Source organism: Haemorhous mexicanus, chromosome 6 (assembly GCF_027477595.1).
Source record: "Haemorhous mexicanus isolate bHaeMex1 chromosome 6, bHaeMex1.pri, whole genome shotgun sequence".
NCBI classification, from domain to species: Eukaryota; Metazoa; Chordata; class Aves; order Passeriformes; family Fringillidae; genus Haemorhous; species Haemorhous mexicanus.
The window spans coordinates 59431789-59556845 of NC_082346.1; the positions used below are offsets into that span (position 1 = coordinate 59431789).

Consider the following 125057-nt stretch of genomic DNA (forward strand, 5'->3'; position numbering starts at 1 on the left):
TCAGCTTCAGAAAGGAATCTGGAATTCTTGCCACTAACAAAATGGCCAATTAAAAAAATCAAATTTCAATATGTACACTCCTAGCAGGCCTGTTCAGGTAGTGAGGATGACCAGGAAAACAGAAATACATGTCTGCAGTCTGTTTTCCTACTTGAATGTGCCTAGAACATCCACTCAGCTTCTTAGGGGCAGCTTCAGGAAACTGAGGCTGAGGAAGAGCCCGCAATGCATAGCCCAGGTTTTTGCTTTCAACAGGATCCAATATAAAATCCCAACCTGGCACCCTGTGAAGGTATGAGAAGCTGTGAGCGCTGTTACCAACAGCAGCATTATTAAAATTAAGGCTTGCTGTAGCAAAGGGATGAAAGACACAGCTCTGTTACTGCAGGATGAAGGAAGTTAGCTTAGATTATGTGAAGTCAGGCACTGCTAACTCTGAGCTGACCTCTAAAAATGGTGTCCTTACCCAACAACTTGACTTTGCAATCAAAACTTCTTTTTATTGTACTGTGTAATTAGAGTATATAATTTAATCAGCCCTTGATTTTGGATTATTAAATGCTTATTCAGCACTGAGTGGCAATTAAGCACTGAAGTGCCTTCAGTGAATCCCAAAACCTGATTATCATCAGTCATAATAAATTTGCCTCACTTGTACATTTTGTCAAGTTCTGCAGATAGGACTGCCAAAAAATGCCGGAGGGAGGTTTGCAAGCTCCTCCCTCCCCCTTATCCCTAACAGAGGAGAACTGACAAGTGAAACCAATGAGCTGTACCTTTTAAAGATGTTAAAAATAAACCCATTTCTCCAGCAATTCACATTAACTTCTGCTACTTCAGCTGCAGGAATCTGCTGATGGAGTTGTGTTTACTGATCCCTGGAATGTAACACTTTGTCTCTATGCACATGAGCTAATTACAAATTGCTATACTGAAAAAGTTGCAAGCCCTAAAGTACACCGCCACAAAAATAACCTTGGCATATTACGTAGATGCAAATACACAGGAAAAAAAAAAGAAAATTCTTATTCCAGACAATTTGCTGTTTGAGTTCTTGACCTCTGGCCTAGAGTACATGACACTGAAACTCAGATTTGTTTAGACTCCGGTTTCTTTTAAGGTGGGGATCTTAAAGATTCCTTTCTCAAAACACCTTTTATGTCTGTAAAGTGTCTGTCAATAGTTACAAGTGATCTCTGGAGCATCTGCCCTGCAATTCCTGTGGTAAACTTCACAGCTGCATCTCTACCCGTGGTAGCCTGTGACTCAGCAGCATTGGTGTGCTATCCAAAAAATGATATTTTCAGTTAATACAGCTGCACTTGTCTGGGACTGCTGGGCACCAAACCCTTGGCTGTAAACTGTGGCTTTCCACTTGATCCTGCAGCTGTTTCTACCACGTGAACAATGAACAGAGGGTATTGATGAATTTGTGGCAACTGCCCTGGGAAACCCAGATGAAAAACTACCAGCTGAAAATGTTATTGTAGCACTGACATTTGTAATACAGTCTTATAGTGCATATTGTGATCTCAGTGAAATCATCTGCCTCCTGTTTGGAAATCTTCAGAACGAATCTCACCAGTGTGAGCAGGCTTTAGTTCTGGGTGACAGCTCTGGCAGGACGAGGCTTCAGAATGAGGAAAAGGTATTTACTATGAAAACATGAGTGTGTCATTGGGGTCTTTGTGCTTTGATGTATCTAGATATTTTTCTATGTTCACTGCACTGTAAAAATGTCAACCAAATAACTGTTAAGGAGCAAAAATAAACAATAAAGGGGCACTTTTTCATGGCAGTTCGGTGAGCTATGCATCTGTGGCTCCTCAAGAATGCAAGTACCTGGTTCTAATAAACTACTCAAAATGTTGCAGAGTTATCAACAGAAAAGGGTAATCTCTGCTCACAGACAGATAATTGCACTGGGAGAACATAAATACATGCATTATTTATAAGTAGAAACAGTAAAAATAACAGTTATACTGGAGTGAGTAGAATTAAAATACTGCACTGGCTAGTGACAGACAAATGAAATTGTGAGTATTTTGAAGAATTTTGATTGATTTTTCTCCTTTAAAGTGGCATTAGACTGAACTACAAGGTGTGTTTTTTAGACTGCTCTATGGTCATTGTTCATGTAACTTGACCAAGTCATTTGGTATAGCTAAAGCCCTTTTTATCTTGCTAGAACAATACATAGCTCAAATTCTTAGATTTCCATTTTTAAAAATGGAAGTGCAAACTAAGCTAATGAAAATATTTCTATGTTTAAAAAGTCTTGAAATTATTTATTTGTCCATGAAATTGGTAATACATAATTTATCAGAAAATACTATATATGTGATTTTAACTGCTATGAAAATAAAGTTACAAATTATTTTCCTCACTGAATAACATCCATCCAAGGTTATAGATTAATGTTACTCATCAGTATTGAACAGTAAATTCAGAGTAAAACAAGGAATTTTTAATTAAGAAACTTGGGACCATATTAAATAAAACATTAAAAGAAGCAAATGTTAGTTATGCCATCTTCCTTTTCATAGCCTGGATGCGTTAACCTAGTAATTGGCAAATAAAAAGAGGAGAAAAATACTCTGGAAGTTTAACTGGAAAAAAAATAAAAAGAATCTGGGAAAATCTAATTAACCTTCTTGTCCTTTTTCGTGTTTGGGTCCCTCCTAGGAAATAATCCTCCGTGTTCCTGCTCTCCTGGAGGACGCAGCTCCGTGTGTCACCCCGGAGCCATTCCCGTTTCCCGCGCCCGTTCCCTCGCGGGGCGCTCCAACCCCGCCATGGCCGAGCGCAACCGCGCCCGCGGCCCCGGGGCGGGGCTTCCCTGCGCCAGCCAATCAGACCGCGCCGATTGCCGGCCGTCCCCGCCCCTCCGCCTTTGCACCAATCCCCTTCCTGTGCGTCGTTTCCTTCCCCGCCTCCATAAACGGAAGATGGCGGCCGCTGCAGCCAATGGGGCGGCGGGGGTGGGCTAGCGGGGGCCGCGCGGCGCGCACGCGGCGGTGGTCGGGACAGCCCTGAGGGACCGGGACCGGGACACGGCCGGGATAAGGATCGGGATAAGAAACACCGGTAGGACAGTGCCTGGGACACGGCCGGAAAAAGGAACACCGGCAGGGATGGGACCCGGGACGCGGCCGGGATAAGGAATACTGGCAGGAACAGGGATAAGGATCGGGTTAAAGAACACTGGCAGGGACAGGGACAGGGATCGGGGTAAGGAACACCGGCAGGGACAGGGATAAGGAGCACTGGCAGGAATTGGGATAAGGACCGGCGTAAGAAACACCGGCAGGGACAGGGATAAGGATCCGGTAAGGAGCACCGGCAGGAGCAGGGATAAGGATCGGGATAAGGAACACCGGCAGGGACAGGGACAGAGATAAGGATCGGGGTAAGGAGCACCGGCAGGGACTGGGATAACGATCGGGATAAGGAACACCGGCAGGGACAGGGACAGAGATAAGGATCGGGATAAGGAGCACCGGCAGGGACAGGGACAGGGATAAGGATCGGGGTAAGGAGCACCGGCAGGGACTGGGATAAGGCTCCGGTAAGGAGCACCGGCAGGAGCAGGGATAAGGATCGGGATAAGGAACACCGGCAGGGACTGGGACAGAGATAAGGATCGGGGTAAGGAGCACCGGCAGGGACTGGGATAAGGAGCACCGGCAGGGACAGGGATAAGGATCGGGCTAAGGAGCACCGGCAGGGACAGAGATAAGGATCGGGATAAGGAATACCGGCAGGGACAGGCTGCCCAGGGCAGTGGTGGAGTCACCGTCCCCTGGACGTGTCCAAAACCGCGTGGATGCGGCGCTTGGGGACACGGTTTGGTGGTGGCCTTGGCAGTGTCCGGACTGGATCATAAATGTCTTTTTCAGCCCTAATGATTTGTGATTTAATGAAATATGTGGATTAGGAAGTTGTGCTGGTAAGCACCAGTTGACCTCACCCAGGTTTGGTGCAGATGGGAATCTTTATTAATGATGGTGACAGTCTGAAACAGCAAAAAAAAAAAAAAAAAAAAACCCACTCCCAAACAAATCTGGAAAATGTCAGAAGAAATGAAAGTTGCAGTTTGTTTTTTTTTTGTTTGGTAGTTTTACTCCTTTGGGGAGAAAAGGAAAACACTTTTCTATGGTTTTGAATATAAAAGTAGTTACAGAAACTACTGCCAAAGCTGTGATATGCATATCCTAAACTTTTATTTTATATAATGAACAGGTATTCTTCAGTATGCTGTGTTGCAGAATTATCTTTTCCTACAAGATACAGGGAGTTGAATTGTCAATTCTCTGTTATGTTACTGGCCCATATTGGTTATAATCCTATAATTCTAAATTATTTTTTCCTGGACATGTGTTACATATTTGAAAGCATGCAGAAACACAAGCTCTTTTCTTAGTATGCTGGTTTTTAGGTCTGTAAGAACTTTGTTCTCAGAACTAAGTTATGCTAATGCCTTTTGTTTCCTCATATTTTCAGTGGGTTTCCTGTTTGAGAGAATAATCAGATTCAGTGAAGTGTGTGTGCAGAGCAGCTCCTGAAGATAATTGTTCCTGTCAGCAGAGAGATTGAACAGGTTTGTGTTCATGTGAATCCCATGGTTTCTGGGTGCTGATTTACATGGTCTTCTTTAAAGTTTCCATGTTGGTTTCTGCTTGTTTAAAGACTGGTGTAGCTGTTTGTGTTTTCCTCCAAATATCTTTTTATGGGGTCAAGGATCAGCCCTGTAGGGAAAGGTGGGCCTGGAATTCCTGGGCACCCTCTGCATGCATTGGCATGACCTGGACCCTGCCTGTTTCTTCCAAAGTCTCAGACCTTTTGGAAATAAATATATTATTTTTTTTTCCACATAAGAGTTCTTCTGTGCACAGATTGATGATGTTCAAGTGGCTTAAAATGTTTTTTAGAAAAGAGCATAGAATCATAGAATGATTTGGGTTGAAAGGGACCTTAAATCACCTCATTCCAACCCCCTGCCATGGACAGGGACACCTTCCACCACGTTGCTCCGAGCCCCATCCAGCCTGGCCTTGACCATTCCCAGGGATGGGGCAGCCACAGCTGCTCTGGGCAGCCTGTGCCAGGGCCTCAGCAGCATCACAGGGATGAATTTCTTCCTGCCCTCTGTCAGTTTAAATCCATTCTCCCTTGTCCTGTCACTCCAGACTCTGGTAAATAATCTCTCCATCTTTCTTGCAGGCTCCCTTCAGGTACTGGAAGGCTGCAGTTATGTCACCCCAAAGTCTCCTCTTTTCCAGGCTGAACAATCCCAATTCTCTCAACCTTTCAAGATGAATTTTTTTTAAATGGTTTTTTCTTTCAGTACATCATTTTTGCAGGGCAGCCCTGGGGTCTGGTCTGTACCTGACTGTGTGGGAGGTCTCCTGAGAGACCAGATGGTTGTTGCCTGCTGGCAGCATTTTCCAGCTTTGTTGTGCTTTTTACTGGAAGTATAAAAAATAATGGTATTTCCAAGCTTTTCTGGGAAAAAAAAAACCCAACAAACAAATGAGCAAAACAGAAGGAAATCAGCACTACCATGCTGCTCAGCTGTGTTGATCTGTGTTGATACCAAGCTGCCTCTGCAGACAATCTAAAACTTGGGGTTATTTGGTGAGGGAAAAAATGTTTTTTATGGGACTCAGCTTCTCCTCTGTGGGGACAAGCCTATTAGTGGCTTTCACACCAGACATTAAAAGAAAGCATTAAGAATTGTGAGTCAGGGTCTTGGCAAGGTCTTGGAGTGTGCTTTTGCACTCTGGAGCAGTTCAGGTGCAAGAGGGGCAATGGAGGATACAAGAAAAGCAGAAAAAGAATATATTGCCCAATCCCTTGTGGGGTTAGGAAATTGAACCTCAAACATGGCTTTGCCCTCCTCAGGGACCTTCCCCCTGACCCACCACCCACTTCTCCCTCATTTCTTCCCCTTTTATGTCCCTGCCACTGTCCCCTTTCCTTCAACAGAGGAGTTAAACACAAAAGAGTTACATAAATTCTTGTTGGTGCATTTTCCTCTCTTACTTCCAAAATTAGTTTTAAAGTAAAATGATTGTTTTGCTGTATTGTTTATAACCTTTCTTGCAATTGCTTTATTTCTTCAGCAAAAACTTTTTGTTTTTTTTGTATTTTTAACCAATTAACAACTTTCAACTTGCATCTCTCTGCAGCTCACCATCTGAGCTCATACTCTCACCATACTGAGATATTTTTTCCCCTGCCTCTTATTTCAAGGCAAAACTGTTCTCATTAAAAATAAGATACAAAAGTGCTGTACAATTGGTGAGAAGACAGCCCAGCATTTAGTTACAATTGGCAAGCTGGAGTTGTATGCTGGCAGTACCTGGAATAGGAAGCTTCAGGTATTGTTCACTTTTCAGTAATTTGAGGATCTTTTCATAATAACAATTTGTGTATCTTTGTTGCTATGGGAATGAGTGGGAGAGCTGGAATTAAGTGTTATTACTCCTTTGTGCAATCAGAAGGGACAAGCAGCTGTGAAAGCAAAATTTCTTGTTTAGAAACATACAGCTCTTACTGGCAATTCTAACTGACTTCAGTTTTTATGCAGTTCATGAAGGAGTTTTTTGAGGTAAGAGGATTTGATTTTAGTTTATTCAATATCTGCCAGGATATCTAAGGAAATACATGACTCAGTTTTGAAAGGGAGAAAAAACAGATGTAAAGAAAAGTTAATTCTAGTGGTTTCATAGTAATAGTAATAGTGGGCAGCTATTACTTTGCATGTGCATTGAACACTTCTGCTTCAGGAATGTTTCTGGGAGATAGATATGAATGGAAAGGTTGAAAGAGGAAGATTTTTGTAGCTGCTGGATTTGGTTTGTTGATCCCTCTTCCCTAGGAAATTTGAATGATGGCTCTTTCTGGACTCAGCACTTGCTGGATGCTACAAGAGCAAATGCACACAAGTCAGTCATTCCCTATGTTTATGTCTGCCTTGCATGGACATATGAGCTGCATCTGGCATTGTTATCAAGTCTGAATGATCCAGATCTGTGCATTAAAGTCACCAAATGAGACTCTAAAAAAGAATGTGTGTATTGTTAACCTCTGATGGTTCAGAAAGAAAAGTTGTGCCATAGCTGAATTTGGTTGGGTTTTTTTTTTCTTCTGTTTTTCTGCTAGGCAGTTTTGTGCTGTGATTTTTGATTAACTGTCTGATTTGAGGAACGGAGGCTTTAAAAAGAAGAAAAAAGTACTGGTGCTTTATTAACGCCCGGATTAATTATTATTGGGTCGGCTAAATCGCGGTGCTGCTGGGGCGGGCACTGGCGACACCCGGTGGCCGAGAGCGGAATGACAACCCCAGGGCTCTGTCCCGATCTTTGGGCTTTCCCACCCAAACCCTTGGCTCTAGGCTTGGCTGTGTGGAGGGGCACGCTCAGCTCCTTGGGCTGCTGTCCCTGATCTTTGGGCTTTCCCACCCAAACCCTTGGCTCTAGGCTTGGCTGTGTGGAGGGGCACGCTCAGCTCCTTGGGCTGCTGTCCCTGATCTTTGGGCTTTCTCACCCAAACCCTTCTCTCTAGACCTGGCTGTGTGCAGGGGCACGCTCAGCTCTTGGGCTGCTGTCCCTGATCTTTGGGCTTTCCCACCCAAACCCTTGGCTCTAGGCTTGGCTGTGTGCAGGGGCACGCTCAGCTCCTTGGGCTGCTGTCCCTGATCTTTGGGGCTTTCCCACCCAAACCCTTCTCTCTAGGCCTGGCTGTGTGGAGGGGCACGCTCAGCTCCTTGGGCTGCTGTCCCTGATCTTTGGGCTTTTCCACCCAAACCCTTGGCTCTAGGCCTGGCTCTGTGGAGGGGCATGCTCAGCTCCTTGGGCTGCTGTCCCTGATCTTTGGGCTTTCCCACCCAAACCCTTGGCTCTAGGCCTGGCTGTGTGCAGGGGCACGCTCAGTTCCTTGGGCTGCTGTCCCCGCAATTCCAGCAGCGTGGAGAGGAGGCCCCCTTCAGCTGGAAGCTGCGTGCTCTCTGTGCACACACGTGCCCTCTTACTAAATTCCTAATGCTGCTCTTGGAGCTATGGACTGAGCAAAAAGAGTGTCTTGCTGTTGTCTGGTATCTTCCAGAAAGGAATTGTGAGCCAGCTTATCTCAGTTGCTTGTTTCTCAGTCTGCCTTCCTATTTGGGTTCTTTGCTGTGCAAGGACAGTGGTGGGTGCCAGGCTGGCGGGGTTATAAAAGCAGATGAAGGCAGTTCAAGTTTTTACCCCTACTGTTATAACTGGGAAGTGTTTTGTAAGATAAACTTTATGATTTCTGCTCCATATTTTATTTATGGTCAGTTTATGCTTTTAAACTCTTGTGCCAGTATTGTTCTTGAGTAGCTCCCCTCCCTCCCCAGCATTTACTCCTTTGATGTATTTGTAGATAGTAATTGTATCCCCTTCAGTCTCTGTCTTTGCCAAGCTACACAAGGCAAAGCATCCAGCTACTTCTTGTGAAATAAACAGTCCATTACCTGCATCATCTCACCCTTCCTTCTCTGCACTTGATTATGGCTTAGTTATCAAGACATTGGCCTCAGCAAAGGGCACTGCTGGGAGCCTGCTATGACCCTGTGAAATGTGGGTTTACTTAAGCATTGAGAACAAACATGGCTTGAGAGCAGGGTTATTAAAATGCAGAAAGCTCTTGACTTTTCTTTTTATCCCTGCATTATTTTGGGGGAGCAGGCTGCTGAAGATGTTGGAAAGGTGTTTGTGGATCTCAGAAAAGTAAGTTTCCACCTAGGTCTTCAGGGTTTGTGGGTCCTAACAAAAACATGGAGTTCTGGTTTTGCCAGCAGGGATTGTCTGTGCTGCTGCACACAGCAGATCTCTTGGTCAGAAAATCTGGAGTATCAATACCTGCACACTTTCTCCTTTGTTGTTCCCTTTCATGATTTTATTGCTTGTGACTGAGTCCTAAATCACTTAAAGAGTGAACAAACAGTTGAATGTGAACTTCCAGTGGAGTATGGAAAATCACTGTGCATTTGAGTGTCGTGAAAAGTAAAAGCTGTTTGGTTTTTGTTTTTTTTTTACTCTTTTGTGGCATTGGTGAAGCTGCTGCTGGAGTTCCATGTATGGTTCAGGAGTAAGCACTGTCTAAAGGCTCCTGAAAACAAAGAGCTGAATAGAGTGCCTTGCATGGCTTCAGTGTCCACATCCTCGATGCCTTAGCATCTTTTGTGGAGACTCAAAAGTAAATTCTCCTGATCAGGATGAAGGCAACATAGCTCTGAAACCCTTTATTTCAGCCTCTTCCATCTTCTGTTGTCACTTAGATGACATCTTTTCCTTTTGTCTGCTACAAAGCATTGAAAATTGAGCTTAGGGCATGATAAAGATTCAGCAGAGCCTCCAGCTGTCAGACTGTGCACAAAGAGCATGTTTTGGAAACTGATAGTCTGTGAGCTGTCAGGGGCACACAGGGATCTCAGGTTTCTCTTGTTGCTTTGAAACTGGAGAGGGTCTGACAAATTACCTTGATGTGGGGATGTTCTGGAGTAGCTAAATATAAAAAAAGTGGATATTGTGGGATGTGACTGGCAAAGACACCTTAGTGATCTGCAAGTTTTGGGGAAGCAGATGAGGAAAATGAGAAGTCATTTTCCCTGCTTAGGCTTGGCAGATGTTTGTGCCTGTGCAACACATCTGGAACTGCAGAGAATTGCTTGGGCAGTGATGTTAGAGTTGGGCTAAGAATAACCAAGCACACAAGTGTTGTTTGTCTTGTATTCCCCTACATCTGCATTGGAGGGGAATCTTCTCACCTGCTCAGCAGTGACTGATTTAAGCTTGGGTTGGTAAGAAAAGAGTCCTGGAAACATAATAGTTTGTGTTTTGAAGAATGAGCTCTGATAATGAAGTGTACTTAAGGTAAATTACTGTTGTGAAAGAATTTCTGAAGTATTCCAGTAAATAAAACATTGACTTTATGTCATTGTAGGTATTTTGGCACCAGTGTGTGGTAGTAGAAGCTCTTTTTCCAATTACAGCAGTTTCTTTATATCCTTTTATTATGGTTGCTGCTAAATTCAGGCTGAAATTTCCCAGGCTTCCTGTGGTGTAGAAATAAATTATTTGGAAGAATTTCAGCAAGTTTTATTAATCTTTGGGAAGACTTCTACTTACTTCCAGGTTTCTTCTCTATGAGGATGCTGGTAGTAAGAGACAGTGTCTAAATTGAAGGAAATAAATGGTGTTGTTTCAGAGTCACTAAATTACTCATGCAGCTGTGTAAGTAATTTTTTCCTTTCACCTTTCTCTGTTGGGTGGATCATTGGTGTTGCCCATTCATGTGGTGCTTTGTTCAGCTCAAAATGGCCCTGAAAATCTTCACTCTTGGAGTCCTTTCTTGGAATCCCAACCTTGAAAGGGCATCAGAGCCCATGTGATTGTGGAATTTGCAGGTGCACCACGGTGTCACAGTGACTTTTGCATTGTATCTTGCAGTGTGGACATTCAGAGCAAGGCTTCTTGTGTGAAAGTGTGCTGCTGGCTGTGCTCACTAATGTTTGTGTGCACAAGGATTGTGAATTGGGCAAACACTGTCCTTGTTTCACTGGTTGGGAAAGCGAGGAGTGAATGTTGGCCCTTGCTGGGAATTGCTCAGCAAGCTGTTCTGCCACAGTCAGGGATGGGAAGTGTTTGTAGGCCAGGCTCTTGTTCAAATCCACTTAGATAAATACTTTATTTCTGTCTGATTTGAGATGGCCATCTCAGTGCTCAGCTCTAGTGCCAAGTCAGACAGCAAAGCTGTTGGACCCCTTCACAAAGCAAAATGCTGCTTGGGAGCATGAGCCTCCTCTGAGCTGCTCGTGGCTGCTGTGTTGAAGTGTGAATGGATCCAAACTTAATGCTACATGCAGGTGACCATGGTAGCTCCATGTTTGATTTCCAGCAGCTGTGGCTGTCTGTTGTTTGAGAGGCTGATGAGTCCTGTATCTTCTTTCCCATGTTTGTGCTTACAAGGAGCCGTCTCGGTGCGATGCGTTCGGTGGGAGGTGCTCACAGGAGAAAGGAAATGACTTCTCTGTGCTGCCTGTGGTCTGATGAGATAAGCACAAGTGCAGCAGGCTGAGACTTGGATTCTCTTCAAGGTTTGCAGCAGACTGGCAGGATAGCTGTGGTTCCATCACAGGCAGCAGGCACAAGCCTCATCTTTGACCCCCATGTCTCAGTGCAGAAGCCAGGGCCCAGCACTAGGGCACTTTCCCTGTTCTGCAGAATCCACCTGAGGATGCAGCATTTGTTGTTCACCTGTTCAGAGGCTTCTGAGAGTGCAATTTAGGCATAGATGAGCTTTCAGAGTGTTTTTAAATACAGTATTCTTTGCCAGAAAAAAAAAAGAAGAAAACATAACATATAGAATTTAGAATACAAGTAGCCCAATTGCAGTATCTCTTCCTGTAATTTTCCCTTTGCCTGGGAATCTTTCAGACCTGCCTTTATAAAATAGGATTGCTTCTGCTGCAGCTTGATCTGAGAATAGCCACGAGAGCAAAATAGAGCATCTCTTATCCTCTTATAACTCCCTTATTGGATGACCACCTCACCCACACCTGGATGCAGTCATATTCTCTACCTGGTGAGGTCACTACAAGGAAAGCTCCCCCTCACAGGGAAGTTCTTGGCTGGGTCCAGCTGCTCATGGCAGAGTGGGATTTCAGGGACAGCTTTCTTTGTGGCTCCTCTGTTAGGTCTGTGTCACAGGCATGGAATTGGATGGAAAGAGAAGATTGAAAAAGGGATATTCTCAAACATGTTTGAATTTTTGTTTTATACAATTTCTAAGAGTATTTAGAAACTTTGTTTCCCATGTTTATGTCAAGTCTTCTAAATTGTTCTAGAGAAGGTAGGTTAGCAATCTGAGCATCATATTTTAATAAATTTGCCTTAATTTTGATGCCAAAATTTATAATTTGGTACTTTTATTGTTTTGTTTAGTGCTCTCTACCCTATTTGAGTTTTTTAATTGTACATTGGGTTATTCTACAATTTTTCAGTTGGTCATCTGATATTCTCTTTGGTTCATGTATTTCTGTCAATAGGCTTTCAATTACTCAAGCTTAAATGTTAGTCATTGCACTTTGGACCTGAAGGCATTCCTAAATGTTCTAGATCTCTGTAGATCTCCACCAGAATTTCTAGTGTTGGATGCAAAATCAGGATAGGTCTTTCTAGTTTGAATGCAGAATCTTACACCAAAAAAAAAAAAAAAAAAACCTGAAAGTTTTCTTTTGATGAAAATAGTCACTGTATGGTTTTTGTGATATATGCATTTAAAGCTATGCTTGATCCAGTTCAGAAGTTGTTTTTACATTCTCTCTCTATGGATGTCCAGTATAATATTCAAAAGAGGTTTTGTTTCTGTATTTTTGTGACTACTTGCTTATGTCCCCAAAAGATGAGTTCAGAACAGTTGTAGTTTCCATTTTAAAATTTTTTTTTTAAATTATTGAATTCCAAAGCACTGAGCTCCTGGGCCTTTTTTCCCTTTATTCTCTACTACCTCTGACTCTTACTTTTTTACTTCCAACCAATGCTGTTTAAGGCCATTTCCTTGGTTCTCTCTCCCACCTACAGCTCCTCTCTCCATTGCTAAACAGGATTGTACCCCAAAGCTCAGTCCTGGTGGGAGGGCACGAATTGATGTCATGAAAGGCAAGTAGCTTGGTAGACCTAATTTTTTTGATCTTCCTGTAGACTTTGTGTTTTATCTTCTTCCTCCTTTCTATTCTACTGATACAATTTTTTCTGTACTGCAAATGAAGAATTACATGGAGCTTCTTTCTGCCTGTGCCTTACATTTGGAAGCGAGCTGCAGCTGATTGGAGAGGATGAAATAATTCTCTTGGCAGTTACATCTTGTCTCTGCACTTTAGCATAGCCTCTCGTGCATTTTATTCCCTTCCTGCCTGATGACTAAATGCTCTTTGCCTTCAGCAGGCTTTGTGGGAATGCTGGAAAAACCCCTTGTCCCTCTGCTTGGGTGAAACAACAAACCCAGCTATGGGAGAGTGCGTGCTGGAGAAACTGAGCGCTCCTGAGGGCTGGTTTGTGCTTCCCCTCTGTGCTCAGGTCATTTGCTGGAGAGTGGTGCCACTGAGGAGAGGTCTCTGCAGGCTGCTGCACTGGGGAGGTGCAGTCCTGATGTGTTCTGTCCTGCACTGGAAAACTACAGCCCTGGTGTGTTCTCCCTGCACTGGGGCAGTGCAGCAATGGTGTGTTCTCCCTGCACTGGGGCAGTGCAGCAATGGTGTGTTCTCCCTGCACTGGGGCAGTGCAGCAATGGTGTGTTCTCCCTGCACTGGGGCAGTGCAGCAGGGATGTGTTCTCCCTGCACTGGGGCAGTGCAGCAATGGTGTGTTCTCCCTGCACTGGGGCAGTGCAGCAATGGTGTGTTCTCCCTGCACTGGGGCAGTGCAGCAATGGTGTGTTCTCCCTGCACTGGGGCAGTGCAGCAATGGTGTGTTCTTGTTCTCCCTGCACTGGGGCAGTGCAGCAGGGATGTGTTCTCCCTGCACTGGGGCAGTGCAGCTCTGATGTGTTCTCCCTGCACTGGGGCAGTGCAGCAGGGATGTGTTCTCCCTGCACTGGGGCAGTGCAGCTCTGATGTGTTCTCCCTGCACTGGAGAAGTGCAGCACTGATGTGTTCTCCCTGCACTGGGGCAGTGCAGCAGGGATGTGTTCTCCCTGCACTGGGGCAGTGCAGCAGGGATGTGTTCTGTCCTGCACTGGGGCAGTCCAGCTCTGATGTGTTCTCCCTGCACTGGGGCAGTGCAGCAGGGATGTGTTCTCCCTGCATTGGGGCAGTGCAGCTCTGATGTGTTCTCCCTGCATTGGGGCAGTGCAGCAATGGTGTGTTCTCCCTGCACTGGGGCAGTGCAGCAGGGATGTGTTCTGTCCTGCACTGGGGCAGTGCAGCAGGGATGTGTTCTCCCTGCACTGGGGCAGTGCAGCAGGGATGTGTTCTCCCTGTCTTGGCAGCAGCAGGGATGTGTTCTCCCTGCCTTGGCAGCTCTGCTCCCAAATGCAAACCACATGTCCTGTGCATGCACGAGCTGCCTCCCGCTGCCCAGAGCTCTGGGTTTGTTCTCAGCTTGCTCTGGAACTTGTAATAATTGTGAAAATAAAGGGAGGGTCTGTTTGTATTGTTTATGGTAGGAAAGAACAGTGCAAGATTTCATCTGCTGCTGTTCAGATCCCTTGCTATTTTTGGTATTTGACCTCTGCAGAGAAGATTGCCAGAACTACAGGTCTTTTTCATTTTTATTACGTGTTTCTACCCTCCTACTCATAAGTTACTCTTATGTTAGTGATTAAATCTTTGAGAATGTGCCATTTTTCTCTGTATTTTTCGAAGAAAAATTTGTATTTCTATATATTTTTGAGCTAACATTCCCTTTTGGAAAGGAGAACTTGGCAGCATCTTCTGTACACCACTCAAAGGAAAAGGGAAATAACTTCTGATTTGCTGGTTTATCTTTTGAAAAACGTTCTGGATTGAAGAGGACTGATGAGCCTGTTGGCTTGAACTGAAGCTGCAGCATTTAGAATGCTGCACAAACAGCACAGCAGTAAGTGCTGGGACAATGTTAAGTTTAGTTTGTGCAGATAGGTCCTTGCTTTTCATTCCTCCACCATTGGAAAGGGCTGCCTTTAGCACAGCTGTTTGCTTCTAGTCTTGCTGTGTGGTTGTTTCCACACTCCACCAGTGAAAAACACATAACAAAGGCATCTGAAAATCCTGTCCTGCCTCTTTGGCATCACTTCCACTTCGTGCCTTCTATTCTAAACATTGAGTTTATTTCTTTTTTAAAGGAGCCTTGTAGGATGCCCTGGAGGTCAAAATATTTTAGGTTATTTCAGAGAATGGTATTTATTCTGAGTTCCCAAGATGTAATGAGTTTTGAGTGTCCTTCCAGAAGCTTATTGTTTCTGGTAGTTGTGGTATCCAGGAGATGTGCAGGGGTTGCATGTAACTGTGTATTTAATTCATAGAACAGATCACCTGAGTGTAGTTCTAAGTCTGGATATAATAACACAGAAGTTTTAGGTTTAATTTATAAAAGGTGGCTTTTCCTGGCTCGGGGGCTGCAGGTGTGGATGCAACTGAAAGATTAATTCCATGTAAGGAATGGTGTTCCCTAAGGATGGGATTGCACCTCTGTGTCAAGCACAAGTGACTGGCCAGAGCCAGCCACCTTCAGCCAGGTGCTGGTGTGTCATCCCAGTGGTGGGGGGGTTCCTGGCACCTTGACATCCCCTGCATTTTGCCACTGTTGAGACTGTAGATCCAGACTGTGGGTGACTTTGCTGGAGAAATTGAAAAACCTGAATTTAATGAATTAACTCACAAATTTAATGAAGTAACTCACATTCTGAGCAGAGGAGGATCCATGGGGAAAGAAGAGCTTTTGGCCAGTGCCCTCTGTGATTTTTTTTCTGAGACTGAAGTAGTCCAAGAGCAAGCTGTTGGTACAAGTCTTTGTGTCAGAGAGTTTGTCATACAAACATGAGCAGTTCTCCTCTCTGACCATAACTGGCTGTTGTGCTATGTCCAAAACGTTTCAAAGACTCTGATTTTGCCAAAGGATTCTTTGGAAAACAGATACCTCCGTTGTTGAACTTAAGGAACTGAAAGTGCTTCAGTGCAGAGGACCATGTGCTCTGTAGGTGGCTGCAGTCCAGTGCTTAGTTATCTTCCATTGTGTTTGGAAGACCATTGTTTCCTATTTGTCTCATAAATTTAACACAGATCCTATTCCTGCCATTTAAACTTTCCCATCAAAATACAACAGTGACTTCCCCTTCTGAAAAGGAAGGGCTGGCAGCTACACCCTGAAGTTTGAGCATGGATTGTTTATATAACCTTCAATCACAATTTCATAAGAGTCTGAAGACTTTCTTGCTAAAACAGACATTTTACTGCATTTTTAGCAAAAACCTGGCTGCCATCGAGCACAAGTCTGAGTTGTTGCAGTGGAAATAGAATTGAACCTTCACCTTCCTGATGTTAGAAATTGCATTTCTGTCTGACAACATGAACATCATTTTCTGGTATTTCAGAATAGCTGTAGTTAAGTCATTCTGGGCAAAAGCTTATGAGTTGTGTTGAGCTAATTTTATTTCCCAGAAAATATTATTAAAACTGAATGAACCTCCTTTTGCAGACTCTGGCTTTTTACAACTTCTGGGTATTTGCAGAGTTCCCTCACCTTCCCCAGCAGTAAAAGCTCATACACGAGTGTTGTAGAAACTGCTTATTGAAAGATACTCTCCGTCATAGTCAGTAATATTTAAACAACTGCAGCTTGCCTTCCAAATGGATGACATTTGTCAGGAACATGTCTGTTTGAGTTTACTTGGCCTTTTGAGTAGACAAAGTCTGAATATTTAGAGCTTAAAATTCAGGTCAGCTTGGAAAACTATATTTTTCTTACAAGAAATTCACAGAGAGAACCAGATTTTTTTAGTAACCATAGCACTGCAGGAGAGCTGGTTTACAAAAACTCCTTTCTCCACCCTCAAGCATGTGTGTTTGAAACTCTATTTAAATAGAAGCTTCCATTGTAATTCTTCAGTAAATTGAATTAAGCAGTTTTCCTAATCAATAATGTTAAAAATATTTTATTTCTTCAGCTAATATTATTAATTTGCATGGCTGTTGAACAGTTTTGTGTTTAAGCAGCGTAGCAAGCAGCGTTTGAGAGCAGTTGGCTTTATGTAATAGTTCTAGTAAAAGCTTGTTTCATTTGAGGACATACCCAGAAAAGTAAGGAAGGAACAAGTTCTGTGGGTAGGTTGTGCACAGGGTAATGCCAGAAAACACGTTGAACTTCTTTGCTTCAGAGGGGGAAGGAGTTTCCACAGGATGTCTGCGTTTTATGGCAAAAATGACTGGTAGATGTGCTCTGAAAGGTTGCTTTGATGTAGAAGATTAACCTGGGGACCTCATTGTCAGGATATTACTGAGGCAAATCACTTAGTGAGATTATTTGTGACTTGGGAATTAAGTTTTTATGCGTGCCTGCTTAAGCTGTTTTTTAAGAATTTGCTGGTTTGTCACATGGTGTCGTGAATATTTGTGTACACCAAACCAGAGGAGGGAAAGCAAACCCCTGAAACCACAAAGCCAAGAAGGAAAAAAAAAAAAAAAAGCAGAATGCAGCTTTGTCATAGCAACTTCTCCTTTGTTTTTGGTCTCTCATGGGCAATTAAAATGATTGCAACTAAAGCAAGTAATACATGGAAACTTGCACATTCCACCCCTAAAAATCCAGCCTGGAGAATTTGTAGAAAAATTGATGATAGAACAGCTGGGAAGGCATGAGAATATTTTCTTACATTCTGTGTCTGCCTGATTTTTATTCCATTTCTCTTTGGATTTTTTTTTTTTTTAAGGGTCATTTCATGCATATGGTACCTGGGATTGGCTGCTGGTCCAGACCTTAAGGAAATGCCAGTATCAGTGAGAAATCACTGGAGTGTTGACCCCTTAAAACCTGCTGTGAGTCCCTCAATGTTTGGGTTTTGACTCTTTTTAAACACAGAATAGTGGTCTCATTGAACCTGTGTTCTTGACAGAAGTGGATGACTGTAATAACATACCTACATGTTCCTTTAAAAAAATGGTTGTAGTTTGTGAACCACTAAAACTATTGCAAATATCTCTTTAAAATGTAAATGCTGCTCTGCTTTTCCTGACTCTGAATTGATGGAGTCTTTACTGCAATTACAGAATAGAATTTTCTGTTGTGTTATAGAAAGGAAAAGTATGTTTTTCCTTTTTTTAGGGCATATTTTCAAAGTGAATCTGTGAGAGAATCCAAGAGAATTTTGTTTCATTTTGGTTTTGCTGGGTAAAGTTTGCATTTGTGTGCATTGCTGAAATAGTTTGGGTTTTTAGAGGGGTTCAGTAGTGCCAGAGAGGAATTGCCTCTGAAGGGAAGATTTTTATCAGCTGCACTAAAATAAAAGCCAGTGTTCTGTGGTTTTACAGGAGGCTCAGAAAACACTGAGGTGCTTAATTGCAGTGAATTCCACAGGTCGTGTAGCCTGTTCAGGTGGTCCCTGATACGCTGGCAGGTGTTTCTGTGCGTCATTGGGCACCTAAATACTTGTAAAATTACCTCAGCAGGCCATTTCAGGCTGCAGTGCTGTGTCATTTTGGTCTTGTTCTCTGCCTCCCCTGTGCACGTCCCTGGGCACAGAAGTTCACTGAAGAAGTCTCCTGCAGTTGCACTCATGCAGCTGTTTGTGGACTGTGCTTCCTAGAATAAAACTTACTCCTCCTCAGGTGGAGGGGGTGACTTCATTTTGTTTCCACTTGTGGAGAACATCGTGTTACTTTATAAAAATAATAAAGCAAATTTAGCTGAGTGATTTTCCCAGATAGACTGTTTAATCTGCTAAGGGGATTATCTGGTGTGGTGCTTACAGACACGAGAGACAGAACTTGAATCAGGGAGCCCTTCCCTGTCCTGTGCTCCTGTGAATGAAGTTGTGCTGGGGAGGACATCGGGATAATTGAATTTTAGCTCCGTGCATCACCTCTGCACAAGATGCTTCCTCGTACTTGTTTTTAAAGCTAACACTGTTGAAGAATGTTGTAATTAAAGCTCTCCTTGGCTTTTATTTGTTGCAGGCTGGGGAGATGACAGCAGTGGAGAAGGTGGAGGAGCAGCTGGCGGGGCTGCGCATAGCCCGGCGCTGCGTGCCCAGCGAAGAACCCGCCTACCTGCTGGACATCCACACCTCCAGAGCTGCCCAGGCCGGCAGCAGCCGCTGGGTGGCCGTTTCCTGCTCCAATGAATCCCTCAGGGTGTACGACAGGGACACGCTGCGCTGCCTGCGCCAGTACGGCGGCCGCGGCGGGGTCCTGGCCGGGGTCAGGTTTGCACACACGTGTGACAGCCTGGTGTTCTCAGCCTGCAGCCAGGGCACGGTGAAGTGCTGGGACGTTCGCTCGGCCACGCAGGAGCCCGTGCAGGTGTTCACTGGTTATCCCTCCAACGTCTTCATCAGCTTCGACGTCAGCTGCAGCGACCTCGTCGTTTGTGCCGGAACGGAGAAGGTTGAAAAGGACACGTTTCTGGTGTTTTGGGATGCAAGAGGCATTACAGACTGTGCCAGTGCCTCCAAAGAGCCCTTGGGAGTCTATTCTGAAAGTCACAATGATGACATCACCAAAATCTGTTTTCATCCTGTTGAACCCAATTTGGTAGTGTCTGGCTCGACCGATGGCTTGGTGAATGTGTTTGACATCAACAAGGACAATGAAGATGATGCCTTGATATCCACTTGCAATTCAGATTCATCAGTGAGTTCTCTTGGCTGGTCTGGGGAAGACTACAAACAGGTCTATTGCATGACCCACGATGAGGGGTTCTGCTGGTGGGACATGGCTCAGCTGGACACCGAGGAGCCGATAACCCTGCTGCACGTTCTGGATGTCAGAGAGTCAGTGTGCACTGAAAACCACGGCCTGCATTACCTGGTGGGAGGCTTCTACCACGAGAAGGCAGGGAAACTCTTCCTGATTGGGGGAACCTCCACGGGAGACATCCACCTGATCAGCTGCAGCACTGATGGCCTGAGCCTGGTGGGGACCCTGTGTGGGGGACACTCGGCCACCGTCCGCTCCTTCTGCTGGAGCCCCACGGATGAGTCTCTGCTGACGGGTGGAGAGGATGCTCAGCTGTTGCTATGGAAACCCGGGGCTGTGGAAAGGTCCCTTACAAAGAAAGCATCTCTGAAGATCTCTTCTTCCGTGCAGAAGAGAGTGAGAGTTCACAACACCTCCCTCAAAAGCAGGAAAAAGTGAATTGCCTGAAGTGAGAATCTCTGCTGTGTAGAGCTTTCCTGGTGTTTAATCTCTCTGGGCAATACTTGGCCGTGTTTTATTTGGAGGTTTTCTGTGGAAAGAACTGTGGTGCTTGAATTCCCCCTGGGAATGTATTTCAGTCATCAGAAGAATGCCTTTTATTTTTTTTTAAGCTGCTAATATTAATCAGACAAGAGTAAATGTTTGCTCCTGAATTCCTGAGCAACAGATGCTAAATCATATTATATAAAACTGGTTTTGTGGTTATTTAATGTCTCAGACAATGTTTTAAATGTGTAATACAGGCCTATGGCTTGCAAAGTTTGTTACCTTCCCAATGATATTCCCCTGGCACATTTTAACAGCTTTTGTATTCCATGCTGTATTCTGCTCTCTTCACAGAAAACTTAATGAAATTGCTCAATTTAGTAAAAGATTTAATGTCACATCTTAATGCCTGAAGGAATTACTTCTTGATGAAACAGAAAATAAGTAGTTTTGCACTGTCACATCACTGGTTTAGAACAAGCTCATAAAGAAGCAGCTGATAGAGCCATCTTTTTCATAGCAGATATGAATGTATTCAACCAAACAGCAGCTAATTTGTATGAGTATGAGAACTGTTCAACTGGCATTATTTCCTGCATGAAAATACCCAAGAATTTTGCAAGCAGCTTCATTCTCTCCTCCTAAGTGCACCTGGAAGACTGGGGAGATCTTTGGTGGGTTGGAGAAATTGATGGGTGTAATTACACCAGTGGTGCTTAAAATCCCAAACCCTGATTTGAAAGAAACTGGTATCACATGCTCAGTGGGGATGCTGAAACCCAAAAATGAACATTGCCTTCCGAGTTATGGAGGAACAGACTGATATGAGGAGGCTTTACCAAAACCTTTTAGAGGTTGGCTAGGTCCTTTAAGAAAAGTTTCTCTTTGCAGAGAGGTTTATGCTTGGACATCTCCCCAGGAGAGCTTTGTTTTATTATTCCACTAAATAGCCACTGAGTGGTGCAAAACCAGCCCTGTACTTATAAAATGGGTGAGACTTCATGTTTATTCTGCTTTGCTCCAACCTGTGCTCCTGGCTCTGCACACACTCTCACCTCCATCCTTCCCAGGAGCACTGCAGGCAAATGGTGTTGGTATTTAGGCTGTAGTTACACATGTGCACAACAACTGAAACCAGCACCAGAGTATTTAAGAATTGCTCTCTTACAGATTAGCTGGCAAAGGATTTATTTGGTTTATTTTTTTTTCCCTTGAGGGTAGATGGGCAGTTCTTTCAGAACAACTCCTGAACATGAGGTTTAGAAGGTTATCCTGGAGTTTAGAAAAAGTTTCTGAGGTACAGAACATACTCTAGTGTGTGGTTACAGCTGTGCTGAAGATGCCTGAATCATCTGTGGAATTGAATCCTTTTCAACCACAAGTATTGAGTTTCCACATGATTTTTCACAAACTGTTAATACCATTTAGCCAGAACTGTGAATCCATTGTTGGTTTGGGTTTGCCTGTTGGTGATAAGTAAGATGATTCACTTGGTTTTGTTACTGCTGGTTATTTAAAAGTGCAGCTTCCATTTGAAAATCACAGCTCTTTACACCTTTCTTTTGTTACTTGTGTTAAATTCACGTTGTCCCCAACATCCTTATCTGTTGCTTTCCAGATTACATTGTGCTATTTTGAGACGAGGTGGGCAGTGAGTATCAGGGCTATGATGCATCTGGATCATGTGCCCTCTCAAGATTTATTATCCCAGGTCACTGGTTTTTGCCTGTTGTGTGGCTGAGTGGACCAAGAGCAGCTTCAGACTCTGAATTCACTGTGAAGCCCTCATGGGCCTGGCTTGGTTCAGTGCCAGATTGGGGGTGGGGGACTGAAGGATGATTCTGAGACTTATTTCATTGCAGGTACCCAGTGTATAACTTGCTTTTTAGATGTTTATCCTCTCTTTCCCTGGTTATCTTGACACATTCATTGGAGTGAAGTCGTTGGGTCTGTCTCATGCTTGATTTCTTGAAGACAGGTTTGTGTGCACGTAGAGAAATGCACAGAGAGGGAGTTTGTGGTTGCCCCACTTGCCTTCAAGTGTCTGCTGAGTGAAATTCCAGTGTGCTGTGCCAGCTGCCTCTGAATTAAAGTAGCAGAGGTGGGAGTTCTCTGAAGAGTTTGCAGTATGCAACCTGTGCCTGTTGTCTTGTTCCTGGATTAGGTGGATATTGATTTGTTCTGTATCAGTCACAGCTGAAGCCATTATTTTCTGTGGGAAGCTGATTTCTCCCTTTTACGTGCATAACAGAAATAGCAGCAGAAGTGAAAAAATGTGTGTCTGTATCTTAAAATTCTGCAAAGGCACAGCAGCTGTCACGAGACTGAGGCTTGTGTTGCCTCTGAAAATACTCAGTTTTGTTGTTCCTCTTTTTCTTCTGTGTTGACTTAATTTCAGGTTAATACCCACAAAATAAACATAGATGGAAACCACATGTGAACAAGTAATTAGCACTGCTTGCTTCTGTAGGCTGCAGACACTGTTTCACAGACCACAGAGCACAGGCAGAATCCATGTGTGATCACATTAATAATAATAGACTCAAAATCAGGTTAACTTGTCCAACAGTATTTAATCTCTTAGGGTAATTTTGGCATCTCCAAGTTGACTTCAGCATTGGTAAGAAACTCTGAGTCATGGAATCACAGAATAGTTTGGGTTGGAAGGAACCTTTAAAGGCTGTTTAGTCCAGCCCACTGCAAGGAGAAGGGACATCTTCAATTCAACCAGGTTCACAGCCCCATCCAACCTGACCTTGAATGTTTCCAGGGATGGGGCATCCACCACCTTTCTGGGCAACCTGTGCCAGTGTTTTACCACCCTTACTGTAAAAGAAGTCTTCCTTGTGTATTACCTGAATCTACCCTCTCTGTTCAGAACTTTTAGCCCTAATCTCATCCCAGCAGGGTCTGCTAAAACATTTGTCCCCATCTTTTCCATTGGCCCCCTTCAGGTATTGAAGGACTGCAATAAGATCTGTCCAGAGCCTTTTCTTCTCCAGAGGCTGCACAGCCCGAGCTCTCAGCCTGTGTTCACAGCAGAGGTGCTCCAGCCTCTGAGATCTCTGTGGCCTCCTTTGAACCATCTCTCCTGTGCTGGGGGTCCCAGAGCTGGATGCAGCACTGCAGGTGGGCTCTCAGCAGAGGGGCAGAATGCCCTCCCTGGCCCTGCTGCCCATGCTGCTGAGGGTGCAGCCCAGGGTGGGATTGGCTTTCTGGGCTGCAGGCACACACTGCCAGCTCCTGGCCAGCCTCTCCAGCAACAGCACTGAGTCCTTGGCAGGGCTGCTCTGGTCTGAATCCCTTCATCCCCAGCCTGGACTGATACCGAGGGCTGCCCTGACCCAGGTGCAGCACCAGCACTTGATCTTTTTCAGCCTTGTGAGATTCCTGTGATCCTGCTTCTTGAGCTTGTGCAGGTCCCTCTGGATGGCATTTCATCCTTCAGGAATGTCAGCAGCACCTTTGGGCTTGGTGTCATCTGCTGATTTGCTGAGGCTGCACTGGATCCCACTGTCTGTGCCATTAATTAAACAGTGCTGGTCCCAGTACAGACCCCTGACCTCTGTCTGGACATTGAGCTGTTGGCCATTACCCTCTGGATGTGACCATCCAACCAATTCCTCATCACCCAACACCAAACCCATCTCCAGTTCAGAAGGATGCAGGAGGGGACTGTGTCAAAGGCCTTGCAGGAGTCCAGCTGTGACCTTTATAAGCCTTACGTCATTAAAGCTATGTGCAAGTGGCTTTAGGAAATCATCACTGTGTGAGTTGTTTAACCCCAGGGGAAGCTCTCCTTCCGGAAGCAGTATCAGATTTGTTCCAGTAAATGAAAAGCAGAAATCCAGATAGACTTGTTCAATGCAAAAAACAGTGTCCATTTTATTCAGAGTTTATAGTAAACCTGCTGTATGATATATTTGAGCAGTAGATTATCCTGCTGTAAACACATGAAAATTAACTTACTTGCATTTGGCACGTCCTGGAATGTACTCTCCATTTTTTCCTCGTCTCTGTAATTAAAGTACAGTATTTGCACGCTCATCACTGTTTTTCAAGTAAAAGATGTTCAGGATGACATCCCACAGTCTGTGGATAATTTCATCAATTACTTGAGTGTAGGATTTTACCCACACTTTGGAGTTGAGGTGGAAATTATTTGACAAATCTAAAGTTGTGAATTCATTTCTGGGTGGAATTTATTTAGCCAGTTGCCAGCCATAATCTATTCTGTGGTCAGATTGTATATGGCACATGTCCTGTGTATTCAAACTGCATATCTACATTCAAATATTCCTTAGCAGAGGAGCTGATACAGTAAAACATTTTAAAGTCATGAGTGCAAGCTTTACACTGTTCCAAATGACAGCTTTCTCTTGGCTCCTGCTGTGCTGTGGCTCTGTGGGTCAGAGTGTTGTGTGAAGCAGTGCATTTTGTCATGGGAAGTGCTGACTCAGCCCCTGCACACTCCTGGAGCTGCATCTTGTGTTTTACAGGATCCTGGACTGGTTGGGGTTGGAAGGGACCTCTGGAGATCATCTGGTCCAACCCCCTGCTCTTGCAGGTTCCCCTAGAGCAGGTTGCACAGGATTGTGTTCAGGCTTGAATATTCAAGGTTTGAATATCTCCAAGAGACTCCACAGCCTCTCTGGGCAGCTGTTCCAGTGCTCTGCCACCTTCACAATAAACAAGTTTTTCCTCATATTCAGATGGAACTTCCTGTGCATCAGTTTCTGCCCATTGCCCCTTGTCCTGTCACTGAAAAGAGCCTGGTCCCATCCTCTTGGCACTCACCCTTAAATATTTGTGTTTTGGGGAGAGGCTCCCTTCTGTCAGGAGGGGTTGGGTATGGATGCAGTTAATTGCACTGTTAGTCCATCAGCAAAGCTTTTGTACTCCTGAAAGAACTAACACACCTGCCCATCTCCTAAAGATCATTTGCCGTGGTTAATTTGGAAGTTTTCTCTTCACCCCTTCAAAATGGTCTCCTCCTGTTGTTTGACTTCTTGGTCTCTTTTTGGACGGGGTAGTGGGAAGTGGTGTTGGCACCTGCTTCTCTGAAGAGATGAGTCCTGTTCCTTTCCTCTGGGAGCTCTCCTGCCCAGTACATGATCTGCTGGACTCTGCACTTCCTCACCACACTAATTGGAGAGTGGGAAGCAGAGAAAGGGAAGAAAAAGGGGAGGTTGGCCCCAGCTGACCCTCTGACAGGGCATCTCTCCAGGGAAGCTCCTTGATAAGGAGCTGGACCCTCTACCTTTTGAAATACATGTAAGAGCTTATTCTTGAGCTTGATGGAAGCAGGATAGGACCTCAAATAAATTATGCAAGACATAAACACCCTTTAAGCATAAAAGCCAGTTCCTGTTTGTCTTTGAGCTGGGGTTTGTCTGTGAGATTGTCTGTGTGATTTGGCAGTGAAGTGTGTGAGATGAAGAAGGTGTTCACTCACCAGGGCTGGGTGTTCTTTACTTCCAGGAGCTGTGAGCAGAGCCACTGGTGGAGCCACTCTTGTTCTCCCTGCTCTACAGGAACCAATGGATTTGGGGATTCCAAGTGCCATGAAAAAACAGGAGGGCAGGAGTTGCTGTGGAGATGACAGCTAAAGGCAGCAATTCAGCCTGGGACTTGCTGCAGTTGGGGTGATGATACAGCTCCCTGCTCCTTAGCAGAGTTATTTCCTGATAACCCACCCAGTTCTGAGGATCTTTGATAACTTCCTGGTTTCTGTTTTCTTTTTCTGCACCAGTTCTGACCTGGCACAGGGAAGAGATGTTACCTACAGTTGCTGCCACTGCAGGTGTGGCCTCAACTTCCTGACAGGCTGTTCTCTCCTGCTGGGATTTCTGCATGTGTGTTTCTTCCAGTCTTCCTCCTTGTGCCTTTGAATACTTTGAAATCTATATTTTGAAAGTTATCTTCTTTTCTGGAAATAGAATATCAGAAAATACTATTCTGTATACTCTTCTGCAATCTTGGCACTGATATTTTTAAGGGAATAGATTACATTTTGAATAGCAATTTCAGTCTTACTCTCTCGTGCTCTTACTAAAGATTTGATGGAGCTCCAATCCCATAAAGGTGGTACTTGAGCAGCCTGTGGCTGCAGGAACTCAGAACTGGCAGTGAGAAATGCTGGGAGGAGTTCAGGAGAGCTCTCAGTGGTGATTTAAAATAATCATTTGGAGAAGTGTCCTGAAAGTGGGAAAAAAGAAGGTCTAATATCTCAAAATACACAGTAGGGTGCTGAAGGACTGTTGCATCCCAGGTAATATATTTGATATTACTGACTTGGAGAGTATATTAGATAAAAGCTGAAGCAGTTTTAGAGCCTGAGAGTCCAGTTTTCTGGATGTTTTTAATACAGCAATTCTTGACTTTTAAAGGAATTTAATACCTGCAAGTACAACCTATGCTAGGTCTCAGTACTTCAAGTCCAGATTAAAATAAGTTGAATTAATTTTAATAAATAGCAGGGCAAACAGCTGGAAGTGGCTCCCTTAACTTTTACTGGGACTTCTGGAGAGCAATGCCCATAGACCAAGCACAGTGGTTCTGATTTTTGTCTTAGATTTCAGTAATGCAGATAGATGGAAAATGAAGGTAGAAGGGTAAACTGACATGTCTTGAAGAAACTGAGGCTGACACACTTTTCTGTTGGGAACTCTGACTGGTTAATGGAGATCTCAGAGGTTCCTTTAAAGGTTTTTCACTCAGGCATTTAGAGGATGCAGAGTGCAGTGTTTTCAAACAGTAATTTGGGCATCATTTGATGAAGGAAGGCTCGGGGCTTCACCCTAGCAATGATCTGGGTGAATTATCTCAGTTTAGGACTGATACATGGGGGATCAGCATAAACAGGGGATGTTCCTTGGATCAGTTAGGATGGTGGTTGTGCTTCACACCCCAAAAACCAAAGACTGGCTGAGGCCAGCACTGGACAACCTGATGTTTATTAGAAAGGAATTAGCATTTTAGAAAACAATCTTGTTTTGATAAATGAAGACACATAATGCTGTATGGGTCAGGAGGATACCTTGAGATAGCAACCCATCAACCTGGCAGTAATAAAGATCTTGTGGAGCTTCCTAGATGTGTGTGGTATTAAACCACAGGTAGATTAAATCATTGTTGGAATTAATTCTTATAGTTGAGTTGAACTTATGGAGTCCTAACTGTTGCAAACAGGAAAAAGTATGAAGGCAATTCAGGAATGTAGCAAAGGGAGCACACAGGCATCCCAGCACATGCCAAGGAATGAATAGTGGCACTTTGTTACAACATTTTGGCTAAAATAAGCCCAAATCCTTATTTATTCTTAATAGTGTTATTATTTTAACATTTCTGTTGTGGTTTATTGCCAGGATGCCTAGACAGTGAGTGAGCTGTAACTCAGCTGTCCTGAGTGAGCTCTGGGCCATGTGCAGGGGGTGAGAGCTGCTCTTCCCTCTCTTGTCCCCACCTGCCAACCAGGACACTCCTGTCTCCCAGGCTTCACCTTGCTTTTGTTTCAGGTATTCTAAATCAGCAGGTTTGTTCTATTTCATAGAAAAATTTGCTCCCATTTATTTTCTAAACTGTTAGAATGCCCCAGGACTGCATTTAAACGAGACATAGCTGAAGTATTTGTGGTTTCTTACAGGGGTGTGTATTAGACCCATTTGCTGATTTTATTAGACACATTTAATAGATTGACTAGCATGGCAAAATTAGCACGTGGAGAATTACCTCTTTATGCATTAATACAGCAGTTTTAACTGCCTGGTCAATACTCTTTAAAGACACAGACACACAAAAAAATTCCTGAGATTTGATTATGGTTGACAATTTCTGTAGGTGGGGGTGTTTTTACAGAGTTGTGTTGGTGCAACAATTCCAAAAAGCTCCACAGTATCTTGTAAATGAAGAGCCAGTGTTTTCCAGATGGCTCTATAAATAAATTTGGTAGATGCAGAAATAAGTGAAGGTATTTCAAGAGCTCCAGGCGTGTTTTTGCACATAGTGCTATGGTGAGCTAATAGAGGAAATGAACTTCCTTTTGTTTGCAAGATACAAAACCCCTCCAGTCCTTAACGTGTTTTCCACCCTGCAGGGTGAGTTCAGCCACGGCACAGCTTTTCCCTGTGGATCCTGAGCTTCACCTGGACCGTGCTCAGGAGCTCAGGGGAGAAAGGCCACAGGGAGCTCCACACAGCTCATGTGGGTGCAATTCACAGCATTCTGCTGGGTCAGAATCCAAGGTCCAGGAGAATAAATCCTGCATGTGTGGCTGGCATAGAGAAACAAGAGCTGAGAGCAGTTCCTGCTGTGTCTTCCCATTCTTTTCCCTTTTTTTTTTTAAGAGATTCTTTAACTTCCTGTGCAGTCTGGTGTCATCTTATTACAAAAAGAGAGTGTTACTGAACTGACACTTGAGACAGCAGAACCCAGGTAGCCAAGGAGGCCAGTGGCACCTGGTCTTTGTCAGGGCAGTGACTGTCCCCCTGTGCTGGGCACTGGTGAGGGCACACCTCAAACCCTGTGTCCAGTTCTGGCCCCTCACTGCAAAAGGGGCTGGAGTGGGTCTGGAGCTGGGGAAGGGGCTGGAGCACAAGTCAGATGAGGAGCAGCTGGGGGAGCTGGGGGTGTTTAACCTGGAGAACCTGTCACTCTGTGCCAGTCCCTGACAGGAGGGTGGAGCCAGGTGGGGATTGGACTCTGCTCCCAGGGAACAAGGAACAGGATAAGAGGAAATGACCTCAAACTGGACCCGGGGAGATTTAGATTGGAAAAGAAAAAAGTTCTTCACAGAAAAGGTTGTCAAGCCTTGGAACAGTCTGTCCAGGACAGTGGGGGAGGCACTGGAGGGATTTAAAAGGTGCAGATGTGGCACTTGGGGACATGGTTTAGTGGTGGCCTTGGCAGTGCTGGGTTGATGGTTGGACTCAGTGATCTTAGAGCTCTTTTCCAGCCACAATAGTTCTGTGGTTCTGTGATCTCTAAGAACCTCCTGCTCCCTGCCTTGTTCTTCCTGATCTCAAACCATTTCTGTTCTTTAGGCAAAGTGAACCTGACAGTGGCCAGGAAAATTCCACTTCCCTGGCTCACCACACAAGCACTGGGACAGCACCAAAGAAACAGGAAACCTGCTGTTTGTTAAAAATAGATAATTTAAATCCCAAACTGCAAGGATGTTACTGAGTGCTGCAAGAGCACTCTCTTGCTCCCTGACATTTTGGGCTGTGGGGCTTCATGCAGGATATTGAAAGAAGAGTGGGAAGTGCAGGGCATTGTGCCCACCTGCCCTGTTCCCTGTTGGAATGTGCAGAGGGATCAGGTGTGAGCAGCCCTGCCCAGATGGTGGTCTGAGAGGCACTTTGCTCCACTTTTTGGAGCTTGGAATCACTTATGAATGCCAACAGCTATCAGAAAGGTTTTAACATGGTTGACATTAAAGCAACTGTGTTAAGTGGAATAGTCTAAATTTATACTTGGAATAATAAACTATTGCTAATCTCCTGGAAGAAAATGGTCCTCTGTCACTCAGAGATTATTTTTCCCAGATTTTAGACAGGATTTAAGCTGGGTCCCCCCCTCCCACTATCTCCAGTATAACTAAAATAAACTGGCTCATTTTTAAAGTTATGTTACATAGTTATTCTCAAGCAATGAAATTAAAACCTCTAAACTTTAGAACCCAAATGGAATCTAGGTTTCTAAAAGCACAGATTTTTTTTCTAATATAAGAAATATGCATTTTGTTCCACCAGGAGGGTTTAATTACAATATATTTCACAAGCAGAATGGTCTTGAAACCCATTGATAAATATTGTATCAGCTTTTAGAAAATGGTATCAAACAGCATCTCTCTTTAGCTTCCTTAGGAAAGTCTTCTCTGAGTGCCACTAACATTTTTTTTTTGACCTGCTGCTCATGGTGTTCATTGTGACCAGCAGGGCCCAAGGTTTTCCTGCATGGAGGAACAGCTCTGTACAGGCTGCCTGTGGTGTTTTGTGGATAAACAGTGGATTGTCCTGCCAGAGAGCTTGTCCTGTGAGTGTCTCATTCAGGGAGTGGATGTTCTATTTTTCATTTTAGAAGGGAAAGTGAGGCAAAAACCTGCCTAGTTGCACATAAGAAATCTGTGCCAGAGCTGATCAGAATCAAGAACTCCTGCCTCTCTTCCATCCCTCTGCTCCACAAGGCTGCTGCTGCTGCTTTGGCCTCTTGTGGAGTTTATAAGCCATCACCAGGGGTAATTTATTTTGTTAATTTAAAGATTTGAAGCTTGGGGTCTGGAACTCCAGAGGACAGAGAGACAAGGTGCACAGAGCTGATGTACTGAGGGAATAAACCACTCAGGGAAGGGGAAGGAGATGAGAACAGCAGCAATGCAAGCCAAGGTCATCAAACCAGAAACCCCCAACCTTTCCCAAGCCCCTTCCCATTTCTGTCAAGCTTTTGCAGGCTGGCTGGCAGGGAGGGGAATGAACACACAATTTTAAAGGACTCTGAAGAGAGAATAAAGCAATGGCTTGGTGGTTTCCTGAGAGCCCCTGGGGACAGCAAGGAGGGGCAGCAGGGGAGAGAGCAGGAAAATGTTCATTTGGAAGTCAGACAAAGAGGTGATAAAACTCCTCCTAGATGTGTATCAGGCAGGAGTAGGACAGGTGTAACCCGTGTGGCCTGTCCTGTGCTCCATCAATGCTAAACTGCAAACTCAAGGGCTTCTGAAGGGATGGCAAGGGGCCTCTGAGGAGGCCCTTATTACAGTAATTTCTGTTTTCTTAAAGCAGAAAGCCTCAGAGAAATTGTAGGGCTCCAAAACGTGCTGGAGATGCAGTGAGGCTCCTGTTGGTGTGAGGCTGCAGGGCACTGACAGATAATGATGAGCCTTCAAAAATCCCAGAGGGCAAATGTTTGGAGAGAGGAGGAGGAGTCAGGAGAGCTGGGACTGGGATGTGCAGGAGCAGCTCGGCACAGCCCAGCCAGGGTTTGGGAACCAGCTGAGCTGTCAGCCACGGTGTTTTATGATGATGCCCTGCAACGTGATCTCTGTTTACATTTTAATAGATCCATTTAGCAAACGCAGTGCTGGGATTGCTGCCAGCCCTGTTTTCCTTGCTAATGAGTGTGAAGGAAAGGGGAACACAGGCAGGGAACCTCTTGTGCCAGTCCAGCAGGAGCTGGGCCTGGGGATGGGGCAGTGGGGCTGAAGTTTGTGCTTAGCCCAACTCATCTCCCCTGAGCAAGAACTTTTACCAAACTCTGATCCTCTGCAGCCTCAAGATAAAGATGGACAGAGGTTTTTTGCCATGGGTGGCACTAAAGGAACCTTTTGTTGTTTTCTTTTGCATGTTTTGTCCTTATAGGGCTGGATGGGAGAACAAGAACAGTCAGGCTGAGGGTGATGTGGAGGAGATGGTGTGAGCTGAGAGACCATGGGGCACATGGGGGCTGTTGCCTTCTGTCTTCTGCTGCAGGGACTTGACTTCCCTGCTGTGTTTCTGTGTGGGTTTTAGAAATTTTGGGAGCTCTTAACACCAGACACACTTGGGAAACAGCATGAAGTGTGTGCAGGAGCCTGTCTGTGCTTGCTGCCATTGTGCATTATGTAGGAAGAGATGATAAACCAAGTCTGTTTCATTTCACTTTAGTTTGAAAAACCCATGGATCTCTCCTGTGGCTTTGTTTGTGTTTCCCAACACTTTAGCAGTGTTGTATTTACTGCCCTAAGGGCACTGACAATCCCTTTAAAATCATCATTCTGGGAAAGCAGGACAGGTCTGAAATGGCTGTGAGTGCCCACAGCCTCCACCAGGGGAAGGCTGAAGATGTTTTTTGTACTGAGCTGGGTCTGGCTGGGATGGAGTTAACTGTGCCCACAGCAGCCCTCACAGGGCTGTGCTGTGCACTGGAGGCTGGGAAGGTGTTGATAAATAACATACTGCTGTTCTGGCTGCTGCTGCCCAGCACTCCACAGCATCAAGCTGCCTCTCCAGCATCCTCCCCTCACCAGGAGGCTGCAGGTGGACCAGGATTTGGGAGAGGACACAGCCAGAACAGCTGACTCCAAGTGACCAAAGGGATGTTTCAAACCATTTGATGCCTGGTCATCAATAGAAGCTGAGACTGTTGAAAGAGGGAGGGCATTCCATCCTTACAGCTGCTCCATGCTGAAGCACTTCCCAGAAGTGGCTGGACCCTGCCTGCTGGTGGGAAGTAGGCAATAAATACTTTGTTTTCCTTTGCTTCCATGCATGGCTTTGCTTTTGCTTTATTTAACTACCTTTATTGTGACCCATGAGGCCTTTTCCATCTTATTTCCCCTTGTCCCCATCCTGCTGAAGGAGGGGAATCACAGAGTGGCTTGGTGGGCACCTGGCTTCAGCCCACTACAAGGAATTGTCTTTCTCTAGGTGCTTTAGCTCAAATACTGTGTTTAATACAGTCTGTGTGCCACTGAGATCCATTTATATGTGAGAAACATCCAGACTTAAGCACGTTTAAAATTCCTTTTGCAACAGAGGCTTATGTGAAGACATCACAATTAGTAGTAAAATTAATTAACAGCCAAGAATATGAGTGTCTAATCCTGCCACACATCTGTGAGAACAGCTGAATTCAGGATTGGTGGGATGACCACCAGAGTGGGATGCCTGAACTCATCAGTATTTTCCTTGCAGAGGTCATAATGTACAGGGGGAAAAAATCAACCCCCAAAAGCAGAAGCGTGGCTCCAGGACCTCTTCTCCACTGACCCTGCAGTCCTTCCCCTCTCCTGGGCTGGGAAACCACAGGAGAGAAGACAGAAAGTTTTCAGAGGCTGCTTATTCTGCTTGAAACAGCCTGTGAGCACTGCAGACTCTGATCTTCAGTTTGCATATAGGAATAAATTCAGTAATGACAATATTTATTACAGTAATCAACATATGACAGGATGAATGTCTGGGAGACAAAATTGGACATAATTCCAATAAGAAGGAAGGTACATTATAATGGCAGAGGTCAAAATTAACCATTCAGCAACTTGCCTACATCACACAAGGCCACAGCACAGGAAATACTAAAAATTAAGATTGGGTTTCCTTCACAAGAGATGACAACTCCTCATTTACTAAAGCATCACAGCTATTTTCACACTCATATATTTCATATATTTGAGTGTATTTTCATATACTTATACAATTTTCTTTTTTTTTCCTCAAAATAATTTCCCTGACAAAATGCAGAATGGATCTTTCAAGTCTTTAGCCAGGAGTATCAACTTCCATTGAATTCTTCTCCCTGCTTTCCCTCCCAGTTAAGAAATTGTCACTCTTGTTAATTCAGTTTAGTAATTCTGTGAAAGGATCATGCCCTCCTCACTCTTATAAATTCTTTGCCTTTTCTATTTGTTTTGCTCAGGTGTATGATTTATCCATTTTCAGGAAAAAGCTGCAGTAACTTGGTGCATCCTGGACGTGGGAATGACCAGAAGCCACTGAAGGACAATACAGGGGACAGTTCTGTCATTCTTGGAATGATATCTAAATACCCTGAAGGTTTTTAACTGTGAAAGAACTGGTAAAGAATAACAAAGTTACAGGGGAAAATGATGCTGAGGAAGAAAGAAAAGCAATAAGCAATTCACAGGAACAGGAGAACGAGGAAAGGGAGAAACTTGCCTGACAAATTGTGTATTGTGAGGCATTGAGTGGTTTCATAGTCTCATACATGTGTATTTGACCATGGTATTTTTGCCCCAGTTTCCTCATAGGTTAAAAGCTGCAGTGGAATCATTCTGGTTAAGCTGAAAAAAATGGAGACATTGGTGGTATTTGCAGAGGAGAGGTATTCTTCACTTACTGGGAAGGTTTGAGACTTCTGCTTGCAACATGATTGGCCCTGGTTCATCTCTCCTGTTTATATTTTGAATTTTCAAGTCACATACTGAATTTTGCCAAGTGACAGAAGGGAAAGTGTCTGTGTGGAGCAGAGTCGTGCCCCCACAAGGAATTGGCTTCCTTGGCACATCAATGTTTTCAGGCACTGGTGACCCTCTGAGTGAGAAATGGAAAGAGGAATGATGAGCCAGACTTCCAGACAGGCACACACAATTAAAGACATTTGAATGTGCCTTATTTGTACTCGTAGGGATTTATTTGTATTTCTCTTCTGAACAGCCTGAGCATACTGTTACCTTCTTCAGTAGTCACACAGGGTCACTGCCCTCCTCAAGGGCCTGATGAGCTGGAGCTTGCTGTCCTCCTCTGTGGCAGTGCTGGAGCCCCTGGCTGGCTAGAAGAGATTTTGGGCAGTGAAAGGCAACCAGAGCAGTTTCAGGGGGGAAAACCCTGAGCTGGATGTGGGATATCCACAGGGTGTGGGATCTGTGTGTAGGTATGGAGCAGAAGGTGAGAGGCTCAGTGTTCACCAAAGGCTTCTGGCTGAGTGTGTGACTCTGGCTGTGACTCTGCTCAGGATTTTTGTAGGAAGCTTCTCTCCCACTTAAAATTTGCAAGGCTGTGCTCATGGCCCTTTGCTTCTAATTATAGCAAACATCCACAGAAATGGAATCAATAGAATGGTTTTGGTTAGAAAGGACCTGAAATCACCTCATTCCAACCCCCTGCCATGGGCAGAGACACCTTCCAGCACACCATCTTGCTCAAAGCCCCATCCAACCTGGCCTTGAACATGTCCAGGGATGGGGCAGCCACAGCTTCACTGGGCAACCTGGGCCAGGACCTCAGCACCCTCACAGTAAAGATTTTTTCTACTAATATCCAATCTAAACCTACTCTCTTTCATTTTGAAGCCATTCCCCCTTGTTCTGTCACTCCAGGCTCTGGTAAAAAGTCCCTCTCCATCTTTCTTATAGGTTCCCTTCAGGTACTTACACTGGATTCCAGCTCTCTCGTTGAGGAACAAGTGATTTTGATGCCTCATTTGATCACAGGTATCATTCATGACCATTTTATCAAGCCCACTTGTGCCAGAAACATAAATATATGTAGAGATGGAAAAATATTAAGGAAAATTTCTTCTCTGAAGGGGTTTACAGCCATTGGAACAGGCTGCCCAGGGAAGTGGTGGAGTCACCATCCCTGGAAGTGTTCAAAAAACATGTAGATGTGGCACCTGGGGACATGGTTTAGTGATGGGCTTGGCAGTGCTGGGTTAGTGGTTGGAATCAATGATCTTAGAGGGCTTTTCCAAGCAAAATGACTCCTTGACTTTGTCTCTTTCTTTTTTTTTTTTTCATTCTTTATACTGTTGTCCCTCTTCCCAGATGCAAAACCCCGTGGGGCTCACTGCAGCTGGCAAAATGGTTCAGAGATGCTTTTGCTGAGTTTGAAAAACTCAGTGGAGAAGCCCAAGAGGCACTGCTGTGGTGAAAAACTGTAAGAAAAAGGACTAGATCCAGCTTTGTGGTTCATACTTTATTCTCAAACACCTTTGAGTGGGTCAATACAACCAGCTGTAAATATTTCTTCTTGATTAAAGAACCAAAACAAGAGCAGAAATATTGCAATTTGCAAAATATACTAAATTATTGGCACAGTTCCATGGCTGCAGGTTATCCACCTGATTTCAGTGCCCATCCTTCTGTGGCCAGAATACAAAATAAAATAAAGCAAATGTATGTAAAGGGAAATGTTGATCGGTTGTTTTTTTCTGTAATATTGATTTTTCTGAGCACAGCCTTTAGTAAAAATAAAAAAAACCTCAAGAAAGTCTTTGGCTGCCTACCCCAGTCAATGACACAGTCCCATTAGTAGGAAAAAAAGTCATAACCAGCTAGACAGTGTCTCTTCAAGTACAGAAGCAGCCGTTGGAAGACAGGATCAAAAATTTCATCAGAGGTTTTGACCAAGAGTGTGCTGGGCTTAACAACAGTTTGTTTAAAAAACCCAATGAATTGTACAGGAAATTGAAGTGTGAATAACTTTGATTTAGGAAATAATGAAGACTGTTTTGGACTGTGACTAGCCTGTTGAATCCTTAATGGAAATATGCACTCCAGAGCCACTGGGAGCTTTCTACATTGGTGTGCTGGAGGAAAATATCCTATGGTATACATTAATTGTGTATTGGGTTTGCATGACCAGAGAGGTTGTGGATGATGAAGGATTGTTAATGCTACCCTAGCTTGCACACAGACATTTTTATAATCACTACATTTGGAGGAAAAACATCAGAAATGTTGTAATTCTTTAGAATTACTTCCTGGATTTGATGATCTTGGAGGTATTTTCCAGCCCTAATGATTCTATGATTCTAAACAAATGGCATCATTTTTAGGGCCTCTGAATGCAGCAGAACAGATGTGTAGCCCATTGAAGATCATCCATGCAAAGAAATCAGTGCACAAGTTGTAGAAGAATGCAGGTGTTCTTTCAAAAGCCTTCTTTGATGCTAAATACTCCAACATGAGATGGAGAGTGGGCACAAAAGGCTGAGACTGAGCCTGTTGCTCAGGGGAGAGAAGTTTTAAGTAAGAAAAGATAAAACCCCCTCCCAAACTGCCCTTTCCTCAGGACACAACATTCTCAACAGACCTAGCAGAAGCTCTTTGCCTGGACTTGCAGCCCAAATAACTCCTTTGTTGCCTCCTTCTGGGAGAAAAAAATGAGTGAGAACGGGTCCCTGAACACACCACACACATGCAGGGTCGAGTTTCAAGCTGAGAAAAGTTGCCCAGAGAAGTTTTGGATGCCCCATCCCTGGTCAGGGCCAGGCTGGATGATCCTTGGAGCAACCTGGTCTACTGAAAAGTGCCCCTGTCCACAGCAGGGGGTGGAATGAGATGATCTTTGAGGTCTCTTCCAGCCCAAACCATTCCATGATTCTGTGATTCCTGCTAATTCACCCGGACACCGAAGTGCCCCTGATTCCAGACCTGGGGTTAAGCACAGACACGTCAGGGTACTGCTGCTGCAAGGACATTTGTCTGTGTCCCCTGAGTGTCACCTGAGGTAGAGAAAATACACATCACCTCCTGCAGATCCTGCCAGCATCCTGAGCAGGAACTGGCTCTGAGAAAAACCCAGTTATTCCAAAAAAACCACCATTTATCTCCACAAGACACTTAAATCACGGAGAGAAAAAATAAACATACACAGATTTTAACAAATGCACAAAGGACTTTCAGGCTTGGTGTTTAAAGACTTGCACGTGGAAGCTGTTGCCACTCCACCTGGCTCAGCCCTGCTGTACATCCACCCCAAAAAGCAAGAGGGGCTGAGCTATGGAGAATCACCATGTAGGACTGATTTGGGCTAAACTGCTTTGTGGCTGGATCCACGTTCCCACCTTCTGGAAGTATACTGGGTTTGGATTCCAGAAATAAGTCTGCTGCATGGGAAATGTGATCCATCCTATTGCTCACAGTTTGCAGAAGCAGCAGCCATCTGCTGGGGTTTAGAGAAGGCTGAGGAACACAGGATGTTTGCTTTCATTCAGATGTGCTGTGGATGTGCCTCGTGTGAGCAGACTTGTCACAATCCTAATAAAACAACTGGGACATCATACTCGAGAGGAAAGCTTGCCTTATGGGGTAAAATTAAACTTGAGCAAGATAGAAAGCACTACAAATACACATGCACACATGCATATATATAATCATTTAAGTAAAGGTCAGCAGAAAACAGGCCAGACAGAAATTCCAAGCAAATGCAAGACTGAATTAAATGCTTTCTGAGGTGTTTTATGGAAACCACTCCCAAGAGAAAAAAAATCTAAAAAAGGTAAGATAAGGAATGGTCCAGTTGCAAAACAAACCTACATGGCAAAATTACAAGATGAGATTAATTCAGATAAACTCTCCCACAGGGGATTTGGGATTACTGACAGAACTGAAACGTGGGTGTGGATTCACAGCACCATCCAAGACTTCCGAATAGGAGAGAGAGGCATTCCCTTATCACTGGCAGTGATCACCAAGGCCACCTAGGAGACTCAGAGAGAGCTGGGCTCAGGTGTCTGCAGCTGCAGGAAAATGTCATCCACAAGGAGAGTAACTCCATGCTGCTGTGAATGTTAGCCACAAAGGGGAAACATTCCCATGGGAGCAGAGGATGCAAGCAGCATTCTGCAAATGCAGGAGAACGAACCCGAGAGTAACCAAAGATGCAGATGGAGGTGCTGGCAAACAGCATGAGCAGCAGCTAAGGCTGTTCTTGCCAACAAGGGAAAAAGTTAAGTATAGTAAATCAAATAAAATTAAACATGCAGCAACAACGGATGCCCCACTTTTCTCTGCAAATGTCTTTTACCCTTTTTCCCCAGGAGGTAATGAGGATTTTTGCAAATCTCTGTCAAAAGCAGACAACCCTGCTTATATTTCTGTCTAATAGCTTGAATAAGTGGAGAATATTTCAGGTGGCAAATATTTTTGCAACAAAAATAAAACATTCTGCATATGTGGCATTGAGGTTGAAATATCCTGTGGATGCTCACCAGCAGGACTAAAACTACTGGCATTTTCTGTGAAGAAAGCATTTGAATGGGATAACAGGCACTGTATGAAAGCTTTGGTGAGTGTATTTGTCAGAATTCTGTCAATTTGTCAGAAGCAAAGCAGTGAGGGAACAGGGGACAAGTTAAATTGCTTACACAGACGTATCAAACCAGTTTGCTGAGTTGCAATGCTACCAGGAATTCTGAAAAAAGTCTCCAAAGTGTATTCACTGTTGTGTATCAGAATGGTGGTGTGCAACTTCTGTAACATCCCAAAGAAAAATCCCTGGATCACGCTGGGAGAAGGCCTGAGGTAGTTTTCACTGGGGGTAGAATTACATTTGATGGGATCAGAACAGTTTGAATGTCAAGGAATGAAATTCTGGATGAAAATCAGTGCACTTTGGAGGAAAGTTTATTAACTCAGAAAGGATGTTTTATGAAGAAGATAAAAAAAATCTATTTTCACATCTCCCAGGATGTGACTTACATAACACTTTAAGATCTTAAATGAAGATGCAGTGAGTTTTCAAGAAGGAACCCAAGATCATAATATGAATTTGACCTAGCTATAAATCAGACAAAAGACAAAAAATTACATTTAAAAATTGTACTCAAGCAGGCATTGAACAGCATTTCCCTGGAGTAGCTTACACTCATGCATCAAGATGGTGATAAAATTTCAGGAACAAAAGACTCTACAAAGATTATGGAACTAAAAAAAATGTCTCAACAGCCTATCATTAAAAGCCACTAATTGCAAGAAACTATAATTATTCTAAAACAAACTTGTTGAGAAGTGCTTGTCTGAAGGGCTCTCATTAGCCATTTTACTAAAAGCTTTCCATATTAGAATTTGAGTGCCTATTGTATTTTTGATGGCCTTTAGCACATGAAGTAGAGGTGCACACCTATAGAATTGCAGTTAGAAATTAATTTGCTCCAAGGCAAGGCATCTTAAAACTAAACATGACTCAGAAGCATACAACTCTCTCAAATATTTATTTATTTGTATTTGAGCTGAAATGGCTCAAGTGGGAGCTACAATTTCTTTGGACGTACTAAATATCACTTAAGACAAAGATTTTCTAGAGGTGTCCTCTGGTGCCACTTGGTGCCCCAGCAAATTGTGGTTTTAACTTCTCCTTGCTTCTTAAAAAGGGAAATCTCAACTCTGCTTTTGATCAGCTCTCACTCAAGTCTTGGCTATTGATTCTTGCTATAAATTCTTCCAGGTCCCACCTGACACTGGATAATGTTGAAAATTCCCCAAGTGTGGGGACTGCACAGCATGTCAAAGAAGCCACTCCATAATGATAATATGCCAAATATTACCACATCACAGATTTTATATTGGTTCCAATTCTTCTGTATTTACTGAGCTATCTTATCCTAAATCTGGTGTCTAGACTTCTCTACAGAGCAGACTTTTAAAGCTGATAGTGGTGCATTTTTATTTAGTATTTAGATAGGCTTCTCCACTCACTAATATAGTGTATGTGTCATGTATGTTGCAATTAAAGCAGCCCATTAAATATGAGGACAATTTAATCTCCTCAGTGCCCTTGAGCATCTGGTTTTTAAAATTTTGCTTTATTGAACCTGTTCAAACTTTTTGCCTCCCTAACAGGATGTGGAAGCTTGCAATATTCCACCTTGCCAGATAACATAAGAACAAAAAATACAAAGCAGTTTTGATAAATAACTCACTCATTCACCCATCTCCCTTCCACTGAAGATCTCAAAAACCTTTGTCAAATTCAGCATGAAGCTTTTCTAACTCTGAGATCAAGATCACCAGTGTGTGAATCCTCTCCTTCTGTAGGAATTGTACCAAGCCATCTTATTCCTTGACTTTCTCTAAATTACAGAAAGTTAGAGATAAGGAAGGATGCACAATGGATTTGTACAGTGGTATACTATTCTTTTCCTAACTTTGGCATCCTCAACTCTTCTGGCCACCAAGTATGGGGGAGGCTTTAATGCTATTCCTTCTCAGTGTTTCCTAAAAATCAGTCCTACCAGAGTGCTCCTTGAAAGTGAGATATCCTCATCTCTTCAAGTTGTTAAACTTCCAGTGCTTGCACAGAAGAACACCAGTTTTGTTCTTGTTCCAGTTATCTATTTTTGTGTGGTCTGCTTAGTCATGAGATTATTTAGGCATTTCTTTGCTATTTTCCATCTCAATCGAATGAATTTCTGCCTTTTTCTAGGATTTATAGCTTTTGGATCCCAACTCCAGTTCCTGTCTCACACAAAGTCCTTTCTTATTGGTCATTTATAGGGTATCTGAAATTCCTGTACAGGGTCATGACAGAACTACAATCTCCTAATTCATGTAATTTTCTCAGTGGCAAAATTATCCTATTTGTTTACCAGACAGTGCATCTCAGAAGACTCTAGAAAATGCTCCTATTACCTTTCTTATCCTATCCTTCCCATTTTGGCAGTCCTACCTATCTACTCATCCCTACTGCAAAATTTGGAACCCATTAAGACTTGTGTTTTAAACTTAAGTGCTGCTAGACCCCCTCTGATGTTAAGCATTCCTTACAATGCTGAGCTGAGCCACTGACTATAGAACACTTTGCTGTAATTTGAAAATTTAAAAAGTATCCAATAGGTTAAAGCTGTACCATGAGATACAGGAGGTTGCAAAAATACAACATGAACACTTGCCTGTTCTCTTTTACAACAAAGAGAATGAGACATCTCTGTCTCAGCCTACTCCATCCTCAGGGTCTCTGCACTTGTGGAAAAATCCAAGAGTTTTATCAACTGCTGCTTTGATCACCAGAGATGTACCAAGCTTGGGAGGGAGCTGGGGATGCTTCAGTGAGATTTGAAAGTGCTACAGTTCACTCACTTTCTGGGCCCCTGCACCACACACACACAGGTATTCTGGGTATTCTGCTCATTTGGTTTTTCCAGGGTGATGTTGTAAGTAGGAAGCTGGGCCACAATGGAAGGTGCTCACCTGAAGAGGATGGTTTTATGGCAGTGCATATATTGGTTTGTAATACATTAAATGCAGAGATAACTGAGGAGACAGAACCAAGGAATGGTTTGGGTTGAGGGAGACCTGAAAGACCATCTTGTTCCAACCCAATGTCATGGGCAGGGACAATTTCCACCATGCCAGGCTGCTCCAACCTGGCCTTGAACACTGCCAGGGATGGGGTAGCCACAGCTGCTCTGGACAACCTGTGCCAGCATCCTCACAGTAAAGAAATTTTTTGTAATACATAATCTAAACCTATCCTCTTTCAGTTTGAAGCCATTCCCCCTTGTCCTGTCACTATATGGTCTCCAAAAAAATCCCTCTCCATCTTTCTTGTAGGCTCCCTTCAGGTACTTAAAGGAGACTTGATCACAAAGCAAAGAGCACAAGCTGAGCTCCTTGAAATTCTGACGTCCCCCAGTGGCCCAGGGGACCATGTAACACAGGTGGCTGTTTCCAGGCAGTTTCAGGAGCCAGAGGCTGCCCTGTGGGTAAGGGCAGCACCAGAACCTTCTGAGGCAGTTGTAGGTGACAGTTGGGGCGGGCAGGGACAGTTGGGGAGGGGAGTTGGCCCAGCAGTGGAGCACAAGGCCTGAGGAAGGTAAGAGGTAAACAGGCAGCGAAGGAAAGCAAACAAAAAAATTCAGAAAACTTGGCTTAAAGGAGTGCTTGGGGCCTGGAGGCAATTTAAGATGCTGGGGGAGGGGAACAAAGCAGGAACAAACCCATGAATTGGGGAATAAGTGAGAGCAGTGTTGTGCTGGAGGAGGCAGCTAGCCAGCTGCCAAGGCGAGCAAGCTCCTACTTATCTTGCCATGTTGACTACAGAAACAGACCTCAAATGACGCAGTGTCTATAAACAGAGAGGAAGAATTAATTCCCATTCTGGTAGTTGTGTCTATGACCCTAAAATGCTTACCCCACACACGCACCAGGAATTCAGTTCCTGAGGGCATTGACAGTGCCATGGCACAGCTGATAGAGGAGGAGCAGGAGGAAGCTGAAACAAGCACTTGCTTATTATTAGAGAAACTTGGTATGGCAATTGCAAACACTGCCTAAAAGCCACACCACTCCTCACCAAAACCAAAAACATGAATCAGGAGTCAGCTACAGGGTGAACAGACTTTAGCAGAATGCTTTCTTGCTACATGTGAATTGGATTCTAAAGTAAACAAAAAAGTCTCAGATTGTGCCCTTTCAATGCCAGGGATGGAGCAGGACAGTTACTTTGATGCTGTGTTCCACAGTACTCATTTTTGTTAAAAGATGTATCAGAAAAGCCTTGTTCAGATGCTGATTTGCCTCTTCAAACAGCTCTGCTTCTTCCTCCATAACACTTTCTTTGGCTGGTCTTTTTCCTGATGGTCTGAATAATTAGTTCTCTGGGGAGATCAAGTCTTTTCTTGCTTCCTAGTATAGGAACAGGGAATATCTGGACTAATCCCATGGTACCCTGATAATGCTCCCTTTGACATATAGGAGATCCTTTATGGAGCATTATGTGACCCTTCCTGCAGACGAATACATGTCACATGTGCCAGGTGAAACAAGCTCCAGCTAGATCCATTTATGTTTATCACTCAATACAGCAGGACTTGCACAGTGGTATCTCTGCAGCAATCCTGTTTGATAAGCTGCTCTGCAAAGAGCAGAATGCCAATGTGGATGAGAGCTCCTGTATTCCTGCCTGGGTGGCCATAACAGATGGTCTATAGTGGAACTCCAGACACACAAAAAAACGTGAAGTGGCACAAATCTGAGTCACTGGTACAAAAATCTCTGTTCTGGAGGGCTCTTGACTGCTGTTCCAATTTTCTGGGTGCTAAAAAGCAGAGCTGAACTGGTGAGGAGCTGGCCCTGAAAATTCCTTTCCAGCTATTTTTAAAAAGCCCTTTTGTAGGAAAGTGAGGCAGTGTAAGTTTTAAAAAGAATAGGTTTGTCTTGTACCTTTGATAGCAATGGAAAAACACTGATCAAAAGGATTTATTAGTGCTTGTAGTTCTCCAGGAAGGGCTGCAGGTACTGAATGTGCACATATTTTCATATATATGCCCACACACTTCTATGGGAGATGTTGGTCATGGGAACTTTTATCTGAGGAAAGTTAATTTTTATTCTTGCAAATTGGTATTACATGTATTTATACAAACACATAGATAAACCTATAGAGATACACATCTATGTAAAACACCTGCAGTACTCAGTTCTTCTCCATCTCTGCTTGGGATTCACATAACTATTTTCAAAGTAGCAATTTTTACAAAATACAAGGCTAAACAGAGAGTAGGAGAAGGACTAGTAACAGTACCCCTTTGAAACATCAGCACTTTTACATTCATATCTTCTGTTGTGCTCTGAAATCTCATCACAGATGAGGACTTCACAGATTAAAGCAGAAAAAAGAAAGCGACCAGGAAATAAATGGGAAGCCCACTGCGTAAAATCTGATGGCCACATGATAAAGAAAAGGTAAGATTTCTGTTTATTCATTGATAAAGCCTGTATTTTTTTCTTGGATTGTTACTGTCCAAACATCATCAGATATAAAACACATCATAAAAATGCTTTACACAGCCAAAATGGACCAACCAGACTACATGATGACCATCTAAGAAATGAATTAGCTGAATGCATTATTTATGAGCTTGTTCAGCTGTACTGAAGAACTAAATCTGTAGTTATTAGACAAAGTCAGAATGAAGAGTAAAAACATCTGTGTGCACTGGACAGTGGACTTGGACAGCACTGGTGATTTTTATCCCTACTATGGCAGTTATTTTAATATATACCCACATCACAGGCTTCAGTTTTAGATATTTGATGTTTTACAAAGATGGATTAATCCCATACTAGGAAAACTGAAGTACAATCATGCAAAATGACTTGCTCAACTGCACCTAAAGTGCCAGTGTAGCCATCAGGCTGTGCAAGAACCTCCCTTCTGCAGAGCGTGCTGCCAGTAGCTTTATGAGCTGCTCATTGCACTGCTCACATCAAAAGCAGCACACAGGACAGTGAGCAGAACTGAGGAATTCTGAGCTAACAAAACTAAGCACATGGAACAGCAAAACACATACAAGTGCAGGTTCTGTCCCTCACGAATGGGAGGTTGCACTGTTTATGCCATATTTTATCTTATATTGGTATAACTCCAACCCACATTCTTTGTTTTCCACCCTTGTTTGAATTTAGATTATTTTAGCTGGTTTAGTTTAAGAAAATTTAAAGTTTTAAATGTCTAAAAATACATACAAAACACTCTTTTAAACTTAGAGTTACACAACCCTGTAACTGTGGCACAATTCAATCTTAGTTTTGCTTTTTTAAATACAATCCTCCCGAGAAGTGCAATCGATTTACAGAGGATGACAAATTCCTACAGTTCTCTGACTTAACATCAGATGGAATTTCATTTTAAAAGATGTCTTGGCTGCTTGATTATAAAATAAAAATGAAGGCACAGCATTAGGGCTGTTGCAGGACATAATTTCTCAAGCAGCATTACTGTCTACTTGAGGGAGAACTACCTGGCTTGGGAGGTCAGCAGAAATGGATGTGGGGGTAAAACAGGTCAGCAAGATTGTGAATAGATCAGACTGACTCAAAAGCATTTGTACTGGCACGTGGAAACAGGAATGGGGTCTGTGGCAGGCAGGACAGCAGATGCTGGCATTGCTGAGGCCCAAATTTTAGTAATGTCCAGTCTTAATGTCAGGCACTACAGTTAAAAAAAAAAAAGGTGAATGGTTTTGAGACAACACAAGGAGAAGACATAAGCATCTTAAGAGGTTTAAAACTGTGCCACACCAGGAAGGATTGAAAGGAAGGAAAAATGCTTTGTCTATAGGTAAAAAAAATAGGAGAGACATTTATCTTAAGATATAAAGAGGCATTTTGAGAGATGTGAAGCAAAACCCCTCTCATCCATTACAGTTATACTTCAGTGGCCATGAGCTTTTAACTAGTGTTTAACTAGGCTCCTCAGCAGGAGCTGGACCAGGGAACTGGCTGAAAATTAGCAGTTTTGAAAGCAGTTTGACAACAGCTTAAATGACTTTGAATCAAGTTTGACACAGTCTCACTTCCTCCGTTATGCCAAAAGCTGAGTCAGGAAGCTGAGAAGGACAGCAACTAGATATCCTTTGCAGGGTTAGTAATGTTGAGAGGATTCAGTACCTGCACAAACAGCAGGGATGTGGCTGACCCACCAAAGCAACCAGCTCTCAAACTGCCTTTGAGCTAATTTCCTAAAAAAAAAACCCCTGTATATCAGAGGGATTTGGTCATATTAACATAGGAGGGCTGCTACTCACAGATGTCAACTTTTTAAAAAACATAGCATTCATATTATCACCATTACAGAATCACACAATCAGTTAGGTTGGAAGAGACCTCTGAGATCTATCACTGAACACCACCTTGTCAACCAGACCATGGCACATCGAGTCTTTCCTTAAACACCTCCAGGGACAGTAACCCCACCGATCTCACTGGGCAGCCCATTCCAATGTCTAATTACCCTTCCTACACAGATATTCTTTCCAGTGTCCAACCTAAACATCCCCCGGCTCAGCAGGGATGTTCCCTGACATCCCCTACTGCGTCCCTTCACTTCTCTCACTTGTCTGAGAGAGAAGAGACTGAACCTTGACTACAGGCTCCTTTCAGGGAGTTGCAGAGCACTAAAATCACCCCTGAGCCTCCTCTTCTCCAGACTAAACATCCCCAGCTCCCTCAGCTGCTCCTCACAGGACCTGTGTGCTGCAGATCCTTGCCCAGCTTCGTTACCCTGTAGCCATTAGAGGTATTTTGGGAAAACCCACAGCAAAAACAAACAAACCAAAACCATCAAACACCAAGCCATCGGGTAGATAAATTTAGCCAAAATTTATGATATTTAACTATGGTATATCTACAAGCAGTCATTGTGCTGGTCCCTGGTTCCAAGTATAGATAAATATACTTGGGGGCAAAAAAAAAAAAAAAAAAAAAAAAAAAAAAAAAAAGCGATGCAGACAGCGATCACACACTGGGCTAAGAAACCAAGGATGAAGATCTGCAGCAGGAAAGAGTGAGGGGTGCATGGCTGCTTCCCAAAGCAGGGAACTGCCGGGTCGGTCCCTCCGGCTGCACCCAGCGCGGCCCCTCGCCCGCAGTCCGCCCCGGGAAGCGGCTCTGTGCCCCCCGAGAGGCTCCGACGGGGCTTTACCTCAGCCTGAGCGCGGTTTCCCCTCAGCAGCGCCGGGTTTTACTGCTCAGCCGACGGGCCCCGCCGCTCGCCCGGGCGAGGGATGCGAGCGACGCGCGGGCGAGAAAGACGAGGGACGCGAGGGGCCGCGGGGCCGCGCTGCCGGGGGAGGGGGCGGCCCTTTCCCGGCGGTCCCGGCGGCCAAGGCGGCTCCGGGCGCCACTGAGGCGGCGCGTCCCGGCGGCGGCTCCGGTGGGCGGTCGGGGGCGGTCCGCGGGCGGGGGGCGGTGGCAGCAGCGCGCTCGGTTGTGAGCGAGAGCGAGTGCGTGCGAGCGAGTGCCATGGCCGGAGCCCGCTGAGAGCCACAATAGGAGCGAGACCCCGACGCCCACCGGGACCCGCCGTTCGCTCTCCCCCGCGCCAGCCGCCGGCGGAACAGCAGCGCTCCCCGCCCTGCCCGGCACTGCCCCCCCTCGCGCCCGCCGCTCCCCTTCGGCTCGGCTCGGCTCCCTCCCGCCTCGCAGGGCCCTTCTCCGGGAATGTGAAGAGGCAGCAGCACCGCAGGCAGCGGGGAGTGCACGGGACTGAGCGGAGCCGCCCGCGCCTGAACCCGCCGCCGCCGACGCCGCCCTGCGCCGGGGAGGCCGCGCTGCCGCCGCCGCCGAGGCCGAGGCCTACAGGGCTCCTGCGCCGCCGCGGCAGCGACCGAGCCCGGCGAGAACCGCACTCGGGCCGCCGCCGCCGCCAGGCATCGGCCGCGCTCCGCCAAGGCCGCCGCCGCCTCCCTCCGTCTCTGGCTTCTCTACCAGGAGCGTCAAGGTAACTCCATCGCCCGCCCGGCGGTGCGGGAGGAGGAGGCGCGGGGGGCTGCGGGAGGACATGTTCCAGCTGCGGAGATCCCGTCTGGAAATGACAGCCGAGAGCGGATAATTGCGCCTCTGCTCCCCTCCCCGCCGATAGCCGTCGGTATTTTCACTTCCCCCCCCACCCCCCCCCACCCCCAGGACCGGCGGATCTGATGAGCGTGGCTTCGTATTTACCAAAATACTCGGGGAATAGAGCGGAGGAAGCAGGGAGCGGTGGCCGGGTTTGCAGCTTTCCCCCTCGCACACAATAAATAATCTCGGGCTTTATTCCCCCCGCCCCCCCTCCCCTCCACTGTTGGTGGAAACAGAGTATTTCCCTGTGATAGTGTATGCAGGGCAGCGAATGTTCATTTGGAGCGGCGAAAAAAAGATCAGTGTTTACTGTAAGGTTGTTAGGCTGGATGTAGTCTTGTTGAATTAGAATTAGATTTTAATAATTTATAAAGCAGGTTAGGGAAACTGTTACTAAATTTACAGCGGAGAAGTGTCAGTAAAGCTCCTTGCTGACACAATGATCCTGCAGTTTAAGTGATCTACTTTAGTCGCTGTCCATTATTACTATTTTTATTATTTTTTGTAATTTAATTTGGAGAGAGCGTGCAAACATTTCTGCAGGGATGGTTACACTTTAATGATGCACGTGATGAGGAGGGGAAGCTTTCTGATGAGATGAGATGGGGCCAAACCGATTCAGGTTTAGGGAATATATTTTTGCTGATATATTCAGAATTTGGTTTATGTAACAGGTAACTTTGTGTGTTTTTTGGCGGACTGTTGAAATCTTAGAAGTGGGTTACTAAAGTACAGGCCATTCTATTCCAGTTTATCTGACTTTTTTATTTATTAATCTTGGCTGGGGCCTGAATGCCCTGGTGATGGTGGCTTTTTTTTTTTTTTTTTTCCTTGCCTGGGTGATAAACAAGACCAGTTTAAGGTGTGGGTTCATGTTGCTGATAGTATATTATATTTAGAAAGCCTAAGCTGGTAGTGAAAGAATACCTCAGGAGAAATCAAAAAGATGGAATAAGATTTTTTCATTATTGTAATGCCAGCTGCACAGTTCAGCTTCTGGGTGCTGCACATGCTTCCTTGAAGAAGCTATGGAGTTTATACTCCATTTTTGATAGCTTCAGTGCACCTATATGTAATTTTGCATTAAATAGTTCTTATCTTTTGGAGTTTGTTTACACTGTTGCAACAAATCATGCTTTTGAAAGCTTTTCTTACAAAAGACAAACCCAAATAATGCCTGTTTCAGTGGATTTAGTAACCTGCGAAGCACACGGGTAACCAGATAATTTCAATAAAAATAATAAGTACTCGAAAGTGTTCTGTATGTTGTGGAATCAACTTCTTGTAGCACACGAGTCACTTTGGTAATTGAAGTCAACAGACACTGCGGATGAGTAATGCTTTCCAAGGACATGCTCTAAGACCCTGATCCTGCAAGTGCTTACGCCGATGCTTAACTTTGCACGGGTGCCTGTCCTGGCCGAAATCGACAGAGCTGCCCTCGTTAATGATCGTGTCATTAATGCAGATGAGGCTGCTGGAGTTAACTGTGCACCGAGCTGCTTGTAACGTGTAGGCCTGAATTCCTCCTGTCTCCTCTCCCTTGAGTATTACTCATGTATTTCATCAAGCTCTGATGGGCCTTTTTAACAGACAGGACCAGACTGGTAAATAAAATAGCTGGATGCAGTAATTCAGTGTTTGCTAGAGGTACAGAATCAGCTGCAGGAGTACCACCAAGGCAGGTTTTGTAGGAAGAAGCAAATGCCTATTGCTTAGGCCAGCTGAAGTTGGGAAACAAACAAACTTTTGCTTGCAGAAGCCTTTTTTGGCTCTCTGCCTCTGCCTGCAAACCTTGTCTGTCTCATGCCCTTAGAGCAGTTACTGCTACCATGCTGCCCGTTGTCCAGAAATACCAGGACATGGAATAACTGCATGTAAAGGCACTCACAGGAAAATAACTGAATGTTTCTGAAGTGGAGAATAAAGAAGTAATATGCACAGTTTGTCAGTGTTAGTGAAATTGTGAAGCATAGCAGTGCTTTTTACTATACTTTCCTAAATTTCTATAAAATCTTGTATGTAGGTGTTGCAAATAAATGGAGTTTTTGTTCTGTCCTGTGTTTTTTGTCCTGTGCATATGAGTAACCTTAATGCCAAAAAACCATCTGTACCTTTTTGTGTACCCTTCTTTAGAAGAGTAAGTTGAAATGACTTCATCCCAAGGAGTGCATAATTTAAAGCTACAGTCAGGCCTGCAGGTGTATGAAGTTCTGTTCTGACGAAGTTCTGAATGCAGTGATATCAGCATTAGGTCTGAAATTTTTGGCAAATGGGAGACAGAGATTAAAAAAAAAAGCAAGAGGAATTACTACAGTAATAATTAAGTTCCATTAAGTTTATTCCATCTATAAGATGGGTTAGATCTCTCAACAGTTTCTCTGTGTGAGTTGTCAACAGGGAAGCAGTGCAGGAAGAAGATACTTGGAAAGTTTAGATTAATCTTCACCTGTTTCACTCATTTGGAACACATTTTTAACATGTGCTTTCCTTCAGTAGGGATATGTCCTCAGCACCAACTACTCCTCCATCAGTGGATAAAGTAGACGGATTTTCTCGGAAGTCCGTCAGAAAAGCCAGACAGAAGAGGTCACAAAGCTCCTCCCAGTTCAGGTCTCAGGGCAAGCCTATCGAGTTAACTCCCCTGCCTCTGCTAAAAGGTAAGATCAAACACAGTTTTTAATAAACAAAACAATTTTTGCTCTACAACCAACTCTGAAAATCAAAATATTCTATTGTCAGGAATTGCAGGGGAATTTTGCAGGCATTGAGAAATGTTTCATGCCAGATATATTTGTGTTTAAGCTCTACAAAATTTTTTATCTGTGACTTGAGGGCGTGGTAATTGTTTGCAATACTTTTGGAAGTTTTAAATGCTGATGTTAACCCCTACCGTGACTTAAATTTTCAAGGCTCTCAGGCTTTTTGCAAGAGTGTTCTGGTTTGTAAATTCTCAGCAGCTGACATAAATCAGCAGTAATTTTGGTAAGGGTAAATGGACTTGTGAGCTGAAGAAAGCTGGTTTTTCGTGTCTTTCCTTGGTGTGTGGATCTGCACCCTGTGATAATGGTGCCAACTGCAGCCCCTACAGCAAGAGAGAAGGTGGGATCCCCTCTCATACCGTTTGTGCATGGATAGCTCCCAGGTCCTGCCTTCTCCTGGATTTTGAAATGGAAAGGTCCCATGAGCTGCAGCCTCCCAAGGGGAAGGATGCTGCCAATCTGGTCTTAGGCAAGGCCCTGCTGTTTTGAGATCTTGCATATCCCAATGCTGGTTGAGTTTCTGCTGGCAGATTTAACCTCTAATTTGAGAAGGAAAAATATGATCCAGCATACTGCTCTTAAAAGGATGCCAATATCTCTGTGACACCTTGACTGCTTCCCCTGAATTCTAGTTGTCACTGAATTTCAGTACAAATTGAGGGGTCAAAAGCACCTCTCAGAATGTCTGTTTGGTGAGGAAGGGGAAATCACCTTTCAGGAGTCTTCAACACTGACATCTCAAATGGTTTATTTACTTCTGTGTATTTTTTTTCATTGCTATTCTTCATTTCTGCCTTAAGTACTGAAAATAGGCATGGCTGGTGCTGATAATTCTGGAAAATAGGAAGTTTATTATGTTTAATACTGAGTCTGTCCCTTTTTGGGCAAGTATATTCCCCACATTCTCTCATCTACCTCCTTTGACAAATATATTAATCAGAGTATTGAAATATGTAACTAACGTGGAACTGCACTTGGGTTAGTTTTCAACCCCACCTCATAAGGATACAGTAGTTGCAAAAAAAACCAAACCAACAAACCCCCAAAAATCTCTCGCCTTAATGTGTGTCTTTAAATTTAATTAAAAGTAGGATTCCAGGATTAGTTCCGCTGGAGCTGTCATTGCAATATTGTGGGCTTCTTTCTGTGGCTCTCTGTAAGAACACACAAATGGAATATCCTGAGTCAAATGAAATGTGCACTGTGCCTGAGAAATACTTTATTCAGTATTTCTCAGTTTAGGGTTGGTTGGTGCCACTGGATTTGACTTTGTAGTCTGCAGTGAATATTATTTGTGATTCTTTGGGTGATCCTGTGCAGGGCCAGGAGTTGGACTTCAATGATCTTGTGGGTTTCTTTCAACTCAGGTTATTCTGTGATTTTAAAAATTTTTTTCTCTTTTGTTGTTGAACTCTTTTGTTGTTTTGTGACAATATGATAAAGAAGCAAATACTCCTTTCACATAATTTTAAAGCTCAGTTTTATACTTTTTCAGGTAATTTTTGATATGCAGGTTGTTTCATACCAGTTGCTGCATTTCGGAAGGTGACTGGAGTTTATCCTTTGGCTTAAACGATGGGATTAGTAGAAAACATTTGGATTTGTATTTGTACAAATGAAGAAATTGATGTTGTAATTATTTCACTCTATTCTGTAGTCCCATCCAGGGAGTAAACCAGGCATGGGCACAAGCATAAGTGAAACAGTGAGAACCTCTCCTTGCAGAAACACAGGCGTGTCCAGGTGCTTAATTTGACTACTGCAGCCAGTCCTGAGGATTGAGATATAAAACTGTAATAAGATAAAACAAACAGATGGGGAGCAGAGAGTGTTGGTGAGACATTTATGATTAGTGTCATAATGAGTTACAGTGGTCCAGCTTCAAATTAAGAATGTGATCCTGGGAGTTGGTTTTCCCTCTTTGCCTTAATGCCGATTCCCAGAGGGGCAGGGATCTACCTGTGCAGATTAATTTGTGGGATTTGGGCCTAACAGTTGCTCTAAACAGCAGAGCTGTTGGTCCCTGCAGAAGGGACACTGGCAGCTAAAAATCATGCTGCTGTTTGGAAATATTCTTGACCTACATTAATATTTGTAACATTCAGGATTGTTAAGTCTGCAAGAAGTGAGGAAATTATTTTCTCTTATGTTTTTCATCCCTTTCTTGACCAATTTCATCAAAGTCCTGATTATTTTTTAACTCTTACGGCTGCACTCACCTTCCAACAAGTGACCAGTCCTGTTCCTTCTGTTCAGTAACTGTATGATTTCCAGTTTTATCCTGGAAAATTTTGTCTTTTAAACCCAAACAGAGAAGAGATACCAGCAAAGTAGCTTTTTAAAGTCTCAGAAAACTGAACTTAGTTTGGAGATGTGCAATTGATAAACTTCCTGGTTTGGGTAAATTTCCGGTTTATTTAAACCTCTTCAGAAATATTTCAGTAGGGGAAATTTTTAGAGGACAGACCTCTAATTCATAATCATTAGATGTATTTCATGGAGGGGTCTTGCTTACACAAACATACATGCTATGCTTCCTTCAATTTTCTTTTTAAAATTTTTTTTGGGATATATTGCATATTGACATTGTCAGGCTGCTTTATTTCCAACAGCACTTTATGGCCTTCAGTATCATCTGTGATTACAAGAATCGTGAATGCAGAAAACTGGGTAACTGCTTGGTCCATTCCTTGCAAGTTTTTATACTCTGCCTGTCACCATAATGATCTGAGCACCTTCCAGTAGTGTATTAAGTGACGTGACTACACATCTGTCACATCTTATCTGCTCTCCTTCCTTTCCCTAGGGGCAGAGTCACATATAGTGAAATGGCTTGTTTTGGTAGTGTTTTAATGCAGTCTGTTTCCTTCTGTGAGCATACACGCCTGTATTGCAAAAACAGATAGATATGCCAGCCTTGTTGTTGTTCTTTTGGTAATAAAAATATTTTGGGAAAGAAAAATAAGAGAGATGCTATGTTTTGATGCTTTGTACAAGTCTGAAGGATAAGCTGATATTTAGGAAATGGAATAAGAACAACTGGAATTTTCAGTGTTGCTCATTTCAGGGAAAAAAAAGGTATAGAGAAATGAAGTTTTTGCTCTCATATTTTTTAAAAAAAAAAGTGTGTGTGGTATCTGTTTGTAAACAAACATTTAATGTATTTGGAAAACAAGGTGTTCCTTCTGAGGCTTTGCTGGGCCGAGTTCAGGCTTCCAAAAGCCCCAAGTCAAAAAACTGCTGTTTACCTTCAGTAAAGACTTATACTTTTAGATGATTTAATTGTATTTTTATTTATTGCGTTGTGACTAAATCTGATTTGAAATTATCTTTTAAAATCTGACTATTGTCCAATACAATACTTTAAGCCCAGTGTTTTCTCCTTTGTTTCAAGCGTAGAGGAATGGGATGGGAATTGCACATGAGAGTTGTGGCACAGTTGCATTTTGCCTCTTCTGTATGTTTCTCACATGCATTTTTTGAAGGTTGCATGCTTTTCCCTGGTGGATCTCGCAGTGCATGATGGATTTTGGCTGTACTTTGAAGAGGCTGCTGGTATTACCCAGGCTGACAGGTGCCTTAGGTGTAACTGGCTTGTGACAGAGCAGTCCTGGTGAAGGGCCCTTTTTTGAGATTGAGTAATTCCATCTATGTGCCTGAGATTCCCTCCCAGGTTTGCTAACCATGTTTGTGGTGTGCCTCAAATTGAGCTTGTTCTGTGGAGGAAAATAGGATTGTAGCTGCGTTGGATAGGTGTATTATTTATTGGAGGACTATTTTGCTTTCATTTTGTATAGCTGCTCTTTTTACTTAGAAGTCTCTAGAGGTGGAACAGCAGGAGTGCAATGTTAGAAAGCATTTGGCTGGAAAAAGAGAATATTGTAAGTGCTGGACATGTGAAAGCAGAGCAATTTCAGTATTACCTGCAAACGGGGGAGGGGGAGCTCATTTGTATTTCTGCCTGGTGTCTGTAGGGGTAGGGGAGTGTTCAGAGGATGAAAACATACACAGAGATGATTAAAAACATCGTGTGTCTTAAAAATGCATGTTTAGCATCATGAGAAATTGCACAGTAAACTTGCATGTAGCTCACAGCATCGTTGCCCTCATTACAAATACAGAAGTTAGGCAAAGCAAACCATCCAGAAGTGAGACTGTTAATTGTTAAACCATTTGTATCCCATTTTTCTAATTCAGGGTGTCGTTTTTTTTCCTGTCATCTTTCCACGTTTTCCTATGATTTAATATAATTAGTGAGGGTTACTTTCATGTTCTCTGCAACTATTGTATATTTTTTTGGAAAACATTTCAAAGTATGAATTTTATTTTTAGATGCTTTTTCCTTCTTAAAATAAGCGCTCAGAGCAGAAGTTCTCTGTCAACAGTACCAATTGCTTTGTTACCTCAATATTATGAAATTTTTTGAGCTTCTAATACATTTATCAGATAGTTTCCATGGCATTAAAGAATTGGTGTAGTGGCAACAAAAGAGCATTGCATAGTCAAAAAGGCAAAAATCTTTTTCCACTTGCAGTTTGCTTTTGATCATTAAATTATTTCCCTATAGCTGAGATTTTATTATAAGCTTTTCTTGTGAATCTTATCTATTGGTCAAATGCTGAGGTTTCTAAAGAGTAAAAAATCCTAACAATTTGAAAAGATTCTTGACTAAGAACTGCAAGATGTGCACCTTCTTGTTCAAATGCAGTTACTTTTGAATTTTTAAAATATTTCTTTAGCATAAAAAAAGTATCCAGGTCTTTGCAGACCTATGGATGCCACCTAAAACTCGTTATATGGGAATAGTTATGATTTGAGTTGTAGAAGAAGAAATACAGATTTTGTTTTCTGTTGGCTTCCATGGGAGCTGCCTGCTTATCTTGTCTGTGCTGCTCTTCATTTGAGATATTTGGAATGTTTTACAGATAATCAGATATACAAATATCAGTAAGCTGTTAATAAAATCACTAAGCTAAATGCTCTCTTCTCATATGTAAACAGGAATTTAGGGTCATAGTGGTTGTGATTTCCCAAAATAAAATTCAGCCTTATTTACAAAATTAGAAATAGATCTTATGACTCTTAATTTATTGCATGGAAGAAACACTGGAACTTGGTTTGAGCTGCATGTACATAATCAGGGATGAATCCTGGAACTGCTTCTAGGAATTTTCTGCCCATTCTGGTTGATATAAATCTGGACATAATAGGCCATCTCTGTGTAAGATTTGGGAACAGGGACACAGTCTCAAAAGGAAGAAGTACTTAGGCCATTTAGTATTTTTTTTATGAATATGTATAATGTTCTAGTCATAAGTAATAAATTTCTTCACTTTCTTTGCACTCTTGTCAGTTGGTTTTTGAATATGCACTTAACCTTCTTTATAATCTGTTTGCATCTGTTGATTGTAGAAAATTTTTTCCAGTAATCTTAAAGGTTTCTGGTTGTTTCAGTACACTAATTACATTCTGGTTTTTTGATTTTTTTTTGTTTGTTTTTGGGGTTTTTTTTTTTTTTTATATTTTGGTTGCTTTTTACTGTCTCCCACATTGGGAATGTATTTTTGTAGGACAACATGTGTAGAGAATGGGCAGGCTAAGTAAAAAAAATACCGTTCTTAACAGTGTATGGTTGGAAATGCAGTTGGTGAGGAATTCTGTCAGGTGATCCCCAATCGTCCAATGTTTCCAGTCAGTTCTCTCTATTCATTTCTGAATAGCCCATCTCTGCAGGACTGGCAGTTTTCCCGTGGCCAGACTGGTGGTGGGTTATTTTTTGTTTCTTGGGGGAAGGTGGTTTGGTTTTGTTTTGTTTTGCTTTGCTTTTGAAGCCTCCAGTGTAATTGTTTTACTTCCGGAATTTCTCAGCCTGGCTTCTGGAAGTGTTTAGTGATGATGATTCCCACCTTTTCCTTTTCTTTTTTCTTTTTAATAATTTTTAAAGTGAAGTAAGTTATAGTTCTGTAAAATGTGTTTCTTTCCTCTTCACAAGATTGAGTAGAAAATCTTGATAATTTTCTGCAGGATGTTTAGACTTTATCATAGAATCACAGAGTCACAGGATGGTTGGGGTTGGAAGGGACCTTAAAGATCATCTTGTTCCAGCCCCCTGCCATGGACAGGGACACCTTCCACAGACCAGGTTGCTCAAAGCTCCATCCAACCTGGCCATCATCATGAAAAACTTTTGGTTTCTGTACAAGCCTCTACTTGTACAGTATGTCTTTATAACGTTTCCCAGTAATACTTATCTCTCTAATAATATTGCTATTTTCTTTTCTGTGCCCAAGTGTAACTCTGTGGGTCTGTAATAAAACCTCCAGTTTCTGTAATAAGTACCTCCTTTATATTCCTTTCCTGAAGTACCTTCAACAAATACAAGTTCTGGTTCAGCCAAGCTATTATTTCTATATAGTGCACATGGTTGTTGAAGTACAGTTCTGCCTTTATAATTGATTATGTTATAGAGCTTTACTGTTGTGAAAGAACACATTTTCCATATTTCTGGAATTATGTGTGTATTTATAAAATCTATGTTTGTGTATATTACATGTGTATAATATGTAAGTGTATATAAATAAGCTATAGACATATTTAATGTCATATACAAAGTTTAGGTTTGAGTTTATTTAATTTTCTCTTCTGATTTTCAAATGGGATAGTGTTTCTGTTCATTGGTAGAGCTTTATAGTAAGGCAGCAGTCCTTTCACATTCATCCATTGTAAGCTACTGCCTCCCTGAGAAAAGAGCACTTTCATTAATGCTTTCTGGGGAGTGGGAGGAGGACACACAACTATTTTTAGGTTCAGGGTAACTTCCTTTCACCTACAGTTTTTTCATTCAAGTTATTACTGTTTCTTTGACTCAATCAGGCAAAAATCCTTAGTAACAGAGGAGGGGACTTGGGGAGTTCAGGGAGTTTTGGTAGGATGGGTATTTATGGATTACTGTACTCTTGATAACTGTATAACTCACAAGTATCAGCAGATGGGCTCACTTTGCTTCATAAGAGGTTAAGGCAAATCTGTTAGAAAAATACTAGACTCTTCCTCTGAAACCTCCCTGGTAATGTCATTCTGGTTGCAGGTGCAGTGACAGGAAGGTTTTTTTCTGGTGGCAAAACTTTGAGAAGTTCTGGAGCCAAGTGTGGCCTCTCATCTGCTGAGAGAAGTGTCTGAGGGCCACCGTGTAAAACAGACTGTTAGAAACATTGCACCTCCTCCTGATTTTAGTGATGTGCTTGATCCTGTGGCCTCTCAAGCAGTTAAATCAGCAAATCTGAAATGCTGGTGGATATTTATGTAGGGTTGATAGTTTCTGTGTCTGTGGTTTTCTGCTTAAAGTAAAAAACAGTGCAGCTACAGTCTGAGGATCTTTATCAAGCGTTTCAAAAGATAAGGCGGCTGTCCAAAGAATCAGTGTAAAATACTTTTCTGCCCTTAGTTGTTGCACTTGATTGAAAATTTTGTCTGTTTTCAACAAAGTCTTGTAATCAGACCAAAGAGGAATCACTTTGAATAGGAGTTATTATGATCCACATTAATGGAAAGTTTTTCACCAGTAGTTTTTTTCTAATTGTTACATTAAATCTAAGAATATGTACATTTTCAAAATTATGCATGTCAGTATCATTTTACTTTTGAGTTTCCTGTAGGAAGTTTATTTTTCCAGTCACAGTATATCTGACATTAAAAAAATTTTTTTTGCTTGAAAACAAAGTATTTAAGATATTATTTTAAAACACTTCAGCATTTTTAATATATTTTATAAAGAAGATTATTATTTTGTATTTATTCTCTTTGTTGATTTTTCCATTCTTCTTCCATTCCAGTATGTATGACAGATCTTAGACAGTGGTATTTGCCCTGTGTGTGAAGTGCAAGGTCCTTCCTGTAGCATCTGCCAGAGTCTGGGGCAGAGGAGGAAAACAATACAGCAGAATTGCTGTACCTGGTTAAATGGGCAGAAAGGAAAAAAAAAGTGAAATGGATCATTTCTGGGTAGCTTCCCAAAAGAAAAATTAGAATATCAGATTGCTGTAAAGTCTGTTTTACAGGGTTGGACATGGTGCCAGCTCTTCTGTAACAGCAGTTTCTCGTGTTCCCCGAACTGAAGAGCTTGTTCCAATACCTCAGTGTTGGACTTCAGAGCTGACCGAGTTACAGGAGATGTGGAGAGTGCAGACAGCAATCTTCTGTTCTGATTACAGGAGTTTGTGCATAATTAGGGTATTTCTGAAGATTTTTTTGAATTAGAAAAGGTGCATCTCCTGCAAACATGAGTCACAGATTCAGCTGATGGTATTTTGCAGAAGTTGAAGTAAACCATCAGTGTTATCTCAGGGGTGATGAGTAAATGCTGATACCTTTGTGCCCCTGCTGGTTAAAAGTATCAGTTTTAGAACTTGACCCCCAGCAGGAGATAAGATAAACTACTCAGTTACAACAATTTTTATTCTGAAAAATCAGACACCATAATGAAGGATAAGGTTAAGTTGAAATTTTGTGTTGTCTGGAGTTCTTTGCTGTCAGATTTTGATTGAAACAATGAAATAAATATAAGTTGCATGGTTATCTGTTTTATATTTTTCAATGTGAAGGCTGGCTGGGCAAAAATGTAGTTTGGGTATTGGGGGAAGCATTTCTTTGGGTATTCTTTTATCAGAAGGTTAAGGAGATCTGTCATTAGAATTGTTAGTGAGTTTCTAACTCTTTGAGGAGTATCAGAAAAAAGTTTAGTGTCATTAAGGAGTAACTGTAGTTTGTAGTAACTCTGGTTGGACGTGGTGTGTAGTTTTCTGTGGGATTCCTAGAAGGTTTTCAGGAAGTTTTAGGAATGCATTGTTTGTGATGTATTTTTTCGTAATGCTCATGATACAGCTACCTAGTCTGAGTTGTGCTTTTGTTGTTTGGGATTTCTATGCTTCTTTACGGTGTCATGAGTTTCATGTTATTATGACTTCCTTGGCTTTTTTTTTTTCCCATGTGCTTGTACTGAACTTGGATTTTCAAATTTTACAGCGTAGGTGGTAGCAAATTTGTTTGTTGCTTTCAATGCTTTTGTCATATGGATTATGCTGCAAAGGAAATCCACTGCACATTAAATTTCTCCTGTTACAAATTGATACTATGGATAGTTAAAAACTGAGGGAAGGATGATTTAACTTTTTAGAGGAATTAAATATTCTTATTTTTCCTTTATGTTACCCAGTAGAAAGTACTGTGAATGCATAAACTTTCATTAATTTTCTTGGCAAGTTCCGCTCGTGTGCTCTCCACTTTCACATTCCAACAGCAGGACATAGATGTTATATGCAGCCTCTGTATAAATTAGACAGTCTAGTTAGTGTTTTCTGATTTCATATAAGGTTAACTGTTCAAAACTGTTTATAGAGAATATGTTTTCCCATCTCTCTGTAAACAGAAATGCAGAAGGTGGTGATTACAGCTGAGACAGTACTTGATTGGCTGTTGAGAACAAAAGTTATTGGCTGAATATTGTCAGTGCTACCAAGGGAGAGTAAATTTGGCAGCTTGCTCTCTTGATGTTTTCAAATAACATTTTTGGGATAGCTTTTTGAAGAAGTTGAGGTGGTACTGTGTCATCATGGTTCTCCTTCACTTTCCCTTTATTCCACCCAGCCCATACTTCTCCTGTTTTCTTCTGTGCTTGTTCCTTATCACTGCCTTCCTTACTCCCACTTCTTTTTCTTCCTGCACCCTCTGATGGATACGATAACATATTTTTCCACAAGAGGGTGATAAAACTCACACGTGTTAAAACGAGCACTCCAAGTGGAGGGGATTGCAGAGGTTATTGACAAACTCAGTAGAATGAAATTAGCTGTACTTATACAGAAAAAAATAGTCTGCTCACCTTCAGCTCCATCCATGTGTTACAGTGGTTGTTTGTGTGCACTTCTGGGGGCAAGACTAGACCTGTCAGGATGAAGATCCACCCTGGGAAGAACATGCCAGCTCCATCCTGCCTCTGTTGTAGTAATCAGACCTTGCTGCAAGACAGTCTTTCATATCTTTATTCATGCAATAATTTTCTTTTTCCTTTCTCCCCCATGCACTCTTATGGTAGTTCTTGCTTTTTTTTCCCTCCCTCTCCTGTTTACTAGGATACAAAACCTCCTTTTTCACTGGTCCTATGAAACTGCAGTGGTTGAAATTTCTATTCATGTTTAAAAAAGATAATTCTTTAAAAAGAATGAAAAGATGAGGCAGAGAAGAAAATAGCCACTCTTGTGATTGGTCTTTAATAGGGAATCTTAGTAAAAATTTCTGGTTTTGACTGTACCAAGTCTTGAACGAGTGTTTTACTCAGGACTAGATGCTGCTTCAGTTTTCCTTTTTAGGGCTAGGAAGGCTGATGCAAATAAGTGGTCCTTAGTCCCTCTGACAAGAGCAGCTCCAGAATTGTGTGCCTTAAGTGGTGGAGACCATGACTAGAGTTCTGGCACCTGGGCTTGGCTCTTGGAAAAATGGTGTGGTGTGGCTGGATGACAAAGATGTGGGAGTAGATCCATTATATATGTGTGAGAGCATTGGGATGCAGGGCTTTTCAGATGACCTTCAAGAAGTCAGCATTTCAGGGTGGTTGTTAGCCTGTATTTTGGATGCCATAATCTTAGAAGTGTCCGTCGCTGTCCAATTGCTTTGGAATATGATCTGAGCTGCCAGATGAAATCTCTGCAGTCACAAGTAAAAAGAGCTGCTGTGAGTCTCCTAATATTAGAGAAATGAGCAAATGAGCTCTATACTGTGGGCTAGGCATAAGCCAGGCAGTGAAAAGGCTCCTGGAAAAATTCTAAACACTTCATTGCCATGAGTCAGCGGGAATCGTGGCAAGGAGGGAGAGAGGAACAAAGTACTTGAGGTTGTGTTTACTCCATCCTCCTATTAACTGTGAAATTCCAGGTCATGGAGTGAAATTTCTCACTCTTCTCTAATTTCAGGAAGAACAAACAAGTGTCCCAACTAATAAATAAAAAAGATTCTATCTTTTTCTAAAAAGACAACCACAGAGTCGATGATCTTGTCAGAATTTATTCTTAAATATTTTGTCTCTCTTTAACTGTGGGAAATTCCAGTGGCAAGAGAAATGTGTTGAATTTCTCAGGACAAGTCTGTTCCTCTTCCTGTTCTTGCACTGTCCTGTTTGTCCCTAAACTGCCACATCCATAATGTGCACAGTCAAGTTCAATAAACAGCATTTGGAGCTCTTGCTTCATGGGCCAAATATAAGCTTTGTATAATCTCAAATCGGACATCATCTTCCAAGTAACACTCTTGAGGTGAATATCCCACCCTCACAGTAGAAAAAACAATCTACAAAACCCCAAAAATACTTAGAATTTCTGTATATGCTTCTGAGCTGGTTCTGAGTGTAAGGGAATTGGGGACATTCTAATTTCCATTAGCAATGTAAATCTATTTTTCTTAAGTTTTTGGGATATTCTCATAATGAAAGAATGCTGTAATACCTAGGAATAAAAAAAGTAAATGGCTAGAAGCAGCTTTGAGTATCTCTAAGCAAGTTTCTCTTATTTCCTGCTTGGTAAGGAGCAATCATTCCTCTTGCAGAAACTTTCTTAATCAAGGACTTTGTAGAGAGGAGGATTGCCATGCCCTTCATATAGATTTTAAGGTGACATCATTTGACATGAGTGCAGCATTGGTTTGTCTTCCCTTGTTTTGTACAGTTGTTCCCAACATGAACAGGCATTGCACTATGGCAAAAATTCATTTGAGAGCCAAAATCTTCAAAGTAATTTCAGTTGTGGTGAGATGTGCCAAAACTTCATGGTCAATAAAAAGCAAATGGTTTGGAAATGAGCATATTTTCATGTTTATTTGCTTTTGGAGAAGTATTGTACTTCTGGATTAAAGTGTTCTGATATGTCAAATATAATGAAAATGCTCTAAAACACCACATCTTATACAATAAAAAATTCACAGACTGTTTTTCATTGCACTTGGTCTTTTAAGCTAAAGCACTCAGTAGTTGATAGTATTTTTTGCCTATGTAGTTTCAAATGTCTGAAGGAAAAGGACCTATCTCATGTCCAGAGCTGCAAAAAGGAGTGGAACAGAACACCCACTCGTGCGTGCTTCATTTTGGGAGAGTTGTCAAATGGGTGAAAGGAAAGTAATTCAGCCTTCTTCCCATTCCTACATTCAGTGGCTGGACAGACACTCCCTCTTTTTTTTTTGTTTTTGCTCATGCTGCTTTTGTGGTTAATGCAGTTTTTCTGCATTGTTGTGTCCCAGGTTTCTTGTCCATATTGAGTATCTATATTTGGGATTATTTTTCCCAGATGTATTCGCTGATGTTTTTCCAAACTGAATTTCACATTATTTTCTGGCTGTGTAAGGAATGTGCTTAGGTTCCTTTGTATTATTTCTGACTTTACTGCTACTTAAAGTTCTCTATTTAATATCCTCAGAAGATGTTATCTATATGCTATTTTAATCATTAGATCATTGAGGAAGTTATTAATGTCTGGACTAAATTGATTCTTATATCTCACTGGCATTTCTTTCCAGTTGGATACTTGGAGATTTTTATCCTTTTAATTCTAGACGTTTTGGCAACACTGTTTGTGTCAGCCTCTTCTATCCAAAAAAATTGGAATCTGCTTTAAACGTAGGACTTTCAGGGAAAACTGAAGTGTGATTCATGCTGGAACAGAGTAAACTTTGTAAATCCAATCACAATTGAAACTGAAGATGTGTTGTAATCACTACAAATGTATTTTCACATGCATTTCCATATGCTGTCTTTTGTACTTTCATTTGTACAGTAGTATTTCTTAAATGATAAATTATTAAGTAAATATTTTCCCAGTGGAATGTGCTTTCTATTTTTGTATATCATCTTGAGAACAGAATGTGATTCCTTTCTGTAGGGTCAGCTATTTGAAATACTTGCCTGTGTTTGTTCTAACTGCATAATCTATAATCCTCAGTATGTCTTTAATCCACTTTATCTCCTACAGAACTAAATCTTTGGAACTGGGGAGAATATAGTGTGATAGATGGTATCTAAGGTTATAAAGTTTGGGAAGATTAAATTTACTTCTGAGGTCAGATTGATTGATTGATTTTGGCAAATAACAGATAAAATAAATGACTAGTAAAAAAATAAACACTACTCATATTTTCATGCTTATGGAATAAACAATAAGTAACTAAGAGGTTTTTGTTTCATCTCTAGAAATAAGATAAAATTAAAGATGAAATTTCCCACTTGGCTAATATTAAGCATCTCCTACAGTGATAAGGAAAAGGAATTGATTTATTTTCTGTTTTATTTTTCTTCTGTGAAGTTGAATTGAACTTCAAAATGTTTACCTTTGTGTGTATGACTAAGGCAGAAACCAGAGTGCATTTTTTAGCACTGGCCACTTGGGACTGAGTGGATGCATTAATGTGAACAGATTAAACCTTGGGTTCAAGGAGAAGGTGTGTGCATCCACACACGTGTCTTGAAGTCTGTCCTGGGAGAAATGAGTTTGTCCTGGGATTGTTTAGGGTGGCTTTAACACTTTGGGGTGCTGGCTTTGCTAAGGGTTGCACAAAGTGCTTCTGTGGGATTGCTTCCTTAGAGAAATGGAAGGAGAAAAACCTCCTTTTTTTAATCCTTAAGTAAAACAAGTTGTCGAAGGTCAGGTGTCTGTGTTTGTCTAATAAAGGTATTAGGTACCTTTTGTTAGAGGATGATGGATTTGTCATTTCACCTAGTGATAAATAATCTGATTTTATAAGGTGTTTGGGGAATGAGGATAATGATCATGTCAAATGGCAGCTTTGCACAGCACAGTTAATGAAGGCACACTGCATAGCAGGCCTGGGTTCAAAGTCCACAAGTATTTATTTTGTTTTAAGTAGTTGGTGTTTAACACAAATACTCCTGGTTTCATATTTAAGAAGCAAGATGATCAGCAATGTTAAGTAAATCTGGCTCATCAGTTCTAATATTTGTTCTTACAACAACATGGATAATAAAACATGAAAAAACCACATGCTTCTAATACTAAACATAAGAAAGAAGTTAGTGTGGAATTTCAGCATACTGTACTTGTAAAATTTAGGACAGTCTTGCAAGGAGATGTAAATTGCAGGGAAGCTTATTTACATGAGTAGAGATTTCCTTTATGGAAAAAAAAGCTACCATGTAAAACATGGCTTTGTCTGGTACAGACCCTTTAAAAATTATCCCATCTGATCCATTCCCTGGAAGGGATGGGAGCTGGCTGACAGGGCAGTGAGGGATTCTGACCACTGAAATGTCTCTTTTGCCACAGTGATGGCATCCATATGGCTGCAGGGAGGGAGGGCCTGCATTTGATTTTTTCCAGTGAGGAAGTAAGTGGGATTTCACTCTTCTTTTTTCCCCCTTCAGACAAGAAGTTTTCTCCCAGCTTCACTGCTTAAATTCGTGTTGTGCTCTCTGTGCTGCCATACCATTTTCAGTAAAAGAGCAGTTGCATGGAGACAAAGAGGCTGCTGATTTAAGTCTCAATAGAGAAGTCTGTTAGGCTTCAACTGTGGGAGGATGCTAAATGTAGCTCAGAGGTTGGCAGATGCTACCTGGACCAAAACTACTTGAAAATATTAGGGAGCTGTTTAGTAGGTTTGCCTAAAAAAAGAGACATTTAATGACTGAAAGAATTAGTGGGACAAATATGACAATGGGCTTGCAGTTTAAAAAGGTACTTACTGTGTGGATGTGATCTGCTGTTCATGTTGGATAAAAAAAAAAAAGAGTTCAGCTACAAATATTTTGCTAATCTTGATGGGAGGGCAGAAGAAATGCAACCCCAAGCTCTTTCTCTTCCTACCTGTCTTACAATTTTTTTTTAAAATTATGTCAGTTTATGCAACATTTTGAACTTCATTTTTAAAGGGAGCAATGCTGTTTCTGATCATGATTATGTAAGTTAAGCTGAAAGCTGTGGAGTGTTATTTTCTGAAATTTTCAGAAAGTTCAGTGTTAACATTTTTCTAAGCCATAACACAATGAAAATTTACCTTAAGGGTTTATTTTGTGCTGAAGCCTTTGGGAGCACCCTAAGAAGACCGTAAGCATCATTACTGAGGTGGTGGGACCGGGCTTGGCTTTCTGCTGGGTGTGTGGAGAGCTTCATGGATGCTCCAAGAGGGGAAGTTTTCTTCATCCCTGCAGGAGCATCATCCATCCCTGCAAATTGGATAGTCCTGGGAGCTGCCATGGTTTCTTACCTTGTTGCTGAGCCAGAGTTTAAAGGCTCTTTAGCCATTTCATTTCTGACCTGTGAGATGCTGTGCAGGACACATGAAATGAAGTATCCCAGCATTGTTTGTTGTTTTCTTTTTTAGGGTTGGAGAGGGGAGATAAAAGTAGTGTGAAGGTGTTGGGCACCCTGAGTAAACATTATAAGAAAAGGCCTAAGGAATCCACTGCTCAGGACCAGGATAGTTGATTTAACAGGGAGGGTGAACTAATTAATTTCTAAGTGGGGTTTCTTTTATGACCTGTTCCATGGGGACAGTTGATGAGAGCATCTCTGTGCCAGGTTATTAAATAGTTAACTTCAAGGGAGATAGTTTTGCTTCTGAAGCAGAGGTTTGCACACGTGTGGGTAACAAAGTGTTTCCAGTAGAGCACGTTTGATACTTAACCGGCAAAATGTCAAAAGAGGTGATTAATGTTTTGTACCTTTGGAAGAGGTTTGATTTTGTGTGCCTGAAACTTCTAGCAGGTGCTATAGAAACCAGGGAGAAACATTATCTTTTCAGCATGTTGCACTCAAAGTTCACATTGAGCCACAAAATAATATCCAAATGAGTGACAATCCCTTGTTTGAATCTAAATGGAATATGGAGTTTTCCATGGCCTACTTATTCTAGAAATGATCATTTCATTGTAGGCAGATTTAACTAAAACCTCGGAGACTTTGTCAAAATTATATGAAAGAAAAAAAAGATATTCACTTTTAAAGTGAGGCAAAGAAAATGACAAAAGACTTTTCAGAGGGTCTGTGTTGATCTATCTTGCCTGCTTGTTCTGCTTTTGAGAGAAAGCAGTTTTCAGTTTTCATAAACATGTTCTTCTTGGTTGTTTGATTACTTTTTTTTTTTTTTTGCTACTACATTATACAGTAATGTGGCTAAAATTGCTATATACAGTTTCTTAAATTTCAGGGTTGTTTTTCAGAGTTTATAAAAATGTATTTCTGAAAGAATGCCTGTTTGCCCACATGAAATGGTGCTTTAGAACTCTGCTAGTGGTCCCTTGCTATTAGTCAGGGGTGGTGTTTGTGCCCTAGGTCAGCTTTTTGCCTTGTCTGTGAACACCAGCCCAAAACTGGCTGAATTCTGAGACAGCAGATTACTCTGTGTATAACAGCTAGATGGGGTTATCATAATTAAGAATGACCAGGCATATTAGCATCTGTTATTAACCAGAGTGTAGGTGTGTCACAGAGCAGATGAGGGTGATTTGTTTCCTCTGAGGTGTGATGGAGGCAGCGTTGTTAGATCTGGCTGGGGCTCTGGTAAGATCAATATGAGGATGCATCATGGCCAAACTTGCAGGAGCTATAGGAGGATAAGAGAGATGTAAACCCATTAAATGATGGAAAACCCAGAGAAAATGCCTTATGCAATACAATTAAAAAATAATTTGAATAGTTTATTAAAAGGCTCATGAGCAGATATGGTCATAGAGTCTTATGGGGAGGAAATACTGGTTAAAAGGAAGAACTGATGCTGTCAGCTAAAGCAGGATCCATGTGGTTTTAATAGTGAGGAAAGTCTGTGCTGGCAGGAGCTCTTTACATGGATGATAAATTCCCTAAAAGTCATGACTCTTGATTTGGGAAGGTGTAGTTGAGCACACGTTGCCAAATTAATTCGTGGAGGGTTGCTTCTGTAGGATATCTTAGGGACTGTTTTCATTTAGGGTACCTGCTTTGGTAGCCTCTTCCAGCTTGCAGTCTCCCAAATCTGCAGCTCTAAGACCCCAGCTTCTCCCACTTGTGTAGCTGTGAAAGTTGATGGAAAAGCAGCAAGGAATTTGTGAAGTGAGGCTTTCATGAGTTAGACTAGTGGGATGTTTCCTTGGAGGAATTAGCCTCTGTTCTTTCCTCTGCTCTTTGTATCTTGGGTGAATCTGCTCCTTGTTGAGAGCTGCTCCTTTACTGTTTCTGCTGCTGGGCCTGAGACAGGAGGTGGTGATTTACAGAATGGAGGATGACTCAAAGTGCAAGTGAACTTGGTGGGAGCTAGTCCTGAGTATCACACAGTGCTAAGTAAACATCCAGAGAAATCAGGATGTCTCCAGTTGAGCATTGAGAGTTAATGGATGCTTTTAATCTGACTCTTTTTATTTCTCAGCATTCTTTTACATTGGTATCTTGTGAGTAATACAGCATAAAAATGACAGTCTTTAAAAAAAAATTATTATTGTCAGCTTTGAGGAAAAACAAGATAAAATTACATTTGACATTATGCTAACTCTTTAGGATTCACTGCTTTTATTACAGCTAAGTAACTGAAAGATTGCTCTAATTTTATTTTAATAGAAACAAATCTGATGGAATTATTTCTGTTTTTTTCAAAAATGAGACTATCACAAACATTTTTAAAAGTCTTGATTAGAGGTGATGAAGTTCTTAGTGAAATTCAAGTATCCAGACTGGAGCAGTGTTGTTTCATTGGTTCATTTTGAGCATGAAGTCTTTTGCATTTCAATCAGATTCTATTTTTCTTTAGGAATAAAATTTTAAAATTAATTATTTTTTGTTTTAATATAATACAGTAATTCCTGATTTTATTATGCAAAATTATTTTTTTTTCCCCTCAGAGTAGTGTACTCTTAGGGTTTTTAAAAATTTTTAACTGAAATCCATAGTTCATTTTGTTGCTTCACCGGATCTTTTCCCTCATCACATTTTAGCAAGGCTCACCAGGTTAAAGAAAGGCCATAGTGTTAAAATAATTTTAAACTGGGATCCTGCTTAAGCTCTTCTATTTTCTCACTTCCTGCCTGAGCACAGCTATCTTTGCCTGCCCTTTCTCCCCTCTTTTGTTTACAGCTGAGGACAGGGCTGATACCCCATGCATTGGAGATCCTTATTGTCAGCTGGAAGGAGTTCAGTAGCAAATGTTTTGTCTTAGGGAATATTGAGCAGCACATCCCTACACTGTGATCTTTTACGGCATCAGAAAATTCATCTGTGTGGGCTTTCAGTATTTATTCTACTAATTTGGTAGTGGAGCACGCAGTAATTTATTGTCATGTGTTACATCTTCATATATCCAAAAAAAAAAAAAAAAGGAAAGCAAAATAGAGTTAAAAAAGGTTTCCTCAATATTTTATTATTCTATATGAACTCCTTAAAACTTGCGTTTTGGTTTATTTTTAATAGGACTGGAAACATGAAACTGTGCTGATGAATCTGAAATTTATGGAGATTTGATATATATCTATCTATTCTTAAATATATGAAATGTTTATATCAGTGAATTGCTCTTCAGTATTATCTTGTTGAAAAATGGTTATGCTTATGTTCTCTGAAAATAAAGGCTTGTAATTTGAGACTGCCTTTTTAAGAGTTCCCTCCAACGCTGTCTCAAGGTAGAGTTTGAAAAAGGAAGCAATTTGTAAACTCCTGAAATACAGCTCAGTGTCAAAGCAACCAAAGAGTAAAATTGCTCAAAAGAAATAGTTGCTCTTATTTTTTAAGCGAGTCAGAGTGGAGGAGCTTGCTTTGTGCACAGCTGCTATTGGCTGCACACACCCCTCATCTCTGTGGCTAGTGCTAGATAGGAATATTAATAATATAACTCATGCCTCGTCGTATTTTGCTGCTTAATCATCTTGTTTGGCACACCCCCAGTCGTGTTCTACGTGGCCATAATTCAGGAAAGCAAACTCACTGGGCACTGGTGTTACAGTGCAGCAGTCAGAGAGGCTGGGATTATGCAGATGATGAAAGGACTGCCCGGTGTGGGTTTATCCAGGAAAACTGGAGAGAAGTTGTAGCAGCCAGGAACTGAGGAGCCACCTCCTGTGCCAGCCCATGGCCGTGGCTCCCTCGTCTCAGCAGCCCTGAGGATCCAGGCTGGGTAAGCAGAAACCTGTGTCAGCAGCTTTGCTGCAAGCAAAAACTCCAGCTCTTACAAGTCCTTCCCAGTGTTGTCTTCCTTGTGCTGTTGCTGCTGTCAGAAGTGGTATTTCAAGGAGGTTGAGAATATTTTGTTGGAAAATACTTGGTTGCGTTAATGTAGTTTGGGAAGATAAAGAGGGGCTCTGGCATGAATTCCAACAGAAGAGAAAAGCAGTATTTTTTTAATTTCCTCTTAATTTTTTCTAAACCTGACGTTTCCTCAGAGATCAGAACTGAACCCTGTGAATTGCTTGTAATTCAAAGTGTTGCTATATTAGTCAGGAAAACTTCCGAAAAAATGTGGAGTAGAAAATAAACATTTGGCTTGATCCTAAAGGTTGGATCCTTTATAGTTGAGCACTATAAAGGATAAAATGATGAGAGAATAAAAGGAAGTATCTAAAACAAATCAAAGGGGAAACTAAATTTGATTGGGTTTTTCTAATTGGTTTTGGTTTTGTTTGGTTTTTTTTTCTTTGTTTTCTTTGTTTTATTTTTAAAATCAAGAAGTCCTTTCCCTCTTTTTGGTTTTTAAATAGTTTGATCTTTAAATAGTGTAGGTTCTTCCAAGACACTCATGATTTTTTGTGAAGTGGCTTCCATGCTCTTGTCAATGCATGAATAAGAAATAATAGAATGGGTGGGGAGGAAGTTGATTGTAATTTGACTTAAAAGCATGAATGTTTTGACCTCAGCGATTGGCAGTTTGAAAAGAATGATTTGCTGTGCTGTTTGTGTGAGTGTTGGGTTGTTTAGTGTTAATCACCATCCAGTTATGAATATAATTCACTCGTTAGACAAGTGAATTAGACCATAGGCTAGTGCTGGACTTCTAAACATACCTTCAGTAAACACTCAGGTTAAAAGGAGGGATGTTACTTGGAGTGCTTTGTTGAGGGAAATTTCATATTCATCTTGTGGATGTAATGAAGGTAATGCTCCTCAATTTGGAGAGGTCTGTAAAAATATGAAAATTTTATGATAGTTTCTTATATATTTAAAAGGTGTATTTCCTGAAATACAGTTTTGACTGTGAAATTTTCATGCATAAACAAAGGATAAGGTGTTAGGGTTTCCTTTTCGGTGGGATGTTGTTTTATTTGCTTTTTCTAGTAGTTTATGTTTTGGGCTCTAAGTTTCAAGTAGGATGATTTTTGGTTTGGTTTGCAGCTTAAGTTGACTACTTTAGCAGCTGATACCATTTAAGAATATTTTGTCTGTGTTTGCTGTAGCAAAGCAGTGGTGTCAGAGGAAAGCTGATCCTTACTTTTTTAAAATGATACTTTTGTTTGTGGTTTTTAGAGCTTTGAGACAGTGGGTGGAAATCAAATCAACATATAACCTGATCCTAGCTGCAGAGTCCTCCTAGGCTTGAGAGGCCCAAAGCTGAAGAAGTGTAGGATCAGTCCCCACTTGTAACAGTTTTTCCTGCATTTCAGAATTTAGGCCAGTTTTTGTGATGCTCAGAAATAATTCTCATTTGATTATATTAGCACTTTGCCTGATTAAGGATTGCTGAATCAGGTTCAGTATTTGAAAGGTGAAGGATGAGTGTTAATGTTTGTGTTACTCTGGCTGGTGTGTTTTGTGGTAACGTTTTAATAAAGAAAGGGCTAATCATTGTGTTGAAGGATGTTAAAAAGGACTGTTTGTATTCTAATCCAAAAGAGAGATTTTCAGTTTATTTTTTGCCCATCTTTTTGCTGAAGTTGTTGTTGAACGTGCCAGGGCCTGAGTTGGTTCTCCTCTGGTTGGATGTAGAGAATTATGCTCAGAATAAAGGTAAATTTTACTTTTAAAAATAAACTTGAACTGGAGTTTTCAAAGTTTTTATGTGAAAGTTACAAATCCAGAAGTTTTTATACCAGTAATGTGTTTTCTTAAATATTTTTCATAGGAATGAAATACTGTGTTTCAGTTTGGTTTAAGAAAGGACATCAGCATTGCTTATTAGGCATAATAAAAAAGTAGCTTAGTTTCAAAATACCAGTCCACTGGGAATTTCATACACCTCCTGTGTATTCTCCCCCATGGACATTAAGAAAACATTAAGACTGTAAGTAAGACATTTACTGTGGTCACAGGGTGGTTTTGTTTGTCTTTTTTCCCCCCTAAACATTTTCAAATAGTTCTAAACTTCTTCCTACAAATTTCAATGAGTTCATTACTTACAATGAGAAAATAAACTTCCTGTTTTTTTGTTGTTGATTGTTTTTTGTTTGCTTTAAGGGCTCAGGAAGCCCAAAACCAGAAAATGACCAATGATTGTTATCTTAGACCTACCCAAAATTTAAGGGTTGAAGGCAGCTTTCAAGGGGATGCCAAGGAAAAGGTGGGGATGATCAGGGAAGGGGGAAAAGCCAGGGAAGTTTGTTGCTCAGTCACAGAATGGGGAACAGAGAGGAACTGGCCAGACCTGTTGTATGGGAGGGGCTGTGTCGGGTGCAGGGCAGGGAGCTGCAACTCCCTGGTACCGGGGTGAGCACAGGGAGCTCTGCTCCAGCCCTTTTATTCTGCACCTGAGAGGTGCTGAGTGCTGCTGCTGCTGGCAAACTGCAGTGTCTGAGCTTGCTGGGAGAGCTCAGCCACTTTCCCCTCAGCCTTTTAAAGTCCGAGCACTTTGTAACACTGGAAACAGAAGAAAGTTCACAGCTTACTTGCTGTGCTATTTCTTGGAGATAGTGAGGAGGTGGAGAAATTATAATAAGATTTTATTCCTGAACAGGTAAAGTTCTGTACAATAGCACACTACTGTATAATAGTACAGTTCTGTTTGCCTTACTATGACTTTAATCAAAATGCCTATACATGAGCTTACATCTGTCTACCAATTGGTTGAATTTTGGAGCAATTTGATTTTTTTCTCAGGTATCTGAGCTGTTGAAGGGAGGGCCAAGAGCAAATACTTGCCCCATGAGTGCCCTAAAGTGGTGCAGGTGCCTCAAGGAAGGATTATCTCAGAGTGGGAAGAGTAGTGCCCAAAGCAGAAGAACCTGTCATTTTCCTCTTCATTACACAAGCAACCTTTTTAATTTCCTCTGCCTTGCTGAATCCTGATTGAAACCTTGCATTAGGCCAAGGCAGCCTGGTTGCCCAGGTAAGGCTGTGTGCAGTGAGAGAGGTCTGGCTCAGAGATTGCATGAGAGGAGTCTCCTGTAAAATGATGAGAAAATTATCAGGCCTTTACCTGGCCAAAAACTGCTTGGGTATGCCTGAACCATTTCTTGGAGAGTTGGAGTATGTAACTAGGAGTGACCATGTCTGTCCACAGCTAGAAACTCCCAAATGTTTTTCCAGCATTTTGGCTGAACAGCCATAAGGTTTGGGAGTTGGAGGAGTGAGAGGGATGCTCTCAGGCTGGGTTCTAGGGCCCAGGTTGCTTGGTGCTCTTGTGGTGGGCTCTGAGTGTCCTGTGGTGTCTTGTTCTCCCTCTGCTCACTGCTTGCTCTCTCCAGGCACTGGATGTCCCTCACAGTGCTGTGTCATGGGAAACAGGGATTCCTCATTGGTTTTGAGGTACCTACATGTGTTTGAACCCAAAGAGCTGTGCACACCCATTCTGTAATTAACTTGAGCCCTTAGTCAGGACCAAGGCTGTGCACAGCCATATGGAACTGTTCCTTCAGAAAGGGAAACAGCCCCAGCCAAACCACACTAATGTGAGAGTGGGAAGTAAGGATGTGCCAGCTAATGGGGTGGTGGTTTGCTGGGCAAGGATTTTGCAGTCTGTTGTATGTGTTCTTTCTTTTCAGCAAAATCACATTTAAAGCAGATTGTTTTAGCCTTTATTTCAAATGAAAAGAAGTTCCTTTCTCAGCAAAACAAACCATCATAGAAGCATTCAGTTTCTCATTTGCAGAATAAATAATTTTAAGTTCTCTTGAGTCCAGCATGGAAAAAGTGTTCCATCGTTTTACTGGATGCTGTGTTCTCCAAAACATCAGTTTTTTAAAATGGCTGCTTCTTAATGATCCACAGCTGAAGGTCCTTCCCTTTACTCTTGGCAGCCTGAGCTGTCTTCATAAGGTGGAACAGGCTCTCTCTTTGGTCCTAGTAGATAGAGTTAATCCTGCCAGTATTGAACAGAATCCAGAATTACTAACCTGTCAAAACTCTGCTTTTAGTTACTACAGATGATATTCAGAATATCTAAGAGTTGCATTCATGTTGTTAAAAACACATGATGTATTTGTCTGTGGTAGCATCAGAATTTCTAGAAGGAATTAATTATATTAATATTAAATTATTCCAGTCTCTATTAGTAAAAATGAGTCAGGTTCTCTTAATAAAATGGTAATTTTCTAATTATGTACTATATTTCTAAAGTAATGGCTTTTAAGTACCAAGCATTTAAATTTGGCTTTTTAGTGGAATAATGAAGTATTACAAAGGCTGTCAAATAATTTAGGATGAATTCAGATCATTTAGTTATTTGTTTTTTCCAGTGTTTTCCTTGTAAAAGCTGCCTAACTAGTCTGTCTTTCTCATGGTCTGTTTTTCCTGTTTGTACCAATTTTGTTGATAACTCTACAGAAGCAGAATAGGTGGGAGGAAATTCCAAGATGTTTCAACTTTTCATTAGCAAAGTGATTGGGAAACAAGGAGGGTTCACTGAGATGTCTGAAATATCATTTTGTAGCTGCGTAGCAAACCAGGCTGTGTCACCTACATAAGAAAGAAGTCCCTGTGGAAAAGCAGCCCCCTCAGAATGGGTTGCTTTTATCTGTGTATTGTCTTTGCTTGTTTCAGTCTTCAAAACTCTAAATTTGCTTTTTTTTTTTTTTTTTTTTGTTTGGTAATTTCTTTTGAGCAACCCTTGCAAGTTTGCATGTTGGTGTAGGTAGTATGAGGGGGAAAAACCCCTGGTGAATAGGCAGGGTAAAATTGATCTCTAGTGCTGCAGTTCTCTCTTGTTTTATATGGTGCTTGCTTAAGGATTTTGAACTTTAAACATCTTGTGCAGGAAGGCTATTATTAAAAAAAAAAGTGTGTGACACTGCTGTAAAATCTTAGGAACTAAATTCTGGTTAATTTGTGTTAAACCCTGGAACAAATTTACTGGAAGCTTCCTTGTCTGAATGAATGTGAGCAGCTCAGGAGTTACTCAGCCAGGTTACTTTTCCAGTTGTGACTAAGGGGCCAATTAGCAGCATCCGGATGAGACGGCAGCGCCTGGGTAAAAATAGATGGCATTTGGAGGAGCTGGGGGCTGGCTTGGGGGAGGTCTTCAGCTGTAGACTGAGAGAAACAAGAGCAAGAGGCACCCTTCAGAAAGGAGTAGTACAGGGCTGTGAGAAATTCCATGAGCAGGCAAAGGTAGGAGCAGCCTAGAGGAATAGCAAAAAGCAATGCCAGATTAGACCCTGAAACCAGCAGGCCTCTGCTGCCAGAGGAGTTCCTGAGCTGGGCTCAGGCTTCCATTTGACAAGAGCATAAGGCTGGCATTGATATGAAAATGAAACAAGCTGTAGCATCCTCTGAAAATGACAGGAACCAGAGGTGTGGGTGTACAGCTCGCTAGATCGTTAGCTCTTCTGTTCAGGATTGATACATTAGTGCCTCTGTCAGAGGCAGGAGTAAGTCACACACCAGTGATGCTTCAGCTGATTTGCTTGAAGGCAATTAGTTGACTACTGCTGGCATCTCTGAGACTAAATCATTAACTACCATGAGGGGTACAGGGAGGAGAACTGGATGGGCTGGGATTTTGCTTTCTAGCCTTTACAGTTACAACTTAGTCCTGGGACCACAGCAGCTTTGATGGTCCTGCCCTGTTGTTTTCATAGGATACTGAAGCTGCTGGATTAGTATAGTTAAAAACTCTTTTGTTGCCCACTGACCTACTTTGGCTGCATGTTAGCTATTGGATTGGGAAAGGGCCATCTGTGTATGTGCCCACTGGTACAGCCTGAGTGCAAAGAGAACCTAGGATGCTGTCTGCCTTCTCTTGATAAACATCAGTCCAGTGGAGGCAATTACTTAAAATACTCAATTTTATTGTGAGTGGCTCGCTTCACTCAGCATTTAATAATGTATTAGTGAATTTGATACTTCATGGAAGAAAGAGAAGACGTGAGGGATGCACTTGAAGTCCTATCTTCAAATACAAAGGGTGTAAGTTAAAGATTTCACACCAGTGGTCTAGTAGTGAGCTGGCTGCTTTCTGAAAAGTACAAGCCAGGGAAGGTGTGATCTCTGTATTCCTTAGGGCAGATACAAAGCATGCTTGCTGATCTGTACCTGCAGAAGCTCTATAAAAATAGAGGCTTGCAGAATGTTATGCTAATTCACCAGTAGTGTATTTGGATCACCTCACTTTTAGACTTACCTATATTTGTATAAACCTGCAGAGCACACACTTTTCCTGCTGAGTTTTTCTCCATTAATTTGATGTGGAATACATAACTGATGTGATTGCTCTTCTTTTTTTTTTATTTTTTTTTTAAATTTATTAGTAAGCTATGAGCTTTCTGCCAATTAGAGCAAAGGTGTAATCGCAGTTGTAATGAACCAGAGTAACACTCCTTGACTTCAGTTTGGCCAGGGTAGCACCTTCAAGATGAAGTTTGTGACCACAGCACAGCTGGGGATAAATATTGCTGGAAATCTAATTTCAGTTTATCATCTTCAACAGAGAAGCAGCTGAACTAATGAGCAGCTTGGAAGAGGTAGAGAGGAGCTGATGATGAAGGGTATTGTTTGTTAACCACAGAGGAAGTGTTGTAATTATATTTAATGCCTAAACTGTTATGTCTGGTTAATATTTGTAACAGTCTAAACTAAGAAGGCTTTGCGAAGTGAACTCTAAGCCCAGCAGAGCTATACCTTTGGTTGTGTTACTTGCATGACATAACCTTGTCTGTCAAGTTTCTAATTTTCTCAGACTTGTTCTTAAGAATTTAATACAAAACTTCTAATTTGTTATGGGTCAAATATTTATTTTTAACAGCACTGTGCTGTTGTAGACTGATAATGATAGGCAGAGAGTTTAAGTAACTTTTAGAGAAATTCAGGTGCCAAGACCCAGCGGTCATCAGATATATTTGTCTGTCCAGGAGCAGACAGCATTTCTGAGGAACAAAACCCCCTATTATGGATTTGCCCATAAGCAGGTAGATAATGTTCTGCCTAAAAAACCCTGCATTATTTTCTTCAGTGTTTTTGAAGAGGTGAGAGGTAAAGATCTTGTGAAAAAAGTTCTATGTACATCATGCTAGTGCAAGGTTATCATACAGGTTGTTCTTCAGACAATTATAAATATTCTGAAATTAGGTCTTTGCTCTCTAGAAGCATGTTAGGGAGATAAAATGTCTATGCCATTTAGGGTTCAAGAAGCAGCATAAAAAGTTTCTGTTCAAAAGAGAGAAAAGTGGCCTAATAGTCTATGCCAGTCAGTTTTGCAAGTTTTAGCAAAAATACCTGGTTTAGGTATAACAGAGCAATAGACTCTAAAGGTGGATAATTACCAGTAAATGACTTTCATTTACATAGCTTTGAAACTGAGCTGAGCCATTCTGTGATGGACAAGATGCTATTTCTAAAGGAATAGCTGTTATTTTTACATAGACATATGTAATGATAATACATAATAACATAAAATACCCAGCATAGCACATATTAACTTGACAGGTTATAGACGAGTATTATATAAATGTCATGTTTTTCCCTTCTCTTGCTGAGTTGTTCCAGATCCTGAATAATCTGAAGATGAAAAAGTTGCTATAGAAGTGGTGTAGAATGGCAATGCGTTTCTGTGCACCAGGGAATGTGAGAGAGCTCTACAGCAATTGCAAAAGCAAAATAAAGTTAATTTATATATTTCTTTTCTGTCATTTAGACATATGCACTGGGCTTGGCAGTATGAAAAAGGGTGTTTCCTCTGAGTTATTTGAGTTATTGTCACAAGGTGTTGAATAACAGAGTGTGAGGCTCCCAGGTGACCGTGTCTGGGGCTGGCTGTGCAGCCTGAGCCCTGCAAGCCCTGCAGGGAATGCGTGGCTGTGGGAGCCGCCTTCCTGGCAGGGAAACCTCATGGGCTGGTGTGCTGCAGAGCCCTCACGTAGCATCTTCTGAGTAATGCTTTGGAGCTTCTCAGCTGGCCAGGAGCTGTTATCCCAGCCTGCAGACCAGGCTGTACCTTCAGGTTTTCCTGTGTTTGCCGTGGCTGGGATGTAGCAGGGGTTCTGTTCTTGTGCTCAGGAAACACAGGGGCTGCTGTCCCCTGCTGCAGAGGGAGCATTCCTGCAACCCCAGCTGGCTTTTGGCAAAACGTTGAGTCCAGCTTGTTGATTCTCATCTTGGACATCTCAATAGGTTGAAACTAGAATTAAAAAAAAAAAAGAAATGAATAATGAAGGCTAAACCCCATGATTTTGTTGTTGTGTCACCCTGGAGCTTGTACAGAAAAGGAGGAGATAAGAATATCTCTTATTCTTAAGAAAGAGAAGAGAGAGAAAGAGGAGATGAGAATAAGAATGTGTAAGAAGTTGAGCTTTCACTGTGTCCGTTTGGGGACTTAGGAGTGAATTCCCAGCTTGTTTCTCCATCTTTTGTCATAATTTTGGGGTATGTTTACTAAATACTGGGTTCTTTTCTTACACAAACATTGGACCTTAATGATGTGCAGTTCCATAAAATCTTTACTCCATTACACGTATTTGTCCCCCTGTGGAGGGAGTGAGAGAGCAAACAGTTGGGTTGTGTAGTACATAACTGGAAAATGTTGGGAGACTATTGTGGTAAATTAGCATAAAGTAGAATATGCTGCTGACTAAATTTATACTGCCAAATGAGAAGAGAATGGAAATCATGTTTTCAGGGTTCAATTAAACTCTTCTCAATGTATAAACAGGGCTACAGAAATTTATATTTTATATGTATGTATATTATTTAAGCTAATAAATGTGAATATTTTAGAATATAAGGCTGATCTCTTAGACATTGGGTTATGTATGTAGAACAGCTCACACATAATTATTTGTTCCACTCAAGAATGAATTCCTGTAACTTCTGGGATAAATTAGTGGGTCAGTACCAAGCAAAGCAGCAATCCTGGCACTTGCTCTGAGCCTGCGTGGATAAGAGTTATGAGTTGGGTTTCCTGTGCTCTTGGTTCAAGCTTTTTTGCAAGTGTCTGGGCATTTCTGTATAAATTTCATAGAGCAGCTCTGTAGTTGAAGCAAAATGAATATTGCATATTTTATTTGGACAGATGGCAGTTTCAGAGCACTTACTAAGCAAAATACAATTTTTGCATTCTTACAGGAAGCATGTACAGATGTATAATTTTATCATTATTTCATTATGTACTTAATGCACTGAAGAAATGAATTGCAGTGCAAATCCTGGACTGCCTTGTGACTGCATTCAGGGTGGAAGTTAACTGTAAGATTGCTGTGACGTGTGTTCTTATATGTAATGATCATTATAGAGCACAGGCCTCTCATGTCATGCAGACAAAAAATGTGATCTGGTAAGAATCTTATCAAAAGAAAGACAATAATCCTCTTAAGGATTCTTCTGTCTTAGGTCAGGAGGCCATCATGGGGTTTTTGCAAAGGTTTGTTTTCTTAGTGTCCTGGAGCTTGTAAACATTTTAAATTTTTTGCCCTCTAAGAAACCTGGAAACAAGGTCCTGTTCATTATAAATGATTGGTCTTGCCATAATATTGCCATTAATTTACAATGGAAAAAAAGTGTACACATTGTAGCAAGATAAAACTGAAGCTGCAATGCAATCCATCATGCTCTCTAACAGAAAAACAAGTATGAGATAAAAGAGATTTGAGCATAGCACAACCAAGTTGAAATAATGAGCTGAGAGTTGGTGTTTCTTTTGATATTTTGGGTTCCAGTGTTCTATGAAGAACTTGGGAATGGATGTAAGATGGCAGCATCCTAGTGACCAGCTAGGCAATTTAAAATACACTGAAAAGCACCTTGAAGAATTGTTAGAGATTTTAAAGGAAAGGGTGATTTCCATGGAGCATTAAGCTACCCTTGTGCAGCTTTGCTCTATATTGGATGTTTGAGAAATCCTTTGGAAAATGAAGTGGTTTTGTTTATGTGGTGTTCCTGCCTCTGGGATTTGGGATGTGATTTAGGATAGAGGAGCTGAGCACATAGATAAGTTCAGCTTACTTTGCATTTGCTCTCTCTGTAGCTTTTGCTATTCAAATGTCTACAGAAAAATCTGACTTTAATTCTGGTGTGCGGCTCCTCCTGGTAAGGGCTGAAAGGAGCTGGTGGAGGGCTCTGCACTGGAGGCATTACCAGCTAGAGCTGAGCAGAGGTGGAAGGAATAACACTTAGTGACTAATCCTGGAGCCTCACCAGCTGCAAGGATTTCCCATGAAGAGTCAGTCTTGTGTTTGTAACCAAGCATGGTGCTGAAATTCAGGAAATCTTCTGAGTTTGTGGGTATTTTGATTCTTACACTGAGAATGGTCTGACAGCTCAGGGAATTGCAAAGCATGAGCGGAGTTTACTGTGTTTTAGGGCTGTCTCCCAGGTTTGTTTTTTTTAATACATCTGGCTAAATTAAGAGGTTAGTGTCAGGAAAAAAAAAACAAACCAGAAGCAATAAACCATCCAAGAAACAAACAAAAAACCAAACTGAAAGATGCTTATGTTTATATACATGTAGAATTTAGAAAAGAAACAGTGAGGATTTTTTTGTACTTTTTTTCTGTTAATAAAGAACATTTGCAATCCACCACGCTTTTTTCCCCTTTCTTGAAGAAGACTTCGAAAAGTAACAATTAAGTGTTTCATGTGTAATGCTGGATGGTATTGGCCAGAAAGTGTGTGGCAAAGGTGTCCTGATAACTTCTTGACTACCTCAGGTCAGTGTTTTCAAGTGGCAGGCATTGGCACCAGGTTTTTCTGGTGACTGTTCAGCCAACTCAGTGACTTCAGCTGAGTGAAGAGTAGCTTGTACTTTGAAAGTGCAATTCAGTAAAAACCTACTTAAAACAACTGGCATGTGCTTTCTGAGCCAGTGTACAAGAGACTTGAGTCAGGGCAAGAAACAGGCCACAGTACCTCTGTTTCAGCAAAGTATTTTTGTCTTCTTTTGGAACTTTATGCCATGTGTTCAATTTGGAGAATTGAAATCATGTTTGTGTGTATTTTTGCCAGCCTCCTTGCTTTCCTGGAAAAAAAAGAAATTACTAATCATTGTTTTTGAAATACTAGTAAAAACTGAGGGGGAAAGAGCAAAAGCAACCTACAAAACCTTTGATCAGCCCGGGGCTAAAATGTAAGTGTTAATTTGATGTCTAGGCAAACTCACCCCAAGTAATGTAATTGGATATATTAAAGATGTCAGAGTGTCAAGAACCTCCAGATATGTGGCTGCTTAATCAAATCCAGCCCCTAACATCTAACTCATTCATTCTTGTTTTGCTTAACCACTTTGAGCTACTACTTTCTTTCCTTTTAAAAATGTTCTACTTTCATTGTGTACGTATTCTCTAAACATTTTTTTTCCTCCATCTTCCAGGTCTCCTGCTCTACTTCATTCTCTCTCTCCTGGTCTTTTAATAATTTATGTTGTTTCCCTGCCTTCTTTAACTTTCCTCTGTCTACCCTCTTCATAATATTCACATTCTCTTTGCTGTTCTTCCATCTCTGCTGAAATTTTTTGGTACACTCGTCTACTTGCTGTTTTTCCATCAATTTTGCTCTGAAATCTTGTCATTTGAATCCTTTTCCTTACCTTCTCTTTTACCTTCTTTGGCCTGGATAATTTTTGGCTTGAATAGACTTGCATGTAGAATAGGTAAATGTTGACTGTCTTGGGATTATTTCATTAAACTCCTCCCAGTTCTTGAAGAACTAATGGGGAAATGTTGAAAATGTTGTCAGTTTGCCTAAAAACCAAGGTATTGCTACTTGATTATGAAGAGACATGGTTCTGCTTAGTGGTGATAATCAGTCCAAGCATAAGGACTGATAATGTACAGACCAAATATCTCGTTGAGTCTATTTTTGGGGGACACCAGTTGGTGTACCAAAATACCCTGGCAGTCTTGTCTTCCATTAATTGCTCAGGAATTCTCACTATCCATCATGTATTTCCTTGATTACCTATCATTATCCAAGATGTTTGATGTAACTATTTCATAACAGATTCCTAGTGTAGGTCAGTGATGAGTGAGAGCACCCACACTTGTAAAACCTCAGGTCCCTTGGAGTCTCTCTGCCCACTTGAGGGTGCCCATCACCAGTGCCAATTTGCACTAATAGAGACCTTTTGCAGCCAGTATTCATGGAATAATGTTTTCTTATGGCTCATAAATAGCTTTGACAACCAGGCTTGTGGTCTTGGTTCACTTCCAAGTTGAAAGATGCTCACAGCACAGGCATCATTGGTGAGAATAAACAAGTGTTGGTCACAGGTTAATGAACCATAGCTCAAAGGAGGCTTTTCCTTGAAACTTTGCTGTGGCTCTGGATTGAGCTGTATGAAAATGAAGAGAAACTAAATTTAATTATTGCCTTCACTGTGCCTGCTGTGGAAATAGGCAGAAGGTTCAACTGAAACTTCACAAAGTCTAAAAGTACAATTTTGAAAATATGGTTTATTAAATTATTTTTATTGTCAATTTGTAGCCTTTCATCCATGTATTATTCTATTGAGGCACCACATATGTGAGTAAAGGCAGAATTTTGATTGATATATCTACATTGCAAAATTTGGGCAGTTTATGTGACTAAGCATACATCTGTTAAGGAGTATCCTGGGTTGTTTTTAATGCTGCCCCATCAAGGCACTCAAATGGTATGTTAGATCTACACTGAGTTTATAGTAGCCACCCCAGTAAATGATGTTTGTTGAATATCTCTGAAATGATTGGGGAGTGTTACAAGCAGTGGAGGCATTTGTGGATCCAGGATCCCTGTGGAACTACCCAGGAAATTCCCACTTGGTGAGAATTTGCTCAGTTTGAGTCAGGGCAAATTTATGGCCAGGGAAATAATTCTCAATTTTGTGACAGATTAGCTGAAGAGGCAGTGATTATCAGGAAATTGGTGGATTATGTCCTGTGTTGCATTTCTAATCATGCAGTTTGAATGTGCTGGAAATGGTATGGTAATGTTGTGCTTTTTCTTTGAGTGTTTTCACTCAGGAAAGTCAGCTTGAGTTTGTCCCACTGTATTTATGGCTGTGTGAATAATTGTACTGGTTAGATTTTACATATTTGGAACACAGTGCCTAACTGCTGCCCTGCCTGTATAATTATTAAGTCTAGAGAATGGGTTGGGAAAACAGCTTTGAGAAAAGCACCTCTTATAAATGAATGATTACTGACTTGACAAAGCATTCATAATATTGACAGCCAGTTAGGAAAATTAAATCAATGCAATCAGGATAGTGATTATTTTTCTCAAGAAGTGTTTGTATAAGAAAAAGAGGGCAAACATTTGTACTTCTTGGAATGTTAAGAGCAATATTCTGCTGTGAAAAGTGACCTATAGACACGTAGTTGTTCTGTATTTCAGGACTGTAAGTCAGGGAAAGCTCTGAGCTGGGTCTCTTGAAGTCAGCTGCTCAAAAAAAACCAAAAGGCTTTCAAATTCAAATTTGCCAGTTTTATTGGAATGAGGACTAGAAAGGTAACTTCTTCCATAATAAAATCATCACAGTGATTTGTGAGGGCTAGCTGTAGCAGAGTTCTATGCACCACTGCCCCCTTTGTGCAGGTAGGTCTTGATGCAGTACTTGGTTGTATTTAATGTGATTTGGTGTGTGGCAGCAAAGTGGGAGCAGTTTGGGGTTTGGAAGATTTTTTTTGTCACAAGGAGATTTTGCTTAACTAGAAACAGAATTGTACTAGGTTTACTTAGAAACTGGAAGATATGAAAATTGAAGAAGAGTTGAGGAATTATTTTGCTATTAAGTTGAAAGGAAAAGTTGAAATTTTGCAACTTAATTGAAAGAGGAAATCTGAGGTGGAGTGAAAGCAGAGTTCTCAGATGTTGGAACATTATAAGGAAGTTCTTAAAATTAATGTGAATAAAAATGTTACTATTAGTCTCTCTTCCCCATTTTGGACTTACTTTGGTTTTAGTATGTGTTTTTTATTTTTTGTGTTTAATGTGGTGTTTGCTTTTACTATCATACAAAAAGATGATGCTAATTCTCTATGCAAATGTCATCTTCAAGCTGACGAATACCAGTAATGTATATACTGGAAGCAATACTTATTCTGAGAGCATTTTGATTTTAATGATTCATAAATGTTCTGATAGTGTATATGTGGGTGAAGGGTAGCATATGTGAGCATCCTCTAGTTCTGCTTAATACTTCATATGTAATCTGCATATTTTGTCTTGTTTCATTCTGATTTTTACTGCCCTGTGTCTGCAGTCCCATGGCTTTTCCTCACAGTTGTCATGATGCTCTGAGCAGCTCAATTCCTTCCTACACCTTCACTTCTTCACTTCCCAGCATTGTATCCTTCATTGCAAAATTAGGGGCAGGAGGGAACTGATCCAGGTTTTCCCCCATCTAGCTGTTCACTTGCCAGGGAGAGGCAGAGAACACTTCCCTGGATGCAGTTTCTCTGGTGCATAGTTAGTTTTCTATAATCCAAAATGAGTTACTTGTAAATGACTTTAATTAAAACATGAATGTAGTATAAACGTTAATATGTTTTTATGAATGTTAGAGACTTGCAATAAAACTGTGCCATCAGATTTTTATGTCTTTAGTTGATAAAAGGATGCAGAAGGCAGAGACTGATGAGAAGGGATGGGCTGGTTGGATTAGGATTATTTTGGGAAAAGGCTATTAAGAGAAAAACAGAATTGCTTTAGCCATTTTAGTATTTCAGCCCTTGCAGTAAAAAGTGTTGGTCCATGTCTAAAAAAATATTATAGCACTTTCTGTCAGTTTTTCTTATAACTTTATAAAAACTTGACTTTAAAGCTCTGATTCTGTCTTGATAATCAGCATTCAGATGTACTAGTACATGCTTTCACTAAGCCGATTTCCTTTGAGTCTGTGAATACTCGCTGTATTTCAAAAGCTCTGAACAGTTTTAAATGGCTGAACAGAAAACTGACAAGCCTGAAAATTAAATTCTAGCAAAGACCTGAAAATGAGGAGAGTTCTCACAGTCACCCAAACAGAAATTTATCTTGCTTTAAATTTTGGCTTTAATAAATGTATACTCCTCTCTGTATTTGACATAAATCACACATGCTACTTAATAACGTCACTTTAATTTTATTTTATAGGTTATTAAAGTGTTATGTGTATTTACACAGATTTATTAGAGTGGTTGCTCAATTTTCTGTTCTTTTATGTGAAAGTAGATACAATGGTACTATTGCAGGTTATTAAATTTTGGGACCTAAATGTGTGGCTGTGTGTTAGCATGGGAGTAAAATTCATTGAAAGCTTTGAGTATCTGCTGAGAAGAAAAGGGTTTGCTCTCTTTCCTCAGCCAGCTGTGAACATCTGTAGGGAACTGTGTGTTTCATTCCAAGCTGCTGCATTAAGGAGTTCAGGAGTTCTGCTGTGGGGTCTGTAGGTATGTGCCCTAAATACCAGAAAAAGAACCCCCCACCCCAGAATCTCAAACCAGCCAATGCCATGGTCTGTGTGGGAAGGCTGGGAACATGGAGTACTGATTTTATTTATTTGTACCACCCTTTTCTTGTCTTAGGATCCCCTAATTTTTCAAGCATATTAACTCTCATATACTTCCCCTTTTTCCAAGTACAAAAAACCTCTGGCATTAGGTGTTTCCCTGTTCCCAAGGCATCCCAAATTCCCAGGAACATTGAGTGAAACTTCATAGAGTTGTATTCCCTAGTGTGAGTGGCAACTTGCTTAATAAAGAAAAGCAGATATGACCAGGACAGTTGGCTTGTGGGCTGTTATTCTGTGGGGCTTTGAGGTTTTTTTGTTGTTTGTTTGGAAGTTTTTTGCTTGGCTGTGGTTTGGTCTTGCTTAGCTTTCCCTATGGTTCATATGGCCTGTTGATGCAGTCAGACTGGCATGAATTTCTTGAAGGGTTTTAGAGTGGTTTTTCTTGAGAAGAATGTAATTATATTTTTTGTTTTGTTCCCACACCTCCAGATACTTAACTGGAGAAAGAAAAGAAAACAAACTTTTATGAGTTATTTTAATGCTTTAGTAATTTTAAAATTTTTATTTAATATGAACCCTGCTTAAAATGAGTGTAATCTTGAGTCATGTATATGAGTCTGGTTTTAACTTGTGCTGAATTGTATCCTAATGGATTCCACTTGATTTCAGCCTGTTTTTCTTTAACTATAATGTCCTTGTTGGTCAAAACAAACATGTAATAGTCATGTAGAACAGTGTAACAAAAACCCCATTATGGTCATGTAGCAACATAGATTGTATTGATACCTTTTAAATATTTTCAAGGTCGGTGGTGCATTATAGGTGTAATAACTTTATTAAGTTTTAAAAATAAAGCTTTTGAAAAGTAACCAATTGCACTTTCTATTTCTTTTTTTCAGCCTATGTATAAGGCTGTCTTTAAAGAAATGTTTCATCATTTAACTGTTGCCTGCTTGTTAATAACAGTGAATTCTGAAGTCCATTCATCTCTGTTATTTGAAGGCAGGTAGTCAAGAGAGCAGTCACAGAACTCTGCCTCCCCAGGCCCTCTGTGTCCTCTAGGGCTGTAACCTTAGAAAGGTCGTGTATAGAAATGATCTTTTTTGTTGTGGGTGAAGGCTAATGAGTTTCTCTGTCTCCTTGGCTCATCTTAGGTTTCAGCTCTGCCTCCTCTGAGGTGTTTGGATGTGTGAGAGAGACCTGGCCAGTGGAATGGCTTCAGGGTGCCTGGTTTTGGGACCTTTAGTATTCCAAAGGTGTTTGTGGAGGATTCTTCTCCCATGTAGATTCCCTGTGGAATCCTGTCACTGCTTCAGTGCTGTAAACAAAACCAGGTTGAACAAACTGTTGCATCTTTATTTGTACAGCAATCCATGTTTATTCTTTTTAGCGTTTAGGCACTGGTTTTAATTAAATTGAAGCACTGTGTTTAAGCAAAACAGATTTGTGGTGTGTAAGCCTTAAAACTACTTAAAAGTACCATAGAATTACTAACACCTCTCAGCACTTGCCAAGTATTCCTTACTATGACTTATTCTTGTGTCAGCAATGAGAAGTTCCATCTTAGTTTGGTCTTTTAGAAGTCCAGGTTTTAAGAAATAAACATAAATTCTTTACTATTAAAGCTTTTTTTAAGTGAGATCAGGAAGGTCAATGGATTTTGGTGCTGAGGCAGGTATTGGTGTCTAAATAAAACCAGGTAGTTCAAAGGAAATGATGTGCTCCCTAGTCTGAGGACAGACCTTCAGAGTAAAAATGTGGATTTCATCTCTGCAACTTTCTGCTATTGCTATCCTCTTGTGTACATGAACACTGGATAAAAGAAGTTGCCTCTGTATTCTTTTGATGCATTTGGTAAAGCAACTAACAGCTAAGAAGTTGACATTCCTTTTATTATTGTATTAAGTCTTTTCATTTGCTGCAAATGAAGAAAACAGAGCAAAAGTAGTGAGTTCTGCTTACTTTTTTGGTCAAGCACATATTATTTTTTGTGAAAATATTCCTATTGATGCATGTTATGTGTTCACAGTACAGAAAAAAATTCCTCACTGTTTTTCAGTGAAATTGATTTTGCTATGGGAAGTGTCAATGTGGGGATAATGATTGGAAACTCAAAACTTGTTTGTGGAATTATAGTCTTGCTGTGTATTCATATATATGTATTTATGTATATTCATACAGGGTTATAAATGACGTGGTGTTTTTAGAAATACAAATTAATCAAGCTGGATGTGTTTGACACTTCTTTCATCCTTCTTTGGAGTTGAAGTTAACGATGGTAAATACCAGCCTCCAGTCCAAGTAGTTGTTTATTGTAAAAGTGTCTTGAGTGCTGGTGTGTTTCCATTCTCTACTTCAGCCTGGACTCTCTTGGTGAGCTTTATTTTAGCAGTTGATGATTCAATTCCTTCTAGAATACATTCAAGATCTCAAACACACAATAGTAATACAGTTCCTGTAAGTGGTTCATTTGTTAATCTGGGCTCTGTTTTACAAGAATTGTATGAATGCTGCTTTCCTTTGAAATTGATCTTCAAAAAGAAATCCTGTTTTGTATAATAAGATGCCAGACTCACAAAGATTTCCTTTCTTGTTTCATAGACGTTCCATCTTCAGAGCAGCCTGAACTGTTCCTAAAGAAACTTCAACAGTGCTGTGTCATTTTTGACTTCATGGACACGCTTTCAGACCTTAAAATGAAAGAATACAAGCGCTCCACTCTTAATGAACTGGTGGACTACATTACAATAAGCAGAGGCTGTTTGACAGAGCAGACTTACCCTGAAGTAGTTAGAATGGTGAGTTCTTTCTTTCTCATGGTCTCTCTTTAAATCCATTTGCACTTCCAGTGACACACTGTGGGCAAAATTGAACCCTGGAGTAGGTGGATTAAATGATGCCTTTGGCTTGGATTTGCTAATAGACATTACTTGGGGATAATTCTCCAATGACAAAAATATTAATTTTTATATATTTTAATGAAAGTCAAGTAGATTATTGTTATTATAGTGTCACAAATTATGAAGGAAACCTGGATTGTTTCCTGATAGAGAAAGCCAGCAGCCATTAAATCACGGTCCTTCATGTTTCCTCCAATCTATCTTCCCTCTCCTCCCAATGTAAATAATGGAATAATTTTTGCAAGTTTCTTATCTTTCTTTGAACTTTCTCCAAGTTCTTGGGTGTCTGCTTTAGGTAGAGATAACTTAAAGTATGCATGGATAATAATTTTTAAATAATAAATGCTAAAAATGTTGCATAGGATTGTTGTGTCAATTTCCTGTTTGGGTTATGTGGATTAATTGCAGTTGTTGTTAAAGTGAGCAAGATTGCTCAACTATAAAGCCATACCTTGTATATATAAATTGTTAAATAACAGTGTTTTCATTGTAAAAATGGAAACAGTACCAGATGCTCCATGATGAAGAATGTTCATTGCAACTGGCAAAATCAATCATTCCTTTAAAATGTTTGTTCTGTGCTACTGAACAGAACCCTTATAACCTATTCTCTAAATGAGAAAGCAATTAATTAAACATAGATTTGGTCTTGACAGTTTCCTAACAGTACTGCATGATTGTGGAATCCACTGGCTCTGTGCTGTAAGAAGAAAAACATGAATAGTTTTTGCATTGCATTGTGTATGCTCCTTGCTTCTTTTCTGACACACAGATACATGCTGTGTTGCTTGTCTGTAATACTTAAAAATAGCTGTAAATTGTGACAGAACCATCAAGCAGTTAATCACAAAGGAAAAAAACAGAATTAAGGGTGTATGAAAAAATCTTAATATGGCTTCCTTTGTGTGTATGCATTGTCAGAAAGCCTATAATTATGAGATCAGATTCTTACCCTCTCCTGCCCCTTTCTGCAGTGGACCAGTCTTATGAATGAACTGCTTGCTGTGTTATTTATTCAGAATGTGAACTCATGCACCATTCAAATACCAGGCAGAATGACTTTTTTTTTCTTCTCAGTTTTTCTGCTGGTGCTGCACTGTAGTATCTAAATGGTTTGCATGTGTTAGTTTAATCTGATGTGTACCCCTTGTGATGAACAAAGTATATCACACCCTTTGCCTAGAAGGCATGTTGATGCACAGATAACTTCAATAAAATAGGGGACTTTTTCTGTGTGTAGCAGATGCCTCCAAACTTATCCCCCCAGAGAATTTGGTAATTTTTATGGCATTTCTGTTACTGAGGTTGTATTCTTGAGTTGACACTGGTTATAGTTGTTTACTGCAACAACATCTCTTGAATAAGAACTCTGCAAGTTGGTGTTGCCTTAGCTTGGGCCCCAGGAAGCAAGAAGAATTTGATTTATAATTGTTTATGACGTTCAATTTGAATCATAAATAATAATCCATGAAACAGTGTGATCTTGAACAGTAAAGTAAAACCTCTTTGGTACCATGTCCTGCTGTTCCTGCAGTCACTTGTATTGATTCACACAGCAGTTTTTAACTGAAGGAAATGGTGTATTGCTAAAGAGTTTGAAAAGCATGGTTTTGAATAATTTCCTTAAATATAGTTTATATTTATGGTATGGAGGAGTTACTTTAAATAAAGGTACAGCCTGAATATTTCCAGTGTATTTCATAGATATTTACTAATGGCGCTTAAGAAATTCCAGCTTCACCTTAGATCCCTTTTGTTAGAAATCTGTTCTCTCATCTTTTCCTTTCATGGCATCATGCCCTTCTTCATTCTGCTTTCTTCTACTTTGCATTTGTGGTGCTGAACCCAGGCTGCTTCCTCTTCAGTGCTGGGATATTGAAGCGGGGCAGGACTGTAAATATTCTCATGTCCTGTGTCTGGCTACCCAGTGGCCCCTGACTGCCCAAACCTGATTTCTTTTTAACAAGTAAAAAGATGCCTAAGTATTTTAGGAAGTGAACATGTTTTTTTCCTTAAGATTTTACTGAGAAAATTTTAAGTAAATATAATTGTAAATTGTAATTTAGATTTTGGGTGAACCTCCAGCCTCCAACAGCCGCCTGAGCTTTGGTGTAGGTGTAAGCAGTTGAAAGCTGGATTCCCCTGATCATGCCTGTCACAACCAGTGGTGTTTTGGGTGCATGTGCTGCTGGAAAACCACTTTGGTGGTTGTGTTCCATGGGAGCAGGATGCAGTGCTGTGATACTGAATTTGTGTGAGTGAGCCTGTAGCAGATGCATGAATGATTCCTGTCGATGGTCCCAGTGAATGCTGTTGCAGTGTTTCTGCTAAACCACATCACCAGGGCCTTTGAGGCTTGCAGGTGGTTTGTTTTTTGTAGATGGACTATCTGGTAAAAATGCTGGTTTTTCCTGCTGGTCTTTGCCTATAAAGCAAGACCACTTTGAGAGCAGTTTCACAGGCCCTAGAGGGAAGGGTAGTTCTAATATGCTGTAGAATAAGTTTTCAGCACATACTGCTGGGTGAAGAGATGGCATTAGTCACTTTGTGCTGAAGCATTGCTTTTTGGTATAACTTGGTCTTTGCAGTAAATACACGTTGTTGTTTCAGGCAGTTTTGTGCCCATAATCATCCACTGCGACAGACTTAAATGTGCACAGTTGACTTCACAAGTGCAGCTGCCACCTTCATGTGCTTTTGGGGATTTTCACCAAAGTCTCCAGCTGGGTTCACAAGGGAGATGTCACATTGACAGTCTCAGACCTGTCATGATAGTGAAGAAAACAGCAGTATCTATGTCCTGACCAAATTAGCATCCCCACTGCCTGCCTGCCACAATTGTCATGGGAGTGTTTTGATTGAAAGACCAGGGTCTTAAAACTGATCAAAATGGAGCCCAGTTGTTTTATGTCCCTTTGAAAGAGCTCTACTCTGTTTAGTGTTTATGAATCTGAGAATTAGTATTTCCTGCTTGTCCCTTTGGGGTTGGGATACTGTGATTTGGAGGTGAAGAGAAAAAAAGTTCTTTTGTGAGTTTTAACATCATCCAGGAGCAGGAAAAAAAGTGTACCAGTCTAAAACTGGTATTTTTAAATTTACTAATATTCATAGAGAAGGATTAATAGCTAAAGTGTTTTCTAAATCATCTAAAATGTTTGAAAAGATAGTATCTGTGGAAGAGACTTCTTTGTTTTAAGGTTTTATAATGTATGTATATGTTAATGATCTCTGTTAGTGACTCAAAAGGTGCTTGGCTCTAGACATACTAGGCTAGGAAAAATTTGCCAGTAGAATTCTTCAGAAGAGCTGAGATTTTAATTGCTTCTAAAATATAAGGGTTTGAAAAAGTCATTTGTGGCAGCCAGATAACTTATAGATGTTTTTCATGCTGAACATGTAAAATTTATGCCAATAAAAGCTTTATCCATGCTTTTACCATCACATGTTTTCATCATCTTCTCTGAGCATGTGATATGATGTTGTATATAGCTGAATGTGAAACCACTTGGCTGTTTGTCAACCTGTGTGCAAATCTGCTTCCTTAAACCACCCTCTGTAGCTTGATACAGTGTCTGGCATGTTATTTGTTATTCAAAAAAATAAAATAAACCAAAATCTCCTAATGACCACCAAAGCAAGTTGCAGAGGCCTCGTTCGTGTTACCCATATCTGTTGATGGGGAGAGGAATTGGGATTTGTGGTAATGGCCATGAGCTGAACTGATTTATTCAGGGGGGGATTGCTCAGCGTGCCTCCCCTGCAGTTTGATGTGTTGTTCAGAAGGGCAGATGACATTCCTCAGAATTAGGCAAATCTTAGGAAAAATGGCCTTGCCAATTAAGCCACACTCTGCTAAGAAGGAAATGCCAGTAATAGGACTTTATGAGCCAATAATTGGACACTTAATCTAAAATTTATTCCTGTCTGAGCAAAATGTGGAGGCTTAAACTAATGATACTGATTTTTGCTGGTAGATTAAGCAGTGGTAGTTGAAGGAAATAAATGTTTGTTTTTATCTGTGGTATCCTGAAGGCTGTATGTGGTAGAACTGTTTGTGTTTTATGGATGTTAAGACACAGATTGAGGAAACTCATCTATTTAATTTGAAAAAGGAACAAAAATTTGACAAGCTTTTAAACTGAGAAGTCTGGATGAATCTCTTTGTTGGTGAGCAACCTTTCAGCTCTCCTGCTTGCTTCTTTAGAAATTGTAGACCTGGGCCCTGACGTTTACACATCAGTGTGTGTTTGCCAGCCCACAGGAGATGGCTAATGAAACTCTCTTCAGATCCATCTTTTAGAATGGAGTAGTGATACTTTGTTCTCTTTTCTAACTGCTGAAATGCCTCTGGCTTCCCATTGTCATCTTTATCTTTTCTGTAATGGCAAATTGAGTAAAATAAGACTGTAATTTCTGTACAGCCCAAGTGAAACATCATAGGAGATGTCATGTGGTGTAGAAGCTCTGTTAAGCAACGCAGAGAAAGAAACTTGGTCAAATCAATACCCAAATAAACACAAAAAATGCATTTTAAAGGTCAGATTCTGGTTTGGGTTTGTTTTTCTTTTTTTCCCTCTCTCTCTTCTTTCTACTGACATAAATCTAGAGAGATTGCATTCGTTTTTACTGCAGGTTTGTCTCAACAGATGTGAGGGCAGAGTCTGTTCAGGAGTTTGTTTATGACAGACCCGTTAAACATAAAGAATATCTTGCTAAGCCATGATTTTTTTAGTATGTTGAGGAACCTATTTTTAGGAAGTGTTCTAGCTGTTAGACTTCATAGGCATTATGGTTTTTATATTTTCTATAGCTTTAGCTGTGTCTTGTGACTAAGTATGACATCTTCAGTTTCTGTATTAAAATGTTCTTGGATAGAGATTTTTCTGCAGGTCCACCTATATTCAGTCTTTCCTTTTTGATTTAACAAAAACCCTGTGTGTATGTTCCTGTTGCTTCTTGCATTAGATTTCAAAATATAATACTGAATGTCATTTTGAGTTCAAGGGAAGTTAATGAAATCATATACTGTCACAAGAATTGATAAATCATATCTCTTTCTAATGGGAATTGTATATAAAGTTCAGGAATTCTGTAAAATATTAGGAATTAATCTTGAACTTGACTCAGTGGAAGTAGAACAGATTTTGAAGCCATCTAAAATGCTGGAAGGAAAATGCAGCGTCCTTTGATTCCCCCCACCCCCCCCCCCCCCCCCCAAAAGTTTTTTGATTAAAAATTGTCATGTAGGTGCAGCCATAACGGAGCAAACATGCTATTGTTAAGGAAAAAACACATTAAAATCACATAATATTTTACATTCTGTTCTTCTTTCTTTAATGTGAGGGTTATCAATTCTGTAGAAGAAAGAAAGGAATCTAACTTTGACTTTTTTATGCATTATTTCTTAATACTTTTATTAGATGTTTTTGTTACTCACATTCTTTATACACCAAGCTCATATTAAATGTGTAATGCTTATTAAAAGAAGAGGCTCTGATGTTTTGTGCCCTTCTCAAAAGATCAGTTGGAGGCAGCTCCTCTTGCAGCAGTTGTCCCTAATAATATTTCTGGACAGTCTGTAATTACATTTACCTGTATCCATTATTGCTGTGGTTGGTTGCATGGGCCTTGCATCTGTCAGGCTCTATCTGCATAGCAGTGCAGTGACTGGGTCTGAAGGAGAGAAATAAACTGGGAAAACACTTTATTGTTCAAGAAGAACTTCAGCTTTATTTTTTTTTTTAAAGGACCTTTACATCCCCCACACCCTGTTTTGGCTGTGTCATCCTCTTAAGTACGTTTAAAGCATTTTGTCTGCAGACAAGTACAGTGTTAATCTGCTTCTGAGGGATTGTTTTCCTGAGTTTTGAATTGTATGTTTTGTTCTTTAGTTTGGAGTCCAGGACAGCATGAGTTTTGTAATGCTGTCTAGAGTTCAAGTTCATTCATTGGCAGGCTTTCACTTGATCTCCTGCCTGCTTTAGAGGTGAGGGGCTCTTTCTTCTGGTACTGTGCTTTAATTTTTCCAAGATACTTAGCTACTGCTATGATTTTTCAGACTGTATTATTGAATTACCTGGGCACACATTAAATAAATAGTTCTTCCTTTGAGTCATCTGAAAGCTTAGTTACAGGGAGATGGTGATGAATGGGGTTACTGGTAGGGTACCCAGATATAGTTTGGGTCTAGGTGACCTAGAGTGGAATTGCAGAGCTCCAGTTCCCAGCAGTGAGGAGGTTGTACCCAGGGCTGGGGGCTGAGCTAACACTTCTAATTCAGATCCAAAGTGTCATAATCCACCTTGGTTCTTGTTAGAGCCAACAAGATTAGAACAAGGGGTAGTGGCTTTAAACTGGAAGGGGAGAGCAAATGGTAGTGGCTTGAATTTGGAAGGGGAGAGGACTAGATTATGTGTTAGGATGAAATTTCTGCACTGTTAGATTGGTGAGTCACTGGCACAGGTTTCCCAGAGGAGCTGTTGCTGCCCCGTCCCTGGCAGTGTTCCAGACCAGGCTGGATGGGGCTTGGAGCAACCTGGGATAGTGGAAAGTGTCTCTGCCTGTGGCAGGGCAGATTGGAATTAGATGACCTATAAGGTCCCTTCCAACCCAAACCATTCTGTGGTTCTGTATGGAGTTTCAGGGTTTGAAAATTGGGTTTCTTTTGGGCAAAGCATCCACTGCAGGAGTATAGCTACTGCTTTTTTCAGTGCAAGGTATCACTAGAAAGCAACTCTGTCCTGTAAACACACATGGTGTGGACATTGCACCTGAGCTCCAGCTGTTTTGTCCTACAAACTCACTCCTGTTGTAGTTCTGCCAAGAGAAGCATTGCCCAAGGATCTCAGGTTTGCTGCTTCCTCATCTGTATGGATGGAAGCTGCCACCACCACTGAAGTGGGTGAGGGTAAGCTAACAAGTTTAGGAGCCCTGATCCAGAGCTGAATTCTTGCAGGTTATTGATTGAATTTTTAGAAGACTTAAAGGTCAAGGGAAAATGAGAAGAACTGTTTTCCCCCCAGCCTGTGATCTGGTTTGTTGACTGTGTTCACAATCCAATGTAGTTCATTTTGATGCAGCCAAATCAAAAGTAATGCTGCTGGGCAAAAGAAGGCACATAATATTGAGCCCTGAAAGACTGTATTCAGGCAAGCAGTGGTGCAGAAAAGAACCTGAGCATTGTGGATTGCTTATCATGAGTATCTTAATATGAATTTCTGGTACGCTGCACTGTTCAAAGAAGTGAATGTCGATAAATTAATATGACAACATGCAGGAAAAAAGAAGGAGATGGTCTGGCTTTTTATATATACCCCAGTGCACTTGTGCACAGGTGGGAGGTCAAAGGAAGGAAGTAAAAATAATCACAGGATTAAAAACAAACAGAGAAACCAACAACTGCCTGGGTTTAGGAGCTTTGTTTTTCCATTTAACGACACAGAGGTTGAGAGTTGTCATGTCTCTATAAAAATACCTATCTATAGATAGACACATACTGCATATGCAAATATATATACAGGTGTAAAAGAGATCTGGTGGTTTAGCAAGAACCAACAGGGTATCAGGCAGATCCAACCCTGAGATCAACAACAGTGCTGTAGCTAAATTAGTAGTGAAACTAGGAAAAGGAGCTGGTGGAACAGTTTATAATCTTTTAAGATAAAATTAGATACTACATTTCGTAAGATGTTCTTTAGTCAAACTTCTGGGAACAATTCAGCAGGTTTTATAGAGAGATTATAGCTGAGTGACTGCAGTAGTTGCTTCAGGCTCTAGAATATGTGATATTAAATGATGTTAAAGAACTCCACATATGCAGATAGGTTTCAGAAGGACAAGTCCAGTGTCTTTTCTGGGGGCCAGTGTTGTCTCCAGGTTAGCATGGCTTCATGTTATGACTTAATTACATTTTATTGCTGCTCTGTGTTACTGTTATGCACAGCAGTTTAAACATTTTGAGCAGAGATACTGGGTTTCAATTTTATATGTCCATGGGGTTTATTTGGATGATTCCACATATTTTTAATTGAAGAATAGGTGTTCCCTGTAAGCTAAATGGGTATCCACTTAGCCTGGTTTTATATAGAGAATACATTAAACTTTGCAGTGCGTGTGTTTGTTTTCATTTCAGCTTTCATTCAGGAAGACTATTACTGATAAAAATCTTTGTTTCAAACAGCACAGAGTAGAAGTGCTCAGCTGCAATTCAATTTGTGAAGTGTTTCTGTTACAGTGTTGTCACTTTCATAGCACTCCAGTGAGGCGCAGGGAGAGGACTTCTCAAAACATGAATTTTGACTTCAGACTTGAGCCTCTTAGTACCTTCTTTTCTAAAAGTTATTTCAAATATAGATGTGGTGATAAAGATTTCTTCAAGCTTGATGTTTTTGCCTGTATATTCCTAATTTTGTGGTTGTGTATTGCCAGGTACCAGCCATCGGATCTGTACAGAAATTGCAGCTCACTCTTGGGGGTGGTTACAGAGCAGCCTTCCCTGTCTTGTTTGTTTTTAACAAATTGACATTGACTTATAATTGCCTGGGAGAGTTTTTGTCTTGCATCTGGCTGGAGTTAGGTGTTAGATCAGATCTTAAGAAGAAAGTCTTTATTAAGAGGGCAAGTGAAGCACTGGCACAGGTTGCCTAGAGAAGTTGTGATTGCCCTATCCCTGGAAGTGTTCAAAGCCAGGCTGGATGGGGTTTGCATCAGCCTGGTCTAGTGTGTGACATCCCTGCCCATGGCAGGGTGCTGGAAGGAGATGACCTTACAGGTCCCTTCCTGTACTCCATGATTCTGTGACTTGTGCCTGACTGACACAGAGCTCAGAGGTTTCTGTGCATCTCCAGTCTGGAAATCTGTCATTTCAGCATTTCCACTTTGGTCTGGGGTGTTTTTGATTCAGTGCCAATGGGTAAATTTACCTGCTTGTTAAGTTGGTTTCTGGCACTTGGGTGTTGACATTCTTTGTGGTGGAGGAACTGTGGTTGATTCTGCACACCCAGTTTGGTGTGTGCTTCTGAAAGGCACAGCCATGGAGAAGAGGGTACAGGTGTTTTTGAGGACAGAGAGGGGACATCTGTCTCGATACAACTTTCTAGAATATTGGAGTTCTGGTTTGCCTTCCAAAATGATCATCTGGGCTTGGAGGCATTCCTAATCAGTGGCAGACGGAAGTCAGTATTGATCCATAGTCATTTGTGTTGGCTTTGGGACAGGAATCACTGGGGACTGTGTATGCAGGCTGGCAGGGATGTCCTCTGGCTTGATGATCCAAGAAAGGTCAGGAGAGAAATGGTTCAGCTATCCAGCTGTAGGAATTTTGGCATGGTGCTTGGGCCCAGGGATAAATTCTAAATAGCTGCCTTTTGCCTATCTGAGAAAAAGTCTTTCCAGATCTGATGTAGTGTGTTCCTGTGTTGTGTGGTGGCTGTCAGGGTCTCCAAAGTACAGCTGGGCAGTTCATGCATGGAAGGACTTGTTGTCTTCATTTCTCCCTTAGAGGCTTATAAACATTAACCACCCAGAGGCTACTGATTTAGATAAGCGTGCTATAAATTGACACTGCATGTAAATGAGCTATCGTGCTGTGTTGTGGTGATTAATGTAACTGTAATGGCACACATTATCTCCTAAAGTTATGATAACCTGGGGAAATCACTTAAAGATAACCTGTTCTGTCTGTTCTCCTCATTTTGGCTCCACATAGCTTATCTTTACTCCTAATGCAAACCAGAAAATTAAAGAGAGCAAACTGCATGCTAGGACCATTTTCTAGCTTGCATTGCATTTACTCCTGCATGTTAATTTTCTTATGCAAAAAACCTGCTTTTGTGAGTTGCCTTGAGACTGGCATTTTGTAATAGGCACTCTCCAGAGATCATACTGATTTTGTCCCAAGCTCAAGATCCAGGTGTCTGTGCTGGAACTTAGCTAATTGTTGCTGAACCTCTCATACTTCTGTCGTGCTGATAAGGCCCTGGCACTAACTGCTTGAGGCTTGGTTTGACTTAATTTGAGTCTTACAGACATTTGTCTTTGTTTAGCTCTTCATGCTGAAAGTACGTACTTTCCCTTGCAGGTTTTACTTGTGCCATAATTCAGTATTTGTACCAGTTTCCAAACAAAACAGCTAATGAGTGATCTGTAGGTACAAGTTTTAATAATACATGTATAGTTAAATTTACAGAAAATGTTCTTGTTTCAAATGAAATTTAAAGCAGAAAAGGGAAAAAAAAAGCTGCCTTTGATTTTTTTAGTTTCTTATTTTGATCCAAATTCTGAGAGAGCTGGGGTTTTTGACTGTAAAGCATTAACAAAAAATGCTTGAGTAAGTATTTTAGAATCCCAGGTCTTTGGATTCAAGGTACATTTCCCACTTTTTACTTGGAAATCCTTTGGGCTGTCTATCCTCTCTTGTGTTCCATCATAGAACCTCTGTCTTGCTAATTGTGATCACTCTCCTCCTCTCCCTGCATTTTCATATCAGGGATAGTAGAAGGAGGAGCTCAGGAATCCTTGAGGAAAGACAAACTGTAACATGTATGTATTCCTGGAATAGTTATTTGACCTCTCATGAGATTAGAAATGTCTCTTCATGAAGAGGCTCTTGAGAGAAGTGAATGAGTTGGGGAAGAGGCTGGAGAAAGGGGGAAAAGATCTTCTCCTTCTGAATGCTGGCAGTCACTCGGCTGCTGTGGGCACAGGGCAGGAGGAGCTCAGTGCCCACCAGCACAGGCTGCAGGAAGTGCTGAGAGTCTCCAGGCTGAAAGCAGAGCTGAGCTTTACAGAGTGGGGCTCCTGTAGAGCCTGCAGGACTGGAACTGCAGTGGCACACACCCTCTTGTGGCAGGAAGGGACAAGTCCCAGCACAAACCAGTGTGGCCTCTTATTTTCTGTGCTCACTGCTTTGCCTTGCTCACTCTTTTGTGTTCAGTGAACATCCCTCACTCGGGTGCACCACGTGTGCTTTCCTGCACTTGCTTCTTTCATCTTTCTGTTCTTGCAGTGCCTGAATCTCTTCTGTTTGTCTTGCAAATTCATAAACTTCACCCTATTTAAATCTGGTTTTATCAGTATTTGGATTGTATTTAAACTGTGTGCTGTTAAGTGCCCTTTCTCACTAAGTTGCTGACATACTGAAAATACTCCTTACAGACTAAAACATTTACAGGAGCAAAAAAGCTGGAAAAATAAACAAGGATGCTGAAGAACATACTAATTTTGTGTCTTAAATAGCTTAGTTTGTCTGAACTACTATGAAGGGGTCATGTATAGATTAGGGGATAACATGCTGCTTTTCCCAGCTGTTTGATTAACCAGCTTAGGGATGGGTCAAATGCGCAGGGGCAGAGCAAGGAAGGCACATCATCACCTTCCAAGTGCAGAGGGGCTCTACAGCATATTTGCAGTTATCAGATTTGCTGCATAATAAGCTGTACGCTCCATTCAGCACTCTAATTAACCCAGGAAAGCTCTCTGGCTCAGTCTTTGCTGATAGCATGAACCTCACAAAGCCAGGCAGGCTCACCAAAGTACCTCTAAATAAGATTAAGCAAAGCGAGCCAGCCATGAAATAAAATGTAGGCTAAGTGTCAAGCAAATACTATTGTTTGCTTTCATTTAGTACCAAGTTCTGTACTTGGCATGAGGTGTCCAGGCATTTAATGTGTGAGTAGCACTGGCAACTCCTAGCAAGTGCTGACAGATGAGACCTTAATCATTAATGTTTCTCTGTACAGACAAAAATAACCAAATGCTGTATGACAACACTTATAAGCACGAGTTGATGGTATTTCCTACAAGTCTTAAGCAGTCCTGGCTCCCACTGATGCCCATCAGGATTGGGAATTACATGTTGGTGGAACATGGTGGCAGACTGGGTAATGCTGGGATATCAGAGGAAAGGAGAAAAGCTAAGGCTGGTGACAGGTTCCTTAGCCCTGTGCTGCTGCTAAAGATTCTTGTCAGACAGCAGGAAAAAGAAACAGTGTGTAAGTGATGGAGGATGGAGCAGGTACAGACATTCAGGGTCCTGAAATCTATTACCTGTTTGCAGAATGGATCTCATCCTTCTTTCTTTGCCTTTTCAGGTATCTTGCAATATCTTCAGAACTCTCCCACCTAGTGACAGCAATGAATTTGATCCAGAAGAAGATGAGCCCACCTTGGAGGCATCGTGGCCGCACTTACAGGTTTTTGATTATTTACCTCAGAAGAAATTCTTGTCATTACTTGGTGTATCTAATAATTTTCTCAGCTTTTTTTTTTTTTTAACCTGTGAATCAGAACTAGTCTGTGAGACACTAGCATTTATTAATACTGTTTATGATTCTACTATAGTACCTACAGAGAAGGGAGAGAACTTTGTGATATTTCCAAAATGTTAAAGCTTTCTTTCAAGATTATATTGATGATATCCCTCATATTCCTGTTTTCCTTGGCTGATTTCAAAATTATTTTGCTTTCCCAACTGCTTTGGTGCACAAGTATTTTTCAACCACTGCAGCAAGAGCATTGTGAGGATGACACTGCTGGCAGTTTTGCTTTATTGAGGGTGGTTAATATTCATAGGAAAGTGCACAGGTGTTGGCAGCTGATCAGAAAAATGAATGAGAAGCTGCATCCCTCTCTAAGTCCTCCTTCCTCTCCTCAAGGTTTGCTCCCAGGTGTTGGAGCAGGATTCAAGCTCATTCAGTAGCATCCCTTCCTTTGAATTTCAGTTGTCAAAGCAAGGGATTTTGAGATCCCCATGTGGAATAACACTGCATCCAGGTCTGGAGTTATTAGCACAAGAAAACTGTGGACCTGTTGGAGTGGCTCCAGAGAGGAGAGTGCAAAGGTGATCAGAGGGCTGGAGCACCTGTCCTGTGAGCACAGGCTGAGAGAGCAGGGGTTGTTCATCCTGGAGAAGAGAAGGCTCCAGGGAAACCTCATTGCAGCCTTCCTGTACTTGAAAGGGAGCTTGTAAAAAAACAAGGGAGGGTGACTTTTTATATGGTCAGATAGTGATAGGACAAGGAGAGGTTCAGATTACACTTTATTAAGGAGTTCTTGACTTTTGAGGGTGTGAGGGCTGGGCACAGGTTGCCCAGAGAAGCTGTGGCTGCCCCATCTCTGGGAGTGTTGAAGGCCAGGTTGGATGAGCAGCCTGGTCTTGGGAAAGGTGTCCCTGCTTCTGGCAAGGGAGGTGAAAGGAGATGGTCTTAAAGGTCCTTTCCAACCCAAACCATTCCAGTGTTCTGTGATTTTGAATGAAGAACATAAACTAAACTGGAGAAAACATCACTGATATTAAATGCAGTAAATTCCTTTATAGAAAATATAGATGAAGATCCTGTGTGTGTTAGTCAGGATAATGACTCACACCACTGGTAAATTTACAGGAAGTTTGCTTGAGTAACAGTTTATGGAGTTTAGGAGTTTCTGTGAGCAAAGGAGCAGAATTGATCTCAACCTGAAATGAGGATTTTATTTCACAGTTGCGGGCACAATCCTGTGAGTGTTTTTTTTTCAGTCTTTTGTGCTCTCTAATTCAGAATCTGTTGAAATGTAGGTTCATCCCTCATTTATATTTAAATTTCACCAAAAAATAAGAATTTTCAAAACTTCAAGGCAGCTCTGAGGAGCTGTGCTTGCCTGGAAACAGCACATTCAGTGACACTGGTGCTGTAGTTCAAAAAGTCATTCCTTGCATGGAAATGAGGGAATTTCTTATCCAGTGGATGACTTAGCATTGTCAAGAAGAAATTCACCAGAGTATTTGTGAAAAGTCAATGGAATTGATTTCCTGATGATTTCATGCTGGTGTTATGTAAACTGTCACTTTTCCCACAACTTATTTCTAAACCTCTCTCCTTCCTTTTGATTTCCTATTGCTTCCTTTGAGAAGTTAGAGAACACTGTTAAAAAGTACCAGCAGCAGTTTTGCAGCATATTGCTGTCATGGAAGAGTTTAAAATTATTTTAAAATGAAATTTTTAAGCTTCCTTTCTCCTTTCAGTATCAATATTCATACTCACCAAAGACAAAAAGGAAAAAGTTTTCAGTGGCTGCTCTTTATGAAAAGGTTCTGCAAAGAGAATGGCTGGCTGGTAGCTCATTATCAGTGACAGATCAGAGCTGCTGTCTTATGAGGCCACAGCAGTCTCTGTTTCACTTCACTTCCTTGTTCCCTGGTTTTTATACTCTTCTTTTTCTCCATTAAATGAAAAGTCTTGCTGTCCCACTGAAGAGTTTAGGTAGAGATGGAATTGCATGAAAATAAGCAGATTTTCTCCAGCCCTGAGGCTAATCTTTACAGTAAGTTAGGAACTTCTGAATAAATTCTGGTTTGTATTCTTCCTCTGTGTTTCAAGTTGTACTAGAACACTACTCTAAGCAGTTTCTAATTTAATTTAAATATTTCCAACTGTTACACCAACCCCTTCAGAATTGTAATGTCTGTATTTGATGTGACTTCAGCAGTTCAGAGGGCAGTTTAAATGTGCTTCCCAATTACTCTGGGAAGCTTTACAAGATGATAACAAGCATTACAAGATGGCAGTGCCTGTTCTGGGTGATGAAATGTCTTTGACTGGAGTTAAATAAGCAAAAGCAGCTTAAAAAGCTCATGTAATTAATTTTAACTAAAAGGTGGCAATTTGATAAAGGAGAAAAATCTTTTCCATTTTTAACCCTTTGTACTGGGGAAAAATAAGCACTTAATCTTCTAACAAAATAATTTGGGGAAATACTAAAAATATAAAGAGTAATCAATTAATGAAATAAACCCATGTTTTGCTTATTTTTTCTTTTGCAGCTTGTATATGAGTTTTTCATACGATTTTTGGAAAGCCAAGAATTTCAGCCCAGCATTGCCAAAAAGTACATAGATCAGAAATTTGTATTGCAGGTAAGCTGGTGTGTTTTCTTTAGGGCTTAGTGTCACTTCTGGGAAAAAAAAAATCCTTTAAAAAGATTTAGTTTAGAATTTGAAAGTGTATCTTCATTTGCAACAGAAAAAAGGCTAAACCAGCATCTACAGTGAAAGTTTTCAATCTATGGAGGTAGTGGAAAAAGGTGTGTGATTGTATGTCAGTCTCTGTTACTATAGATACAAAAATAGATGGTTTGGATCCAGTTTCAATACCTCAGTCAAAATATTTGACTTACTGGTTTTGAGGCAGAGCTGAAACAATAACTGTTGAAAAATGAAAAGTTTGCTACCAAGGAGTCTCAAAATGCTGTTCTCTCTATCTAGAGAGACTACTTAGACACCAGTTTTAATGTGTCTTACTATTGTTTATACATTTGTTTTCTGGGGTAAGCCAGGACACTCCACAGATACTTTTTTTTTTTTTTTTTTTGTCTTCAGATTTGAGAACAGGCCTGTCTTGGGTTTTGTTCTCCCTTTGTGAGTTTTTGTGTAACTGTGAAGTCAAAAAGAACTTTGTGCTTGATGCTGTCTGTAGCTTGCTTTTGAAAATCAGGGGAATTTAGAAAGATTGCTATTTAGTTAGAAAATGCAGTTTCCTTGCAGGCTGTCACTTGAATGAAAAAGGAACTGGAGTTGGCAGGAGAGACTCAGCATTTCTGAAGACCTTTCTCTTGCCCCTAATCACTCATGGAGCTTTTATTTTTCCCTGTGCTGCTCAGGCAATAAAAGTTGTGCTTTTACTGTTCATCTGTGTTGTTTGGATGAAGAATACCTGAAAAATGTAGTGAACAGAGCAATTTCTGTCCTTACATTCAAAGTTTAAAGAAGAGAATTCAGTTTCCTTCTTGATATCACAAGACCTTCTTCATCCTACAAAAGCAATAAGATATACTTAAATTTTTATTTTGTCCATCTCCTAAACACAAGAGCATTTTTCATCTGGATCAAACCTCTGGTGGTTTCCTTTTTGTTCATCTCAGTACTGATTTGACAAGGAGGTGCACCAATGTGTTCATCCAGTACCTGGTGGAGATAAGAGAATATGCATGACAAATCACTCCTGACAGGTTTTTCCAGGCTGGTTTTAGTTTGATTAGATAGAGCAGGATTGCATTAGGATGAATATATGTGCTCTCCTTCAAAATCTAGTAAAAATAATTCTTAGATGCTCCTGTTCTGTGCTGCTGAACTTGGTCATGACTGGCAACATCCCACTCAACCTTTTTAAGACATTCAAAACTGTCAGTTTGGCACAGGAGAATGGGTCTAAACCAAGGATTTAATTTTATTTTTTAAATCTTGCTAGTTTTCATTAAATCTACTAAATGGAAGAATATTATCTAGTGAAAGAGGGGAATAGGAGATTTTAAAACCTACATATCAGAAAACATGATATGACAATGAAGAGGTCAAAGGAGTTCTAGGGATTTCTATGTTCTTGCCATGGGGTTTGGTGATGCACATTTTTATATTGTGTCAATTTAAAATTCACATTTTTCTATAAAAAGTTCTATTCACACATATATATACACATATACACACTACATATAAGTAGTTATATTTCCATGTGTGTAAATACTTGGTGGTGAGCTGTAGGAAGCTGGAGTGTCCTTCCACTTCCTGTTGTGTTTGTTGTGTGTCAGGGGTAACTCCTGAGTATCTTCAGCTGAGATCCCTCACACAGGAAAGCAGTTTGAGAGTTAAGAGCATTAAGCATTTTGGTGTCTCGTGACACTGACAACTCAAGTGGGACATTTGCAGTATTTGGAATCAGCTTTTTCTCAAGGTTTTTTTTTTTTTTTTTTTTTTAATTTTAATTATGCTTTTCTTGGCAGTAAGGATGCCTGTATGAAAAAAAAAAAGTAAAAAAAAAAAAGTTAGGTTTTTAATGGACTTTTTTCAAACTTTTTCCTTGTTTATTTGCTTTTTGCTTTCTTTTATTAAATATAGCTGTGTTTCTGGCTTTCAGCTGTATGTTTTAATAAAATACTGTATTTACCAGTGTAGCTGTTCATTTCTAAAGCCTGCTTATGTACAGTTTGAAATGGTTGGCAGTGGTTGCTAAGAGACATACTATTCAAATATATCCACAAGTCTCTGTTATGTAGGTTGCTATTTTGGAAAATTAATTTCCCTTTTCTATGTATGTTTAGAATAGTCAAAATAAATTATGGAAGTCTTAAAGCTTGTTCATAAAAATAAGACTTTATTGTTGAAACCTGAAAACAAATTGGACATAGCAAAATAATAGTCTTATTATTATTTTTTTTTTTTAATGAGAGACTTAGTCTTAGTTTAGCAGTGTTTCCAGAGAGGATCTGCATAAGAGAACTGGAAATATAAATACTTTTCAATCCAGTAAGAAAACAAAAAACATAAATGCTTCCAGCTGTTTGCTGTCTTAGGCTGAAATGTGCTATTTGGGGAAGGATGAGGTGACTGTTTATTTATTTAAATCTAGAACTAATTGAGAGCAATGTGTTTCTAACCTCTGGAGGGCAGCTGACAAACCTCATACTTCCCTCATGAAATCCCCACCACAGATTCTTACTGCAAGGAAGATACAGTGAGGTCTCACTGCAAGCTGCAGAAATGTTCCAAACAATGAGGAAGAATGTGTGCATCAGTCCTAGACTTGGATGTCAGAAAGCAAAATCCCAGACAGCCTAACAGCTTTTAATCATATTTTTTCTTATCTTTTTTCACCTCCTCAGCGTTATATAGCAGTTTAACAGAGAGCATGTATAGCATACACTGACATATCTACTTGTAATAGGTGTTTATAATTTATCTGTTTGTGAATCTAAGATAATTTTGTTTTCTGCCACTCCTGTAATGATTTTCTGACAGCATCTTACCCATTTGTAAGACCTGTTTGACAAACTGTCTTTATTTCTCTTGCAAGACAGGTACTGGTTCACAGTTACTTTTTTCATGCAAGACAGATACTGGTTGCCTATGATCACTATAAATTACCTAAAATTCCCTGGTTTCTGCACATCTGTGGCAGTTGGTTGTGCTTTTTGCTTTAAAGTTTACCTCTGAATTTATTCCAAACATCCACCAGAATACCCAATGTTGTGGTGTCACAAAAAAAATGAAGAGAGTGGCTAAGGGAAAGCTCATACTGTGGTGGCAGAGGATTCAAGGGGAATAAAACCAAGTCCTGCAGGTGATATTCATGCTGATCATTTTGTGCAGCTTCAGGTGTCAGTGTTTGGGATATATTTTGTACAATACCAGACACTAAAACACCTTCTCTCTTGACTGAGTCTCACATAACCATTTAAGAGCTACTTAGTAAATGTGGGTTTTCTATTGTTTTTTTTCTTTATTCATTGTTTTGTTTTTTAATTGGCATTGATAATGAAATCACCATTTTGTTCAAAGTGAAGGATTAATTCCCTCTGATGCTTTTCATTTGTGGCAATTGGTGGAGATCCTGTAGCAGCAGATCCAGTGCTGGCATGGATTTCCCTGTTGAGTCTTTCCACAGTGTGAGGGCCATGCAATCACTAGGAAGGCTTAAGAGCTCATCATATGAATTACAAGTAATTAGAAAAATGTGACCTTGACACAACCTTGTGAGAACAAAGTGTTAGAGCAAAGGAGGATCTTCTGGTTCTGCAGAGTCAGGGAATGGTGGATGGTAAAAGGCAAACTGTCTTACCATATTTATTTTTGGGGAGAAGAAGGGCAGCATATTGGAGCTAGTTAATCACAAATTTATTGTTCTGAGGTTTATGATGTTATACTGAGGTTCCAACAGATTTTTTTAATAGTGGATATCTACTGCTTGGGTACCATGGATGTCTCATTCTTTGACTGATGTGTTTTCATGAATTCAGTTTCATACAGAAGTCTGTGTGTCCTACTTGTCAAATGTCTCCTGTTTCAGTTCTCTTTTTCCTTCAAACACAGCTGTTGGAGCTGTTTGACAGCGAAGACCCTCGGGAACGAGACTACCTAAAAACAGTCTTGCACAGAATTTATGGCAAGTTCCTGGGCCTTAGAGCATTTATCCGAAAACAGATTAATAATATTTTTCTACGGTAAGTTGTGGAAGAAGGGGCTTTTCATTTATGAGCCCTTTAGGAAACTGATATATTGCTTATATTTAACTTTTCTTTTTTTAGATTTGTTTATGAAACCGAACACTTCAATGGCGTAGCTGAACTGTTGGAAATTTTAGGAAGGTAAAGGAGTCTTTATTTATTATCTAACTCAGACTTCCCTTGTGGACACGTCAGGATAGTGTCAGATTCGGAAAAAGTATTATGATAATCCCTGACTCTGAAAACAGATGTGTGCACATGCTCATCTTTAAGCCCATGTGCAAATCTCTGTCCCATCTTTGCCAAGAATATATAACTACAAGTTACAGCTGAAGTGTTGGATTGGTTTTATGAGTGTGAGTCCATTAAATACTGCAGACTTCATCCTTGCATGCTGGAGGATTATTTTCTTCTGAGCACACTTAGCAGAGGGAATGTTTTGAGTGAATCTAATTTTGGTAGGTTAATTACTCGAGACCACCTTGCCTACATGAATTTACAGACCACATAGACAAGGTCTTCTCTGTTTGGCAGCAGGTTTGTGCAGCTGTTTATGTGATTATTCCTAATGGGAGCTGGATTACTACCTAGATATGTAGTGCCCTGCTAATATAAAGCAGGACCAAAGTCAGCAGCTGTTTACAAGTGCTGTTTGTAAACAGCTGCTGACTGCTAAATATATTTTAATCTAGAAAGTGTTTGTTCAGACCTCAGTATTGTTCTCTGTGATGATGACACTAATAAATACTTCTTTTCTCATTTCCAGTATTATCAATGGTTTTGCTTTACCTCTCAAGGCAGAGCATAAACAGTTTCTGGTGAAGGTGCTGATCCCTTTACACACAGTCAGGAGTTTATCACTCTTCCATGCACAGGTAGAAATTAAGAAAATATTTTCTGTTCAGTAAGAATTGTATGTATATTTTTAAAGGTTGCTTTGTAAATTTAATTACATGCACATAAAAAGGGGAGGGAAATTCTAAATGTGGAAAACATACAATAGTTTTTTTTCAAAATTAATTCAGTATTCTTTGTATGATAAATATCTAGCTTCTGTTTTGATTAGGTAATAAAAAACATAACATACATCTGTAATAGTTTGGAAATTTTATTTAGTAGTTAAGCTCTCTCTCTAGGTTTTCCTCTCTGTTCTTTTCTCATTCTCACAAGTTTGCCTTTCCCATTCTCTCTCCCAAGAGGATGTTTGGGTTTCCTTAGTCTTGTCCTGTCAAGGCTCTTCTTCACCCTGGCAACCTTCTGAATACTAATACCCACATTTTTTCATTTAATATTCTCCCACACAGATTCCTTAATACTGCATTTATGCTCTCATACATCTTTTTATACCTTCAGCTTTCATGATGTAATTTTTCCTCTGATACTGCTACCTGTTTCCTTTCTCTCAGATTTTCAGAGAGTGAAAATTTTCAGTATTTCTTATGGTGATAAAGCTCTGCTTTCTAAGTATGTTATTGCAGGTTTTAGCTGTGTCGACTCATCTTGCAAGAATTCTCATGACTTTGCTGTATAAAATTAGTAAAAAGTTGCACTTTAAGAGAGTAGCAGAAGCTTCAAAACATTGCTTGTATGACTGTACTTAGAATTCCAAGTTGTTCTGATTTTTGTTTTATATGCTACTTTGTCACTCTGTTCTTGTAAATTCTTTTTCTTTCTTATAAACTGAACTTTGGATGGATTTGCTCAGTGCAAACTGTGCATCTCAGTCTAAAATTGGATGTAGTTTGAGAGAGCTGAATAGCATCTTGCCTTAAGTTTTTCTTTTTAAAAAAGTTGGGGTTTTGTGGTTTCTTTATAGAAATGTTCTAATTTTGTTTTTGTGAATTCTTACCTCTTTGCAGCTGGCGTATTGCATAGTACAGTTTCTGGAGAAGGACCCCTCACTCACAGAACCAGTAAATATTTCTTTCATACTTTTTTTTTTTTCATTATGAATGGTTTACCCTCTAGAGAGAAAAGTAGAAAAATCTAACTTCTTTTTTCCTTCTAATTTAGGTCATTAGAGGTTTAATGAAATTCTGGCCAAAAACCTGCAGTCAGAAAGAGGTAAGTGATATGCTGGTATTACATAGGGAAAAAAAAGGTATTTTGCTCTAAAATGTAATAAGCAGGGAATCTTTAAATAATTTGAGGTCGATAGCATGTTTTGTGGTGAATCTTGGTATTCTTTATTGTAGATGATTTTTCAATACTTTAATTCTAGTTTTTTGAACAGTTTTGACTGTGCAAAGTTTGCTTAGTCTGGTTTCTAGTCACAAAATGATTCCTGGTACTGCTGCAGAGAAGCTTTTAGAAAGGAGAAAATAAAGATAGTTAAGGATAGGTTGGAAAAACTCAGATTTGGAGTTCTTTATATATGAAGACAGTATTTTTCAGTAAGGATGAAAGATGCTCTATGTGGTGTTTACCTAGTCAACATGTAAAAGATGCAGTTAAACATGTGCATTTTTATTTCAGATGCAAATCAGAGTTTCCCTAGTGAGGTTTTTTGAAACAGCAAAACTGTTATTTTCCATGTTGCTCTCAAAAATGAGGTAAAATTAGGAGAATCTCTTTAGTTGCTGAAGTTCAAGCCTTTGTTCGGATCTTTGTATGAGACAAGGTTTTCAGCATGGATGGTATATGCTGGTGCAATTCTGAATTTCATTCAAAATGTTTTAAATGCAGCACTTGAAGAAGAAACTTGTCCTTGTTTTAAGGGACTGAGTCCAAAAGCTGCCAGTGGTAGAACTGATGACATTTTTTGAGACAGGGTCTCGCTGAGCTAGTGAGGTTTCCATTTCCTCCTGAAGCAGTAGAATTTGGAGGTTACCAGCATTCTGCAGAACAAGATGATTTGGAGGTTTTATATTCAATACTTTCTTTTTTGTCTTTAGGTCATGTTCCTAGGAGAGCTGGAGGAAATCTTGGATGTAATTGAACCATCACAATTTGTCAAAATCCAGGAACCCTTGTTTAAACAAATTGCCAAGTGTGTCTCTAGCCCTCATTTTCAGGTCAGTGGTAAAGGTTATTGTTTATATAGGAATGTATAGTCTCAGTTTTAAACATAACTCCCCTCAAATGTAAATATTATTCTGTGTTATATTTTCAAGTACTTGTCTTCTGTGGAAGAGGATATGTTGGGGTGGAAGGTTAGGTCTGAGCTCCATTAATAACTTGTTAGGTGTTTGGGGTTACAGCACAGAGCTTGTCCTTCTGAGTCCCTCACAAATCCCTAACCTGTGTCCAAGCAGACTTTGAGCCCTTCCCCCTGTGGGTGGCAGGTGCTGGCCCTGTGAACTCTGGAGGATGGATTTGCTCCCTGGTGTTGGTGCAGTCTTGTGCAGTTCCTGTTTTCTGACTTGATTCCTTCTAACCATGTAACCACTTGTCTGGTTAGAGGTGACACAAACTGTAGCCTGTTTTAATCACATTGTATAATGGGAGGAAGGGGAATGAATGGGTTGTAAATGGATATGTGAAGAGGATATAGAGTTCACGGCCTGTAGTGTCTCCATGTTAAGCCTGGTGATCTGTCCTGGCACAAGGACAGATGTAACTTTTCAGCTCTTCCTTGGACTACATCTTTTTTTAAATCATAATTCAGATCAGCATCCTCCTTCCTTCCCCCCAGCTCCTCTCCAGGGTAATTACTGTCCTTGGTACCTTCCCCACACTTAAGATTTCTCCTCCCTTATCCTGCCCAGCTACTGGGCCTTTCCCTGTCCTCTGGTATCCCAGCACTGCTGGGTTTTTTCCAACTGCACTCTTCCTCATTTTTGAGGGAAAGGGTGATGGGAAGTCTGTATGCTCTTCCTTCCCCTCCTCAACTGCTGTGTCTGCACCCAATCTTCAGTGAGCAGTAACACATTGCTCAGGAAATAGAGAGTGAGTGCTGTGGGATCAGAACTACAAGATAGAAATTAATTCCATTAATGCATGTTATGCTACTGATTAGAGTAGTTTAATTCCAAAACTAATGACTCCTGGTAGCTCATCTTTGTGGAGTTTCTCTGTAATTTGTTTTTCTATCAGAAAATGACAAAATTACAGGTATCTGAATTCCTGTTCATATTTTATTTCTTTGACTCCAAGGTGGCTGAAAGAGCGCTGTATTATTGGAATAATGAATACATCATGAGTTTGATAGAGGAGAACTCAAACGTTATACTTCCCATCATGTTTTCCAGCCTTTACAGGATTTCTAAAGAACACTGGAATCCGTAAGTTTGTGCATTTACACTTTATCTCTTGCCATTTGACATCCCACTGATAAACTCAGGGAATGTCTGCTGAAGATCATCTGAATGGGAGAGATGCAGACTCAAAGCTGCTCTGAGCAAGTGCAGCTCTGTTAATGACAATATGTATTAGTCTGCACTTGAGCTTGTCTCAGTGTTTTTAATTAACTGGTATGTGTACAAAAATCACTACTTTGTAGGATAAAAATAGGCCTTCTCACAAGCTAGAAAAAAGAAGAAATTAAATGTTACATTGTTATTGAAGGAAAAATGTTGCTCATCAAGTGTTTCTCCTACGCAGTTTTTTTATAAACAGGGTGGCTCTTAAGCCTGATTCTAAATTGTCTATTAATGTCACTTGACATTAATAAAGCTTTGTAGCTGTATCATCAACTGATACCTCTGGGAGACTTTTGGTGTTGGCATTTTTTTAAACATCCATGCAACATGCAGACAGTATATTCTTAGGTTGGGTTGTTTTTTCTAAATTTATTTAAATACAGCTCTTTATGACAATAATTGAGCAGTTACTTAGTATTGATATTGTGATAATTAGGCAATTTTATTTTAAACTGAATAGCCTAGTAAAAAGTGTTTTTATGAAAAATTATATTGCAGTAAGATGACATATATCCTTTATTTTACTTGGAAAGTTTTTCTAAGTCAAGATGATTAGCATTTAGTAAACCCATATTTTTAATGAGCTGTGCTATGTTCAGGTCCCAGTTGCTTTGAGACCTTACTGTAAAATGTTTCATCTTTTCAAACATTGGTCTTTTTGTTCTGTACCTAGTCAAACTCTCAAGGTTGTGTGCTTACATGACAAATCTAATGCTGCTGGAAAGCCTCTGTAGCTTAACACTGGTCACAAAAGGACACTTTCCAGTACCAGTCTCCAACCTTTTAATACTGTGCACTGAGATACTTCTGGTAATGAGAATATTCCAGTATCCCAGTTCAGAGTTTTCATACCCATAGTAATTTTGTTACACGAGCCAGGTAAAGACACATCTAAAATAAAGGAGCTATTTATAGAATTTTTATGTTTATAAGAAAATTTTTAATGTAGGCAACAAAAATGAAAGTTTAAATAAAGAGATGAGAGAGACAGGGGTGCATGGGAAATGGCACATAGTTAGTGTGTCCCAAAGGGATTAGCTCCAAAGATTCCTGGCACTTGTACTGTTGATTCACTGCCTCCTGGCTGAAGAGCTGCTTCTTAAGCAGCCCTGGGTCTGAATATGACAGCCAGAGTAGTGGATCAGGAACTGTGAAAGGGAAAATGAATATGAACTGCATGAGCACAAGGAAATCACTCTTGAAATACAGCTTTGTATTTTGCATAGATGCACTGAATATTCAGCTTCATAGAAGTCATAAGGAAATATGAATCACTTTCATTTTGTGTTTGAATTCTATTCCTTCTGCCAGCATTGATGATTAGAATCTCTGAAGTTGCATTCAGAATTGCTCCACAGCATGAGGGAAGAGACTGTAGTTATATGGTAATAGCTTTCTGTTGTTGCCTTTCACCCTAGAGTTTTGGCCTGCTCCATTTCAGTAGTCAGTAGGGACATGAAAGCTGATTCTCACCTTTAAGTATGTTAATCAAAAGTAGTTTGAGTGAAATCGAGGAATTTACATAACCATACTTGCAGGAACAGAATTGGTCACAGAAAGGCTGGGAAGAGAAGACACTTTTTATTTCACGTTTGATTTCACCTGAAACTAATGGATTCTCTTCTTTCTTCTTTTTCCATGTTTCACAGGGCTATTGTGGCTTTAGTCTACAATGTGTTGAAGGCATTTATGGAAATGAACAGCACCATGTTTGACGAGCTGACAGCCACTTACAAGTCAGATCGTCAGCGGTAACTTTTTAAAGCTTTTTTTTGTCAGCTGTGCCCATGGCCTGCAGTTTAGTTGTCCCCTTAGACTCAGGTGCAGTTGCAGAATCTCAGACATTATATAGACACTGCCTCATTCTTGCTCTTGCCTGCTCCTTGGTCTTCTCATGGTAGGATGTGCAGGTTTTTCTTTAGTCTTTAATAAATACAGTATCCATTGCACGGCTTGGGAATCCACATTCCTCATGCAATTCCTTTTTGACTCCACATTCCAAAACACTTAAGTGTATCAAGATCTTCAATGATAAAAGGAAAACAGGGGTTGAAAGGTAACACTTTGCTTAAAGACTTTAAAAAAAAAAGTTACACTGAGATGTGGAAAGAGACATGAGGAAAACCCCTAAGATTTGATTTTCCAAGCTGCTGTTTGTTGGCTGGATGTGATCTTGAAGGAAAGAGGCATCTCTCAGCCTTTTTATTTCTTATTCAGAGGTCCTGCTGTATCTGAGTCTTTTAGCATGCAGGATCCATTAAATACACCACTCATAGAGGCATTAGTTCAACTGCAATGGCTTCTTGTCTTTTCTCCCATTTTCCCTAATCTTTATTTCTGCATTACAGTGCAGCATCTTTTCTCAAAAGTTTCACCTTATGCAAAGATAGGGTGAAAAAAAGGAGCAAATTTCAGGAACTCTGAACAGGTTGCAGCTTCATTTAAGTCATACTTTGGCTGTGACTCAGGGTTCCCCCAAGCAATGCAAAGGACACTGCATGTCAGCAGAGGTTTTTAGAGTAGTCCAACCTTGAAAGTCTCTTGGCTGTTGTAGTTGGCTTGGCTTGTGTGACTGGAGCCACTGGCCTTTCCTTGCTCTTTGTTTTATAGCCCAAAAAATCTGCACATAACAGGCCAGTTCATTAACATGGTATTTTATTTGTAGAGACTTATTTAGAGATATATTTGAACTAAGAATCCAGATATTCTTGGTATGATTGATAAATAAGTGCCAATCATGTATTGCAGTTGAGACAAACTCTGTGGTTTCTTTTAGCAAAAAGACAGAGTTTCAGCACTGATCATCTGGTCCAGATATTCACTGAGGCAGCTTAGTGACCTGAATCCATTTGTGGTGGCACTTTGCCCCTTAAGATAAGAAATTCTGCTCTGAACAGGACCAGATGCTGCAGTGGTGTGTCCCGTGTCTGGATAATGGGGGAGGATTAGTGGCTGAACTGCACAAAGAATTTCTTTTGCACCTGCTGACACTGTACTTCTTACCAAGGCTGGTGCTAACCATTTCACCATTTTTATTTACTTATTATAATTTTAAAATCTGAATGTATAAACCAGGATATTTCCCTTAAGTTTTTCAGAAAATCTTTAGCATCTTAATAAAACCACATTTTAGAAAGGTAGCTTTGATACCACTTCAAGCTTGAGGAGAAATATATTCAATATTAATGGCTAGGATAGGTCAAATAGGTAAGCTGGATGAGGTGATCCTACTCTAACAGACCTTTAGGTAAGCAGGCATGTATTTCCTAATGATTAGAAGATAAATATTGGTAAGTAGCCTGAAAATGTAAGGCTATTTCACTTATTCTTGTATTTAATTTTAAATACTCTCCAGTAACAATAGGCTCTTTTTTTTTTTCTTTTATTGTTCTTCAGGGATTTATCTGAAAGTTTGTATTTTTTTATATGTTTATAATCCTCTTGGGAAATCAGAATTCCAAACAAATGAGCCAGATGTTGATATGTTGAGTGAATCAAAGTGTGTAGCAATGTTTCTAATCCCTTGAAATACTTCTCAAGACTTCTGTAATGTGACTGGCAGAGAATCTGTGTATCTGTCATTGTTAGATTTCCATTTCATCTAAACCTACAAGGTGATGTCATAGAACTTGAAAGCATTTTGTGCCTTGCAGTCTCAAGGAGATTTATTCACAGTAAGCTGTGGCAGAGACAGGAAATTTAGAAAGCAAACAATGCAGGTAAAGTAAATGTTAGGTTTGCTGTTTAATTTTCTCAAATCAGCCACTGAAGTCTGTTGTTAAAGCAAATGCTACACAGATCTTGGAGGAATTTGGTGTGGAAAAAGAGTGACTGAACAAAAGGCACATCTTGTAGGTTGAACTTTGCCTTGGTTGGTGCCTAAGCTATAGGGAAGCCAGCAGTCAGTGTAAGTAAAAATAGTGATTCTAAAAGGATCAGGGAATGCTTTCTAGAAAGTTGGTGTGATTTGCAAGTAAATAAACATAAAAATAATTACATAACTTAGTCTAAAATGTTAATTTTTATAATTTTGGCAGATCAGTTCTGTAGTAAAAATCCACTGCATTTTTTAATTCCTCATTGCAAATTAGTGTCTATGAACACTACCATTTTGCTCAGCTTATGTTTTATGCTCTTCTCATACTGCTTTGCTTAGTTAAATTTATGTAGGTAACAAAAAGAAAAAAAATATTTTAAAAAAAGTTAAATATATTTTAGGAAAATTGCAGTTGTGCTCAGGAAAATTAGTACAGTTATTTAATGTCAACTATGTATTTTTTAACATAAGTATTATTTATCTCCAGTCTTCTCTCCTGCTAACTCTTTGTTTTATTTCATCTGTCAGTGAGAAGAAGAAAGAGAAAGAGCGTGAAGAACTGTGGAAAAAACTGGAGGATTTGGAATTAAAGAGAGGTCTTAGACGTGATGGAATAATTCCAACTTAACAAAAATACAAAACAGCATTATTAACCTGTGGAGTCACACATTTATGTAGTAGAAGATGGAGCAACAGTTTTCTGTATTGTGCAACTTTACAGTAGATTTCACATTTGTTTCATTATTACAACAGCACTGTATATACCTGTCTCTAAGTAAAGGAAAAAAATAAGGACTTTAATCCAAAGTTTGGACAACAGATGGACTTCTCAGAACTTTGCAAACATAATCATTGTTTTAACCCTTCTTTAAAACCAGTCTTCAAAGATCTGTTGATGAAAATTGCAATGTCAGATTCCATTGTCAGGACCTGTTCCTTATTTATCGTTAGCAGAGAGTATAATACAACTTTCAAATGTGAACAATCTTAAAATTTAGCTTGTCTTTCTGCTAAACCGTTACGTGTATTTATAGTAAAAGAGAAAAAAGACTGTCATTTCCTTATGAGTTTGTGTAACATCCTCCTTCTCTGGATAACTTTACTGTAATTTGACTTTCTTTTCCTTTTGCATATCTTCATAAGTTGAATGTCCATTCAGATCAGGGCCATGAAGAACATTGGTCCTGAATAAAAGTTTTGTTTACTGGTGTGAGCATTTTTTTAGTACCAGGCTGTCTCTGGTGCTTCCTTAATTTGAACATTAGGAATTAAAAAACAAGTAGGTGATAAACATAGTAGGAAAGGGAGCTTTGGATTCGTGCACCTATTTATTGCAAATCCAAATTAATGTCCACAATCCATGGAAAAAAAAAACAGGCAGTGGTAACACCCTGGACTTCAGTACCTAACCAGTATTAGTGATGCAGCATTGGACACACGTACCTGAGTTGGTTTAGAAACACCAATTGCTAAATTATTACAGTATGTTCTTATTGGACCATTCTGAAAGATTAAAGACACATGCTAAACAACACAAGCATGAAATTGATCTCCAGTGGTCATGGATCTAATTGGAAATTGACTTGAGATAGCAGTTTGGACAGTTTGGAGTTGTTGCCTTACTTTTTAATATGTATTTATAAAGTGTTCCAGCAAAAGAGGATGTAGCCTCTAAGAAACATACTGTAGTGTTTTTGTGGTTCTAGTACTATTACTCATCACAGTACCAGCCCTATGGTCTTAGCTGGAAAGGATTCTGGATAATACACTTCTGCATTCTCATCTGGATGCTCATTCCTAACTACTGTATTTGTTACCAAAAGTGGTTCTACAAATGCTACTGAAAAAAAAAAATTCTGGAAATCCTAATGTTCTGAGTATTAATAATAAAGTTTAAAATGCTTTTATATCAAAGGTGCATTGTGACCAAATTGTTTAAAACAAAAGAGGAAAAAAAAAAACAAAAACAAAGAAGAAGGCTGTATTATAAGTATACATTATTGGCTATCTGCTTTGTATTTGAAAGTGGAATCTTACATCTTTGGTAGGTAAAATGCTGATAAGACTTCTGTACAGTATATATTTAGCTAATGCAGTTGCATTATTCTATACCGGAAGGTATGTGTTTCAGGATTTTTCTCCAGGATGCTTTTGAACTGTTATAGACATATGACAACAGTGAATTGATAATCCTAAACCATCAATCCAGCAGTATTTACAGTATAAAAATGAATTGGTGTTCATGAGTCTTTGTGATAGTTGCAAACATGAATTTATGACCTGTTGCCATTGATAGAAATACCGTATAAATACAAGCTTGTATATTTTTCTTCCTACCATTTAAATATACAGTAGAATTTGAAGTTTTCTTGTTTTCAGGCACGGAAAAAAAAAGTACAAAGTAATTCCCTCCTAGACTACTGACTGTTTCAGGATTATCAGGTCACAGTTTGTACTCCTGGGTCTGCACACACAAATGTTGTAAACTCAAGGCTTTGTAAGAACTTGACACTGTTAATTCTGGAAAGAAAAAAAAAAGTGGAACTAGTCATATGCAACACCAAACACAACATGATTTAATGGGATTATTATGAGCTTCTTTAAGAACATTGACTGGGACTCAATGTAAATTAGGCAGATACTGTCATAGTTGAAACATTTTATTTTAAAGTGCTGAAGCAAAGGTGCAAGCTGAAATACTGAAGATTAAATAAATTTATAACAAATCATGTCCCTTAGCCCATTGATTTTGACAGTCTTTTATTTCTGTTACCAAAAAACCGAACTTGCCAGTGTGATTTCTGTGTGAAATGATCATTTCACAGTACAAGAGGGTGGACTCAAACTCATGCTCAAAGACTATGTTCCTTTTTGAAAAACTGAGAAAGAATGGAGGTATAAAACTTGATGTTCTTCACCTGGTGGAGTAAAACACAACAATGTGAAATTAGAAAAAGCACCTTGTCCTGTACTTAGAGTTTAGGTGAGTGTTGTTTGTTCATAACTATTTTTGGTTTTGCCATGTCATTCTACTCTTGATCATACAAAACTGACCAGAACCTGGTGGGTTGCAATATTTCGTGGCCTCTGCCGCGGGGACAGCGGGGAGCGTCTGACGTTCATAGGTGATTTATCACTTCTGAGAAGGAATGTTCCTTCAAGGAGAAGGAGATGATGTGCTGTTGTTATGAAGTCACTTGACTCTAAAGGCTGGGTGATGCACCTGAAGAAGCAGCTGCTGCCAGGACCCCGCGTGTGCCGCAGCCCCAGCGCCGTGTCCGGCCCCGCAGGGCTCCCACTGCTCCCGCTGGAGCTGCAGCAGGAGGAAGAGGAAGGCAGCCCATGGGCCCAAGTGTGATCAGTGCATCATAAATTACACTTTTGTTTGCTTCTTGAGTTCCACAAACCACCTTTGTTGGTGTCAGTGTTGTTCTTGACTGCTCGTCCGGCAGGCGTTGGGTGGTCCTGCGTGTCCTGGGCCACATTGGTCTCAGGGGGAAGGGTTGAGCACTGTCTGCTCACAGGAAGGAGCTGCGAGGGCATTGGGTCATGGGGATGTAACAACTGTACAAGTAAAGTTCCTCTCATACACTGAATTGACCACATGTTGCTTTCTTCATCTTGCACGTCTCCCGTATTGTTTTCCTTTCGTTGCTTTCGAGTGTTTTTTGTCTCTCTTCCAGAGGTTGGAATGCTTTAAATAAAGGTATTCTAATACCATTGGAGCGATTTCTAGCAGGGTTAGAGTATATTTAATCTTGGTTTTGTTAGCATAAGTAAAAGGGTTTAATTTATTTTTTTATCTCTTCTCATATATGGAAAAATCGAGGGTGTTGGAGCCAAGAATTGCTTGAATAAGAAATGCAGCAGCTGTACTTGCATTATAAGTGTGTAAGTACAGCCTTAGGCTCTCTCACTCGATGGAAAAGAAAATATATTATGGGCTCTAAAAAGCTCTTTATTGTTTTGTGAGGAGTGGGAAAGACGAGATTCTTCTCCCTCCAAGTAAAACGGACGTAATTTCCTTTTAGTTCTGTCTTTGAAAACAAAGATGCCCTTTTCTCTTAATTGTGTGACACCACTATCCCAAAGCAATTGCCCTTAAAGAAGACAAGAGTGATGATGCTCAAGATTAAAGAATGTTTTTATTTACTTACAGCTTTTTCTAATTTGGCTCCTGTGCTTCCCTTAGCAGCTCTGGAGTGAGCCATGACTTAGTTCTTCCTAGTTGGTATGTGCAGCAGATTTTATGTAGCCCAGTTTTCCATTTTGAACTCTATGAAACAGCATCTTGAAAGAGAATGGAACTACTTTTGGTTGAAAACTTTTATGCAAGTGCTGCTTCCCATCCACAGAAGCGTGTGCTTTTTATCACGACCTCTCTGAGTAAGAGTTTTTGTTACTTGGATCACCTGCTGTAAATATGTTGTATTCATAACCTCATGGAGCCATGAGGAGTTTTCAAATATAAATAGTACCAATACATTTCTTGTTGTTGTCCTATTTTTGATTGTCGTATAGCGAATGACCTGTCATGCTTTTTGTTTCAAGGTTAGCATTAGATTCATAGATCTTAATATTTTAGCATTTCATTGTTTAGGCAGGAGAGGGCAGCAAAAGTTCATTTTTCCCCATAGGAATGCTCTGGTCCCATTACTGTTTTTAAACTTGGGTGCATCTAACTATCTGTGGGTAGGGGGGGAAAATGAAACATTTTTATATATATTAAAAGGTGCATATGAAAATATAGACTGGTCCAACCAGACTGTGAAAATGTCTTCTACTCTACATCCAAGTAATAATAAAAGTTTCTTCCACCTCTGGATAAAGTACAAGCAGGTCTTAAACTCTTGGATTCAAATGTCATTCTTTGGAAACAGTTTACTTTCTTAAAAGTGATATCAAAGAAACTCAAACTCAATGGTGCTCCCAGCTATACATGTGTTATCTTCCTCTTTTGCACATGCTCAAGAGGCTCTGTACTGTGGGTGCATCTAAATAAAGAAGCAATGAAGTGTTTTCCAGGTGCTTGGCTTTTTTTTCCACCTCCTCCCATCTAAACTTCATGAGCCTTTTCAGCAGTGAACTTGGAGCAGTCAGGTGCCCATCTGCATGTATCGAATGTAAGGAATCTTGTCTGAAGAAAAAAAAAAAAAACAAACCAAACAATGAAGCAATGAGGTGGTAATTTTAAATTTCAGCCAGAATTACCATAATAAACACTAGGTTTTCATTAAGTTAATTTTTTTCGGAGGTCTTCTGATGATGGTGAGTATCCTTGTACCTCATACAATCCCCCTGAGAGGGAGGTCAGGATGCAGGAAAGAGGCATCAAAGCCACACAGAATTCTTTGGGAACCCTCTGAGCCTTCCACTGTGCAGCTGGTGAAGGACTTTGTTCCTTTATGGCAGCAGTCTAGTGTTTCAGTGCTCCTGCTGCTCTGCCTTGCAGTTTGGAGGTGAAGGGAAAGGCTGGAGGTCATCAAGAGAGAGCCATGGACAGAGCCTGGAAAGGGGCACTGCAGGTGAATGGCTTTAGCAGCAGTGTAGGAGAGCTGCTTGCTTCAATAAAATGAGAAAATATTTATTAAACATCTGATTTTTAAATATCACCATTTTAAATTATGTTTTTTAACATTATTTGTTCCAATAGTCTAATCCTTAATTCTTTCCAATTTTTTCCCCAACTTTAATTTTAATCAGTTGGATCTTGCCTTTGTTAGAAGAGCTCATTATCACAAACCTCTTTAAATACTTGTAAGACAATATTCACAGCAGTTCTGCTTAACAACTCCATGTCTCTCTACTTTCTTTTTGCAAGGCAAGTATTTTCTAAAGAAGTTTAAAAAAAAATAAAGAGAACATGCAGTAAGTTGGCCTCCAGGGTAGGATTTGTCTTCTTACTTGCAAGTTAGAAATCAACCTTTACAGGATTGGAATTAAAAACTTGAATTAGTTTCCTACTTTCAGTAATGATAATTGCTTTGCTAATTTTTCTTCTTGGTCTTTCCTTCCCAGGGATGTTTTGCTTTCTCCTGCAGCAGCAGAATGTCTGGTTTATCTTACATTAAGTTTGGACCTCAGATCACAAGTGTGTAGCCTACAAAAGTAGTTTTGTGTGCAGGTACAGGCTGGTCCCAAGGCTGCATTAATTTGTGCCTCAGTGTACATTGAAGGGATAGCTTGGGAGTTAAACTGGACACTGACACAAGGTCTCAAATTATGATCTGTGGATTTAAAGATTCAACATTGGAGCTGAAGATGAAACAAATACCCTGAATTTGTTAGTAGATACCTTGAAAGTAAGTGTACCAGCCCACTGTGAGCAGTGACCACAGGCTCTTCTGGGGGTTTCCATGACAGGAAAATAGGTCATACAAAAACTTTATCTGGCACTATTTTTATGTTTGTTTGGTTTTGTTTCCCCCCTGTCCATCTTGTATATTCAGCATTATTCCCCCTTGAAGTCACTGAAGGTGTGAGAAGCTGGGGGTCACTCAGGAAGGATGGAAAGCCTGAGATGCATTTAAAGAAATGTCTGGTTTTTATACAGCACTTCATACTTTGATACACACTGAAAGTGTCTGGGAACTTGGCATTATCCCTGCATCTGGGAAGGGCTTCCAAAAAGAGAATGAGAAAAGAATATTCTACACACCAGCTGAATCTTGTCAAAATTCTTACTTTGCAAGCTTTTCCTTGTGTAAGAAACCTGTGCACTTCCCTGGCAGAGGAAGCAGTGACCCAGCAGTGAGTATTCCTGGAGCCCCAGCAGGAGCACACTGGGGCAGAATGGCTCTGACAGCCAGGGAGGAAAGACCCTGTGCTTGCACAAGGATCTGTGCAGGCCTCCAGCAGTAAAGGCAGAGGTTACCTGCAAACCTTTTGTGAAGTGAGCAGGCTCAGGTCAGGTTTGAATCTTTGCCTTTTGAATCTTCAGCACATGTGAGCAAACTGGACAACGGATCCGGCTCAGTTTTAGGTTTTTATATTAATTCTGCAAAGTGTGCTCAGTGGGGTTACAGCTTATGCTCATTCCAAAGGCTGTGCAGCAACTCCCCTGCTTTTTTAGCTATTTGGCAATGTTTATGATGTGCATGAGTGGAAAATCACTGTATATTTATTTAACTGTCTCCAACCAACATGGGCATCTGCATTACATAATCTTCCATTTCAGGCATCTTGGAGGCACCAGGCTGAAATCTGCAGGTGCCAGATCTTGGAGTAAACTGCAACTTGGCAAAGGGCACTCTTGATTTCTGGAGGAAGGAAATGTGGAATTCAGACAGTGGTAATTAGTTTGTTAGCCCACAGACTATTTCACAAGCACAAGGGGATATTATTGCTATTTGCTCTCCATGACACTCATCAGACAATAATTGTCACGGTTAGTGGTTATGCACATTCCAAACATCAGTTCTGGCCAGACAAAAATGACTCAGGAATACAAAGAAAAGGATATTTCCCACTGCCCTGTGGTGCCCCCAGCCCCTCTTTCTCCTGTGCTCCACTAGGTGCTGCAAACACAAGTGTAAGGAGTTGTACTGGACTGAATTTAAGCAAAATATGCTGTTCTAGTAGAGACTGTCATAAGGGGAACATAACTACAGACCAGGGGACACTTCAGCCTTTTCCAAGCAAATGCCTTTAAGTGGTCAGCTAAAGAAATGGGATTTTTTAAGAGGTCCTTCCACCAGATCAGGTTATTCCAAGCCCCATCCAATCTGTCTTGATCACTCCCAGGGACGGGGCACCCACAACATCTCAACAGGGCAGCCTGTGCCAGGGCCTCAGCACCCTCACAATAAAGAATTTCTTCCCAACATCCTGTCTAACCCTGCCCTCCATCAGTTTGAAGCCATTCCCCCTTGTCCTCTCACTACACACCACTGCATAAAGTCCTCTGATCAATGTCTGCAAAGATCCCAAGCTCACAAGCAGCACAAACCTTTTGGATTCTTCTGCTAATACAGCTCAGACAGGCCAAGCATGTGCCAGAGTTCTTGCTTGCTTGTTTTCTGTCTGAATTTAGGAGAGCAGAGGTGGCCACTTGTCCCATGGAATTTTATTCCCTCAACTTCGAACTTTTTCAGCTGGTTTTTTTGCCCTGCACATTTCATCTGGTTTTCTTGCACTGGGTGTGAGTTTGTGACTCTCTCTGCAGTTCAAATACACTTTAGTAACAAAGATCCCCCTGGTTTACATCAAGTGCTTCAGACTTACCAAACCTGGCATTCAGGTGCAAAAGAACATTCTCCCAGCAGGAATCAGGTGTGCCCAGAATGTACCCTTTACCCTATGATTTCACTTACTTGGAAAAGAGATTAACTAAATTAAACTGTAAAAATACACACACACATTTTTTCCTATCCCCTTCCAATAAAAATTTCTACAATTTATTTTTCTGTTAAATCCCCAAACTGCTTCTCACTTCCTATTCTAATTTACCAATCCCTTCTAAAATCATTGACAATGATATGTATGCTGCATATAATTTCATGGGACAATATCCAATCCATTACTAAGATTTGAAATCTAATAGTTAAATTTATAAGCTTAAATTAAGTGTCTAGGAAAACAGACTCCATAAATAAGACATTTAATGTCATAGTGGCTTTTGGGTGTTTTTTTGGGTGTCAATTAGTCATTGATGTAGAATATCCTGTTTTGATTGCATCATCAGTGCAGCAGGGAGTGTGGGCATGGAATCCAGATCTTGCAGCAATAAATAAAAGTTGATTTTTAATGCTTAAGTTGTTGCTTCAACATAAGCCTGATTTCATGGGATTGCTATTGGGCCAACCTTCATCCATTGTGGCAGGGTAGTTCAAGGCAGAAACTGGTTCAGTTTTATATTCCAGTGCTTTATTGACCAGAAACAGAAAAATCAGATGAAAAGAAAGCATTCCTACCACAATATTCTCCTTCAGTAGCCAGTGTGGGCAAAATACAGGTAAGGCTTAGCATCAGTGATTTCAAGCTTGCTATGGAAATGCTGGTAGTTAAACTTCTGTGACCTTACTTCCACACTGGCTTGTCTCCTTCTGTGCTGCCTGACTTGGCAGCAGATGAACTGCCTAAAACACAGCTTTAGAATGTATTTTCCTTTACTGAAACCTTGAATTGTTTTCCATGTGTTCACATTCTCTCTTTCCCATCCATTTTCCCCCTCAGGCCACTCATGCTAATACATTTTCCAAGAAGAGTCTCACTCCTGGAAGTGTCTCTCTGCAGACCTGGGGCTGTTATCTCTTTGCCCTCAGAACGAGGACTGAGGAGGTGAGAGGAGGAGGAGGAGAAGGTTTCTGGCATCCCTGTGCCAGTGGGGTGGGTGTGTGAGCGATGCAGGGAGGACATCCCCACTCCCTGCATGGTTCCTCCCTTCCCTGAGGGGAGAGGGCTGTGGGGTAACCCTCACTCACTCTCCACTGGATCCACACTCCTTAGGTTTTCCATCCTACCACACACTTCCCTGAGTTCTTCACTTCCCAAAGAATCAGATGCCTGGAGGGGAGGATATGCAGAAAAAAAGGTTTGTGTTAGTCTGGAATAGAGTTTGTCCCTCTGCAGAAGGGGATTTTGTTTAAATCTCAGGGATAAATCAGATGTTTTCTATCCAAGGCTAAGGTTTGGGGTCTTTTTAAAGATTATTGTCATTATTTTTACCATGACTGCTGGAGATCTTGCCTCTTCCAAGTACAGAAACACGACGAGACAGATTAAGTACAGCTCTTCTGTAAACTGCAGGACTTAATTCTCTTCCTGCCAGAGTCAATGATGGAAGCCCTGTTGCTGTCACCAAAAGTAAAATAAAGATCTGTGAGGAGATTGGACAAATCTGCTGTGTCTATGTGGGAAAGTGGTCAGTACTAACAGGGGTGACATGGACTCATTTCCTCTTCCTGCAGTAAATGGATCCTACTCACATCATCCACTATTGTGTGTACATTGTCTGCGTGACCTCTAGAAAGCTTTTATGGGTATGAGCTTCAGAGGCAATGTGTGATCCCACTTTGTTTCCTG

General features: G+C 40.7%; 3 protein-coding genes across 9 annotated transcripts; 2 read left to right on the forward strand and 1 right to left on the reverse strand.

The window, feature by feature from the left end:
- The first annotated feature begins 2945 nt into the window (after positions 1-2945).
- On the forward strand, positions 2946-20300 carry WDR89 (WD repeat domain 89). Of its 6 annotated transcripts, none has more exons than XM_059850511.1 (4): positions 2946-3087; positions 4504-4600; positions 17433-17538; positions 18676-20300. In XM_059850511.1, exons 3-4 carry the CDS (start codon positions 17488-17490, stop codon positions 19852-19854), a joined length of 1230 nt encoding a protein of 409 aa, XP_059706494.1. In that variant the 5' UTR covers positions 2946-3087; positions 4504-4600; positions 17433-17487; the 3' UTR covers positions 19855-20300. The 6 variants fall into 6 exon arrangements, 4 of the variants coding, with proteins under 4 accessions (XP_059706494.1, XP_059706496.1, XP_059706495.1 ...); XM_059850512.1 differs by lacking the exon at positions 2946-3087 and adding an exon at positions 3097-3231; XR_009487064.1 differs by lacking the exons at positions 17433-17538; positions 18676-20300 and adding an exon at positions 6884-7556.
- Positions 20301-46580: 26280 nt separating this feature from the next.
- On the reverse strand, positions 46581-48918 carry LOC132328413 (collagen alpha-1(II) chain-like). The gene is made up of 2 exons (XM_059848231.1): positions 48844-48918; positions 46581-47423 (listed from the first exon to the last, which is right to left on the reverse strand). Exons 1-2 carry the CDS (start codon positions 48916-48918, stop codon positions 46581-46583), a joined length of 918 nt encoding a protein of 305 aa, XP_059704214.1.
- PPP2R5E (protein phosphatase 2 regulatory subunit B'epsilon) lies at positions 47204-118754 on the forward strand. Of its 2 annotated transcripts, none has more exons than XM_059850508.1 (14): positions 47204-47339; positions 49955-50118; positions 87589-87785; positions 99977-100078; positions 102685-102777; positions 106723-106853; positions 106938-106997; positions 107623-107731; positions 108716-108769; positions 108870-108920; positions 109751-109870; positions 110952-111079; positions 112867-112968; positions 115563-118754. In XM_059850508.1, exons 2-14 carry the CDS (start codon positions 49962-49964, stop codon positions 115660-115662), a joined length of 1404 nt encoding a protein of 467 aa, XP_059706491.1. In that variant the 5' UTR covers positions 47204-47339; positions 49955-49961; the 3' UTR covers positions 115663-118754. The 2 variants fall into 2 exon arrangements, with proteins under 2 accessions (XP_059706491.1, XP_059706492.1); XM_059850509.1 differs by having other exon boundaries at positions 47205-47339; positions 49958-50118.
- The last annotated feature ends 6303 nt before the right edge of the window (positions 118755-125057 follow it).

Excerpts from the sequence above, each read along its gene's own strand:
- LOC132328413 (XM_059848231.1), bottom strand. The coding sequence starts at position 48,918 with ATGACACGATCATTAACGAGGGCAGCTCTGTCGATTTCGGCCAGGACA. Across the intron at positions 47,424-48,843 it reads GTGCAAAGTTAAGCATCGGC|ACGGGATCTCCGCAGCTGGA; the intron begins GTAAGCACTTGC and ends TGTCATTTCCAG.
- WDR89 (XM_059850511.1), top strand. The coding sequence starts at position 17,488 with ATGCCAGTATCAGTGAGAAATCACTGGAGTGTTGACCCCTTAAAACCT. Across the intron at positions 17,539-18,675 it reads TTGACCCCTTAAAACCTGCT|GCTGGGGAGATGACAGCAGT; the intron begins GTGAGTCCCTCA and ends TATTTGTTGCAG.
- PPP2R5E (XM_059850508.1), top strand. The coding sequence starts at position 49,962 with ATGTCCTCAGCACCAACTACTCCTCCATCAGTGGATAAAGTAGACGGA. Across the intron at positions 102,778-106,722 it reads ATCAGAAATTTGTATTGCAG|CTGTTGGAGCTGTTTGACAG; the intron begins GTAAGCTGGTGT and ends CTTCAAACACAG. Across the intron at positions 107,732-108,715 it reads TATCACTCTTCCATGCACAG|CTGGCGTATTGCATAGTACA; the intron begins GTAGAAATTAAG and ends ACCTCTTTGCAG.